General features: G+C 37.7%; 1 protein-coding gene and 2 pseudogenes across 4 annotated transcripts; 1 reads left to right on the top strand and 2 right to left on the bottom strand.

Moving 5' to 3' along the window:
* Window positions 1-16,451: 16,451 nt before the first annotated feature.
* On the bottom strand, window positions 16,452-110,723 carry C6 (complement C6). 4 transcript variants are annotated; one of them, XM_041749525.1, is made up of 19 exons: window positions 110,709-110,723; window positions 82,136-82,178; window positions 76,813-76,975; window positions 75,167-75,323; window positions 73,144-73,288; window positions 68,726-68,873; window positions 63,199-63,337; window positions 57,209-57,409; window positions 52,130-52,370; window positions 46,732-46,854; window positions 38,468-38,634; window positions 36,838-37,063; window positions 35,792-35,963; window positions 35,380-35,491; window positions 31,874-32,006; window positions 30,744-30,932; window positions 24,747-24,837; window positions 22,144-22,385; window positions 16,452-17,014 (listed from the first exon to the last, which is right to left on the bottom strand). In XM_041749525.1, the coding sequence occupies exons 1-19, from the start codon at window positions 110,709-110,711 to the stop codon at window positions 16,833-16,835; spliced, it is 2,877 nt and encodes a 958-aa protein (XP_041605459.1). In that variant the 5' UTR covers window positions 110,712-110,723; the 3' UTR covers window positions 16,452-16,832. The 4 variants fall into 4 exon arrangements, with proteins under 4 accessions (XP_041605459.1, XP_041605460.1, XP_041605462.1 ...); XM_041749526.1 differs by lacking the exon at window positions 110,709-110,723 and adding an exon at window positions 80,499-80,569 and having other exon boundaries at window positions 82,136-82,265; XM_041749528.1 differs by lacking the exons at window positions 82,136-82,178; window positions 110,709-110,723 and adding exons at window positions 80,499-80,569; window positions 81,681-81,812.
* LOC121486328 lies at window positions 97,947-99,468 on the bottom strand (annotated as a pseudogene).
* A 2,449-nt stretch (window positions 110,724-113,172) lies between the features above and the next one.
* LOC121486965 lies at window positions 113,173-119,890 on the top strand (annotated as a pseudogene).
* Window positions 119,891-121,896: the final 2,006 nt, after the last annotated feature.

A 121,896-nucleotide genomic window follows, 5' to 3' on the forward strand; every position in this document is an offset into this window, starting at 1 on the left:
TCCCCACCCCTCCATCAACCCTCAGTTTGTTCTCTATAGTTAATGGTCTCTTATTGTTTGCCTCCCTCTGTTTTTATCTTATTTTTCATTTTCCTTCCTCTATGTTCATCTGTTTTGTTTGTTTGTTGTTCTTAAATTCCACATATGAGTGAAATCATATGATATTTGTCTTTCTCTGACTTATTTCACTTAGCATAATACCCTCTAGTTCCATCCATGTCATTGTAAGGGGCAATATCTCACTTTTTGATGGCTGAGTAATATTCCATTGTGCATGTGTGTGTGTGTGTGTGTGTGTGTGTGTGTATACACACCACATCTTTTTTACCCATTCATCAGTCAATGGACATTTGGGCTCTTTCCATAATTTGGCTATTGTGGACATTGCTGCCATAAACATTGAGGTGCATGTGTCCCTTTGAATCAGTATTTTTTTTTATCGTTTGGATAGCTACTTAGTGGTGCAATTGCTGGGTCATAGGGTCATATTTTTAACTTTTTGAGGAACTTCCATACTGTTTTCCAGAGTCACTATACCAGTTTGCATTCCCATCAATAGTGTAAGATGGTTCCCCTTTTTCCCCTCTTGTGTGCTTTGAAATTTTTATTGTAAATTTCTCTTGTGTAGGATTTATGTGTATGGGTGCAGGCACTTGTATGTGTTTTCTTTCTCTTTTGCTATGCACATGTCTCTATGTTAGTATTTTACAGTTGGCTTTACCCAATATGCTGGAGTCCCCATTGTGGAACCAGACCACCTTATTTTCGTAATATGGATCTATTATGCTGGGAGAATATCAAAGATTTATTTTCTAAGCCAGTAGGTTGGCTTGACCCAAGCTTGGGATCTTAAATGTGGCTGCTCTCTATAGATAGGATAAGCTTTTTAAAAAAAGGCTTTGTTCATGGCAAGAAATCTCTGCTCATCTCTATTCATTTAGACCCTAGTTGTCTAAAATGTATGTGGCATTATTATTTCTAATCAGCCACCTAGAAATTGGTCTAGATGTTTTTTTTCTGGTTCCATCCTGAAGCTCAGTCAGCCTTTGGTCCTAACCCAAACTTAATTCTCTTTCTAGTTCATGAATATCTGGTCAAGACCATTTTAAGCACAAATATAACTTTAAAAATATATGCAAAGAATTTATCATTGTTATGCATTTATAATGAAGTTTTTTAAAAATGGGTAATCTTATTAATACTACTTTGATTAGAATGGAGCATTATTTTTATCAACGGTAGCTATAGTAACCATGGAAATGGGGGAATGATTACCATGTTGGCTCACATTAAGCTTGTCACCACCAAAAAACCTCAGATTTTTTCACATGGACCGTTGCAAAGTCAGTAATTGATTTTCTACACACATAAAAATACTTTTGATGTCCACTCATATATTTTTGTAAGCAGATGGAAGGAAACAGCCATATTCATGTAGTCTTGTTAAAGCTATTGTTTATAACAAAATAGGAGAAATAGATCAACCAAATTGTTCACTTTTATTAAGAGATGGGGAAGTAAATAAATTAAGTCACAACAGATGTCTTGAGAGCCCTAAATAAATAAATAAATAAATAAATAAATAAATAAATAAAATGTTATGAAAACCACAGATGCAAAAATGATAGCAAAAATTCTGAGATGTTAACTTGATAATGATTGTACTGTGGGTCCTATGCTTTCAAGATATTTCATTGTTATTTAATTATTTTGTTTTGTGGGTTACATAATGGATGGATTTTTATCCTTTCATTACATACATTTTCAAAAATTAAGCATATAAAAGACATCAGGCATTTTGTCAAAAGTATACTACACTCATACCCTGCCAAATTTGGTTCTATATTAATGCATTTATAAATTACAAAACTGGCAAGAAACATTTAAGCTGAATGGCTTCCCAGCTGAAACATAAACAAAATAAATATTTTCTTCAAGCATTAAGCAATTTCAGGAAACAGGTACAAATAGTTTTTTCTATACAATAATTTTTTCCCATTTTTGGTTTTTTGTCGAATACCCATATGTTCATACATCACTGGCAGCTTCTACTTTGTGATCATCTTTTTCTTCCTCTTTCTGTTGTACGTTCCTTAGGTGATGAGGTTGAGGGTTCTTGGAATGTATCTCAAGGGAACAATAAATGTATCAACCAAGGTAATCCAATTACTTTATTCGGATTTTAGTTGTAAGAGGTTGGATTAACCATAATTCCTGAGTCACAATACATTATCATCGTTGGTTTAGGCATGGCTTAGAGAAAAAGGTTTTTTCTAGAAAGAGTGTGAGGTGGAGGGAGAAACGGGAGGGTGAGGAGCTGAGGGAGAGGCAGAGAAAGAATCCTAAGTGAGCTCTGCGCCCTGCATGGTGCCCAAAAGGGGGCTTGACCTCACAATCCTAAGATTATGACTGGAGCTGAAATCAAGAGTAGAGAGCTCAACCAACTGAGCCACCCAGGCGCCCCACGCATGGCCTTCTTTTAGCCCCTTTTTTCTTGTTTATGGAATAAAATTTTGACTTCTATTTCGCATACAAATTTTTGCAATTAGAAACATGTTGCTATTTGCGCTAAGTGGCTGAATGATAGTAGAGTCCTTGAACAAGGCTTGCTTATCTTTTGCTTATGCTCAAAGGCAAAATAAGGTGTATTAAAGAACACAAATTCAACAGGTTTATTTAAAGATCGAATTGGCTTTATTCAAAGATTCATGGATTGGTTAGCACCAATCTGACAAATAAAAGGGTTGTACAAAATGGAAGGTCTCTACAGGCAGAGGGGTGCGGGACAAGGAAGCTGCTAGCAAAAGAAAAATGACTCTATTTCGGGCCTGTTGTTTCTTTTTAATGGGTGTTAGCAAACATATTTGCATCTAATTAGCAGGAGCTGGTACACTGCATATAAATATGTTCTAATTGGCAGGGGAGCGATTAAAAATGTTTTAAAAATCAATTCTGAATGCCTTTCGGGGTGATGAACCCTGCGGGTACATCAAAAGAGCCCTCCTTCCCATTCTCCGTGATCATAAAGCTTGGTCTCCACCCGTATTTCATTTCCTGGCTTTGATGGCATTTGTATTTGTTGCCCATATTTAAAGCCTCAAAATTAATACTTGACTACTTCTGAAAATTGGGCTCCTAAACACAAAATACATCTGTGTAATGTCTGTGTGGTGCAGGCAGACATAGTACTATTGACAAGAATTCCTAAAGGAAGTTCATTTAGCATGGTAGAGAGTACTGGAATGAGCATCAGGAGACTAGTCCTTGCTTTGCTACGAATGAGTTGGCGATCTCAGCAAAGCCTCTTAACTTCTGTGAGACTTCCCTTGACTCCCTAACCTATTTTACTATCATTCGACCCAATTTTGCTCAAGTCTGAACCTTTGGTGTCTTTCTCTGGTCAGTTACAAACTATCAGCAAGTCCAAATGATTCTACCTCCAGGTCCTAATGATTCTATCTTGAATCTAGCTACTTCTCTCTCTATTTTTCTACAACAATCCCAGTCCCTGCTTTGAGAGAGGAAGGGGCTGTGTACCTGAGGCCATTCACCTCTCCAATTGTAGCCCCAGCGTCTTGCACAACCCAGAGATCCCACTGGTTGCTCTGTCCCCCAGCAGTGACCCCCTGTCTGCATCTAGCTCTGACTCTTGGCTTCTCTGTAGCTGATGTTGGGACATCGGCATGTGCCCCCAGGGACGGAGGCAGGACCTCAGCTCACCTCTGTAAGATTTTCTTCTCTGAAATCCTCCTTTAGTCCTTGTGGCTTCTATAGCCCTTTTAGGCCTTGATATATGATATTTAAATGTGTTTCATTTTCCTTTGGTTTTCAGCAGCGTATTGGTCTCCAAACTGCTTGAAAGTAGAAGTCAAATGAACCTCATGTTTTGGAGAAGCTCCAGACTCTTTCTTACCTCACTTCCAGACTCTCACGTTACGTCTCTCCCCTGGGGGGTTCACACTGTCCACTACTTTCTCCCTAAGACTTCACATGTCCTCTGGCTTCTTACAGCTCTTCAGAGCTCATCATGGTCTGTAGTAACTTATTTATTAGTAATTAAAAATTTATTTTTTGTCCCTTTCATAATAATTTATGCTCCGTGAGAACCAGAATCATGTTTATCCCTAATAGTGCTTTTAGTAAGCTCTCAATTGAATGAATATATAAGTACCGAAATGAATTAGTGAATGAATAATTCAAAAAAGAAAATGAGGCTTTATTCTCTTAGGGAAATTACTTACTTACATAGTTTTTTTGTGTGTGTGTCCTTGTTGATGACTCCCAAATTTATACTAATCCAATATTTTCTTTATTTCTCCTATGCTTCTATTTTAAACAAATATTTTTTGATCACTTGCTGTGTAAATAACTCTGTGCCAGTTATTTTGAGGTATACTAAGAAGATTTTTTAACATAGCTCCCTTGCTCATGTATATTTGATCAATTTTAGTAGACAAAATTAGTAAAGCTTATAATATCCTTTAGACAAGATGTTCCAGCATATAGTAAATGCTTAGCAAATGCTAAATATATTATTATTACTTCTTTGCTGCTGTTGTTATTATTTAAACAAGTACCCCAGGTCAGGAATACTTAAAGTGCCTTCTCAGAACTGCTTTGGGCTGGTTTTCATGGAACAAGGAGCCTATGACAAAATGTGTATGAACTTTGTCACTAATTACACTGCTTTGTTTAGCCTATTTTTTTGTTGTTGTAGGAGGACTTTGTGGATGAAGGAAGCAATTTGTTGATTTGCACCCTGGTGCCAGTTCCTCATCTTCTTGGAAACCACAATAAGTAATTCACAGACAAACAGCGTGGCACTGTGTGAGGCGTTTTTGCTACAGGTGACCAGGGCACCATCTCTGGGATCTCAGGATCCACTGCCTACCCTTTCGCCTGGCACATCCTTCTCTCTTTCTCACCCTGGCCTGGCCTGTCACAGTACTCTCGTTTTCCTCTCCTTATTTTTCCTCCATTTCTCACTAAGAGCAGTAAACAGTCTGAAATAATGGGTAGGAATGAAACACTTCACTTACAAAAGCACAGTTCCTGAGCTCAAGGCTAAAGTGCAGTCAACCAACCTGGAGGACGTGGTCATGGTGTCTAAAGGAGCACACCTGCAGAAAAAGGTGCAGGTTGCCATGCAGTCTGATTGCACAGGCATGAACCTGGGAATGGTATGGAGGCAGTCAAGCCTGTAGAAGGAAAGCATAGGGCCTGGACTAGAGCCAGTATTCAAGGACCCAGGGCAGTATGATTCCTGATTATAGTTGTTTGCCTCAATTTAGATCTGAAACAGTTTTCTTTTTTTAAAAATATTTTATTTAAATTCAATTTGCCAACATATAGTATAACACTGAGTGTTTATCCCATCAAGTGCCCTCCTTAGTGCCTATCAACAAGTTACCCCATACCCCCACCCTCTGCCCCTTCAGCAACCTTGTGTTTGTTTCCCAGAATTAGGAGTCTCTCATGGTTTGTCTTCCCCTGTAATTTTTCCCCACTCAGTTTCCTTCTTTCCCTTATAGCCCCTTTCACTATTTCTTATACTCCACATATGAGTGAAATCATAGGATAATAGTGTTTTTCTGATTGAATTATCTCACTCAGCATAATACCCTCCAAGTACCATCCACACAAATGGTGGGTATTCATCCTTTCTAAAGGCTGAGTAATATTCCATTGTATATTAGACCACATCTTCTCTATCCATTCATCTTTCGATGGACACCGAGGATACTTCCACAGTTTGGCTATTATGGACATTTATCCTATAAACATTTGAGTGCAGGTGTCTCAGCTTTTCACTGCATCTGTATCTTTGGGGTAAACACCCAGTAGTGCTATTGCTGGGTTATTCTTGAGGAGCCTCCACAGAGTTTTCGAGAGTGGCTGTACCAGTTCACATTCCCACCAACAGGCAGGAGGGTTCCCCTTTCTCCACATCCTCTCCAACATTTGTTGTTTCCTGTCTTGTTCATTTTCACCATTCTCAGTGCTGTGAGGTGGTATCTCATTGTGGTTTTGATTTGTATTTCCCTGATAGCAAGTGATACGGAACATTTTCTCATGTGCTTGTTGGCCATGTGTATGTCTTCTTTGGAGAAATATCTGTTCGTATCTTCTGGCCATTTCATGACTGGATTGTTTGTTTCTTGGGTGTTGAGTTTGATAAATTCTTTATAGATCTTGGATACTAGCCTTTTATCTGATATGTCATTTGCAAATATCTTCTCCCATTCTGTAGGTTATCTTTTGGTTTTGTTGACTGTTTCCTTTGCTGTGCAGAAGCTTTTTATCTTGATTGAGTCCCAATAGTTCATTTTTGCTTTTGTTTCCCTGGCCTTCATAGATGTATCTTGCAAGAAGTTGCTGTGGCCAAGTTCAAAAAGGGTGTTGCCTGTGTTCTCTTCTAAGATTTTGATGGATTCTTGTCTCACATTTAGATCTTTTGACTGTTTTGAGTTTATCTTTGTGTATGGTATAAGAGGATGGTCCAGTTTCATTCTTCTGCATGTGGTTGTCCAATTTTCCCAACACCATTTATCGAAGAGACTGTCTTTTTTCCAGTGGATATTCTTTCCTGCTTTGTCGAATATTAGTTGACCATAGAGTTGAAGGTCTATTTCTGGATTCTCTATTCTGTTCCATTGACCTATGTGTCTGTTTTTGTGCCAGTACCAAGCTCTCTTGATGATCACAACTTTGTAATACAATTGAAGTCAGGCATTGTGATGCCTCCAGCTTTGGTTTTCTTTTTTCAACATTCCTTTGGCTATTTGGGGTCTTTTCTAGTTCCACACAAATCTTTTTTTTTTAAATTAATTAATTAATTTATTTATTTATTCATGAGAGACAGAGAGAGAAAGAGAGGCAGAGACACAGGCAGAAGGAGAAGTAGGCTCCATGCAGGGAGCCCAATGTGGGACTCAATCCTGGGTCACTAGGATCATGCCCTGGGCCGAAGGCAACACTAAACCTCTGAGCCACCGGGGCTGCCCATCCACACAATCTTAAGATTATTTGTTCCAACTCTCTGAAAAAATTCCATTGTACTTTGATAGGGATTGCGTTGAATGTGTAAATTGCTCTGGATAGTATAAACATTTTTCACAATATTTATTCTTCCAATCTATGAGTATGGAATGTTTTTCCATCTCTTTTCATCTTCCTCAATTTCTTTCATAAGTTGAAACATAAGTTCAAACATAAGTGTACTATTATCTAAGTTCCAGAGATTCTAGTTTAGTAGGTCTAGGTGGGACTTGGGAATTTATATTATTTATTTTATTAAGTTTTTAAAAGCTTGAGTATAGTTGACACACCAAGTTATATTAATTTCAGGTGTATACATAGTGATTTAACATCTTTATACATTATTCTGTGCTCAGCATAAGTGTACCAATGTCACCATACAACGTTATTACAATATCTAGGAATCAATATTTTAAAAAAGCTCTCCAAATGATTTTGATGATTCCCAGGTTTGAGAATCTCCTATTGTTTCAACAATGTCTCCACTATTTGAAGGAGGTGTCATTACTTTATTCCTATATGCTTCAGTGTGTATTTCCTGAGAACAGAGACATCCCTTCCCATAACTACTTTGGTTGTTTATTGCTGTATAACAAACCAGCCCTAACTTCATGGTGTAAAACAACCACCATTGTGTATTGCTCATGGCTTCTGTGGGTCAGGAATTTGGAGTGTGAACAGTAGAGATTGCTTGCCTCTGTTTCATGCTGTATGGAGCCTCAAGTGGGAAAATTCAACATTTTCATTCACATGTCTGGTTTAGGGGCTGGGATATCTCAAAATCTGGGCTAAGTTGTAACTATTGCCCAGGGTCCCTTTACGTGGACTCTTCATGTGCCATGGGTTTCCTCACAGGTATGGTGGCCTCAGTATCATCAGCTTCCATCATGGCAGGCCAGTGCACTAAGAGGGACTGTTTTTATGAGTAAAGTAAAAGCTTCAAGCTTTTTTTGGGAGGCTCAGGAGGCACATATAATGTCACTTTTGCTCTATTTCACTAGTGGAAGCAGTTCGGAACCTGCCAGAATTCAGAGGTATGAGTTAGGACTGACATCTCAATGGAAGAATGTCAAATAATATGCAGCCACCTTTATAATTACTACAACAACCTAGTTTAATTAGAAAATCAACAAATCTAGCATTGATTACATTTCAATCTTCTCTTGAGTTCTTGACTTAGTCTGGCCAGGTTTGACTTCTGTCTGCTTTTTACAAGGTGTATGAAATATGTCAAGTAACTCTGGTCTCTGATCCTTGATTTCCTCATCTCTAGATGAGGCCAGTAATACCTATGTCTCTTAGAGTTTCTGTGAGGACTAAATAAAAATAGTTATGTGATGAGTCTGGTGCCTACTAGTAGATGTCCCTAATAAGCTTTAGGTCTCCTTTTCGCCTCTGAGAATTAAATGTGACGTTGAGTGCTCAGTAGGTCTGTTACTTGGGAAGCTTTATTTTTTTTTTAATTAATTTTTATTGGTGTTCAATTTACCAACATACAGAAAAACACCCAGTGCTCATCCCGTCAAGTGTCCACCTCAGTGCCCATCACCCATTCCCCTCCAACACCCGCCCTCCTCCCCTTCCACCACCCCTAGTTCGTTTCCCCGAGTTAGGAGTCTTCATGTTCTGTCTCCCTTCCTGATATTTCCCAACATTTCTTTTCCCTTCCTTTATATTCCCTTTCACTATCTTGGGAAGCTTTAGAGGTGAATTTGGCTATCTAAGAAATAATGAGTAGATTCATCATGAACATAAATTCTTGCCTTACTAGATTTCATTTCTGAAGGTTCACCTTTCCTTTGTTAGATGCACAATAAGTATATTCAACCAAGAGAGGAAACTTTCCTTTAAAAAAAAATCATTTTAAAATAGAAACCTATTCTACCAATCTGTCAATATCATGAAAGTGCAAACCTCAAGAACATGATTCATTTCTAAATCAGGATACCTTTGGCTACAGGTAGCAGAAACCCCAACTCACAAAAACAGCTTAAACAATAAAGTAAATGTATTATTTTATAACACGAAGACCAGAAGCATAGAGACGCCCCTAGTTAGGTAATTCAGTGGCTCAATGATTTCATAAAGGGTCCACAATTGGTTCTATGTCTCTCCTGGAGCCTCTTCCATATATTGGCTTAGAACACGAATGAAAATCCACTCATGGTAGGAAGCTGGCTACAGTAGCTCCAAGCATCATATTCAGACATGACGACATTAAGAAGGGACCATTTCTTCCTGCAGAGATGACTTCCTGCAGAGTGAGTCATTCTTTCTATGAAACGCTGCAGAAGATGTTCCTCACCACTCATTCATCAGCTTTGCATCAACTGCATGTGTCTAAACCACACAGGAAAGGAGATAGAACCCCATTGGTGGACTTAAATAAAGTGTGGTATACTTTTTGGGTCTGGTGGTTAGGACTAGAACCAGCCTTTTCTGAAATACTGGTCATTGGCAGGGGGCTGAGTAGATTTTTGTAGAGAGAGGGACAATAAATAATACCTGTTGTTAGATTTTAAGTTATATCCAAGCATTGGAAATTGGAATGAAGGATCCTTTTTTTTTAAAATATCTGCATCATTAGTAAATGCCGGAGGTTATTTAGAATGAAGTTTTGATAAGCAATTGGTGGTGATAATAGTAATGATTTGGAAATCAAGAAATATGAAGCAGATTCAATTAACTTTGAACAGCTCTTTAATATAGTAAATGTTTCAAACAACTCATTAACATTTCTAAGATTCTAAAAAAGTCTCAAATATATTAAGGAGTTTCTTATAGGAGTGTTTACCATTTTTACATTTATATTCCCTTTCAGTATTAGCAGGTAAACTCTCTACGTAAGAATGGATTTTCTTTGTAACTTTTTCTTCTAATCAATTTCTCTACAAAATGATGGATGCAATTAAGAATGTATTTAGGAACTAAATATAATCACTTTCCTTTCTTAATTTTAGTTTGTTTCTGTATTTTTCCCCAAATATAATAGTACTAATAGGCTATGTTCAAAGCCATAGCAATTCCCATTTGCCTACCTATTCACTACAATTACCATAGCAATTCCTATTTACCTTCTATGGTGTATAGAAAACTGAGTGTTCTGGAATGCAATTTGGGGGGTGAAAGATATCAACTTCTAATGTCATCATGTCATCTGTTACAGTTAATATCAGACACATAGGCTAGGTAATGAGGTAACAAATACCTTTCACCCCCCCCCCCAATCTCAGATAAGTTTGTATTTTGCTCATGCCACATACCCGTAGAAGTTTGATGGAGTGAAGAAAACCCTGCTCATGTTAATGACTCAGGGATTCAGGCTAATGGAGCAGCCACCACTTCAAATGTGCCATAGGGAAAGGGAAGTTTTGGGGAGAATTCCAGCAATTACATGTTTTGTCCAGAAGCTGCATATGTACTTCTGGTCACATTTCATTGGTCAGAACCAATTACATGGCACCCCAATCCATGGGGGTCAGTATGATCCTACCAAGTTCCTGGGAGATGGAGAGCCAGCAACACTGGTGAGCAGTAATGTTGACAACTGCAAAGATATACCAATGAGTATCACTACCTTTCAACAGAAGGGGAGACATGCCCCAAACAACAATTCATTTTCCGTTATAAACAAAATGGAAATGCCTCAGTCAGGGTGGTATCTACATCCTGATATTATTACAAATACAGCTTCATGAAAGACAACAAATTCTGATCTTAGGCCCTTGAACTGTGATATGGCTTTACCCTCATGTTAAGGATTATGTTTTAGGTTTTCCAAATCTACTATGTCATGGCATACTGGGAGCGTGGATCAAGTGAGGAATCCTTGGAGTGTACTTCCAGCTACCCAGTCTAATTTCCTCCTCGCTTTCTACTCCTGGGTATTCTGTTCACGTTGCTTTGATATCATAGATTGTTAGGTTTTCAACTGCAAACACCGGGCCATCTCCATTTATTGGCATGAAGGGTGATTCATTCTAAAGAGAACTAAAGCCTTTATCGCAGATGTTGATTATCATAGTCATGCCTGCATGAACTCAGTGAACGAACAAGCAGCTATCATCAGCTTAGTCAGATATGGAGTCTGAATACTCCAGCTATTTCTCTTTTCTGAGCACTCTAAGGAGCTCTATGGCTCCTTAATAAATCAGCCTTCATGGCAACATGGGCAATAGAAAAAATGACTCTTGATAGGAAATAAAGGGTGAAGTCTAGCCATTCTTCTCCATTAGTGTTTAATGATCATCATCATCATAATATTCCCCATGTAGTTAAATACACATTTCATTCTAAACTCTTTAGTAGTTGTTTTGTGTGTGTGTGTGTGTGTGTGTGTGTAAACTCCAGTAAGTTGGCTGAAATTTGTCCCCATTTTGACATAAAGACACTGAATCTCAGAGGTTTGTCCAAATTCAAGTAGCTACTCAGTGTCTCCAACTGTTATCAGACTTTGAAAAGTTAAGTCTGACTTTATTTTATTAACTGTCCAGTTTTTCAATTCCCTAGAGATGTTATCTGTACCTGTAACTTTCTAGTACTAACTCATTGCTTTCTATTTTGTATAATACTGGTATAAAGTATACCTTCAAAATCTTCCCAGTCTACTGTAAGCACCTCCAAAATCTCTGCATGATTATTGACCTAACTCTTGAGACTTAGCAGGTACTCAGAAAATGCTTGTGAATGAACAAATGAATGCATGTGAGGCACACATATCTGGCTGAGAGCTAACACCTGCCTCTTGTAGAGAAGTCCAGACCCATGGGGCTGGCTTAAACTCCAAAGCCAATTTGCCACCAGTATGTCTATATAAACAGAATTACCTATCTTTTCACCTGAGTAGAAGAGAAAATTTTTAGAATGACTTTCATGCCCAATTATAAAAGAAAATGCATGCTAATTGTAGAAGATCTAGAAAATGAAAAATATAAATAAGAAAAATATAAATAAGATAAAAATAACTCCATATGAATGGATAAAGAAGATGTGGTCTATATATACAATGGAATATTACTCAGCCATTAGAAAGGATGGATACCTACCATTTGCTTCAACATGGATAGAACTGGAGGGTATTATGCTGAGTGAAGTAAGTCAATCAGAGAAGGACAATCATTATATGGTTTCACTTATATGGGGAATATAAGAAATAGTGAAAAGAATTATAGGGGAAAGGAGGGAAAATGAGTGGGAAAAATTAGAGAGGGTGACAAAACATGAGAGACTCCTAACTCTGGGAAATGAACAAGGGGTAGTGGAAGGGGACCAAACTAATACTCCTAGTGGGTGGGGGATGGGTGACTGGGTGATGGGCACTGAGGAAGGCACTTGACGGGATGAGCACTGGGTGCTATACTATATGTTGGCAAATCGAATTTCAGTAAAAAATATATATATAAAAAATAAACTAATGATTAACAAAATAAACTCCATATTCTAAAGGTTTGCTCTCCCAATCACTGTTTTAAAGACATTTTATGCACACACAATTTCTACAGCTGGAATAATATGTAGTATTATAACCTTGTTGTTTACTCTTTATCATGTCCTTTAAAATCTTTTTAAAAAGAAACTTGTCTTTGGTCTCATACTGTTCCATCATATGGAGGGGCCATAATTTATTATTAGACATTTTGGTGCTGTCATTTTTTGCTATTATAAATAATGTTGTTATGAACATCTTTCTATATAAATCTTTGTGAGCATGACCATCTGTCCATTGGAGTCCCTTGATTGGTGACACATACCTGTACTAACTGACATTTGACATGTGGAACTGAAGCTGTGCCGCTGTAACTTGTCAAGAAGACAAATAGGGTAACAGTGGCCTGTCTCACTTTTATAAAATGACATGGATACAACTATAATTTTGCAGGCCATTTGTGTGGTTAGAAGCTTGATGCCTCATTGATTCCATACACAATGTATTCCAAAAGAATGAAGGTGACTTTAGAGACAGCCAGCCATTTAGAGTCCAATTAATCAAACTTCAGGATATTTGGTGCCCAACACCAACCACAGACATCAGGATCCATCAGATTCTTGTTACTCTGAATGAGAATTTAGCAAGGGATGTGGGGATTAGGTCTGGCTTGTGGGTTCTCTTCTGAAAATAACAGGAGAGCTTGGTCTTTAAAACTAAGTAATGTTCGTGTGGAAGGCTTTTGTAAAAAAAAAAAAAAGAGAGAGAGAAAAGAATAAAATATTCTCAAATTTAGCAAACTTTACCAAAAACTGTCAAAAGAGGAACTCCTTAGTTAAGCTTGAGTGTCACCTTACCAGAGGACTGGAATTTTAAAATCACAGTCTTAGAATTCTGCTTCCAGGTCATCTGAGGCATATAGCATGTCAAATCATCAAGTTCTTTAAACTGGGATTTCATTAATTTTGTCAATTTCTGGCAGAATTGACAAAAATTAAAATCCATATATAAAAGTTCAGTTTCCAGTTACTAAGGCTACAAGCATGAATGCTTAGTATTCGTCTCCAATAGCCTAAGAGGATAAGCTTTTACCTTTGATCAGGAATTTATTTAATCTTCTAGGACAGTATTGGACATTCTAGGTCCAAATTCCAGGCAATTAATGTTTCAGTTTTGCTCTCTGCTGCATGATGACAATTTAATCTCTAGCTTTTAACACGTATTGTACTAAATTGCTATATTAATATTAATATCAGAATGTGAAAAATTCAACTGATAAATGGTATGCAAATATGCCTAATGCAAACTTCAGTGCACTCAAAAAATCCATTGCAACAAAGGTAACTAAGTGGTAAAAAGACCAACTAATTGTCATTAAAAGGCAAGATAGTTATAAGTAAAAGAGTGACATACTATAAAGCAAACATGACTGATTTTAATCAAGCCATATGAATATAATAGGTGGTATAAACCTTTGATTATATTATGGGGTATAAACAGGGAACATCCCCCCCGCCCTGCCCCACCCCAGTCACTGGGCTACCGGTTGAATTGTATCTGCAAAAAAAAATAATGTTGAAATCTGAACCTCTGGTAGCTGCTCATGTGACCATATTTAGAAATAGGGTCTTTGCAGATGTAATCCAATGAAGATGAGACCATTAGAGTGGGTCTAGTCCACATGATGGGTGTCCTCACAAGACAACGCAAATTTGGGTAGACAGGCACAGGAGGAAGACAGTGAAGATGGCCATGTCCCGATGGAGGCGGAGACTGGACTGATGCTCCTTCAAGCCAAGCAATGCTGAGGATTTCGAGCAAACATCCACAGCCAGAAGAGGAAGGGAAGAATTCTCTCCCATCCGTTTCCCAAGTAACGTGGCCCTACTGACACAGCAATTTCAGATTTCTGGCCTCTGGAACTGGGAGACAGTATATTTCTCTTGTTTTAAGTCACCCAGTTTGTGATGCTTTGTTACGGCAGCCCGAGCAAACTAATACTCCCAGCTTTCACTTTGCTCTGCCAAATTCCATTTTTCTTTTTCTCTTGTCTTAATTAAATCTGGGAAAGATCACATAGATTTCTGGTTTCTGTTTTTAAAAGTGAGTTCAGTTTAAGTTTCCAATCTCATATCCAATTTACGTCTCACCTTCCCTGCCTCCAGTCAGCCAAGTTCATGCATCAGAGGACTTTGGGTGGGGAAGGAAGGTGGGTTACTCTGGCACATTTCCAACCCCTCCTAAAGGTGATGGGGAGAGGCCTGTCTCAGTCTAGGACACCTGTGTCCTCTCCATTTGCTGGGGCTGGGTCTCGTGCTTGGAGCAAGGAAGTGGACTAGTATAAATAGCAAGGGTTGTTTGCTATAATGGTCAATGATGGGGTATCACCTTTGACCTGTTCTTTCTAAATCTGGTTTTGTGTTATTGGCACCCCTGTGTTTCCTTGGTTTGGTGTTTGGCTTTACTCCTACCCACTCAGGCCCCCAGAACTTTCTATGAGAGAGGCCACTGTGTATCCTTTTGGTGCTTTCCATAGAATCACATCCAAGATGCTGGATGGCCTCAGAGTGCCTGTCTTTCCTCTTCTCTCTCCTTCCTGAGGAGGCACGAGAACCACCAACATCCTCCACTCTCTCTGTCTTGGGACTCTGCTGGAAAATGAGTGGTACCCATGTTTTCCTAGTCATGCTCCCTCCCCTCTTCTCTGAAAATGGTGACGGCCACCCTTGTCAGAACTCTGCCTTCAGTACCCTCTAGGCAGGAAGTGGTCTCATGCTCAGGAAGGGAGAACCCCTCCACACCTGCCCTCATCAGGATCCATAGCTCCCAGAGATTCCTCCTGCAACCTATTCACAGGGGTCAGCTATAAGACTGCCAACCAGCAGGGGCAGTACCTATATCCTTGCTGCAGATGCCCCACACCCTACAAAAGATTCTTGAGAGGTTCCAATTGCCTGGCTTTGGTAGATACTTTCTTCAGCCTCCTCCTCACTCAGAGGAGGGAAAGGACTTAGCAGGGGTAGTAGGACTCTCTCTATGAACACTGTATTCACCTGGATGCAGATTTCCATGGCCTCCTTCCCACCTCTCCTGCCCCCCTCCCCTCTCCAGGAAAGGTATGGGGCAGGTGTGAGAGCTGGGGAGAGTGGCTCCAACTCAATCCAGAGGAAATGTTCTTGATTCAGTTGTTAGTGGCTTTCCGTAGAACATGGGAGTATTAAATGCCTCTTTGCCCTCATATTTGATTTACTAACTGATCTCAAAACCTTAGCCAGCCGATCTCCAAGCCTATTAGTGGAAGATTTACTTCCTCTAAAACTCAATGGGATTCCTACCTAGTAGAAGGTGGCCATATCTCTTCCTCCTCACTCTTTGTCTTGGGGGTGCTGAAGGCATGATGCTGACAAGGTGGCCTGCATCATTGTGAGACGTGGCAGGGGGTGGCATGACAGGAGAAGATGGTTACTGACTCCTGGGAAAAGAAAAGGTCCCACTCAATTGCCATTACACCAGGAAAATGTTTCTAGTCCGAGGTTTTTTTTTTTTTCCTTCCTCGAACTTGTCCTTTGATATTGCAAGATGTTTTAGATTTTGTTAACATGATGAATGAGATGGAAGGAGAGTGACATTTAATGTGTCGGGTCTAATGAGGGTGCTGCAAGTGGCTGTTCTTCATGGAGTATTTTCTGGCATAAGATGATAGGACTCAAAAAAAAAAAAAAAAAGATGATAGGACTCACCTTTCCTTGCATTATTTTCTCCATAGTAATTATCCTCATCAAACATGCTATATATTTTATATGCTTATTTTATTTTTTTATGCCTTCCTCCACATGAATGTGAGCTTCATGAAGGCAAAGGATTTTGCCTTTTATTCACTGCTAATTCCCACCATCTTAAACAGTACTTGGCACATTGTAGGCATTCAGAATCATCTATTGAATGAGTGCATGAAGGAAGGTTAGGTTTCAAGAATGTCTTTTACAAGTTGTTGTAGGTTTTTGTTTATTGATTAATTGAAGACAATTGTGGCTTTTGTTCTTAATTCTGTTTGTGGAATGCTTAATATTACAGGTTTCATAAGATCCTTAGAAGTCCCATCATTTTAGTGCAATGTGAACAGAAGAATTTACTGGATTTTTTAATTTTTAATTTACTGGATTGATGTGAAAGTTATCGTCTAGGTGTACAGTATAGAACATCATGGGCTGGAACTGGATAGGAAAGGCTGAGGCAGGGGAGGCAGGGTGAAAGTAACACAAAAGAATCTATGTCAATAACCTATGCGTGCACCAGTCTGCTGTTTGTAGCAGAGTCCCCTTTGGTAGGGATTATTTTTGAACAGTAAATCTGTTTATCAGTTATTGTTTTAGGCTGAACACCTTCCAGGATACAGTATATCCACTTTCCTGTTGGCACATCGTATAGCTCCTACTTCACAGATGTTCACTGTTTTCTCACTCATTGATGATCCCATTTTGACGCAGTAGAGTTGGCTTCCACCCTTGAAGCACTGGGGAGGCAACAGGCAGACACATTTGGAAACGGAGGCTGAAATGAGAGGGAGACAGTGTGACTCACCAATGTACTTTGGGGTTTGATTTTACCTAGTTTGTCCCCAAAGCAGCAGGCACTTTGGTGGCAATGAATTAGAAAGCTGGAACAAAGGCAATGACCCAAAAGACCCAACTGTGGTCGAATGGAGTGATCTGGATGGAAGAGACTAGAATGCACCAGTAAGCCAGTAAGATTCAGGAGTTGGGCTGTCCCTGACACCTCCTTCTCAATCAGTGCCCACATCTAATAGGTCAATACATCCCGTCAACCCATCTCCACAATGTCTTCAGTCTGTCCTTACTGTTATTTCTCATCGGCACCATCTGAGGTAACATTTAGTTATCTTCCATTGAGGTATATGATTCAAAATTCATATAAATCTTGCATTCATGAAATTTTAAAAAATGATCACTTGGGATAAACTTACCAAAGCCAAGAATATTAAATAAATTTTGAGTAAAGGGATAGAGGCTTATTTATATACATGCAGTTTTAATCAAAGGTCAAAAATCCTCTATAGTTTGACCTCAAAATCCCTTTGCAACATTGTCATTTCTGCTTTCTCCATTCCAGGTAGGGTAAGTCCCTCTCTGCTTCCCAAACAAGACCTCCACGGTGTTCTAGTTTTTGTCCTCTTGTCCATGCTATCCCCTTCTTCTGCTACACTGATGTGCTCTTTCCTACCTTCCCCTACATGTCCAGCTTCCACAAGTCTTACCTCCTCCAAAAAGTATTTCATAGCCACTTCCCCCCATACCAACTCAACTGTAACTAAAATTTTAACTAAACTTTAATAGTGTAAATTTGCTAGTATTATATCCGACATTTTTATACTTTCTTGTTAGTTAGCTTTTCATATACTTTTTTCCCCCCAAGTTCTAAGGGGTTTGTTTGAGAGTGCATTCATCTCTCTATCCCACTTAGCTCTTAAGGAGGTGCTCAATTAATTCTACTTCATCAACTGATTTCAATTCTGAATTTGGGGGTATAGGTATAAATATTCAAAAAGAAGTGTCTTGACTGATCTGGGATAATTCATGTTGCCAAAATATCTGAGTCAGACTGAGAATCAGTAATGCTGTCATTAAGAAGTAGCTTCTTGGGGATCTCTGGGTGGCTCAGTGGTTTAGCGCCTGCCTTTGGCCCAGGGCGGGATTCTGGAATCTGGGGATTGAGTCCCGTGTCAGGCTCCTGGCATGGAGCCTGCTTCTCTCTCTGCCTGTGTCTCTGCCTCTCTCTCTCTCTCTCTCTCTCTCTCTCTCTCTGTGTGTGTGTGTGTGTGTGTGTGTCTATCATGAATAAATAAATAAATAAATCTTTAAAAAAATAAAAAAATAAAAAAGAAGTAGCTTCTTTTAGGTGGATGGCAGTTCTTTCCCATGTGTCTCAACCAATGGGAGAAAATAGGGAAAGGAAGTAGGAGATACTCATAGGCATGTAGACTTCCTGTCTTTAGTAGAAAACATTTCACGGAAAAGCATGCATTCCCTTGTAAGCCCTGTTGATCAGCTAGAGAAGATTCTAGTTGTGGAAGGTCTTGCTCATTGTTGCCAACAATAGAGTTTGGTGAAGGATGGGAGACTGCTCTGTCTTTGCAGAGGATATCAGTTCCCCAAGCTTGTGGAAAGGCCATGGTCACCATTCTTTTAGGATGGTTATGGTTTAAATGCTCTTAGCAAGATTATTTTTAGACTACCAGCACCAAAAGACCCTTCCCAACACCTCTCACAATGTATCCTCAAGCACTCAATTTTCATGCTACCATCCTTATGAAACACTTCCAGGCCAGAAGATTTTTCTCTCTCTCATAGTTCTTATTACTTACTAGCTTGCATTAAAGTTATTCATGCAATTATCATGAAAAGTTACTCCTTCAGCTACTATGAACAATTTGAAGGTACAAAACTCCTTTATCTTCAGAGTCCTCATCAGACCTTGTGCTGTGACTTCCTCATCTTGGATACTAAGGGGATGTGTGCTAAGTGGATTTTCCCTTTCTATTAGTTGATGGAGGATATTTTTAAAATTTAGGCAAAACAGTCAATGTCCAAAAAAAAAAAAAATAAGGATAAAAATAGGCTCTTTAAGAAGCCATTTGTGTTCTAACTTTTGAAAAGTGAACTTTGTTATTTTGAAGTTTCCATTTTAAACTTTTTCTTATTTCATTTTAGACAGAGAAGGAAAAGAATAGCAAAATACACAATGTAATCAAGAACGCAGTTTAACCAAGGTGACCTTCAATTTAACTCAAAATTAATATCCCAACTTGCCATGAGTGGGTTGGGTACAAACTACATTTTTTAGCTTTCTCTTTCTTCATACAATGCTGTGATTTGTGCATTGACAGTGCTCTACAGTGCTACTGAACAGAATTCTCTGTGACATTGACTTTTGCTCACCAATTAGAGAAGACTGGCACAGGCAGACCATATCTTTAGGGGGAAAAAGGCTTTCAGTATTCTGATTGTGTGCAGAATCAAAGAATATTTTAAATGACTTAAATCTTATTACAAAATGTTCATGTATTAGTTTGACTACCCCAGGACATTCTGCTAACTTGAGCAATATTGGTTAAGTATTCAAACTTTTCAGTGTTCTTCTTTTAGACAAACCTAAACTCCTCAATACTGTGGGATTTAGATACATGCACAGCAAAGAGCTAATGGTAAAGACAGATTTTGATGAAATTGTAAGCTGGAAATTATTTTTTACTCAGACCTTAAAAGAATAATTTGTGGAAAGATAGCAAAAAAAAAATGCATTGCAATAGAGAGTTCCATGAAGATCTTTTCTCTATGACAAATATGGAAGGATCGCAGTTAACACAAACACATTCCCAAATACCTAATCTACCTATTGTAGTATGGACAGGGACCATTTTAATCTCTCTGTTTCCTTTATCTTCAGTGTGTACTTTTGACAGTAATTTTCCTACACTACAAATTTCAAAGAAAAAGTTTATATTTTTAATATGAATTGGTATCCCGTAATACTTTCGGCTCTTTTCTACCACAAATTATTATTTCTAAGAGACATGTCTGTTGGGTGATGGTGTTGATCCAGCAATGAAAAATGAATGGTAGTGTTTAGCTACAAGATGATTTGATACTGATCAAAATTGGGCAATGGATACATCAGGCCCTGGTCTGCTGTCTCTTTTGTGGAATTGCCTAGTTCAGATATGTCACAAAGTTCGGAAGCCTGAGTTGCCACCATCAGATGGCATATGGGCTATGCCACCTGTGTCTACCCTCTGTCATGAATTCAATCCTGCCACCTCCCAAGAGAGCTAGATCTTGATAATCAGCTGTAAGTGGATCAAGAAGGAAGTGGATTTGGGTAATAAGAGCTCTCCTCTTTTCCAGGACTGAATTAAGAGCCAAGGAGAAAAATAAGGATCTGTGTTTGTTTTTGCAAAAGTAAGGTGGTTCTAGCAAAAGTTAGATATAACAGCTCAACAAGTTTCCATTGCATATCTCATGTCTCAATCTAAGATAGTTTTTTAAAGATATGTCATAAGGAAAATCTAGCTTCCTATTTAAGTTCTGCTAAATCCTAATCTTCAGCCCATATTTATGTGTTATATAAAGCTTGGTTGAACTATTTCAGGGTCAAAATTCATCTTAGAGCAAATGCACTCACTGCTGTGAAGTTTCCTCTTCCAAGCAGTTCACAAACAAAATGCCAATAGCTAATTCATTTACCAAAAATAGAAATGTAATACCACTTCTTAAGTATCAAATTGACAGAGAAATAGAGAATTAATAACTCCAAGGTTTGGTGAAGGTATGGAAGGCAGTCTTAATTATACATTGTAGATAGGAATATAATATGGTAGAAACATTTCTGGAAAGAAAGTTGATACACAGTTCCAGCGAAGACTTTATATTTGAAAATAATATTTACCTAGAAATTTCATTTTCTAAGGTACATCCTAAGGAAATAATCTTAGATTAAAGATTTATCTGTGATAGATTTATCTATTATAGCACTGCTTATAATAGCAAAATATTGGGAAAAATCTAAACACTTAACAGAATATTGGTTAAATAAATTACAGAATGTCCATAAAGGCTTTGGCAGACATTGAAAATTACATAGCAGAAAAATATATAATGACATGAAAATAGTTTCATGATACATTAAGTGAAAAACAGCAATATATAAAAAAAGATGTAAAGGATGATACTTTTAAAAAACATTATAATATAATCAGGGCCACCCCTGAGATGTATAAGGCCCTGAGGAAGTATTGTTTTGTTTCTTTTTTTTTTTTTTATGAGATGCTTCTCTACATAATTACAGTCACTCTGAATTAGAGTGTCAATACCATACTAGCAGTCTAATCTCAAGCAATCTTGGCAAAGAATATCCTGCTAGATGGTGGCTCATCACGCTGCTTTCTGGGAATGAAAGTCTAGTTCTGAGTCATGGAGGAATCCACAGGCATGGGTCCCAGAGCTACTTGGAGTATTTGGTTGACCCTATGCATGGTGAGAGAGATGCAGTAGGTCAGAGAATGTTCCACAAAGGAGAAACAGTGCCTGAGCCCATGAGAAACCCTATCTAGGCTCAGAGTATCCTGCCTGATTAACACTGCCAGCTTTGGCTAGTCCCAGGTACTGCTAGAAGACTTAAAAATTGGAAGAAGACGCTTCTGGTAAATAGTATCCACGAGGAACTTAGTCTAGGCTCAGGGCACTCTAGCTATTTTGTCCTAGCCTGTCCCAAATGCCAGAGGAAAATTGAGACAATTTTGCTAAATGTCCTCCAAAGCTAGGGGTGGGGAATGGTGCCTAAAGCATGAAATTGGCACAGATGATTATCTACTGCTGTCTAAGGGGTAGTACTGATTATACATACATAGAATGATAATTAATAAGATTCACCCTTAAAAATGATGAAAGTAGTTATTTCTAATAGTGGGTGGGATATATTTTTTTATTTCTATTTAAATAACTTTATAAAAATTTTTTACAATGTAAAGGAATTATTTTTGATTAAGGAAAGGTTTTTTTTTTTGGTTGTTTTTTGAAAGAGTGTATAAGTGCAAATAAGTTGAACTAGCTGAGCTGAAGGTTATGTGTGAGCATTTCTAGTATGTGGTCACCACTGGAGCTTACCTGAACATTTTTCCCAGTCGTAGCAGGTGTCATAGCCACAAGGTTCTTTCTTTGTGCTATTGGATGAAAGTATTCTCCTTTCAAGACCCCATTCTAACTGTGGACCATCTTGACAGGAACCAATATGTAGAAAATGGAGTTGTTGATTATTTAAACACTTCTCAGCCAAAAACTTACAAGCTGACAAAGTAAAGTAATGGCTGGTGTCTGTATCAAACACACAGAGATCTTCCGAATAATGGCTGCCCAAGAGAGGAAAGCAAACATTTATATATAAAGACTAGAAAAAAGAGATGGCAGGTAGCCAATATAATATGTAAACTTACCACTCAGTTTTCTTCCCCTTAGTACCCAGTGCACCCAGCTTCTCTTCTTTCAGTTCCTCATATCATCTTGCATGCTCTGGGATTCATCTTACTAAAATTTCATCTTAATCTTGGTATTACTCCCAATTGTCTTCAAATCAAAGTCTGAATTCTTAAATTTTGGTAATCAAGATCTTCCACAATTTGGCTCCAATTAACTTTCCTTCCTAGAGTTATTTTCCTTTCTTTCCTAATTCATCACCCGACAATTGTATTGATCATTCGAAAATGATACAATTACTTCTCCTTTGTTAGCATCCCATGCCCTGTTCAACCAGTGTTGCATTGTCTTCTCTGCCTATGTGTGTTCAGTTCAATTCCTGGCTACATTTTGAAGCTAACCTTGATCAACCTAGCCCATAGAGTCTGGACCCCTCAACTCTGTAACACTCATTAATTGCAACACAAGAGTCTTATATCATTAGAGAGCTTTGCAAGTGTGTTTGTACTGTGATTGAGTGCATGAGCTTTTGTTATTCCCTGGGTAACTTTAATCTCCCTAAGTAGGTGGGTCTTTCTCCTAAGAGGTAACCAATGGCCATAGTCCTTTTGTTCCTTGATTACTCTAGATTTGAGTTTCTTCTTGGATGTCAGTTTTAGAGTTTACAATCAGGGTATCAATGTGTAAAATCATCTCTAGGAAGTAAAGGCCACTCTCTATGTGCAGAAAACATAAGCTGTGGGGCCAGTCATTCCTACAAACACCTTCAAAGCTGTGTGAAAGAGAACTGAGGACTAAAGAAAGAGGCTAGAGAGGTAGGGAAGAGCTGAAATGTAGAGAGTTCCAGAGGACAATCTGCATTCTCATGACTTGGTATCGCAAAGATAAAGACAGAAGTTTCTTCCACATTAAGTGGGCAATATGAATGTTGCATGTATTCCCCAGAAGGTCATCTGCTAGATGAGAAGATTCTAGCAGCAGGAAGCTACACGGTGGATCACTTCTGGTGAAGACTGAGGTGGGCAGAGAGGACCACATTTGCACTGAATTATGCCTGTGGAATTATACAGATAAAGACCCTAGAGTGTTCCTAAATAAATAAATAAATCCCTATAACTGTTTGTTTACCTTCAGCACAGAGGAACATGAGAGCGACTTAGAGTCAAAAGTGAAGGATAACAACTGGGCACAGTCTGTTGGCTTCCTATTTTGATGTTAAGTCTTTCTCCCCCTCAGTAATTTGACTCTAACTTTATTCATAGTGCCTATGCATCCAGCCAAAGAACTGCACTTCATAGCCTCTCTTGCAAGCACATGTGGCCATATGAATAAGCAACGGCTAATGAGATGGAAGTGAGTGATGGGTCTTCCAAGAATCCTCCTTAAAAAGAGAGAAAAATGTCCATTTTTTGGTCCTCTTGCTCCCTGCTCCTGCAGAGCAATCTCGGACCATGCAAGAACTTTAAGGATGGCAGAACAAGAGCAGGAATGAGCCTCAGTCCTATCTGCCATGAGAGAGGTGCTGTTCTAGCCCAGATTGCCTACCTCTGCATTCATTTTGTGAGATATAGAAATTAAATGTTACCTTCAGCAACACTGTTTTGAATTAAATTCAACTGAATATAGCCCTTAAATTAAGAAGCACCCTCGACTTTTCTCAATTTGTTCATGTAAAGAGAAGGCAGTTTGGGGTGTCTGTCTGGCTCAGTTAGAAGAGCATGTGACTCTTGATCTCGGGGCTGGGATTTCGAGACCATGTTGGATTTAAAGATTACTTAAAAAAAAAAAGGCAGTTATAATAACAACAAAGAAGAGATAGCCATCTAGTCATGGCAGTCACAAGAGGATGTATCATTCTTCTTCATTCTTTCTACCCCAACATGAAAAAATAAACTGACAAAGGGGTGTGTATATATATGTGAAGTCCATGCTTATACCACTGTCTCTATTCTAAGATTTTGGAGCCACAACCTTGTCCTGCATTTAGGGGGAAGAGGAAGGAAGGCTTTGAGATAATTGAATCTGAAACTAATTATGGACGGAAATAAGTCTTCACAAACAAAACTGAGTTTTGTAATAAACAAATGCCATGCAAACTTAGGGAATGGGGCTGAGAGATAATTAAGAAAGCTTGCTACTCAGTGGGGAAGAAATCAACACAGCACAGGGGGTATCAGTTATGTGAAAAATTAATATGTTCCATGTTTGTGCTTCAAGAAGCCCAGCTCCTCTATCAAGCTAGTTACACTAGAGTGGTTTTCCCATTTTCCAAATACAGTCCGTAGAGTATCTCTCACCTACAGTCTTCTTCTGGTGACATGCAAATGCATTCAGATCCCAACTGTTTTTGTCCTGGTTGACAATGGCCCTGTAATTTTGTCAAAACATCTGAAACAAAAGAAAAGGGGTAAAGAACAGTGCACAGCATGGATTCCAAGTGGTAAGTTTGGATTTAGGAGGAAAGGCAGTGGTGAAAAGTTCTCACTCAGCACCTGCAATTAGAGCACTCATTTTGCATTTTCCAAATATGTTGTCATGAAATATTCCATCTGAAAGGTCCTTTCTAGCTCTCATGAGCTGTCATTTTCCAACCTAAAATTGCTGTTTAGTTCAGAGAGCTGAAGAAAATGGAATTGCTGAAATTTCTATTCATTTGTTCTTCAAATATTTACTGGGCTACTAAGATACTCTCAGCACTGTGTTTGGTTCTGGAAATGGTGGGTTGAGTAAAATTTTACCCAGGTTCTATGCTCACAGAGCCTAGAGTTTTGTGAGGGCAGAGTGACATTAATCAAACACACAAATACAAATAGAATTGCTCATGTTATTTGTGTCATTAAAGAGAAAGCATATAATCAAGAAAATTGACGTCGCAAGGAAGGTTACGAATGGCAAAATGGCAAGAAGAAAGGGAAAGTGTTTACAGCAGAGGAAACATTAGGGTATGGAAGTTCTAAAGAGAGAAGCAAAATAAATAAATAAATAAATAAATAAATAAATAAATAAATAAATAAATAAATAAAATAGAGAGGCAGCATATGATTTTCCTTGAACTGCAAGAAGGCCTGAATGATTTAAGTACAGAAAAACAAGAGCATGAAACAAGATGAGGCCAGAGAGGTGAGTGGGTGTCAGGCTGTCTGGGGTCTTATGGGGCTTCTGAAATATTTTGCCTTTATTTTATAAACAATGAAAATTCTTTGGTGGGTCTTAAGCAGGGGGTCATATGACAAAATCAGGTCTGGATCCTGAAAAAGAAATTAATTCTGGTTGTTGTGTGGAGAATGGATTTGAAAAGGCATGGTGGCCAAGAAAGGTATGGGTAGACAATCAATGGGAGTTCTGGTGAAAGAGGATGGTAATTTGGAGCAAAATGTTGAGTTGGAAATGGAGAGAAGTAGATAAATCAGTGACATATTTAGTAGGTTAAATGGATCAAGCTGCATATTGTGGGTAAGTTATGAGAGCGGCAAAGTATGATTCTTAGGTTTCTGGTTTGCATTAGACAATAGACATTGGTGCCTTAACTGAAATAGAAAATATTGTAAGATGCTTAGTTTTAGGGAAGGGAGGGTAATGACTCAAGAGTTCTCTGAGTATGTTAAATTTGTGGTAACTGTAAGACAAACTAGATCAAAATAGATACATAAAAATGTGGCTATTTGGGTTTGAGCTCAGTGGAGAAGTCTGTGCTAATAATTTAAATTTGTTATAATTCTATGGAGAATCATTGAAGCCATGGGTTTGGGTGAGATTCTCCAGTAGGAAAATGTAGCATAAGGTGAGGAGACAGATATGAGCCTTGAGGAACTCCAACATTTAATGTCCAAGCACAGGCTGGAGGCTGCCAAAAACAGAGAGCAACAGCCAGAGAGGTAGAAGCTAAACAAGATGATATATATATCATATATATGATCATCATCATATATGATATATGATATATATGATATATATGATAGCTCCCAATATATATATAGTCCAATATATATATAGGCAGATGATGTTTTATAGTCCCCCTTGGTTTCAGGATGTACCAGGTATGCAGATGGGTCTGTGTGGCAGGGTATCAGTGCCCTACCCTCAGTTCTGCAATTCCCAGATTGCTAGAACTTTCTTGATCCTTCAGAATGGAACAATCCAGTGCCCAAAATGTTGGCATTTGAGAAGGTCACAGAACTTCTTTGGTTGGTGCCTCATGGCCTTTGTTTTGCAGAGGAAAGAGCTCAGGCTTAATGGAGTTAATACAACTGGGGTCAAATTTCTGGTTCTGTCTACTGCCAATACCTATGTGGTCAGTTTTAAACCTTTTTTCCCCAAAGTGAGTGTTGGAGTCAAGAATCAAATAAAATGACCATGGTCACTCTTAAAAAAAAAAAAGGCTCCCAATATATATATATATATATTGGGAACCATGGGAAGAACACGAAGAGGAAGGTCAACACTGTTGGATGTTGCTAAGAGGTCAAAGGAGATGAGGATCAAAATAATATCTATTATTTTAGAAGTATAGATGTCAGTGACAATGGTGAAAATGTTTCTTTTGGGGTCATGGTTGAATGTCAGATTTTCTTATAAGAATTGATGGAGAAATGCAACTCCTAAATGAAGCAATTTATCCCTGCATGATATTCTAGGTACTAGGATATTATGGTGGGGGGAAAAAAAAGATAAAAAGAATGAAAACAGCGGTGGTCCCTTTTTTGCATGAATGTAAAAGGACACTGTGAAAACAGACATTACTCAAATAATCATAGTAATGGGTTTATACATAAAGGCTGTGATAGGTATTTTGAAATAAGGGAACATGGCTCCAGAGACCAAATAACAAAACCCCAACTGAGAAATATAAGAAAAGATCCAGGAGGAAATGAGACTTGAGCCAAGAATAATGTGTATGTGAACAAGGGGGATTAAAGCAGAGGGAGTAACACTTGGGTGTATTATATGGAAGGGGAAGTCTTGGTTGTCTTGGTTTACATTAACATCCATCCAGAGGACCTCTGGGCTTGTTGAACTGGACTCGTAGCTGACTCCCTGAGCTCACTGTGTGAAACAAACTTTCCAGGACTGAATCTGACTAATCAGGCATCCACAGAACCACAGTGGCTTCCAGAAGCAAGTAATCATCAAAAGGTGACAGTAGGCAGCTATAGCTAGATATTTTGCCACATTAGATAGCAGAACAGGAGATGGAGCCCATGGTTGCTCCTGTTGGCCTACCAGACAGAAGGTTTGATGAGGGAAGAGGTTTATGTTAAAGGCAAAAATAAAGATTTGGTAGGTTTTAAGAATTGGTAGGTTTTCATAGCTGTGAATTTCATAGCATTTCCTATACTCCTACTCTGTCAGGAACCTCATTCCTTCTGGTGAAATCTGGCCCAGGACTTTCCTGGACATGGAGACCTACAGCTGCTGGGTAGGCCTCAGATGCTAAGCTTTTCCAGTGTCATGGGATTGTTTTCTTTGTTTTGCTGTAGAGCTATACCTCTTTGCCTTTTGTAACTAAATCCACACTTAGGTCAGGGAAGGACCCCGAGCTGTACATTGTTTCCAAAGAGAATCAATTCTCAAGCATTTGGCTGATGTGAAGTTGTCATTGATCACATCCGAGGAGTCTGCTCCCTCAGTGTGTCAGGTGGAAGTCAGAACCGGCTGTCAGCTGTCCACACTGCCTGGCAGTTTGTGAAGGACATGGAAATAACACCGTGATCTTTGGAGTGCTGTGGTCAAGGGGATCTTCTGGAAGTGTCAATTTCTCAGAGGAGGAAAAAGTAATAACGGAAACATATGTCATCTCATTTCCTCAGGAAGCCAAACCCTTTTTCACATTAAAAGAATTAGAAATCTTTTCCTAACCAAGGTTGGCCTAAAAGCCTCTTTGTCTCATAGCTCTCCACACATTGAGAGGAAAGAGTGTTCAGTTTTATTGATGATTTTCTCTCTCTTTCTGACTACCCTTATTGATCTTTTTGCCAGTGTTGTTGGAGAGAAAATATATGAGACAGGATGCTTAGTTACTTTACCTAGATATAGAACATTTCATTCTCTCTCGGAGTGGATTAAAATTTAAATTTCTTCTCCAAACACAGAGTCATGGGTCTGTGTGATGTGCCTCTCTGTGTGTGTGTGTGTGTGTGTGTGTGTGTGTGTGTGTGTGTGTGTACAAGTGCTGTTATTTGTATAGAGAAGATGCTACGTAAGATGCCCAGAGGCCATCTGAAGCCTGTGGTTCCCTCTGATATATATGATCAGGAGTCAGGTGAAATCAAGCCACAATATAAACTTGAATTTTCATGATATCTCTTTTTCAATAGCTTCAAGGTTATCTTAATAGGTTAACTTTTGCCCTTTTCTTCCCTCAGTTTGATAGCCTAGAAGAGGACAAAGAAGGCCAGATGGTAATGAGCTTGGGGAATGCTCAGTTCCTGTTGACCCAAACGCCTGACCCTGAGTTTAACTTAGTCTCTCTACACCTCCTGCTTTTGCATAAGCAAAATGCGCCTAATTATAGCTCATCTCAGATACATCTTCCAGTATTCTCTGAATAAAAATGAGACATGCTTTGAAAAAGCCCATGCTGAAAAAGTTGGACGATATGAATTAGTAGAAGCCCTTAATTAGTAGAAGCCCTTAAGTGTCTTCCAAGTAACTGACTTGCCAGACTACTTTCTCCAGCCCCTCTATGGCAGTTGCCTGATGTTGAACTTCCAGGTTTGTGGGTTCCTCTTTTAGAGTAGACAGGTAGACAGTAATGAGTAGGACAGGGATGGAGCAGAAAGGCACCTGTTAGGCATCAAAGAGGAGTAAGGGCACCTGAATCCTAGGCCAATAGCAAGCTGAGGCTATCTGGTATCCCCAGATGTCTTTTTCCCTCATTATAATATCATTCACATTGTTTGGAAAGCTCTTCATCCCTAAAATCACCATGACAGTTCTGATCAATCCAAATAAGAAAAGGAAAGGGGTGGTACCTGGTCCTGGAAAAAAGCAGGCTCCACCAGAAAGGTCCCACCTATCCCAGGGAACATTCCTCCCTTAATTACTCAAAATACAATAAAAGCTTGTAAATAGAAGCAATCCAGGACATTTGCTCACTGGAGTCTGTCCATTCTTCCTCTAAGAGTGTAATTTCGCTTTGATAAACTCTCCTGACCTGCTCATCTGCTCTGTCTGGCCTGTCCTTGAATTCTTGCAATGAGACCAAGAGACCAAGAAGAGACCAAGAGCCTTTTGCAATCTTTTTTGGCAACACACTCTCTCACAGCCTCATGCTTCTGTCCTGACCAGCTGAGCTACAGGTTTATTAGTGTTATTGGTCTCCCAATCTATATATGCCAGTTGTTACTGTAATTGTGTAAATTGATGAAATATAGCAAGTGATAAATAAAGGAGGGAAGGAGTTGTTTTTATAAAAAATTGAGAATTTTGAACAATTATAAGTGATTTGCAAAAATTTTGCATTAAGTAGGGATGAGAATACTGTAAAAGATTATGATTATATATATATATATATATATAAATTTAAAATATTCTCTAGTCAATTTGTTTCAAGGTGCATTTATGTTTTTACCTCTCTTCAAAATAATGGTTCCCAACTCTGCATGCATTCTGGTTAGCTAGCAGAGATTTTAAACAACACCAAATACCAGGCCCTCCCTAGCTCAATGACCTCAGAATTGGGGGAGGGGACCTAGGCAGAGGTGATTTTTTTAAAGAAGTACCCCACCCGGAGTAAAAAAAAAAAATTGTTTTAGGGGAACTGATATGGGATAATGTAGATGATGAATTATGTATTTGTTTTATTTGAGGAAGCAGTCTTGGGACTCAAATCAGAAGACCCTTTAGAAAATAAGAACTTGGTTTTATGTAGAAACTGGTTGAATAATTGTGCATTTCTATATTTGAAGTTAAAACAAAAATGCTTAGGTAATTAAAAAGTAGTATGCATTACCTTTTTATGGTTCTCCGCTTTACCCAAATTTTTAGTTTACCATTAATTCTCATTTTGTTAGATGGGAGAGCTTGTACTCCCTCAAAATATTGAAGCAGTATATTGGAAAAGAAAATAAACCTCACTCTCTAAAATTTGAAGATACCTACTTGACCAATAACTTCTTATTTGCTGCCTGACGTCATCATGACACAGGTTGAAATATAAAACCTAGTCCATATTGGAATCTTCTGCTTTTTCCTCCCAAAACATGCTCAAAAAATAGCACCACTGTGGATGCTATACCACCAATCCTGGAGGGGTACCATCTTAGCAGACCGCAGAATCCTGAGCTGCCACTCACCTTTTTCACAGGTGAGTGAGTTTGAAATGGGAGGTGTCCAGGAATCCTCACTGCATGTGTACCTTGATGGCCCAGCAACAACAAAGCCTTTGGGGCAGGTTAGCTCAATGGATTCTCCAATTCTATATAATCTCTGAAATGGTGAGATCGTCAGAACTTCCTGCACAACAGGCTTGAGGCATTGTGTCTCTGCAGGCAGAAAAACAGTTCATTCAGATTGACTTAGTGGAGCAGAATGCTTGATAAATATAAGCAGATTTTAGGCAACGCAAGAGGTGATTTTAAGGTGACTTACTGCATTGGTGCAGCTTTAATGCCATGTTTTTGATCAGAAAACTAGGGGTGGAGTGTGGGGTAGAGAATCCCAGGCTTCCCCTGAGAGACTCCTCCACTGAGGCACTCTCTTTAGTTCCATTATCTGAGGTTCTCTTGCTAGGGATGTGGCTCCAGAAACTTCCAACTTTCATTACATTATTGGGACTTTTTCCTTTCAAAAATATTTTTCCCCTCTTCTCCTTAGCATTTTTTTTTCCCCAAAGCAAGTCACCACAGTGTGGATGACTCAGAGGTAGATCTAATTGACACTGATCTCAACTCTGCTTCATGGGGCTCCCTATTAACTCTTTGGGGTGCCTACTTGAACCTTCTTGGAATCTTATTTTGACTTTACTGTAGCCTACAAATATAGGGAGCCTACAAATGTCTCCTCTCTTCCTCAGTAAAGGATGTGAATGTGCTACAAGGAGAAAACTGCATTTCACATAAAATCCCATTTCTGATACATAAAGAGTATAAGTATCATCTTCCTGGGACTCATCAATTTGCATTAATTTGCATATCAGGCAAGCAAAAGTCTTTTCCAATGTAGTTCTTGGACTTTCCAGATTTCTTTGTAAGCATATGCTTTATAGTCCTGCATCTATGAGGCTAATATACAGGGGCACCAGAACTGAAATAGGAAGACATTTTGAAATCAAATTTTACCAGATGAATCCTATTTTCTGCTTCACTAAATATTTTCACGAAAAAAATTGTATAATGTAGTGATCTAAAGGTATGATTTTGCTCTAGTTATATGGGGCACGTTCATTCTTTAGAGCAGTCATGCAAAAAGTCTGCCTTGATCTCACTTCTGCATTCCACATCTCCTCGCCTCCAGGTCCTGTCTGGTAAACATCTGAAGTACTGGTATCCAACAGTTTTGAATCCAGTAAAGCATAAAATTTCAACTTCTTCTCCAATTGAGTATAGCTTCTTTTCATTCTAGAATTAAAACAGAAGCCAACAAATTATTGATGCCATGAATGATATCTCTAAGCACCTCGGGGTAGTCCTGGAATCTCTCCATTCCTTCAGTCCTGTATCTTACTCAGTCACAGAGTCCTCTCAATTTCTACTTCTAAACATCTCTCAAAGTTCTTTCCTTTCCTTTGCCATCATCACTGCCTTTGTTCATGGCATTTATGCTCTCTTACGAGGACAACTTTCTAACCAGAAGTTCTTCTAATCTACCTTCCATATTGCTGCTCTAAATTGATTAGATTGATTGATCAATTGATTGATTTTGCTTAAGACTTCCTCCCCACTGGATAAAGCATGGCCTACTACTGCAAAAGTTAAAAACCTATATGCTTACCCTATAGTGGCCATAAAATAAATAAATAATATATTCTACATATGCAGAACATGCATGGATTTGCTGTGGTGGCTAATCGACCATAAATCATTTAGAAGTGTTACTCAAGGGATCCCTGGGTGGTGCAGTGGTTTAGTGCCTGCCTTGGCCCAGGGCGCGATCCTGGAGACCCAGGATCGAGTCCCACATCGGGCTCCCGGTGCATGGAGCCTGCTTCTCTCTCTGCCTATGTCTCTGCCTCTCTCTCTCACTGTGTGCCTATCATAAATAAATAAAAATTTAAAAAAAAAAGTGTTACTCAATTCTTGGTAACCCATTGGTCATTATATATTTTCCCAATTTTGTGTAATTAAAGTGCAACTACTGTCATGTGGGAGTTTACTAAAATCTTCAAGATAAATTGGGTTTCACACTTCTTAGTGTGGAGTATTAGTTTTAACCCATTTTACCATCCTTACCTCTCATCATTTGCTCCTGTAAAATCTACCTCTCACATAACAAAACCATCTACCATTCTTTGAACAAAATATTCTCACTCATGTCTCCATGTCTTTTTCTGGCTATTACCTCTATGCTCCATACCTTCCCTCTACCCTTCTCTCAGGACCTAACTCAAATAGAATTTCCTCTGTGAAAACCTTCTTCACTTTCCCAGCTTCATGAGATGCACCATTCTTTCCGCTCTGGTGGAAACTTGCACAAAGTCCCATTTTTCTAACGTGTACTAGATTGCAGTTCCATTCTTGACCCATGACTGACACATCTGCTACCAGATTTCCTCAGAAATCTTTACAAAGCCTTCATAACTCTGCTGATAGAATGCAAAACACCGTCCTTCTCAGGAGGGGCAGTAATATAACACTCTTTTTCCTTACTGAGCGGAAGAAATGCAAAGAATTGACTAGGAAGTTATACCCTGTGAACTGAAATTGTGTATTTTGAGGGAGGTGAAAAGAAAAAAAGCTTAATTGTCAACTTTTGTTATTATTTAGCCATACGATTCAGCTTGTCTCCTAGAAGACGATTAATTTCCTGAATACAAACAGATTATTCTGCGATTACTTATTATGGATGTGGCTTTGTTTCTAAGGGAAACAGACTAATGAATGAGTAGCATTAATGATTTGGATGATTTATTCAAAGGCTGCACATTTCTTCTTGCATTCTTCCCCAAACAAATTATGTTCTTAAGCTTCTGTTTCTATTAATTTTATGAAGCTGTAACCTGTAAGTGTATGTGGAAAACATCAAGCTTCCACCGACGCATCTACTAGACTGACTGGACAAGGAAACTTTACCTAAAGTCACTGTTCCTTGCCTCCAGGAGTAATAGGTAAATATTTTCCTGTACAATAACATGGTTGCTCTAGCCTAGAATGAGGCATTAGCTACCTCTGTTTGTCTCCCTATTAGTGGTATTTTGCTACTTAGAAATCCAGAAGATACTCATTAGGAAAAAAATCAAAATTGTATTACTTTTGAGTAAAACTACTGTCAGTAGAGATTAAGTTTTTAATAAAGAGCAAAATAGGACAAAAAGTAAATTTATTCATAGGACTGGAAACATATGATCTAATTATAAAGAGTCATTAGAATAATGAATCATTGTTTAAACCCTTTGTGTGCTTTTAAAATTAGAATGTTGATCATTTTAACAGTTTTTGTAAGCAGCTGGCAAAAAGAGGTTAAAAATTCTTTGGGTATCTGGATTTGACAAAATGTAATTTTGAGGATTATGTTCTAGGGCAGAGACTAGAACGTTTCCATGATAAAGGGCCTCCATGGTCTAGTGCAGGTTATACAGTGTTTGTGGCAACTATTCATCTCTGCCATTGTTGCTATCATAGATAATATGTAAATAAACGAGTGTGATTTTATTCCAATGAACCTTTGTTAAAAAAAAAAGAAGGAAAAGAAAAGAAAGGAAAACAGATGGCAGGCCAGATTTGGACTGTAAGCAGCATTTTGCTGATCCCTGTTCTAAAGGATTCATTCTCACAGTGTGGCTCTGAAACTAGCAGCATCAGTATTACCTATGAACTTGTTAGATATGGCAGTTTCCAGGCCCTGCCCAAGACCTGTTGAATGAGACCCAGCAAACTGTGTTTTAACAAGCCCTCTAGTGTGCTGTAGAGTTTGAGAATCTCTGTTCCAAAGACTAAGTGACATTACCTCCCTCCAAAATATTTCCTCCCTTTAAAATCTTTAGGCAGAAGACAAATGAACACAGAAGTTACATTAGCCTGGACTCTGCTCCATCGATATGTATTTGCTGGGACTGTAGAATTGAGGGTTATTGATCTTTGATTGTAAATATGATACAGTTAGAAAAAGATTAAAGGCTTCACTGAGTTTAAGAAAGGTAAAAAAAGAAAAGGTAAAAAAATTTTTTTAAAGGTTAAATTGATTAGGGAGCATGAGTTCTGTGATCACTTCTAAGTATTATACGTCTCTAATTTATACCTAAAGCCACAGACCTGACAAACATATTTAGTTATTTTAAATTATAGAAACATTGTGGCTCAATGAAAAAAGATAAAATTAAAAGTAATTAGAGCTGTATTGGCTACTTAAGAATTCTATAGGTTTCTAACCCAAGGTATTACAGACTCCACACCTCCTGTGACTAGGTTTCTCTCGGATTCGTTTGCTCAGACTCAGAAATAAACAGTCAGATCCTAGGTGCAGATTCTCACAAGTCATCCAAACCTATATTGTGGTCAAGTTCCACTTTCCATTCACATAAGTGGACCCTTAGCTTAGGAATTAGTAGTGCCAAGGAATGCAGGCAATCTGCTGCCTTTGGTCTAACAGCCAGACATCAAGATGTCTCCAGAGAATTCAAGACAGAGGAGTGGTAGAGTGTTTTTAAGTATTAATTTTTAAGTCAACAGAAGATGATTAAACTGGGAAAACAATAACCTTAATTAAAAGAAAATGCATACTTTTTAAGTTCTATCTTCTGGATTCCAAACTTGAAGTGAGGGTCAGGATGCTTACCCGGATAAATCCATTTTCTGGAGAAACTGGCCGAGGACACCCTGAATCAGATTCTATCTCAGGGAGGTCTATTTCTTTTACTTCTTCATCGTCACTGATACATGCTTGTCCACTAAAAGGGAAAAATAAAGAGGTGTATATATATATATATATATATATACACACACATACACACACACATATATATACACATATATATACATTTATAGACATACACACATACACACAATCTATTTACATGCATATGTGTATGCATATATATATATACATATAAAGAGGCAAAATATTCGAGAGCAATGAGTAGCACCAGATCCACCAATACCCCACTAACAAACTGTTAGAATAGGTAAAATTCTGATTATTTCTTTACTTAGCACTAAGAAAATAAATATTCCCCATCATCCATCCTTACTTGTTCTCCATGACTGAAAATGTGCAGTCTTCCTCTTGCCGCTTCTCCCCTTCACAGGGTTTCCCCCCTTGTTGGGGGGCAGGGTTGTTGCATTCTCGGGTTCTTGATCTCTTATAAGTAGCATCACACGTGCTCCAGGAAGACCAGCAGCTCCAGTTCCCATCCACTGCATCTGGAGCACAAGAAGCCCACCCACTCAATCCTGGTGCAGTTGAGAGAGCAGGGGTGTGAAGCCAGGCCAACTTGGTCTGGTCTCTTTGCTTTTTAGCTGGGTGATTCTTTGATGAATAGCACAGGATTATCGTGAGGATTAAAAGAAATTACCTTTGTAAAGGGCCTGACACCTTGCCTGATTTCCCTTTCCCATTCCCACAGCCTGAATAAAATGAATCATTTTTAACTATCAGCGGCATATCACACACATATGTATATGCATACATATATGTATAAATATGAATTTCTTCTGAATAGAGTATGTATCAATTTACTTTTTGAAAGGTAATAGAATTTATTCTTACCCCCATGACACATCCCTTTTTTAAGGAAGATTAGAGGTAGCCATAAACATTACTTAGTCCTGTAGGGAAACTTTGGTGGGGGCTTAATTTATCTCTGACTACAAAGCCTTTGTCATTCTACATTATACTACATATGAGGCTTATAACAACAGTATCATATATTTAATTTTATATTATGGCTCATTATTTTATTTATTTTATGTTACAGGCACTGTACCGCCTATCATATATACATATTTATGTATATATGTAAAATCTTCAGGTACATACTGGCATTGTCCCCGTTTTATGGACGAATGGGTTGAAGCATAGAGGGATTGGGTGACTTTCCCAAGGTTATTCAGCTGGTAGGTTACAGCTGAGCCTCACTCACACCAACGCTGTTTGACTTTAGGGTCTATTTGTTTACAGGTTTCTTTTCCTTGTGAGTTTGCATAAGATGGGTAATAAAAATGTTATTTTGTTTTACTCCACCAACCTTTTGGAGGGGAAAATGGGCCTCCCTTACAGGAAGTCACAGATACTCACTAGATTTATAATCCGGGGAGCGTCTCTCACAGTTGTCTCCGTAGGTGCCACTATGGCATACACACAGACACTCGGTCCCCGAGAGTGTGGGGCGGCCGTTATTAGGGCATGGAGCACACCGGCAAGGGTCAAACTTGGCTGCATACTCTCGAAAAGCCTTTCTGAGGTTGTTCCGTCTTGTCACCGCACAAGGGATGTTTCTCACCAAGTCTGTGATGGGAGCAAGCTAAGAGCAGATGGTAGAGAGATCTGGTCCACCACATCTCTTTGGCATATGTTGCCATCACTGCTCAATTCTCATGGACTGAGAGGAAAGGTCTGGAGAATCCCACACTTCAAAGGGACTGTTACACAAGATAACATGTCTACCTGTTGGACCAATGGAAAAAAAAAACCTTCTCCATGAGGGTAGGGGAGCTTCTTTTCTTTCCCTTCTGGAGTGAGTAGAGCAGCTACCTGCAGGATTAGCTGGCTTCTCTTGTCCCTAATGTAATGTCTCTAGAACTTATCTTCCCTGGAATTCTGCTAGGAGGGAAGCCTCATGGGAGGTGTTGCTTACTTGGACTTACATCACGTTATTCACTAAGCATCAAATGCAAGCCTTAACTCACTGAGAGAGGAGACTGGGAGCCGGGCGACTCCTGCATGCTCTGCCAAAACCTCATTACATTTGATTCAAGCAGAAAAATCCAGAGAGAGTGAAGAGAGGCTTTCTGTGTTCTTTTTTTCCCCCAGGGACAGGATTGGCTTTTGGTAGGACCAGATGAGAAAATATGGAGCAGGAGAAATGAACTTGCCCGTAGGATGAATGAGAAAATTATGGTAACAAATAATGGAGCTAACACAAAATCAGAGCTCATTTTATTAACATTTTAAAACCTCAAAGGAATGACTCTTTAGTGTAGTGTATGTGTCACAGGTGCCCAAATGGGCAGCCAGATTTCGTTTTCCCATCATAGCCTGTAGAGCTCAATGTATCTTCACGTTGCATGTAAATTATTCTGCTTTCATAATGATTGAACTCCTTTATTTAAATGAAATAAGCAGAGTAGCTTCTCTGAGGGCTTTAAAAATGTGCTTATGTTTTAGTCAAAACTAAATGGCATATGACTGATTTGCGGGCAAAGTATTCCACAAATAATAAAAATCACCTTTTTATGTAATCACAACAAATACAGGACAGGTAATTTTAATCAATGGTGATAGAAACAGAGGGCCAAATGGGACTAAGATTCCATTTATCCCACAGAACTATAAATGAAGATTTAGACATGTTCATCGAATAAAAAGTTGCAAGAAAAGTACACAAATCAGAATTATTGTATAGATGAGAAGCCAAAGAGCTCTACTTAAGGCAAGTTTTGAGCAGTTATATTCACTAAATTCCCCGTCCTGGTATTTTATGTATGCTAAGAATTCTGAATGCTGTACCAGAGAATGCTCATTTGAATAGCAAAAACAATCGATGTGTAATTTAACATTTTTAAAAAGGTACATTGTGCATGCACACTAAAGAAAGGCATTTCCTTTATCGTCTGCGGGGGAAAATGGAAAAAGGATTGCAGGTGCGCAATTTGGGCTGCTAGCGAACTACTTTAGCTCTCTTACCCATAATATTTTGGACTCTTACCTCAAAGTCAATCACAACGGGATTTTCCTTCACTGATTCTAACCACTCAGAAAATTCCTTCTCCGTCGGCACAGAGCTCCCTTTCTCCCACGCCAAGGCTGCGGCGTACTTACTTCTCCCGCCCTGAATCAGGGATATGGATTTCTCTGCTCCCTGCAAAAAGGAACCTGCAAGGTGTTTCAAGAAAATGACTCACTTAATTTGACTGCACATTCAAACTTTAAAGAAAAGCCTATTCACACAGGAAGAGAAGTAGATGGTAGTCATGTAGCTCATTAAATAAGCTAGTGGAAGGCGAGAGAGCGCTCCTCCTCATCCCTACAGGGAGTGTAATAATAGAAATGGTAGCAATGTTAGCAGTTGCCATTTATTAAGCAACTCGTATATGCCAGGCACTTTGCACTGATTGCTCTAAGTTATTCTCATGACAATCTTGAGAAGTAGGTATTATTATGAACATGGGCATTGAAGCTAGAGATAATGTAGCCTGGAGCACATGTGCAGTTACTGGGCAGGGTGGAGGGGAGGGGAAGAGGAGGAGACTGGGGCATAAGTACAGCTCAAGGCCGGGCTCCTCTGCTCCCTGCTCTTTAATGCCAAAGCTTCCGCTTTTGATGTGTATCAGTATATGTCTTGGGTGTTCCAAATAACAGGAACTACCAGGGGATTCTGTTATCCAATCAGTTGACTGCCAGGCTGGAGATTTCCAATTAGAGGAAAAAGTTGATAAAATGCTTTTAAGCTTAAAGACAGGTGCAAAAGCACAACTAACAAAAGAGAAAAGAAAAGTTAAATCTCACGTTAAGAGGTGGTATAGTGTGTCTTTAGAAGCAATGACATTTAATGTACACAGCTCAGATCTTTTCTTTTAAGATTTTATTTATTTATATGAGAGAGAGAGACAGTGCACATGAGAGAAATCGAGAGAGCACGAGCAGGGAGGAGGGGCAGAGGGAGAGGGAGAACAGACTCCTCACTGAGCAGGGAGCCCAGTGTAGGGCTCCATCCCAGGACCCTAAGATCATCACCTGAGCAATGGCAGATGCTTAGCTGACTGAGCCACCTAGGAGCCCTACAGCACAGATCTTTCACACAAATTTTCAAAAACAATTCCTATGAGCTAATGGTGTCTTTTTTTTTTTTTTAAAGATTTTTATTTATTAATTCATGAGAAACACAGAGAGGAGATAGAGGCAGAGACACAGGCAGAGGGAGAAACAGGCTCCACGCAGGGAGCCCAACATAGGACTCGATCCCGGGTCTCCAGGATCAGGCCCTGGGCTGAAGGCGGCGCTAAACTGCTGAGCCACCCGGGCTGCCTCTAATGGTGTCTTTAACTAATAAGGGCAGGAACTGAGTAATAGGAAATCATAGTGAGAAATAAAAGCAAATGAAGAGGAGTGTAGTGATATGGGTAAGGGTTAATGGCATTAATTTGGTGTCTATTCTGCAGTACCAGTAAGGATTAGCCATGCCTTCACTGTTTAGAAATTCTATAAAAAGAGAGTCTAGAATGATCAAAACAATGGGTGAAATACTCTCTCTGTGAAGAAAGTAGTATCCTTTCATAGTGAGGTTGCATAAGGGGTATAAGAAGAATATTTTAGAGGTTTTTTTATTTATTTTTCATATAAAAAAGGAGAGAAATTCGTATTTGCCAATATATTGTGTACCTATTGACAGTAGCTCTGACATGTTAGTTCACATTTGATCGATACCAGGTATTTCATGAATGGATTGACACTAGTAAGAGTCAAAAATGACAAGCATGGGATCCTGAAGGAGTGAGCATTACTGTTTACTACTCCATTAGCTAGTTTGAACAAAACTAACTCTTACAAGTGCACAAGTGGTTTAAAAAGATTTCAGGAAGAAATGCTTATTGAAGATGATACCAATAGTGCAAACACAAGCAAAACAACTAGTAGGAGGAAGAACAGATGTTTCTATTTCTTATACAAGTTTCTCATGAGCCACAATATGGGATTGACATCAAAGCTGCCCAAAACATATCACAAATTTCAAGGAGTTTTTATGAATATATTAATTTGTCATTATAATATGAGTAAGACAATAAAAATTCTATTTATTTCATATAGGCTATCTTTAAAATTTTTCTCTTTTCTACATTTGCATATATTTTGTGTGCATAATATGTTTTTAGAATACTCCATTTATAAAGTTTGTTAGTATTTTTTTAGTCAGTATATTAGGGATATATAGTAAAAAAAAATTTAATGATATTATTACAGATTTAAACAGTTTGGAGTGGGACGCCTGGGTGGCTCAGCAGTTGGGTGTCTGCCTTCGGCTCAGGGTATGGTCCTGGAATCCCGGGATCGAGTCCCACATCAGGCTCCCTGCATGGAGCTTGCCTCTCTCTCTGCCTATCTCTCCCTCTCTGTGTCTTTCATGAATAAATAAATAAAATTTTAAAAATAAATAAATAAAATAAAAAGTTTGGAGTTCATTTGATTAAATGAGTTCAGGATTAGAAATAGACAAATTATGTTTTTGTGTGTGCTTTACTCTTTTGAAAAACTTTATTGTTTCAAAAGTTTATTTAAATTCAATTAGCATATAATGTCTTACTGGTTTCAGAGGTAAAGGTCAGTGATTCATTATCTTATATAATCCCAGTCCTTATTACATCACATGCCCTCCTTAATGTTCATCACTTAGTTACTCTATCTGTTATCCCTCTCTTCTCCAGTGACTCTCAATTTTTTTCCTATGATTAAGGATTTCTTATGGCTTGTCTCCCTCTCTTTTGTCTCCCTCTCTCTTGTTTTATTTTTTCCTCTATTCTCCTATGATCCTCTATTTTGTTTTTTAATTCCATTTATGAGTGAAATCATACAATTGTCTTTCTCTGATTGACTTAGTTCACTTAGCATAACATCCTCAATGACATTCATCCACATTGTTGCAAATGGCATTTCATTGTTTTTTTGATGGCTGAGTAGTAGTCCATTGTATATGTGTACCACATCTTCTTTATCCACTCATCTGTCAATGGACATCTGGGCTCTTTCCATAGCTTGGCTATTGTGGATATTGCTGCTATATACCTTAACGGGCAGGTTCCCGTTTGGATCACTACATTTGCATCTCTGGGGTAAATACCCAGTAGTGCAATTGCTGGGTCATAGAGTAGCTCTATTTTCAACTGTTTGAGAACCTCCATACTGTTTTCCAGAGTGGCTGTACCAGTTTGTATTCCCACCAATGATGTAAGAGGGTTCCTCTTTCTCCCCATCCTTGCCAACATCTGTTGTTTCCTGATTTGTTATTTTTTAACCATTCTGACTGGTGTGAGGTGGTATCTCATTGTGGTTTTGATTTGTATTTCCTTGATGCCAAGTGACATTGAGCATTTTTTCATGTGCTGCCATTTGTATGTCTTCTTTGGAGACGTGTCTGTTCAATGTCTTCTGCCCATTTCTTGATTGGATTATTTATTCTTTGGGTGTTGAGTTTGATAAATTCTTCATAGATTTTGAATACTAGCCCTTTATCAGATGTGTCATTTGCAAATATCTTCTCCCATTCTGTGGGTTGCTTTTGGTTTTGTTGACTGTTTCCTGTGCAAAAGCTTTTTATCTTGATGAAGTCTCAATAGTTTATTTTTGCCTTTGTTTCCTTTGCCTTTGGAGGTGTGTCTAGCAAGAAGCTGCTGTGGCTGAAGTCACAGAGATTGCTGCCTGTGTTCTCCTCTAGGATTTTGATGGATTCCTGTCTCACATTTAGGTCTTTCTTCCATTTTTGAGTCTATTTTTGTTATGAGTGAGGAAATGGTCCAGTTTCATTCTTCTACATGTGGCTGTCCAATTTTCCCAACACCATTTGTTGAAGAGACAGTCTTTTTTACCATTGGATATTCTTTCCTGCTTTGTCAAAAATTAGTTGAGCATCCATTTCTGGGTTCTCTATTCTGTTCCATTGATCTATGTGTCTGTTTTTGTTCCAGTACTGTACTCCCTTGATGATTACAGCTTTGGAATAGAGTTTGAACTCTGGAATTGTGATGTCACCAGTTTTAGTTTTCTTTTTTCAACAATCCTTTGGCTATTCAGGGTCTTTTCTGGTTAAATATAAATTTTAGGATTATTTGTTCCAACTCTGTGAAATAAGTTGATGGTATTTTGATAGGGATTGCACTGAATGTATAGATTGCTCTAGGTAGCATAGACATTTTAGCAATATTTGTTCTTACGACCCATGATCATGGAATGTTTTTCCATTTATTTGTGTCTTCTTCAATTTCTTTCATGAGTGTTCTATAGTTTTCTAAGTACATACTTTTGCCTCTTTGGTTAGGTTTACTCTTAGGTATCTTATAGTTTTAGATGCAATTGTAAATGGGATTGACTCTTTAATTTCTTTCTGTCACATTGTAAGTGTATAGAAATGCAACTGATTTCTGTGCATTGATTTTATATCCTGCCAGTTTGCTGAATTCCTGCATGAGTTCTAGAAATTTGGATTTTTTGGGTTTTCCATATAGAGTATCATGTCTATACAAAGAGTGACAGTTTAACTTCTTCTTTGCCAATTCAGATGCCTTTTATTTATTTTTGTTCTTTTGTTGTCTGATTGCTGAGGCTAAGACTTCTAGTACTATTTTGAATAGCAGTGGTGATAGTGGACATCCTTGCTGTGTTCCTGATCCTAGGGGAAAAACTCTCAGTTTGAGAATGATATTACTGTGGGCTTTCATATATGGCTTTTATGATATCAACGTATGTTGCCTCTATCCCAACACTGTGAAGAGTTTTCATCAAGAAAGGATGCTGTGCTTTGTCAAATGCTTTTTCTGCATCTATTGAGAGGATTGTATGGTTCTTGTCCTTATTATAAATGTGGTGCATCACATTGATTGATTTGTGGATGTTGAACCACCCTTGCAGCCCAGGAATAAATCCCACTTGGTTGTGGTGACTAATCCTTTTAGTGTACTGTTAGATCCTATTGGCTAGTATTTTGGTGAGAATTTTGGCATCCATGTTCACCAGGGATATTGGTATGTAATTCTCCTTTTTTGGTGGGGTCTTTGTCTGGTTTTGGGATCAAGGTAATGCTGGCTTTATGGAATGAGTCTGGAAGTTTTCCTTCCATTTCTATTTTTTGAAACAACTTCAGTAGAATAGGTATTATTTCTTCTTTAAATGTTTGGTAGAATTGCCCTGGGAAGCCATCTAGCCCTGGACTCATCTGTTGGGAAGTTTTTGATGACTGCTTCAATTTCCTTGCTGGTTATGGGTCTGTTCAGATTTTTTATTTCTTCCTGTTTCAGTTTTGGTAGTTTATATGTCTCTAGAAATTGTGTGTTCGTGTGTGCTTTATTCTTAAATGTGGTTTGATTTTAGGTAAATTTTCATCATGATTAATAAACATTTATTGAGAATCTGCTATATGCCAGGTACTGAAGACTGAGAGAAATATAAAATATGCCTTTTGTATTAGACTCTCAATGAGGAGACAAAACAGGTATATAAATAATACTAGCAAAATTATAGAGCCATAAAAAAGGAAGGAAGAAAGATAAGAAGGGAAGGTAGAGAAGGGAAAGAAAGGTACACAAAAAGACCAAGAAAATAGTTTGGCTAAGTGGTACAGCAATTCGTGATTCCTGAGTTAGGGCAGGGGAAGAATTCTGCAATCTTAGGCACTTAGGGAAGGTGGCACTATGAAAAGACTTTGAGGCAGAGCTAAGTCATGGTGGGGGGCAATGCCCTCCCAGCATGGGCAAAGACCTGGAATGAGGGGCAGATGTGCCATGTTCTGGGGACAGTGCATATGGACATCTGCTTGAGTTGAAGTTGAAGGTGTAGGTAGGGGAAGAGCAAACAGCAAAACAGAGAGGATCTGGATGAGAAGCCAAAAAGATTGGACTCCATTCTGTAGGTTTAGAAATGACTACATCCCCTAGAAACATTTCATTTCTGTGTGGAGAGTTCACCCAGTTCAGGGGTATTAGCAATAGCAATGTGTCACTGGGTAACGATGAATAATTGAAAAACCAGTTTGGAGACCATTCTAACAGTCTCTGACTTTGCAGTGTCCTTATTTGACATTTTCTCATCTCTTTGATGGATGGATTTTATAATTAAGCAGTTTTTTTTCTTTTTCAGTAAGTACTCAAGAATGTATATTCACAGAATTCTCTCACATTTTGAGATGTCTTCCTGTTACCTTCATATAGGAAATTACTTTTCCCCCCCTCTCTCAGAAATTTGTGGTCATTATTATCCTATAGCATTGAATTTAGCTATGAAGAAGTCAGAGGCCAGATTTTGTTGTTTTTGTTGTTCTGTAGGAGATTTGTTCAGTCATTCAAGGTACCTGAAGAATTCATTTTTAAAATCTTTGTATTGGGCAGCCCAGGTGGCTCAGTGGTTTATTGCCGCCTTCAGCCTGGGATCAAGTCCCACATTGGGCTCCCTGTATGGAGCCTGCTTCTCCCTCTGCCTGTGTCTCTGCCTCTCTCTCTCTCTCTCTCTCTCTCTCCCTCTCTCTCTCTCTCTCTCTCTTGAACAAATAAATAAAATTAAAAAAAATCTTTGTATTTAGTAAATTAACTATGTTTTGTCTTGAAGTTGTATATTTGAACAGTATTTCTAATGCATGTAATCAAAACAAATTTCTTCCTTTATTTCAGCAGGGATGTATTCATACATAGCTGTATTTTGTTTTGTTTTTTTCTTAACAGTTTTCCTGTTTGAGTTCTTGGGATCTCTATTTCAGGAACACGAATTCTCACAGATTAAATTACATTTGTCATTCCATTTTCATTAGATTTTCCTTAGTAACTGTTAATACCCAAATTTTTCTCTGCATTTATTATGAATTACTTGAAGTCTGTCCTACATGTGATTAACTGTCTTGGTTTTATTTTCAGGCAATTGTATTTTGTTCTTGCAGTATCTAATTTATTTAGAACTATAATGGTGATATTTTTCAGTGTTCATTTCTCTTTGTAACTTAGCTTTGAAATCTACCTTTTCAATTAATTCTTATGATGTTTTTGTCTCTGGGCACTTGATTTATTGAATTCACATTCTTATTAAATTTATTTATTGTTTGAGAAACTGGTATAGAACCTATAACCATTCTTTGGTTTATATTACTAGGTTATTCATCTGTTATGCATGTTCACTTTTCCTTTTTCCTTTTTTTGCTATAACATGAATCCATAGTTGTCAAATAATTCTTCTTATTTTGCTTATGCTTAACATGGGCATATACATGTAGATGATCTGTATGCTCTGATATTCAAAATTATCTATTTATTATTATAGTAAATATTTTTGTTTATTCCTTGTCTGTCTCCCCAGGAGAATATGAGCTTCATATTTTAGGAGTTTCTGTGATTCTGCTTCCCTTCATTGTTAGCAGAATGAGTAGCAATCAGTAAGGCAGTCAGGGAACAAGAGAACATTACACAGAGGAAGGAGTTATTTATAATGGCAAGGCACGAGAGAGAGCATAACTTATTTAGGAGTCTCTAGTTTAGCTAAGCAGAGAGAGGGAAGGAGAGGTAGGAATTTTCTTTAAGGCCATGACATATTTAAGGCATGAGAATCGCACCATAAGGTTCGCCTTGGAAAAGTTTCCTGTCACAGAATATGTGTTGAATAGATTGGCAGAAGGCAATGGGAGAGGCAAGGGGACAGTTAGGAGGCTTCTGTGATAATCCAGGTTGGAAATAATGAACAGAGGGCATGCTCATAGAAATGAAGAGATGGGGGTCACTGGGAAAAATATCAAGGATGTAGAGTGATTACTTATTGGATGTGGAGGCTAGAGAGAGGGAGAAATTGAAGACAATACTGAGGTTTCTGGCATTGTTGCTGGAGCTTTTATATATCTCTCTTAGTCTCTTAGCAGTCTGTATTTTTAATGGCTGCTTATTCATATAGCTTGTAAGCTCCTTGATAGGCCTGCTCGACAACCAACTTTACATCACAATGCCTAATATTGAGTTCAGTCCATGGGAAGAATCAATAAATGTAAAACAACCAAGTATGAGATTACAAAAACCTTAGTTATTTCCCTTTTAAGTAGTGCTAATGATATTTTATTTTCACTCTCTCCTCCTCCTGCCCAACCCCCCCCCCCCCACCCGCCATCACCACACAAACGGCTGTGAGGTAGGTAAATGAAATAGAGGAAAGTTAAAAATAGCACAGTTAAGTATAATATGGTACTGAAATCACTGCAATCTCAGGACAGGGTACGTTGCTAAGAGAGAGTACTCTTACCTTCATATTTCTTGGACATCTTGTTAGTGGTACACTGGTGTTCCACTTCTTTTTCCGCAAAAAAAAGCACGCTTTTCATTGTTTCAGTTGAGACACAGTTTTGGATTTCTTTCTCTGTTAAACCTAGGAAGTGGGGTACAAATAAAACATCCTGAGAATGTACCACTGAGAATTGAGAGAAGAGGGGAGTGAGGATCTGAGCACTTGGGAGCTCCAGATACTCTATCAGCTCCATCTTCTCCATTTCCTGTATGCTGGGATGATTAATAGCTTTCACCTACAGATTCAGTCCCTTTCAGGCCCTGGGATGATCCTGAACAGAGGAAGAATTATGAATCCCTCCCTTCAACATTGGCCCTAAGAAGCAAATATAAGGGAGCTCATGTTGGCCTCTCCCCTGTTGCCTACACACAATGAGCCTCAAAGCCGCCTGTCCTAGTGGTCACGGCCACTGTATAACCTGCAGATCAAGAGGTGAACACATGTTGTCTGTGTACCCCTGTCATGCCTTCTTTCTGGGCCATAGCTGATATTGTGAGGCCTGAGTCTGAGTAAGGCTTCTCACTGAGTAGGTGGTGCTAGGTAGGGAGAGATGGGGGGGCTATGGGATCACACTCATGGAATTGCCCAAAATGTTGAGATGAAAGGAAACCAGAAATTAGAAGCACACTAGACAACCCTGCCCTAAGTGTGGGTGGGGAGGATATTTTTGTTTTTGTTTTTGTTTTCTTGACAGTTGCCTGTGACCAACAAAGAATCTCCAGACCCAAAAGGAAGCCATTAAAGATGTAATCACCAGTCCTTACTGGAACCAGGACATCACAAGAATGATAAGGCCACAGGCTCCCTGGTAAGTTCTATTTTTTTTTTTTTAATTTTTATTTTTCCTGGTAAGTTCTAAATAAAAGACTGTCAGTGGAGGCCCACACTGGCAACCCCACTGGGACCCCTCTCACTCCTGAGAGCTTTCTCTGTATCCTCACTTAATAAAACTCTATTGCTTTACTCACTCTCCTTCTCCCACGAGATTCATTCTTTGACTCTGTGAGGCAAGAGCCTAGCTCTCCCGCCTCAAGTCCACCTCATTTACTCCCGGTCATCACCTAAAAAGGAAATCTTGTTGGTCATCCCTCCTTCTCTGAACAGTCATTCTCATACTTGTCCCCCTGACTCAGCTGCTCATTCTACCTGTATCTCTCCAAAACTCTTTGTTTTCTCTCCAGAATTCTGACTTCCAGATCTATGAACTCTTCTCAGTGTCCTCATTGACTGTTGTCTTCCTTATCTTCAAACAAGCCTGTACTCCTTGTTTCTCCTGTTGTCTCCAAGGGAGGTGGACACTGCCTCACTCCCAGCCTTGGATAGCTGCGGTTGGTATCTTCCCAGCTTCCCAGCGCTGCCATTGGATGACTCTCTAGGTTTACAAGTCTTGTCAAAACCCTGATGCTTTAAGGCTCAGACCATTCAGTTCTAACATCTTTAGTCTTCATTGTTCTTGTCTTTTACCAAACTTCTAAGCATCATTTGTTAAAGAATTTGGCATTTGAGTCACTCTTTTCTACCACTATCCTTGCCTGTATTCTCAATGACTTCTAAATCGATGTGACATCAGGGATTAAGTGGGACACAGTGTAGGGAAACAGGTGTGGCTCTTTGTAGGCTGAGGTGGTGCTGCCCATCTGGGGTAATTTGAAAAGAATCAATGTTTCCTTTTTCCTAACAGTTTCCTAAGCCTCCTGACCTGCCACCTGAGATACCAAAGTTAGAATCCAGATTTGGGTTTGTTTTTAATGTAACTTATGTAAATTGAAGTATGTTTGACATAAGAGTTCTGGTTTTTTGATGTTTAGTTAAAGATGGCCTTGCAAAACACATGCACAGGAGAGAAAGAGTTGTTACTATCTGCTCCTAGGCACCTCAAAGCAAAGTAGTTAATCAAATACCGATATTTAGGGCCGTAGATTACAATCAGCAAAGGACTATTTTTAGAGCTTAAGGCACAGTTTGGGTGTGATGCTGAAACTGAATTCTAAACCCACAGATCACTGAGAAATGAGGCCAAGTAGAAGGGGCTGGGGTCTTCCTACTTCACAGTATTTTCAATAGTTTGACACATTTGAAGAGATGCATTATAAGTTGGCAGTGAAAAGTCTTATTTTGAAGTCCTTATGTTTACTATGTATCTTTAACACCCCCCCCCCAAAAAAAAAGGTCTAGTTTCTTTTTTGGTGAGGCTGAATAAATATGAGTCATTTTCTTCTGGTAATGTTGTTCTAATAAGTAGTTCGGTCAAATGCTTTGGTCATTTTAGGAATTTAATGCATCTATAGTGCATAGTTACCATCCTTTTTTAAATTTTCTCATTAGGTTTTTATTATTTATAAGTGAAAATTAAATTTTATGCATCCAATTCATTAACTATAACATAATTAATTGACTATCAACTTGGTTAATTTCATTTTCCAAGGGCTAACAGAGAATGTTTGAAGATTTGAACGATGAATCCCTTATAAGAATCATGGTGTCAGTCATGCAGTGATTAAAATATCAAGGCTTTATCAGTGATTTTCTGTATAAGCCTTTCTTCCCCTGCATGTCCTGTAGCTTGCTTCCTGACCTCTACCCAGTTGCTGAGTGATGCAACACTTGGCCTCTCAAACCTGCGTGTCCCTCTGATGTGCCACAGAGACAAGTATTTCAGAAATATCCTGAGCTACTCTGACTGGGCAAAGGTCAACAGTGTTAGTCAAAAATGTCATAGAGATAAATGATGGGGGCTATAATTGTTCTCTTCCAGTTCAGAGTAAGAAATGACTTCTCAACAAAAAGAGTTTAAAATTACTATCTTGCATATTATGATATCTTAATTGTTTAATGTTTTTACCATATTTCTGAAATTCTTTTCACCTAGCACACTGAAGCAATGTCAACTTCTATTCAAAGTTTTAAATTGACTATGGGACATGGAACAATAGAGGAATAAATGAAGGATGCAAATAAAAAGCAATTTAATTTTGTCTTCCTCTTCTTGGGGGAGAAAAGGTACCATGAAATATTCAGGTTATGTTTTTGAAGTTAATGACAAGGGATACAATTCTATTGAATAAAGCAAATAAAAACTAAGCCTATACTCTAGTTCCATACTGTGGCTAAACAAAGGGAGAAGAAATGGAAAAAGAGGAGGAGGTCTGAATATATATTCATCTAGAGAGCAGGCAAAAACAGGTAAGCATACCCAGCAGAGAATTCCATTTTATTGAAATATGTTTCTGTCTGGATGTGCTTCATCTTAACCATGATTAAAACTGTGCACAGTATTCTTATTGTGACTCAGATATAAATACATATATACTTATTGAATATAAGAATATGTATTACATATATTAAATATAGAAATATATTTAATTGAACATATATACACACATTATACAGTGTATATAAATGTTTTATATATATATTATGTGTGTATATGAAGATGTAAGTGTATATGGTCATATATTTCTAGTTTCCTATCATATCTCACATTCCCTTTCTTTCCCTTATTATATACATCTGTTTCTACCTCTATAGAGAAAGAGATGGAAGGTGAGAATGTTTTAGTAGGAAAGTATAGCTCATCACTTCATTTTGGTCATGGGTCTTCAACCATTAAAATGCTGGAAGGTTAATTAAAGATTCAAATAGTTCTTTAACTGACCTGATCTCTAAGCCTTTAGAGGCTTTGCTCTGAATGCATGATGAATATAGTTGATCAAGTGAGAAATTATTTTCTGGGCTACAGCAGTAAGTGACCAAAATAATTTCATCCTAGGGGTGAGACAAAGACCAATCAAGGGCCAGAAATTTCCCCCAACCATTTTTGCTCAGTATTAACGTGGCATTCTCATGGCAAGCAATATCAAATTCATCATACAAATAATGCTCCAGTGGAAAGGCTAACTGAAATGGAACATAAAAGTTGGGCAATATGGTAAGCCTACCACAGCATAAATCTTTTGGATTTCAGTAACTCTGTCAGATAAAAATATGGGGCGGGGGGGGCGGGCTCTTCCTGAGAGTCTTTCTTGAAGACGTTTATCCTGTCTTCGCCCTTAGGAAAGCAGATCATGAGAGGTATCTGGTTACTTAAAGTCTGGAATAACTCAGAGCAGCCACATTAACCATTAGTATTTGCCATCATGAGATGTAAGAACAGAGGGCCTGATACTCTGTTGACCCCAGGTTGTCTTGATATTGTCTTTTTAAACAAATACCTGATTTCTTTTTTTTAAAGATTTATTTATTTATATGATAGAGGAGAGAGAGAGAGAGAGAGAGAGAGAAAGTGGGGGGAGGGGCAGAAGGAGAGAGAGAGAATCCTGAAGCAGACCTCAGGCTGAGTGCAGAGCTGGTCGTGGGACACGATCCCAGGACCCTGAGATCATAACCTGAGCCAAAACCAAGAGTTGGCCACTCAATGGGCTGCACCACACAGGCACCCCCTGATTTCTTTTGTATAAAATTACAGGATAAAGAATTCTTATTTATCTGGGGCAATTGGTTAGTTAAGTTCTGGTTACCATACAGTTTCCTAACCATGACCTTAAGAGACATGTGATAGAATCATTACAAGGGCCCTGTGTCATTTCACAAAAGGAGTCTGAAAGCCAATTTATCCAAAGATGTTTAAGCTGTAATAATAACTAATATTGGCAATTTAAGTTAATAGTTAAGAAACCAAGATTTATTTATAAACCAAGGTTTATATTGTTATTTTACATGTAAGCAGAAAAAAATCCTTAATTATATCCCAAAATATAAAGTTGCAAACTTTCCTTGAAAAAGTGCTTCTCATCCGGTTTCAAGTTTTATCACCAGTTGGTGCATATCTAACCCACATTTAGTCCCTAGTCAAGTCCTTAACTGTTCTTTTATCTTATGCCCTTGGCTTTTACTTAAAAAATCATTAAAAGAAAAAGACAACTAGCAAATTTGTTATAATTATTGTTCTATAAAATGTATTATCTCCTATAAAATTGCTATAGGTAAATTATTTTTTAGAGTTTAGTTCCAGAACAAATTTCATTTGTCTTGAGATAGTAGCATGCATCTGTCTTTTGGGTTACCACTACTGTGTAGCTTATGATGTTTCTAGATGTCAGGAAATACAGAAACAAATCTAATGTCCAATCAAAGAGGTTAAGTATATTTACTTTTTCTTCTTTTTTGGTCCTAATTTTCTATTTTTGTTTACTTGAATATGTACCTTTTGGCTATTCTCCCTATCATTTTGGATATAAAGTGGAGTCTAAAAGTCAATAAAGAAGAATTAAAATGATAGAGTAAGAGAAAAATGAATTGCATGTAATCTAATCAGAAAAATGGGTTGGAGAGGAGGTAGTGGCTGCAGAAAACCTACCTGAGTTCCTGAGTTCCTCAGCACTATATTGGTAGAGGAGGTCATACACACCACCCAGGGAGCCAGAGGTGAAATAGTGAGTCCCAAAGTCATCGAATATCCGGCTATACAAAGCAAAGTTGTATTCTAGAGGCAGGTGGTTAAGTGCTTTCAAAAAGACGTCAGAAAGCTGCAGATCTTTAGTTTTCATTGTGAAGTTTAAAACTTCTATCACTTTATGGATCCTAGTAAAACTAGAATCCTAAATGGAGAGGAGAAAAGAGGAAAAAATAAAAAGAAAGAAAACAAGATAATTAGAGTAATGAAAGCTTGAAGTGTCAAGCATTTAAATGTCATCTATTTATCACTAGCTTCATCCCAACCATAGAACACTAACAACTTTAACTCTCTATGGCACGTGCTCACACACAAAATTAGAATTTTCATTTTATTTCCTCAAAGTCCTGAACAAATGAGATTATCTCAGTAATGTAAACTCTGTGGCTGAGGCATAGGTTTGGTAGACAGATCTACCAAAAACTAATCAATTATCAGAAAAGTAAATCTTTCACTCCTGATTGTCAATCATGGTTGTGTCCCTACTGAGTGTTTATTTAGAAATCCTTGCTAACAGGAAACCTTGGAAAAGGACTGCATAAAGTTTTAATTGGAGGTTTTGCAACTGAGATTCAAGTCACAGCTCTGTTCCTAACTAGGAAAAGGCGTTTACATTTCTGAGTCCCCAGGAGTCTGTGAAATGTGACCAGGTGCACAGATGAGTGCATTGGGTCACATACCACATCCCTTTCAACTCTAAAATGCTATGATTCAGAATTACTTAGGTTTAAAACTAAACAAAATTATTTATATTCTTTCTCCTCTAAGCATAAACAGAAATATTTGTTTGAGGGTTTTTTTTTTAATCGTTTCTTGTTATGTCTGGTTAATTTATGATTTGGTGGTTGGTATTGTATCCAAATCTTGTTCCATTACATTGTCCTTCTATATACTCACTGAGTTTTATGAGTATATCCATATATACTGTACTTTTAAAAAATTTTTATATACTTTACCTCTCAATTTTAGCAAACTGTAGTGTTTGAGTAATAGCAGAGAGAGAAGCATATTTTAGCAAAAGAAATTTATTGCAGCTATAAATTATTAAATAGGTATTTTCCTGTGTGCTATAATTATGGGATAAAATGGCTGCTAACACAAAAGAAAAGAAACAATCACAAGGATTGAAAAAGAGTCACCATTCACTCTCTTCCCTCTCTCTCCCCTACCCTTTTCCAACCCTGCCCTCTTCCTGCCTTTAACACATTTATCGCTCAGCTACCTCAGATGCTATGGACACAGGAATGCACAAGATAGACAAAGTTTATCCTTTTGAGGAGCTTACATTTTCAGTGTTCATTAATTCTTTTTCAAGTTTAATACTTGAATTTTGTCATAGAACCATGGCTTTGGAAGTTTGGGGGGACATTCTGTTTTTAGTAAGAAGCACACTCACTTCCAGAGTATCTGAAATGTCCGTGCAGACACGGGCATTGAAATGCATAGCCCAAAATTTCCAGGTTGCTCTACAAACTAAATTGTAAAAAATACAAGTGAAACTTTGTATTTATATTGTAAAAAATACAAGTGAAACTCAACTCAGCACAAGTACACACACTTACGAAGTACATGCACTCATGATGGGAAAATAAGACTAAAAAATGACATGGCAGTAGGTTATTAACCATGTATGATCTGTTTTTATATTCTGAGAAATCTTGCTTTATTTTCATCATCTTTTTGTGGGTTCAGCTTCAAAAAGTAATTCAGAAAAGCACTGAATCTTACTAAGACAACTAGTCTTTGAAACAGAATATTTGCACAACAAATGTTTAGTCAGATCTGAAAATTATGTAATAAATAAATAAAGCATTAAGCTCCACTGAAGGGCTTGGATTGATTTTCAAGTGTGTGGTGACTTGTTTTCATTATTTGAAGACTAAGAGAGGTTATAGTAGCATTTTCTACTTAACCTGAGATTCCTTATTTTTGTGGAGTCTAATCAAAGATGTTGGGTTGAACTCGATGAAGTTGACAATTTTGTAAGTAAAAAATGGTTGTATGTTAGCAGTTTCATAAGTTCCAACAGATAATATGAATAGCCTAAAATGTTTCCACTTTGGGGCAGACTATAGAGGATCAAATAACAACCGTTTATCCACAGATAAGGGTTTTACAAGTGTTCTCTAGCATGTCTGAAACATTTATAAACCAATTCTGTGAAGCAATCTTAATGTTGAGACTGATGTATATATCTATGTCCCTTTCAACATCTCCATTTCCCTGTTTATTATGAACTATATTTTAAAGCATATAGTTGTTTCCAATCCTGGATATGATATTAGAGTGAGCTTAAAAAAAAAAAGCCAGAATCACATGACCAATTCCAGATAATCTGAATCAGTAAGTTAAGAGAAGGGCCGTGGGATATATTTTTACTTCCTAGTAATTCTGATTCTAACTTGTTCTAAGCATGGGGGGATGGGCTAAATGGGTGATGGGCAATAAGGAGGGCATGTGTTGTGATGAGTACCAGGTATTACATGTCAGTGATGACTCATTATATTTTACTCTTGAAACCAATACTATACTAAATGTTAACTAACTTGAATTTAAATACAATCTTGGAAGGAAAAAAAAGAATATAATTGGTATTGCTCAACCATAAAAAAGGATGAAATCTTGCTATTTGCAATGATGTGGAATATGCTAGAAGAGTATAACTCTAAGTGAAGTAAGTCAGTCAGAGAAAGACAAATATCATATGATTTCATATGTGAAATTTAAGAAACAAGACAAATGAGCAAAGAGAAAAAGAGAGACAGATCAAAAACCAGACTCTTAATTATATAGAAAAAACTTATGGTTGAGTGGGGGCTGAGGGGGCATGAGTAAAATAGGTGATGGGAATTAAGGAGTACACTTATGATGAACACCAGGTGATGTATGGATTGTTGTATCACTATATTGTATACTTGAGACGAATATGACACTGTATGTTAACTAACTGGAATTAAAATAAAAACTTAAAGGAAAAAAGAATATAATTTGGTAAGTCTGAGGGACACTATGCTACCTATTCATGTGATAAAAAGAAAACTTGACTATGGTAGATAGCTGATAAATATTTCTTGAGTTAAAAATAAATATATGGACTAATTTACTCCCCTGTAAAATATTAAAAAGATCTACTCTGATTCCCTTAGAGTTCTTTTGAAGATAAATGAAATGCCTAGGAAAATTATAAAGTGCTATAAAATATCTTATTTATGTAAGCCTATGAATGGATGACTAAATTAAAATATGAAAGGCACTATGATAAGCGTAGGAGGAACCTTAAAATGGTGCCCTCCAGCTGCTGGTCCCCTTTGTTCCAGTGTTGGTAACTTTTTTCACCTCCCCCTTCAGGTTCCATGATTCAGGGCTCAGTCTTCCCATATATCTCTTTGGAAAAAACAAATAATATACAGTGGTGGTTGTAGTGAGGAACAGATACTATTTTAAAAGACATTTGTAAATGTCTGAAAATGTCTAATAGAAATCTATCTCCTAAATCATTTAAGAGTTGAAAAATACGTCCAGGAGTTTTAATAAACAAACAATAAAAGAAAAAGGAACAGAAGAAGAATGGTTGATGGATGAAGATGTATCTTTACATATTGAAGGAGTTTCACTGGTTCCTGGTAAGACTAATGGAAGAAATCTATTACTTAGATACAACCTAAATTCCAACAACAATAAAAATTATAAATTTCCAGATAGAGGAAGTAAAGGGGAAAGAAATCAGCTCTGCACGTGATTTTTCCTATGCAACAATGAAAAGTAGAAGATAGTGGAATAACATCCACAAACCATCAAGAACAGAAGACTATGGTCTAATATTCCTATATTTGGCCCAGATATTCCTTGATTGTTCAGGGGAAATGTATGCATTTTAGATATATAAAGATTTAGGGAGTAAATTTATAGACACACACACACACAATATATATAAAATATAACATAAAATACTGACTATGAACTTAGAACTTGTGTTATGTGAGGAATCCCCAAATAGAGAAGAATCAGAATAAAATAAAATTAACATATGCAATATAAAAATGAACACAAAAAAATCCCAAGGAATACCTTAGAACACAAAGGTTTTGAACTATCCAAACTGAGGTTTTGGAGGCCTGTAATGATAGTAGTGGTGGGGGAACAGAAAGCTAGATACATTCTCAAGGAGATAGTGGGGATGGGGTGTAGGGAACTTAAACATCTTTTGGGGGCTTATAGATATTACTTCATGTGATAAAAGGAAAACATAGGTTTAATTATGCACGTTAATTAAAGAAAGATAATCACAAGCAGAATTTAAAAGTTTAGTAGAACTTTGAAAATGACCAAAAGGACAGAAAGCAATAAACAGAAATGTGACAAAGACAGCAAATTAAAATAGGAAACAGCAACAAAGTAAAATGAGTAAGAAAAATTTGAAACGGAAGAAATATGATCAATTATTTCAGTATATTAAATCGAAGAGAGCAGGATTTCCTTAGCAAAGGCCTGTCAGATTATGTTAAAAAAGCAAAGTTCTGGGACACCTGGGTGGCTCCATGGTTTAGTGCCTGCCTTTGACCCAGGGCGTGATCCTGGAGTCCCTGATGGAGTTCCACATTGAGCTCCCCACATGGAGCCTACCACTCAATCTGTTTCTCTGCCTCTCTCTCTCTCTCTCTCTGTCTCTCATGAATAAATAAATAAAATCTTAAAAAAAAAAAAGCAAAGTTCTGTTACATGTGGTTTATAAAAAATACATCTGAAACATTAAATACAACTTTAGAGAGACCACAACCATAAATACAGCCAAATAGATGCATCATTATTTGTATTTACCTCTATAACTTTTGAAATCAGATATAACAAAGTAAATCTATTTAAATTTGCATTAGAAATCTTACTGGTTTGATGTAAAAAACTCTCCCCTTCTCATTACATGATTGCTGGAATTGGTGTTAATTTTTCAAAAAGAATAAAATGATTTGGAACCATTTTGATTACCTTTTTATGGGAGGCTTGAATGGCTTGTTTGAAGGCAGAGTTATGGGTGGTGCTTTGAGTTTTCTTTGAGGAATAAAAAATTGGTATATAAAGACTGCTCTGCTCTTCGCCCCCAAATAAACCTTGTTGATTTTCATTCTTTGTAAGAGAAATTAAGTCCTTGTAGAAATCTGTTTCCAAATCATCTTCTTTAGTTTGTACCTGGAGAAAAATCAGTATAAAATAAGACATAATTTAGGAAATATTAGAGCTACTTGTTAAGAACTAATGCAATGATCCTTCATTCCTTTATGCATTCAATAAATATTTGTTGAAGACCCATTTTGCTAGAAATAAAGGAAATGTTAGTCCCCTGCCCTCAGGGAGTTAATAGCTTAGTTAGGGAAATAAACAATCACAGACAATACAATGTGGGAAGTGCTGTGCTGCTAATGGGATTGACATTAATAACCATAAAACCCAGAGAGGCCACACCAGGTAAACCTTCACCAAGGAAACTACTAAACTGAGACTTAACAGGGTAATAAGCAACAAGGGCTACTTTTAGTCGGCTTGGGAATTTGATGCTCTTCGAAATCTAATCGAAGGTATCTTTCCCAAAACTGAGGCCTAGAAAAGGGAAGGACAAATTCTGTCCTTCCTCACTCTGGTTCCATTCCCACCCACTTAGCCTCCCCTAGATGTTGAGCATCAGCACGCTACTGGCTATGTCTGTGGGACAGAAGATAAAGAATCAATTGGCTTGGCCTGGTGGGTGGTTATCAGCCTTCACTGCCTAGGTCTGGAAAGTGGAGAAAAACACAGCCCGTGGGACTTGACTTGAACTAGGAGTGGAGCAGGAATTTTCTAAGTACAAGTTAAATTTCTATTATGCTTATGCTGGTAAAAAGAGACAATAGATGATTTAAAAAAAAAAAAAGAAGTTGCAAAGTAAATTGATTTAAGAGTACTTTATGTTGGAAGATGCTTGGGTTTGCAATGGAAAAATTTCTTGTTTTAAAATATTCAGTATTAAAATGCACTGTGAGGCAAACCACATGTCACAATCAAATAGCTTGTACAATTAGTGAAGAAAAGACAAAATAACCCAGCTGCAAGAGTCTTGCTCAACAGTAAGATGCAGTCAAAAGTTCAGTGCTTCTTTCAGATAATACAGTGCATGCTAGTTAGCATTTAAAGGGCCCCAAAATGAAGCTCATCAGTTAGCAATGAAGCAATACGATCCAATTGAAATATAGCTGCTGCCATTTCTTTACCATTTCTCTAAAAAGCTCAGACTATAAATATTTTGTTTTATGAATTAGCTTTTACACAAGAAAAGATGTGTCAGCTTAAAAGAAAAGATACTAGCTTGGTAGTTTTGGAATGTAGGTGAGATTTGGTGGGGTGAGGTCCAGAGCTTAAGAAAAAATTCTTTTTTTTTTTTCTAAGATTTTTATTTATTTATTCATGAGAGACATAGAGAGAGAGGCAGAGACACAGGCAGAGGGAGAAGCAGGCTCCATGCAGGGAACCCAACGTGGGACTCGATCCTGGATCTCCTGGATCTCCTGGATCTCCTAGATCTCCTGGATCTCCAGGATCCTGCCCCAGGCTGAAGGCAGTGCTAAACCGCTGAGCCACTGGGGCTGCCCTCAAGAAAGAATTCTTGAGACATCTTTGATGCAAAGTGGTGGATTTATTAAAGCACAGGGACAGGACCCTTGGGTAGGAAGAGCTGCTACCCCCGGGGTTATGAGGGGTGGCTGATTACATACTTGGGAAATGGGAGAAGATAAGGAAAAAGGAGGTTTCAAAAGCATTTTCATATGTTAAAGACTCAGTGGATACTGGAGGCCTTGCCACTGTCAAGTTAAGATTGTTTTTCCTTCTAGCAAGGCATTAACATTAAGACAGTTGGGAGCTATGTGGAGGAAGTACTTTCTGTCAGCTTCAAGTATCTGTCAATGGGCTGCAGGTTAGAAGGACATTTAATTTTATCTACATCTCCTTCTGGAAGCTACAGTTATTGATAAAAATGCTCTGTTTGTGGAAATCACTAAGACATCTGTAAACTGAGGGAGGCTCTTGTCTTGCAGAATTGTGGTCTCCTTAAGTTAACCATTTGTTTTTCCTTTCCTTAGCCTTAGGGCAGTGAGGAGTGCCTGAGGAATATCACACAGATCCCACCTGGGGGGAGTGTGGATTGTAGGGTGTCAGCTTGTGCTTTGTCCTCAGCCAGCCTTCTGCTCCCTCATCAGAAGGTATCCTGGGCAGAAGCTAAGAGAAAATCTGCCATGTAATTAAGTCGGTGGAAGAACAGGTTTATGGGGAGCAGGGATGAAAAATTAGACTGAACTGGGAAACTGGGGCCAGGGCTTTTGGGGGGCCCTGAGAAAGTATTTGGATTAATTTCTAAAGGAAGATTTTGCATATAGTAGATTCTTTAAAAATGTTAATTAATGAATGAAAACTTGGAAGTGTTACCATCACTTTTGTGTTTTGTAAAGATCACAGTAAAGTATAGTTAACTGAAGTGGAGGCAAGGAGAGCCGTTGCAAGAACTGTTGAAATGAGCCCAGTGAGACAGGCTGATGGCCAAGGCTAGGGGAGCTGTGGCTGGGTAGAGAGAAACTGGGGCATTTGCAAGATATTTAGGAGGAAAGTTCACAGAAGTCTTTGAGGGAGTAGATATTGGGGTGGAGCGGGGAGGCTGGAGAGATGATGGGAATCCTGTTCCATGAAAGGGAATATAGAATGACAAGGCAACTTTTGAAAGCATAGCTTTTCCCAGGAAGATGTTAACCAAACTGGGGGCGGGGGAGGGGGGTGTTAATCTTCATTTACATATATTACATACATTGCAGAGCCCATCCATCCTCACCATCTATAGATCCGGTGGGCTGATGACTTAGGATTCAATGTGCGTCAACACTTTTACTTTTGTGTTTGAAGAAAGGAGGTGGGTTTGCAGAAAGGAGCAGAGGAGAAGTAAGAGGAACTAGGGGAATGGAAAGGATGGGGTGGCACCTGGTTTCCTGTGCTGTGAGCCTTAGAGGTAGGACCTAAGTTTGTGAATTTCATATGGGATTTGGGGAATTTTTGAGGGATTGCAGAGATATGAAGGTTCTTAGGCTTTGGGGCGCAGTAAGAGGCCACGTCTAGGTAGGCCAATGCATTGCTAAGTATCAAAGTCTAGCAGTAACTGTATTCTGCAGTTTGCTGCTGACAGTAAATGCTTAGCACACAGCCAGTAGCAAAGCAGTGCCACCTAGAAAAAAAGTTGGAATATTCTTGAGTAAGTGGTACAACTCTGGGGCCTGGTGCAGGGATCATATGGTGACTGAGCTCAGCAGTTAGGGGCTGGGGGTCCCCTGGGAGCAGAATTCTTCCTATGGTCTTCTAATCTGACTTCCCATCCAATGCCTTCTCTTCCCTTCCTTTTAGGAGCCTCTCTCATCTTTGCATACCAGCCACCCCATTACTTCATTTATCTTAATGAACTCCAATACTATAAGAGAAAGGAAGTCAGATGCCTGCTGGATTTCTTCTCTGTTGTTTTCAGTAAAGCACAGCTTAGATTTGCACAGTTGCCTGCTCACAGCCTGAACAAAGTAATACAGAGATCAGTGAAAAATCAACCAAACTCTTGTGACCTTGGATCTGGTTATTGACCTTCTTCAGGAGTTGTCTGTTACCTAAAACTCAATGACATATAGTTAGAGGTCAACTCAGGTAGTTTCTTAAGGTTTGACAAATTTTAGATCTACATTGTTAATGACAGGACTCTCTTTTATTCTGAATGAGGATTTTTAGACTGTATTTCCTGATGTAACTAGCCATCCAGACTTGGGTTACCAAGTTATGTGAGTGGGTCCAGTGGTCTGCTGGTAAATGTTTAAAAACCAGTGCTCTGGGAGGGTGAAAACCTGTGATTTACTATAGCACTTGCCATTGGTTATAGTGCATATATTCCTACCATAGTTGATTCAGGCTACCTCTGTGGTACCTCTTAATTCAAACTTGGAAAGAGATGTATGGTAACAAATTATTATATACCATTTTCATAACACATATACAATAGATGTAAGTAACCTCAAGAGCTTAGATGGGAAAATGTAGCAAAATAATGAAGAGTTGATAAATTTAGATAATTATCACCTATCTTTTTAATATTTTAATTGTAAGGCTACATATTTAATATTTAGTAATGGCTATGTTTATAAACTAGCTTGCAAAGTTCCTAAAAATTCAGCAATTGGCTCTTGTAATCTGGAAGAGCTCGCTCTAGCACACCATTGGTGAACCTCACAGATGATACCTTTTAAATGACCGTTTATGAAAGGTACTCAAACCCGGCATGTATTGCATGGTTGTTAATATCTTTCTTGCTATTACTGTCAAGGTCTCATCTAGCTCAGGCAGCAGGGCAGTAGGAGCCAGGAGTTCTAATTCTGATGTGCCATTTACTTGTTGCATAACTCTGAGAAATTTGTCTAACTTGGATCTTCTACTGGTACAACAGATATAAACAATCTTCTATTTTTCTGGGAAGGATATTATGGGAATTGAGTAAAACAATACATGCAAAATACTTTCAAAACTCTAAGTATAAAATGTTTAGATAACAAATTTGCCCTCATTCTCATGAGCCTAATTTAACATGTGATTTGTAAAACTGCATGAAATAGATGCTTGCTGAGAATATAGGCAGTATTTGCAGGGGAAGATTACTGTATTTTAAAAGTAAGCATATGGATTGTTTAAGTGCTAGAAGACATCCTCCAACATAACAGTATTATATGTAAATGTTTGCATGTTAGCTCTGTCTCCAAAGGTTATTCAATAAATACATCTCAAGAATAATGCTATTATTGACAGAATTACTATCTTTTTGGAACAATGTCTCATCTGAGTTCCTATTTAGCATACCAGTGAGACCTTTTCCACCTTCCTTGGTAGTGGTGGACCCTCTGGGATTAGCATCTTCTGGATCTGTGGGGAGATGGTGGGCAGTTTCTTTACATGGTCAGAAGTCACTTGTTACCCTTGTCACTTCTATCTTCAGGCAGAGATCAGACTCCTCAAGGTCAGCCTCCCAGAAGGTGTTTGAATTAGGCAATTGGGCCCCAAAGGCATTCCCTATGTCCATGAATACATATTAAATGGCTTTAAATTGAGCTGATCAAATTAGAAAACTATATATATATATATATATATATATATATATATATATATATATATATAAGGTTTTCTAAAGGAAGGATTGAATGACATTTGTTGAATCCAGAGAGCAGTCTCAGAAATCACTGGACCCCCTGAAATTCACTCTAGCGTATCAAAATGATATGCATGGGTATTACCATTAAAATCTTGGCTTTCCTGTTTCTCTTATCATACTTTAAAAGAAATAGATTGTTTACTTTAGTTCAACAATTTTGGAGTACTTATCATGCATAAGGCGGTAGGCTAGTCTGGGAGTATTGCTCATTTCACTGAGGAAAACAAAGAGAAAACCAAATCAACTAATAAAATAGGAAGAAAGGTAAGAAGAACTACCCTGGTGACATTTAGCTTCATCTTGATTTTTTTAAGAAGCCAGGCACTCTTTTATGTCTAAGTATTGTGGTTCTCTGAGAGAATTAGCTATGGTAGGAGAAAATTTGGAATCAAGCAAACCATTTTGTGCGGGAGAAGGTACAGCTAAATGTTCACTGGAGAAAGCATGGACTCTGGAGTTTGGGAAACCAGAGCTTGAATATCTAATCCATGATTTACGAGCTGCTTGACTATGGACAAATTGGTTACATTAGTTTTTTCATCGATAAAAGTGATGATGACTACACTGACCTCACTGGGTTGTGGAAGGATCAAACACCAACCTATAATAGGTGATTTAAAATGTTCATTACCTTTATATTTTGTCATTTCATTCATCAATAACTTTTCATTGGAAATTTAGCTTATAATCACCGTCAGCATTGGAGTGCCTCCATGATAGGTTGTCATACCTCAAAGTTGACATTCTCCAAATTGGCTGGAACTCGGTATGGATTACTTGCTTTACTGCTTTTGACAGTTTTACATATTCCTCCAGTGAAAGAGTTATCAAGGACCTCTCCTCTGGGCTCTCCTGCTAGAAAATGAAACCTGCAAACAAAGTAATTTTCAAGAATTCAATAGTTGTACAGCAATCTTTAAAATTTACCATACTTTTATATGAAAGAAATTCCTTTCTTAGACATTTTTGACTCATGACAAATGACTTGAAAAAAAGCCCATTTTTTTCTAGTTTATGGTGAGGCAGCAGAAAGGGTTGGAAGCCAAAAACCTAGCCCTTCTGTTAGATTTCTCGTATTCCACTCACTTAATTGTTCTGGGCTTTTAACACAAAATAAAATTTAGGTTTATTTTTATTTCATGACTTACAAAACCAGTGCAAACTTTGGAAGCAGATTATAAGATAAATTATTACATAATTAATGCCATTCTGGGTTCACTTCCTTCAGTATGATACAGCAAAGGAATTCTTAGAGAGAGTTAACAATTAAATAGTAATAGCAGTATTTTAATAAAATTATAATAATACTATTTTTTATTAATAACTGTAGTAATATTTAAAATTTATTTAATAAATGCCTACATACTATTTACTTTATGTATTTTTATACATATATTTACTATATGTATATTTACACACATTACATACATTTTTATAATATGCATACATATTTGCTATTTGTAAATACATATACATATTTACTGTATGTGTATATATGAATATAGTAAATATATATATATTTATACATATACATTTATACATATACTTGTATCAAGCACTGTTTGATCTACACTTAATGTTGCTATTTAAAAAAAAATTTTTTTTTAGATTTTATTTATTTATTTGACAGAGGGAAAGAGAGCACAGCAGAGGGAAGTGCAGGCAGAGGGAGAGAGAGAGAAGCAGGCTCCCTACAGAGCAGGGAGCCAATGTGGGTCTCAATCCCAGAACCCCAGGATCATGACCTGAGCCAAAGGCAGATGCTTAAATGATTGAGCCACCCAGGCACCCCTAATGTTACTGTCATATTTATTTAATATTTATGATAACCATGTGATGTAGATATAGATACAAATATTTCACCAATTTTATAAATGAGGAAACTGAAGGACATAACCATAGCACAAGTCAAGTACGTAAGAAATTGTTTTATAGTAGATAAAAAACTTCTCCAAGATGCTCCAAAAGATTTCCAAATTCTTATAAATATTCTGTGAAAAAACCTTTGTAAAAAGCTTGATAATGCTGGCTTACATGTGATGAGATAATAAAAAATATATATAATTATCTGTGCCCCCAGCTTCTGGCACAGAGCCCCTAAAATCCTCGTAGCTTCCTATGCAGTAAGAGCACTAAGAACATCTTTTGTTTTAATATTTGGTCTTTGACCCCAGTTTTTGACACAGAGCTCCTAAATCCCTTGGAATTTCCTCGGTGATAGGAGTGTCTTGTGTTCTAATAAGGTGACTCTTGGTAGGCTCCTGGGTGGGGGCTGGTCACCAGAAAGACCAACCCCTGTTTAGAAGCTTGGAATATTCAGCCTTATTTCCAATCTCCAGAGAGGGGAGAGGGACTAGAAAGGGAGTCAATGATCAATCAGGCCTACATGATGGAGACTCCATAAAAATCTGACAACCGTGAGGTTCAGATTACTTCTGTTAAATACATGAAAGTACTGAGAGAATGGAGTGCCTGGGAGGTGGCGAGTCATGGAAGCTCTGTGCCCCTTCCCACACAGCTCACCTTACATATCTCTCCCAACTGGACATCTGTATTTTTTTTTAATATTGTTTTATAATAAACTGGTAAAGAGTGTTTTAAAAAAGAAACAACAAAAGGAGTCACTGGGGCTAAGCTTCATGTCAGCAAACCAAGCCTTAATGCCTAACCTAATTGCAGTTCTTAATCGCCTCTCCCAAGAATGTGAGCTTTAACCAGCAATGTCGAATACTTGGTCAGCACTAGTGAGCTAATCTGCCTGACTGACTCCTGCTTTCCCTCAAAGGAAGGTGACCTTGCCTGAAATAATCCACTCTTGGCAGAAACTTCCTTGCTCTGCTTCCTTCTGCCCATAAATGTTTTCCATTTTTGTAGAGCTCCTTGGAGCTCTTTTCTATCTGCTAGATGGAAGCCTGCCTGACGCGAATCATTAGAAAAAGCCAATTAGATCTTCACTTAGTTGAATTTTGTTTTTTAACAACCACTAAGTAAATTGTTTTACTGAGTTCTGTGAGCCATTCTAGCAAATTAATCAAAGAGGAAGGGGTCCTGAAAACCTCCTAGGTATCAGAGTCACAGGTGATCATTTGGGCTGGTGATTAGCATCTGAGGAGGCTGGGTTGTGGGACTGAGCCCTTCACCTGTGACATCTGACACTACTCTTAGGTACATGGTGTCAGAGTTGAATCAAACTATAGGACACCCAATTGGTGTCTCAGAGATTGACTTGGAAAACCCCCACACTTCTGGTCAGAGCATGGCGACAAGGGTGGTCGTGTGAGAGGAGAAGAGGTACAGAGCAGGAGAACTGGTAGTGAATTATACCTCAATAAAGCTGTTTTTAAAAAAGGTGTGATTCCTGTGGCTTTTGTAAAATGCATCTCATACTCCAATAGCTGCAAGCACAATTTGAGGTTTGTTCTCATCTGTATTTGAATTTGCATCAATGGGTATTTTGAGGGAGAAAGTATGAGGAGTTGGTCTGGGAAAAACTTTCCAAACTACTCATGGTAGCATGACAAACGCAGGTGTTTAAAGACTCATTCATTTTTGTTTTCGGAGTTGAAAGGGATCAATGAGATAAAAGAACTGTTGACCTTACACTGTTTTATACAATGTACTTATGAGTTTGTCACAAACAAGAAAGGGCTGGGGAAAAATGGCTCACGGGTATGAGGAATTTATGAAGGTAACAAAGAGCTAGAAGGTAGTTTTCTAGAGAAAGTTCTATTAGGATATGTCCAAGGAGTCTTTTAGGTGTTAAGTCAACTACATAGTGATTTTTAGCTTTATTCTTTCTCCTCCCTTCTGTGGTATTTAAGTTGACTAAATATTTTGCTCTTTCAAATATATTATATGGTCTTTCATATTTTAAGTTTTAAAGTGTTTTTTATCTAATTTGGCCTTATGTGTCATATTTTATACTTTCAAAATTTAATAACAAATTACACACATATATAAATCTACATGTGTGTGCCTGTATGTATGTGTGTGTGTATGCATTTGTACCTTGGTTGAACCTGAGAAAAAATGAATAGCATGCTATTATTGCCCAATTCTTGCTTTAGATTTAAGACTTGGTGACTGGTGCTGGCAATGTAGGAACGTTGGTATGTCTTGTTAAATTCTTTCTTGGAGAGATGCTACTTAAAAACAGGTACAGCTACCCAGGAGGCTACCTTTTTTGGGTAGAAATGTGCTAGAGAGGGGGCAGAGATTCTAAGGCCAAAAGATAAGAAAGAGATTCCAGTAAGCAGCTCTTAAAATTCTTGGTCCCTGGAGAGGCGAGGAGAGGACTGGCTGTCCCTGAGCCAGCAGGTTTTGCTCATTTCTGAGAAACCTTGGGATAACAGCTCTGGTTGGCAGAGGGCCACATGGTCCTTCTGCCAAAGTACACATAGCATGTGGTCCTCCCCATCTGTAACTCTAGAGCCTAGACCAACTGAGCAAGAGGTGTTTGTAATGTCACCCCTCATCAGTTGGAACATTAGGAAATGTGATTATCAGTAGGACTTTTGGGCTGAGGTTTTCTTCCAGGGAAAGGAAAAGAAGGAAACCATTTCTGTACGTTGGTAAGAAGATGTTGTTGAAACACTCTCACTGAAATCAACACTAATTAGGAATTCTTAGGACAGAATGTGAAACCAGTTTGTAGTCATCTGATGTATACATGAGGAAATTGCAGCCCAGAGATGTTCGATAACTTAGTTATGATGTAAGTGAGCTAATGCAGAATTAGTTCTAGGACCTGGCTCCCCCACTTCCAGACTCATAGTGGCTCCATTTTATTGCTATCAGAGTTTGGTTCAATAGCTTCTGGTTTTTGTTCTAATTAAGTGAGGTTGTATTTGTAACTGCTGCTGTTCGTCTTTGGTGCCTCAAGGTTTCATATTATGCAGGTCTGGCAGCATAAGTGAAGACTTAGAAAAAGAGCCCAATACAAAGCAGCAAAAACCGATAGCAAACTATTTGCTTTCTGGCCAAAAATTGATGGGAGAATTCTTTATCATGGGATCAAGAGAGTACAGGAGATTATCTTTACTGATTTTCTTATGCTTCCAACTAAGGCTTAGTTCTCTTTTCATTGACTTCTCTTATATTTCCTGAGATTTTCTAAGACATTGGCGCAGTCTAATGAATTTAGAATCCTTTGCCAAATCTCCAGTGTCCTCATGACCTAAAATAAGAATGTTAGAATTCCTGAGCACTATTTAAAGACTGGAAGGAGGTTTGCATGGTTTACTGATGTTTCTTCCAGTATGTTCTCATTCTTAAGGTGGATATTGTCCTAAATCAGAATGTAATGGTGGAAATCACCTGGGTTTTGAAATCTGGATTTGAATTCTGGTTTCACCACTTACTGGTTGGTAGGACAGGTTATTTAACCTTTCTGCATCTCAGTTTCCTAATCTATAAGCTGAGCAAGTAGACCAGATGGTAATGCATCTGGTCCTGAACTACACATGCACTGCATGGTCCATGTGAGAGAAGGTTTGGATACCTTAGCCAGGTTCAGCTGACCTCTTACCCTCTTACTTTTCTCACCATTATTATTATTTTTTTTATCACCTCCCTTTTTTTTTTTCATGTTTGCCTCATTCCTTTCCTGTCTTTATCTCCTATCATTGACTCTGAGTTTGCCTCTCGTGCTTGCAGACTGGTTTTCCTTCCTTAGTGTTTTGGGTTTCAATACAGTCACAAGCATACTTTCCTGATACCCTCTTCTCCTTATCAGTGGGAGTTTGGGGCTGAGGTTTTTTTCCAGGGAAAAGAAAAAAAAGAAACCATGTCTGTACATTGATAAGATGACATTAAAGCACTCTTACTGAAATAAACTCTAGGAATTCTTAGGACAGAACTTCAAAGCAGTTTGTAGTCATCCAACATACAGATGGGGAAAGTGTATTTCTAATTGGTTACTCACCCAATCAAGACCTAGCCCCAGGAATCCACCCTGATTCACTCCAGAACTGTCAGAAGGATAGATGAGAATGGAAACAAACCATGGTTAGGAACCATTGCCTGGTAGAGGCTAGGTGTGAAGATGCTAAATTCTTCTATACTGCAGCAGTGAGGATCATGGTCACATAATGCCAGAGCAGGGCCACCTCATGTGGGAGACAAGGCTGGTGGGAGTCATAAGAGGTTAATGAGGAAGGTGGACAATCATGTGTCTCATTGCTTCACTGCTACTTCCAGCTCATTCCTCCTGAGATTCCTTTACTCCTTCAAAGGGTGAAAAGACAATAATTACAAACCCAGCGCCCATCAGCTGTACGCTGGGGATGGGATTCCACTGCCGCTTCCCCGGGCACACTGCTTTTGTTCTCCCGCAGTTCCTTTCATCCGAATTGTCCCCACAGTCATTTTCTCCGTTGCATTCTAACTTGTTGGCAATGCAGCGGCCTGGTCAAGAAAAGCAAATGACGTTAACAACACGTGATTATTCAAGATGTTTATTGCTTTGAAACAAGTGAGTGCTTTAAATTTCAAGGGAGAGTTGTGAGGAAAACTTTCACTATTTTTGATACATATTTAGGAAATATGGAAATGGATGCCAAACTGATATTTTTTCCCCTTATTTTTGCAGGATTACAAGAGTACTGTAGAATTTAGTTACCATTGGGCTGATTGTCTTAATAAGAGAAGTAATTCTAGAATCCCAATCCCATGACAGTGAGCTTGCTGCAGAAACCATGTTCTGTAGGTTCAGGCTTTTGTTTTGATTCAGAACAACAAACTCAAGGTCACTATTCTTATTTTTTAGAAAACTCTATAGTTTAATATATATACACACACACAGATACACATGATAATATCACTATATCTCTAAAATTTTATGTTGAGTGAAAGAAGCCAGACATATAAGAGTCATGCTATGTGATTTTTTTCTTATGTTCAAGAACATAAAATTTATTATATCTAATTGTTTTTTGAACAACTTAAAAAAAGCAATTCTTTAAACCACTAGGTACTACAGGGTTAAGTAGCAGGTTAAGTGAGTGAATTTACAAAATAGTACAAACTCCATTTACTTAGATAATTCCCTTCCTTTTTAAATTCCCTGAATTTCATAAGGATCCTTAGAATCAGTGTATATTAATCTGTTACAGAAATTGAAATGGCTTATGTACAAGACAGCCCCTCTCCTGTCCCTCAGCTTCTTGTCTCTAATCAGGGATGTTGGCATCTGTACGATTATGTACAGGTCTCACTGACAATGAGATTGAATTAAATGTTTTACTCAAGATCATCTGATTAATTACTTTAAGTTGTAATCAGCATCTCACTGCAGCTATGCATAACTATTTTTTTTTAAGATTTTATTTATTTATTCATGAGAGACACACAGAGAGAGAGAGAGGCAGGGACACAGGCAGAGTAAGAAGCAGGCTTCATGCAGGGAGCCTGATGTGGGACTCGATCCTGGGACTCCAGGATCACACCCTGGGCCGAAGGCAAGCACTAAACTGCTGAGCCACCCAGGGATCCCCTATGCATAACTATTTTGACTAACTGAAATGCTTGGGGAAATTTGGTATTCTGTTGAATTAAATTTTTTTATTAATAGAAAGTTTTCCAGAAAACACTTAGTTTCAACTCTTTTGGTAAATAATCTTCAATAAGAAGGTAGAGAAAAATGGAAGTAATTAAGTCTCTTTCTCTGATTATTCAAAATTTTGTATTGTATCTGGACCATAATTATAAAGAATTATAGTTGTGAGCACCATAATCAAACAAGACTGAATATATTAAGGGAACTGGATGTCTGCGAGTCCCAAGATATTACCTGAAAGATGGTTTGTTTTTAAAATAGCACATCTCTAGTGTTTTGTTTGTTTGCTTTTTTCAGGGCAGAAAAGAGTATGTAATTTAGTTTGAAATAAGAGTTGCTTTATCCAAAGGAGAAAAAGAACTAATATTACATTTTTTAAAAGTTTTGAAACTCACCCTTTTAAATTTGAGCAAATCTAATTTCTGATATGGTCACACTAAAAAAAAAAAAAAAGGAAATCTCATTTTATCAGGCAGAGGTAGGGACATACGTGCAGGGTACCGTTCTCATTAGCCTAGCTTTGTGAGCAAGGAAACAGTTGTGTATGAATATAAGAAATTCTATTCATTTGGTACTTCTGGGGATATTGAAGAGGAGTGATTAGCAAGGGTAGGGATGAAATCCAGAGGACTTCTTTTGAGTGATGTTTAGGAATGGGTGGCAGGAGTGATAGAGGTCAGATAGGGCACAGCTGAGAATGGTTCCAGGCCACAGAAACTCAATAGAATAGGAAACACAAGGGGAGAGATATTGTAAGCCATAAATATATCCCATACCAAAGAAGGAATGGGAAAGGTGAAGGGCAGTTTGGATAGTGCAGGATTTGCAGAAGTCAGCATGCTTTAGTCAATGCACACACATATATATATATGGCTATATTATATATATATATATTTATATCTGGAGATATGTATCGCTTAGAAATTGTACATGTTTTTCCTATTTACTTGAACATTTGTGTTACTGCAATGGTATAGTATATGTATAACAAGATACAGCTTCTCTTGTCTTTATGCTTAAAATTAGGACTTTGAGAGAGGAATTGGTATAGTGTGAGTTGGGATTATTAGTCTTGTGGATAATTCTCACAGATCCACATGTGTGTTAAAATCATATATTTAGTCTTGAGGGACTTGAACAGCAATCATGAGGGAGGAAAGGGAAGAGAGAAACTCACTTTAGGATAAATAGTTCTTTGTTAATTGAGAGCCAGGCATCCTATTGAGTCCATACAAGCTTTTATTTCTTTTGAGAGGGGCATTAGTGGATGATTTTACACTTGGTCTTAGCCCAAAGGCTGAAAAGCAATAGTGGCTGATTTTAGAAAAGCAAAGTAGTATATAATCTTCAATGAAATATTTATCAATCCATAGGCCATGGCACTGATCAAAACGAATGCCAACCACATCTGTGGCAGGGATCATACACTTAATGGCTGGATCATGGGAAGATCTAAGGATTCCTGGTGAAGGGACCTGAACAGCAGAGCAGGGGTCACCAAGAATGCTCAGGGTAGCAGCTGCTTACCATACATTGCATACACATTTCAATAGTCAGGTTTTTTTTTTTTTTTAAATCACTTGCTGGATATATTAATGATGAACTAGAGATCACCTGTCCTTATACCACTAGCTTTCCTGAAATCACTTCTTATGAATGGGTGGGCCATAGATGTACCTAAAGGCTTTTCAAACTTGTGAATATTTTTGGCCTAAACAAAACAAACCTTCCGTAATAAATTTCATAGATTTAGCATCCATTATATAAAGGGGTTCTTTTTGGTAATTAGTTCCAAAGCTATCTTTCAAGCTTCAAATAGTTGTATCTCAGTTCTAAACCTTTATTTTAATATTCTGGATTTAATGCCTAAGTCTGTATTCCACTCAGCCATTGCCAGCAAGGTTGTTTTCATATTCCTTATTTTGTCAACTTGTGACCTGACCTTATGCATGTAGCCATGAAGTGTATCTTCCTACCCATGTGCCACCTTCATATCCCAGGTGTGGGGGGGTACAGTGGGAAAATTCCAACACCAGCATTCCTGTCCAGCTTTCAGAAAAGGTCAACAAAGCTAAAGGCAGGAAGCAAGGAGCAAGAGGAGAGAAACACTAGATCTAAGGTCTGGAGTCAATTTTTCTATGGAATTTGAAATCTGCTACTTAGTTATAAATACTGTACTTTTCATTGTATTCCAGAGTACACAAAAATGATATGGATCCCAATTTTAATGTCAAATTGATTATTTAGGTAAGAGGTTAGTGAACTCTGGTGGAAAGCAGGAAGCAGAGCCAAAACTCACCTGCTGCCCGACTTCGTAAGTAAAATTTGACTGGAACACAGCCATACCCATTTGTTTACATGCCGTCTATGGCAGCTCTGATGCTATAGTGCCAGAGTTGAGTAGTTGCAACAAAGAACATACGGCCAAAAAGCCTAAAATATTTACTCTCTGGACCTTTACTGAAAAAAGTTTGCAGAAATCAGATTTAGAGAGTTCAAAATGGTGGTGTTGAAGAGCTATTAATTAGCAAGAGAATACATAGGATTAAGCAGTCTATTCAAGTATATTGATTCGTAATCTAGTGAAACTTAAATATCTGAATGAATAATGGATGTGACTATTGCCATCGTTTAAATCATTTTCAATTTTCCCTTTGGAATTACCTTTGGAGCCATTCAATGGACCAAAAGAATGGACCACATTATCTCTAGTCACCTCTCTGACATAATATCTTAATATTCTTATCTTAATAAACTATATTGAAGATCTTTTAAATCTGTCACTCTTCTTCAGCTGCTTGTTCTCATCATAGATTTGTCCTCATTAATAGCTGATTTTTATGAGTATCTGCCTTCTCTTCAGCCTGCTTTATTACAGTTTAGGGACCTGGGCACCAGTACTTGGAGAGCAAATGGATCGGGTGCTGGTCAAGATAATTATAGCCTGAGAGCTATAATTTCATACATGAATGGCTTGGCAATTGGGACCATAACACTCCTGTCTCCATGCTTAAAACATGGTGGGACTTCTCTGTCATGGCTTTTACTGGTAGTCAACTGGAATAACTTTATTGTCAAGTCATTTTTGGTAGAGATTGAACATCTCCTGAAGTACATTACCACTGTCACAGCGGAACTTATTCTTGCAGTCAATCTCTTCAATTTTGCAGAGCTTAGATGGAATGCATGGTTGAAAGGTCACCAGGGGCTCAGTACATGGTTGTCCTCCAAACTGACTGGGGCGCAAGATGGATCTCACTTTAAACTGAAAGATAAGAAGAGAAAGGTGAGGGGACTTGGAGGCAGGGTCCAAGCCAAAAGTGTCTAAGAAAACTGGGCTTCTTCATCACAGCAGTGATTCCTCCTCCATTAATGTTTCCTAAATTAACTAATGAGTTTTCCAGTTCCATTATTGTGTGCCCTTAGGGAAATCATCGCCTCTCTGGGCCTCAGTTTTCCAAATCATGAAATGAGAAATCAGGACAAAAGATTTCTAAGACTTCTAACTCTGAAACCATATGAAAATAAATTAAATCAAATGCACAAATATTTATGGAGTATCTTGCATGCAGTAAATCTAGGCAGTAGCATTAGCACTTTTAAAGATTGATTTATTTATTTTAGAGAGAGACAGAGTACAAGCGTGAAGAAAAGAGGGAAAGTGAATTTCAAGCAGCCTCCATGAGTGTGGAGCCCAATGTGGGGCTCAATTCCATGACCCTGAGATCATGACCTGAGCTGAAACCAAGAGCCAGGGACTTAACTTACTGTACGACCCAGGTGCCCCATAGTAGCCCTTGTGTATCTCAAAGGTCCTATGAAGTAACCAATTTGAAAGGATTTGAGGGTTCCTCTGCATAAGGAAGTCAGCATGGAAACCCAGGTTGATGGGACCCCTGGGTGGCTCAGTGGTTGAGTGTCTGTCTTTGGCTCGTGTCGTGATCCTGGGGTTCCAGTATCAAATCCTGTGTTGGGTTCCCTGTGAGGAGCCTGCTTCTCCCTCTACCTGTGTCTCTGCCTCTCTCTCTCTCTCTGTCTCTCATGAATAAGCAAATAAAATCTTTTTTTTAAAAAAAAGGAAACCCAGGTTAACACATTCACATTTAAAGGATTTTATTTTTTTTTTAATTTTTTATTTATTTATGATAGTCACAGAGAGAGAGAGAGAGAGAGGCAGAGACACAGGCAGAGGGAGAAGCAGGCTCCATGCACCGGGAGCCTGATGTAGGATTCGATCCCGGGTCTCCAGGATCGCGCCCTGGGCCAAAGGCAGGCGCCAAACCGCTGCGCCACCCAGGGATCCCTCATTTAAAGGATTTTAAATGGTGAGTAGTAAAACAGGGAGTCAGGGAAGGATAAGAATAGGACAGGATAAAAAATTACTGACTTTCAAGTTAGAAAAATCCAAGTTCAAAATATAGCGCCTCTGTTCATCAGAGGTGTATTCTTGGGAAAGTTACTTCTCCCTAAATGAGCTATAGCTTCCTCATCTGTAAAGGGAGTAGGAAAACACACTCTGATGTGAAGTTTGAATAAGATGATATAAGTAAAAAGCCTAGAACAGTTTCCCTCAGAGAGTGAGTGCTCCACAAAGTTTCTTTTTCTTTCCTAATGTGAGAATGCTCAGCACCACTCTGACTGCGATTTATGTGGGCCAATGCCCTCATAGGAATGAGCTAAGATGGGTAAATACTACAGCTAGGAACAACAAACAAATCAAGGGACTTTCCTGCGGGGAGAGGGAAATTAGAGGCAGGGCCAGGAGTCAGCCTTTTGATTAATGTCTCTCATTTGTATCTGATTTTAAATCTTGGACCGAAACCCCCGTTTTCTAGCATCTGCTTTTACTTTCTGAGCTCTCAGAGGAAATAGGCAGTAGAATTCAGAGCTCAGTAAGTACTATACCAGCACTGGGGGGCAAAATTTCCTCTTGGTCCTCCTATGATAGTAAACCATGTAAATGAGTTCTGCTTCCCCCCCCGCCCCCCCCCAGAATAAAAGATTGCTAAATGGAATTTTCCATCAATGGAAGCTGAGATGGCTTATTTTTAGACATTGATGAACCTAACCTAACATTGATGTTAGGTTATCCAAGTCTTTTATCGTGATTCAGATCTCCTGAAGATATCCATGGGTCACCTACCTGTTTTTCAACACAAGGGTCACAGTCAGACCATGGTCCATAATCTCCCAGGAGGCAGTTGATGGGACAACGTTGCCAGTTACATTCTCTGGTCTCCGACTTAGTGCAAAGCTGGTCACAAAAGTTATCCAGATAATACTGATCAACTACTATTTTTCTGTAATAGTGAGGAGAAAGAGGTTTAGATTGAATATATTCACTGTCCTTCAAGCCCCATAAGAAAAATATCATTGAACATCAACCACTATTAATGAAGGTAAAAGTTTTCATGGAAAATCAGGCAGGTTGGCATCTGCGCAGTTCTTACCACTTAATGGAACTTAGGACTGGATTTTTAATTTGTGAGGCCCAGTGCAAAATGAAAGTGAGGGGCGTCTTATTAATAAATTATTAAGAATTTTAAGACAGTAATGGCAGAGCATTGAGCCAAGCATGGAACCCTTCTAAGTAGGGTCCTGTGTGACTGAATAGTTCACACATCTATGAAGCTGGCCTTCAAGGAATTCTTGGAAAGGACTGGATGGAAAAGAAAAGAAAGTTCCTGCAAATTCCTTAAAGTATGACAACACGGTTTGATAAGTATAAGGATTGAGACATAGTCAGAGTGCTGTGGGGCCAAAGATTCAAAGAGAAAGTAATAGAAGATATACACCTTGAAAAATTCACATGAGTCCCCCAGACATCAAAGAAAAGGGCATGTGGAAGGAAAGGCATATGCCAAGATTAGAGGTGGAGGAGCATGATGGGTCCCTGGTGGAGCTTGTGGGAGGGACCTGGGCAGTGCTGGCTGAGAGAATCCTGATATGTTGTTGTGCTTTATTTGGTAGGCAGTGGAGAGCTACAGAGGGACTCTTGAGTGAAGGAGTCTTAAAAGCTTTAACATACTTAGAGGATGGTTTATTGAGGAAGTCAGTTGATGATTTTAATGAAACTCACATTGCGCGTGTAAAAATAGTTTTCTAAAGTAGGTCTCTAAAAAGCTGTAATAATGAAAAAACATTAAATATATGCCTTTGTTCCCAAGTTATGTGAGCATCTCCATGGAACAGAGACATCTAACAGATTTAAAGAAACTGTGGGGGATAAGTACTCTGAATCGGTGAGAAGACTGAATTATTAAATGTTATCAAGTAAACAGTTTTCTTGCCATCTTGTATTTGCCAACAATCAAGCTAATAGCTAATAGCGCTGCTCAATTGAGGTCCTGTTAGACTCAGTTTAATGAGTAGAAAATTCTCTATAATTAACTCACTAACTGTAGGCAAGCAGTTATACACTGATTGAAAAAGGCTTGAGTAGTGATTCTTAGTAAGTTAAATAGTCAACAGAAAATATTGCACATATTCTTAACTAAATTTCTTTGAAGCCCTTTGATTTTATGGAGAGAACAAATGTAGACTTCAATTCAACCTTATGCAGAAAAGACCTCAAATTCTATCCAAATCAAATTCTATGATTTCTTACTTTGGGATTGCTTAGTGTGGGATTTTTGATATTTTTAAGTCTGTCTGTGAGGGGGCGGGGCAAGATGGTGGAGGAGTAGGGTACCCAAGCCACCTGTCCCCACCAACTTACCTTGATAACTTTCTAAATCTGTATGTGAGGTTTCCCATGGCACAAACACAATCTACACAGCTCACACTCACCTCTGTCTGCTCTGGGTTCCAAAATTGCAGGTTTTTGAGCAGCTGGACCACTGACTCCATGGGTAATGATCACAGAAACAGGATTGGCATTTGTCAATCAGAGCACTCAGGAGAATGAAATACAAGATGGAGTGTCCAGCCATGCCTTGAAAGCCTCTAAGCCCTGAAGAGGAATGATGTACATCAAATGCCTTTTGGAGGTAAAACTTACAAGTCATTCTCAGTTACAGACTCAGATGTTAGAAAACATTTGCATCTCCCTCCCTTCCTTAAGGCTAGTTAATACATATAAATTCACATACTTATGACTACAAATCCTGCTTTTAAATATTTTTAGAGTGGATATCCCAGAGTTACAACTCCCAGTTCTAGGAAGTTTCTCTGAACTGTCGGTAATAGCCTATAAGACAAGGTACTGTAGTATGCATTTGTAGCACATTTCATTCCAAAATGGAAATTCTTGGGCAGCCTGGGTGGCTCAGTGGTTTAGCACCACCTTCGGTCCAGAACGTGATCCTGGAATCCCAGTATCAAGTCCCACATCCGGCTTCCTGCATGGAGCCTGCTTTTCCCTCTGCCTTTGACTCTGCCTCTCTCTCTCTCTCTCTCTCTCTCTGTCTCTCATGAATAAATAAATAAAATCTAAAAAAAAATTCTTATATAATCTTATACTTTTAAAAAAAGATTTATTTATTTATTTGAGAGACAGAGAGTGAGCATGCAAGTGGGGGAGAAGCACAGAGGAGGGAGAGAGATAGAATCCATGCTGAGCACAGAGCCCATCGTTAGACTCCACATGGGGCTCTCATGGTCCAAGATCATGACTTGAACCAAAATCAAGAGTTGGATGCTCAACCAATTATCTCTACCTATGGAGTCATAGAAGTTAGAGCTGAAATGAATCTTTGACATCTCCGGGTTAAACCCCCTCATGGTATGGATGATGAAACTGGGGCTTCAGGAGGGGCAATAATCCTGAGACTACATAACAACTTAGATCCTGGAACTCCTCATTCTTGGATGAGGTGCATCCCTTCATTGAATTTCTGATCACACTAACGATGTGTTACTGGAGCATCTAGAATGCCTTGAACTCTACCACCTAGGTCACAAGAGCATTTATCCAGATGTAGCTGAATGATAGAGAAAACTTTGATCAGTGGCTCCCCTGTGTGCTGTGGAGCCTTGAGGATCTGCCAGCTATTGAAAGGAACTTGCAAAACCACCTCTTGCCCCCAGTGTTGCTATTTTGATCCTTATATCTTTAACAAAACATGCAACATTATTAAATACACAGAGAAAATGCTGTTGTATTTTATTAATATAGTAACTTTCATTTAAAGAGCTAAAATGCCATTCATATAATTTATTTTTTGTTTTTAAAGACTTATTTATTATTTTAGAGGGGGTTGGAGGAGCAGAGGGAGAGGGACAAGCAGACGTGGGGCTCGATCTCACAACCCAGAGATCACGACCTGAGCTGAAACCAAGAGTTGGATGCCTTACCAGCTGAGCCACCCAGGTGCCCAGCCATTCTTTTAATTTTTGTGTCTCAGTTTCATTATCTATAAAACCATCAATAACACTCTACCTTCTTTATAAGACTTTTTTGTTAGGCTTCAGTAAGAAAATTCATGTAAAGTGCTTAGAACAATCTTTGGCAAGGAATCATCACTCAATAAAAATTAGTTTTTCAAGTTAGTAATAACATTTAAGAGTGTTACAAATTTAATAGTAGCTGTTGCTCATGCATTTTTCAAAATTAGTGGCTACTTAAGTGAAGCAAGGATCATGTGAAAGCCAAAAATGTGTTTTGATATTAAATAAGGCTATTTGCATTCAAAACAACTTAGAAATATGGCTTTAGTTGCTTTTTATCTTACAAATAAAATCAGATCTCTGACCATTTTATTTGAAATTGTAATTTCCCACCAGTGTTTCCTATGCCCCTTCAAAGCTTTATTTTTCTTTGTTATACATCCCCTTTTGATATATAAATTATTACTTAAGTTTAAATAAATATCTCCTCTTCCCTCTCTCCTTCATCAGCATGTAAACACGCTGGTTCTTGGTCTCTTTTGTCTGTTGAATTCATTTCAGCATTTAGAAGAATGAGAGCAAGCACAGCATTTAATGAATAAATATTTTTGAATTGGGTCTTGGAAATAGTTTAGAAATGGGTTTTTATGAAATATGAATATCATAATTTGAGTCCATAATTACAGCCACTTTTGTAACACTATTCTCAAAGTTTCTGCCAAATTAAAGATATTTCATAGACCTCAGAAATGATCTTCTCTGTTCAATTGTCTTCCATTGTTTTAGCCAGACTGATACTTTGTAACATAACTGCTTTATCTCAGCTTTGTTGTAATAGTTGATTGAAATAAAAAAAAACTACAGCTTTTGAGATTCAGATTTCTTTTTAAAGCACCTGTAATTTATTTAGTCTACCTCTTATTTATTTGATAACATTTATTAAGTTCTAAACTATATCAAGATGTATGAAGAAGAAAATTAACATAGCTTATAATATAATCAACCAGAAAATTTCTGCTGACATTCAAAAAAAGTAAAAATAACACATGTCTATATTTGAAAATTTTGAACAGAACAGAAAGAAAAATATAAGCCAGAGTTCTCTTCTACCTGAAGCCATGACCTCTTCCCACACATAATCACTGTTTTCTTTTTTTTATTGGTATCCAACTGAGGGAAAATTCTTCCATATATTATCTTACACATATACATGTATGCATGTTCTTTAAATATATACACAAAAAGAGGACATATGATGTGCCCTACTCTGTAGTTTGCTGTTTTTACTGAGTAATATACTTTGAAAATCTTTCTATATTGATAGATGCATATCTACTGCATCTTTTTAGTGGCTGCATAGTTTTATACCATGTGGATGTATTACACTGGATTTAACTATTTCCTAATTTTAGACATTTAGTATATACACACACTGCAATAAACATCATTGCACTGTATACTTTCGTAGTAGATCCATGGGATCAGTGGGAGTGTTCCTAGCAGTTGATGGCTTAGTCAAATGATATGAAATTTAAAATATTAATAGATATTGCCAAATTGCCTACTGAAATATGCCTCCCTCAAATGTTTCAGAGGGTAAGTTTCTGATTATATTTTAATGTGGTCATTTTCTTTGTGTCGCAGTAAAAAAATTCTTTAGCAAAAAAAAAATGAGGATCATTTTATAAATCTTCATTCAAACCAAGAGTGTGAGATCATATATAAAAATTATTTCTCCAATATGCTCAGACTTGACAGCATTTCTTCTTAATAAATTAGTGAGATTTTTGCACTTCCCTACAAGCCCAGAGAAAAATGCTAGAATAAAAGCAACCAAAATCGTTGACATGTGACTGAATGTCCTTCAATTTAAAATGAAAATGACATACATTTGAGTATCCATTGTATACTGCTAGGCATTGAATGAAATACAAATAATAGAATCCATTATCACTGTCTGGGGAGGGTAGACAGAAACTGAGGATTCTTCCCATGCTTTTTATCCAAGCTTTTTTTTTTTTTTTTTTTAAATGCAACTCATAGGTAGGCTGCTACTTATCTAAAAGCTATTATTTCCCTATTCGAATCCAAAAATTAAAGATTGCTGCATTTGCTTACTGATTTTTGTTCACTGGTAAGTAACTCACCTTTCCTGGTTTTGCCAGGCAGCACAGAACTATAGGACATTGAGCGAAAGAGTGTCCAGACAAAATTTAGCCTGTGATCAGGAGAAAAGTGTGTCTTAAATAATCAGACCCAAACTCCAGATTGGGTGGTTTTTCACCACTTTCATTGGTGGTTTTTCACTGGGCCTTCATTGCTGAGACTCCTAACAATGTGAAATTTCCCCGTTAACCAACCACCTGACTAATCACCTTCCTACCCTCCAACCCTCAACTAGGGATCCTCTCATACAGGAACTGCTTCAACAAAGGAGCCTAACAGGAGAGGGTTTTGTTGTTTTTACTGTTGTTGTTGTTTATTTATTTTTCTTATTAGATTTTGAAGAGATTATTTTCTTCCAGAATAATTCCTTCAACTGTAGAGAAAGCAAATTCTTAAAGTATTTTGTTGAATCAGCATGTAGATGATTGAGAGAAGTTAAATTACCAGTTGTCAGTTCTCAGCAGATGATATCTGTTTCCACTTCCAAAAACTCGAAAAGCATTGATGGACTTTATTCCAACTAAGAGCAAAAACTTCAAGAACAGAACCCTTATAAAATTATTCCAACCTCTTCTCTGGCTATAACTCTTCTGAGGCGATTTGGAAAAATGCTATAAATTAAGATGATAGGGTCTAAGCTTCTTATTTGAGGAGCTGATAATAAAATAACTAATTGATATCTTCTCCTTTAATACCATTTGATTGTTATGAGGAAAAATTGTTTTATGTTAAAAGGATAATTTTCATTCCAATAAAGATAATTATTTCTCTAAATTTGTTATTACCATGGCCCAGCATAAAATATCAGATGTTTCCTTATTTATTAATTTTCAACATCTCTAGGCTTTTTGGAAATATCTACAATGACATATGGGCATTTTACCCATTACCATACAATTTTCATAGAAACATGGAACAAAATAATGTTCAGTTAGAAGAGAAGGCTGGAAAAATCTTCTGCTCTGGTGCCATGGTGGAAGAGCAGCAGCCATACATCTCTCTTGAACTCTAAAAATCAGTGATCCCACAGAACCATTGAAGATGGCTTTGTGAGCATTTGGAGAATTCTAGTGTAGAGTGAAGTCCATTTCATTCTGATCTGTCACCTTCTAATGTACTTGCCTCACATGAATGTGTCTATAAGGCAGTTTGGCATATCTTACCCGACAGGTTAGAGGATGCTCTAGTTTGCCCTCAGCTGCAGGTTCTTTCTTTCTGTCTTCTTGTGAATTTCTTGAATCTCTTTATTTAATGTTTTTCTTCTATGCATGCCCCAAAATCTCGAGAAATGATACTTACCATTGCTAGGGCAGGCTAGGGAGTCCAGGCACATGACTCATCTTTTGGTTAAAGGGTATGTTTGCTTTACTTTTTAACTCTAGTTTAACTCATAGAAAAAACTTGATCTCAACAAAGTTGTTCTCTGGAAGGATAGTTCTTTAAGAAACACGAACCTTTAGTTCTTATGATATTTAAGTTAAGTAGTTACTTCTTATTTTAAAAGAAAGGCAAATGATCTAAGGTATGTATTTTCGTTCATGAAAGGGTAAGTTTGTTGGAAACATGATCCATGATTTTGAAATAGTAAGATTATGAATGAAATCATTATATCACTCACCTTTAAACAGTCTTTGGTGTCCAGAGAGCTTATCCTCAGGTGGCTGAAAAAAATAGGTCGCAATGAAAATGGTTTACATGATAATCCAAACAAAACTTCTCCCTCCTATTGCTAGCTAACACAGGACCTATCCCACAGGTCTAACAATACCCAGGGTGTTGTCAAAATAAATACTCTGTGGAAACTCTGGACTTTGTAAACGATTACTTCAAATAGCAGTAACCCTGAAACTCTGGGATTCTGAATTTTCAGTGATTCTCCCATTCAAAGAATATTGTAATAGGTTTTGCTCTTGCAAAAAAAAAAAAAAAAGAAAGAAAGAAAGAAAAAGAAAAAGAAATCTCTGACTATTTTTAAAAACCACTTAGAATAAATTGCTTAAAATTGTCTTCCCCTTTAGGAATGTGTCCAGTTAATTAAAACATGTATTGATTTTTTTTTTATTGTAGAGTATTTGTTGAGGAAGATTTAGGAAATATGCAAAAGTGTGAAGGGAAGATTAAAATCATTTTTAATAACCAGACAAAAATTACTCCAATATTTGGAGTAAATACTCCCAGTCATATTATATGTGTGTGTGTGTGTGTCTCTATGTAAATATACACATGCACAGGAATATACATACATATATAATTTTGTAAGTGATATCACATATTTTTTAAAGATTGTTTTTTAAAAGATTTTATTTATTTATTCATGAGACACAGAGAGAGAGGTAGAGACATAGGCAGAAGGAGAAGCAAGCTCCCTGTGGGGAACCTAATGTGGAACTCCATCCCAGGACCCCGGGGTCATTACCAGAGCCAAAGGCAGATGCTCAACCACTGAGCCACCCAGGTGCCCCTATTTTTTAAAGATTTAAATACACAGAATAGATTACATTCCACAGCCTATAAAACCATATCATCATTGGTCTATGCAAGATCTTCTTTTATTTATTTCATGATTTCCCCCCATGATCTTGTTTCATTTCTTTCCCGAATTAGTTACATGTGTTAATGTATTTGAAGTTTGTCCTTATATGCTATTATCTAGATATATGTATACCCTTAAAAATATAGTCTCATTATCCATGTATATTTTTGTAATTTACAGAAATGGTACTTTGCTAAAAGTTTTATTTGATTTCTTACTTTTTTCATTTAGCATTATGCTTCTGAGCCTTATTCAAGGTAAGTCTATTGAAGCATAGACATTCATTGTATCAATCACATTTTACTTATTTACTCTCTCAGCGCAGACTTTTGTTGACTTTGACTCCCTGCAACTATAAACACAAGATATTTTTCACTGTGCATCTGTGAGAAAATTCCTAGAACCTCCCATGTTACTCTTCAGAAAAACTGTACACATTGACACTCTTAGCAGTAGCCCAAGAGAGCTTCTAACTAGCAAGTTCTCAACTTGCAAGTATTTGCTGTTGCCAACCTACTGACCTTACATCTGACATGTAATAGGATATCTCACGGTTGGTTAAGTGGGGTGTCTCTGGTCAATAGTGAGCTTCAGCATCCCTTTGTTCTCATTGGATATTCTGATTTCCTATCTGAAAATTGAAAATTAATATTCCCCCATTATTTTTCTATTGTGCTTCTTTGCTTTCATTGCCTGACTTTTAGATATGCTCCATACATTCTAGGTATCAATGATTTTAAGGATTTTTAAGGGTCTCTTCTTTCAATCTGTCACTTTGCTTTGGATAATTTTTCTTTTGCTTAGGAAATTACTTTGTTTAAGAAATCTGAAGTTACAGATACATTCCTAAATTTGCATCAGTTACTCTTAGAGTTTTATATTTTATAAGGAGTCTTAATCCTCTGTGGTCACACTGTATTTTTATAAATGGTGTGAGGTGGAATAGAGTAAGTAAAATAAAACCCAAGAAACTTATAATCATTTAATAAATGAATAAAAGCATTTATGAAAACTTAGTGATGGGGGATCCCTGGGTGGCTCAGCGGTTTGGCACCTGCCTTGGGCCCAGGGCACGATCCTGGAGTCCCAGGATCAAGTCCTGCATCGGGCTCCCAGCATGGAGCCTGCTTCTCCCTCTGCCTGTGTCTCTGCCTCTCTCTCTCTCTCTCTCTCTCTATGTGTGTGTCTATCATAAATCAATCAATCAATCAATCAATCAATCAATCAATCTTTAAAAAAAGAAGAAAAGAAAACTTAGTGACTTTGGTGACAGGCGGTAACTACACTTATTGTGGTGAGCATTTCATGTGTGTAATTATTGAATCCCTATGTTGCACACCTGAAATAATATATGTCAAGTATACTTCAATTCAAAAGTTAAAAAAACTCAACAATTATGCATGATTAAAACTTCCATCAGGGGCACCTGGGTGGCTCAGTTGGTTAGGCATCTGACTCTTGATTTTGGCTCAGGTCATGATCTCAGGGTCCTAGGATTGAGTCCTGCATCAAGTTCTGTGCTCAGCATGGAGTCAGCTTATCCCTCTCCCTCTGCATACCTCTTCCCATCAAATTAATTAATTAATTAATTAATATCTTAAAAAGCTTTCATCAAAATAGAAACAGAAGATAAATTCTCAATCTGACAAAAGATATCTACAAAAAACTTGTAGCTAACATTGTAGTGGAAAAATATTGAGCACTTTTTCCTAAGTTCAGAAAAGAGAAAAGGATGCCTACTATCACTACATTTATTCAATATTGTACTGGAGATCCTATGGTATTACTTATAGACAACACGATTATGTATATAGAAAATCCAAAAGAATCTAGAGACATATTGAAATTAATAAATGACTTTAATAAAATTGTTGCATACAGTTTATTATGTAAATGTTTATTGTAGAAAAAGATGTCTCTATAAACCAGCAAAAGCAAATATAAAATTTAATCTGTAAAGTTTTAAAATAGCATCTACAAGTGTACTCTTTACGTCTAATTATGATTATACTTCTGTGAGAGGTTCACAATAGTTTGAGACTGGCTAATATGTATATTATGCTAAGGTGAAGCAGAACAAAATGGTGCAATGAAAAAAGAAAACTATGGCAATGGAGAATGTGGAGACTTATATTTTCCTCTTGATTTTGTAATAACCAACTATATGATTTTCATCATCACTTCACTTCATTAAATTTTTTCCTCTTTTGGAAATAAGTATTTATCAAACACTTCTCAAAACAACAGAAGGCTTTAAAAAATATTAATTATCCCAAATATGGAAAACAGCTAAAACAAACATTCCTCAAACAACTTATATTTTCACCATGTGGTGGGAAATGATTATCTGAGCAAGTCTAAGGATTCTTTGAAGTACAGTGGGGGACCTCTGCTCCAAGGTAACATGCTTTAACATGCATGGTAGTAACTTACTCAAGACCAGAGTAAGTCAGAACCAGAATACAAGTACCTGGTTCACAGTCTGCTTTCTTTCTCCTATACTGTGCTGAGGCTTTAAAGAGTGAGATTTCAGGCTAAGAAGAAAAACAGAGTAGTGTGCCTTAGATCTCTGTTGAATACACACTGGGGCTGTGGTACAGGAGTTTCACCCTTCAGGATCTGAGAAAGTTAACAGGAGAAAAAGATACATATGGTGATGGGGCAAGAAAATAAGTATGTACACTTCTTTTTCTAGTTGGTTCTTTGAGGCCCTAAAATTAAATACATTTTTTCCTATGGTCATGGTATTTGGAGCAAAGGGCAAATTCTAGCAGTCATAACCTAGAGAGATAAAAGTCAGAAGCCAATAGGATGAGCCTAAGAAGTGTTGTTAAGTAACGTGGGCTATGAGGAGGACAGAGAAATGAGAAGATTGTGTTCCATGGCACCGGGGAAACATAGGTGGTGGGATTTAAATGTGGTATGGAGGAATTGTTGAGATGGAGTATCTTTTCAGTGATGTACGTGAGTTCTCCATCTTGAGTCTCTGTGGATGGTTAAATGACACATCCCACTCAAGGTCTTTTCTAGATCACTGATTGGCAAACTACAGCCAAGGAGGCAAATCTAGCTTGCTACCTGTTTTACAAATAGAGTTTTATTGAAATGAAGTCACACAATTAGTCATTGTCCACAGCTCCTTTTGTACTATAACAGTAGAGTTGAATAGTTGCAAAGGAGACTATATAGCCTGCAAAGCCCAGAGTATTTACTATATGACCCTTTATAGAAAAAGTTTTCTGAACCCTGAAACCCAGAGGGAGAGATTTCTGGTCTGATCAACACAAACACGATGTCCAATTGGCTTTGAGAAATAGGTGTAGAAATAGGTTGGTTTTGTTTGTTTGTTTGTTAATGATGAATGAGTGGTTGTTCCAGAGCTACAAATTGGATGTGTGCAATTATGCTCAGGTATGCATCTGTGCAAGAATATGACTGCTCTCTAAACAATATTTGGACACATGCTACCGAGAAACAAAGTATACTATGAAAATTGCCAGTTGAACTATTTCAGCTACTGCAGGTCTTCTAAAGTGTTGGCTGGTGACATGGAATACCTTTTTATGTATTTATTTTTTAATTTTGTAATAAACAATAAGGAGTTCAATTTGCCAGCATACAGCATAACACCCAGTGCTCATCCTGCCAAGTGCCCCCCTCAGTACCCATCACCCAGTCACCCCAACCCCCCACCCACCTCCCCTTCCACTACCCCTTGTTCAATTCCCAGGGTTAGGTGTCACTCATGTTTTGCCACCCTCACTGATATTTTCACTAATTTTCTCTCCTTTCCCTTTATTCCCTTTCACTAATTTTTATTGGATTACCCTTTTAAATAAAATGCTCTATATCTGTATAATGCAAAAAGTTGCTAGTGAGCTTAAATGTGTAGACTGACCAGCGGAAAAGGCCTTTCTTACAAAGGAACAGAAGGGTGTATAAGGAAATTAGAGCCAGGACATGGAAAGTTAAAATGGACCAATTATAATTTTTCCACACTAGAATATGTATTCTGTTAAAAATCTTCATTCCTCTCTTAATGATGATAGATTCACAGCCAAATGGTATTTTCTGCCAAGAAAATAACCCCAAACATAAGATAATGAACAGTGCAAGCTGCTATCTGAAGGCTTTTTCATACGCTAAGTATCCACATGCCAACTTATCATTATAGGAAAAATACTATAATTTCTCATTAGAACCAAGGCTAATGACCCCATCTATTTCCCTGGCCCTTTAGAGTGTACTTTGTCAGTCAATGTGTAAGTAGATAAAGTAAAATTACAAATTGAATTATTTCACTCAGAGAATTAGAGAACAAAACTCTCAAATGGAGGATATAGAGGTTTACTTCGGACCTCAGGCTACCATGCTCTTTCTGTCTTTTCTTTTACTACTAAAATTATTTCAGGGATAGTCTAAATTGACTATATTTGATTTCTTAACAGCTATTCTTCATTAACTTAATTCTTTGGTATCAGAGTTACAAACACAACAGCCTACATAACTATTCTCTCAATGACCACCAGGAACCTCCTGATTGCCAAACTGAAGGACCACCTTTCAATCTGCTTATTGGCTTCTGGGATATCTTACAATACATATTTTTCTCAGGAAACTCCTCTCTTTCTTCCTATTATTCTCTTCTTGCTCCTATCTGGAATTCTATCCTCAGGTCCTTCTTTCATCTACTTCCATGGTAGTAGTCTACTTTACCTTTCTGCCTATTGCTTCCTAGCCCACTTATTTCTGTACAGCCGACGCTTGACCAACATGGGAATTAGGAGTGTGGATCTCCCATGCGGTCAAAAATCCATGTATAATTTTTGAGTCCCTAGAAAGAACTACTAACAGCTTACTGTTGATTAGAAGCCTTACTGATAACACAGTCAATTAACACATATTTTGTATGTTATATGTATTGTATACTGTTTTCTTACAATAAAGTAAGCTAGAGAAAAAATATTATTAACAAAATCATAAGGAAGAGAAAATACATTTACAGTACTGTACTGTAAAAAATTCACATATAATGGACCCAAGAAGTTCAAACTCATGCTGTTCAAGGTCAACTATATTCAAATGTTCACTAATAGTATCCAAATAGAACACCACATCACAGCGACAGCATTCTTTCTTCCCCACTTTCTATAATCTACTAGCTGCTAAATCCTATAGCTGTACTCTCTGAAGTGTCTCTTGTCTATGCACTTTCATCTTTTCTACTTCTTCCGCATGTCTTTAGCTATAGCTCCACTTCCAGCCCCGACGAACTCACAACTAGAAGATTCCTTCAGTGGCTTAAGTGGTGCTATAATTCCTCCTAAACTACCCTTTCAGATTAGTCAGTCTACAGCTCACCTCTCAGTGGCACAGCTCTACTCAAAACATCAATGCTGCTCTTTTCTGAAGATCACCAAATTAGGGACAGAGTCCTAATGCCTAATATTTGAAACCCTGAACAATTTGATCCCATATTATCCCTTTAGACTTATTTTCTCTCCTTCTTTTTGCATACTTCATCATCCAACCAAATTGGACAATTTGCTCAAAATGGCCTCTCCTGACATTGTCCTTTCTTGAAACTTTTTCTTCCCCAATTTTGTATTCTGAAGTATTAGTGTATTATGTGTCTGTTCTTCAAGGTCCATTCCAAATGTATTTCCTTTCTAAACCTTTCTGTATTTCATAAACACTTTCACTCTTATGATCAGAAACTACATGATTCCTCTATCCTTTAAGCTTACATAACTTTTTAAATCTTTTGTATGGAAGGTATTATTGCAGGTATAGTGATTATTTGTTTGCTGTATTATCACCTACTCTCTCTTACTCTGTATGATATATTCAAATTTCCTTAGTAACAGGGCCTGGATAATATATTCATCTTATAATTGACTAAATAGAATTTAAACAAATGTTGATTGAATTGAGTTATCTACACACAATGAATTTGCAAGAAAATTGTTGATTTTTACATATGCTTTTACATATATGCCCTTAGCTAGAATTCTACTATGCAGGTTTTCATTGATTTGGTGTAAGAGGCAACAATCTTTCCTATAGCAGAGGGCTTCAAAAATTGTTTTTACTTGCATAGTTACTGACTCGTTGAGCAATTCATAATGATGATATTAAATTGAATAAACCCTTTGGCAATTCTTTGGAATGCAAAGAAAATCAACTATTTAGACTCTTAATCTAAAACTGTTTTGATATAGATAGGAATAGAAATAAAGTTTGAGATAAAACAAGTCAAACCTCTGCAAGTTTCTGTGCCTTTTGGGGTCATAGAAAAATCTGGATTAGGTTTTAATTCAGGGCTTTCTGGGAAAAGGCAAGCAAAAAGGTAACTGAGGTCAAAGGAGTCTTACTCAAACTCTTGAATCAGCTACTCCATGACCTACAGTTGTTCCATGCATCTTGAACCCTATTACCCAGTTTTCTATTGTAATCTGTTCTGGATGCCAAAATAAAAATGCCATGGACTGAGTAGTTTATCAACAACAGAGATTGTGTCTTCATAGTTCTGGAGGCTGGGAAGTCCAAATTCAGGATGCTGGCAGATGGACAGTCTGGTGAGGGCCACTCCTTGGTTCATAGATGGCTGTAGTCATGTTATAACTTCACATGGCAGAAGGGGCAAGAAAGCTCTCCAAGATCTCTTTTATCTTTTAAGACACTAATCCCACTCATCAGGCTCCACTCTTACAACCTAATCACCACCCAAATCCCCGCCTCCAAATACCATCACACTGGGATTAGGTTTCAATGTATGAATTTTGGGGGATGTAAACATTTAGTCTAAAGCTCCACTATGATGAAAGTAACAATTTAATATTTGGGTAACATTTTATGGCTTGCAAAGCACTTATCAAAGTGCCATAAAAGCAATAATATCTATTCACCCATTCTGATCAATACATAAATATTCACTGAGCACTTGTTACACACCAGACATTATGTTGAGACTTAAAGAGAAAAAGATGAATACATTTGGTTAATTTTTCAAGAACTTTAGTTAAAATATAATAATAGTTGGATGGGAAAAAATGAATATGAGAAGTACTGAAAATTATAAGAAATTTATCACAGAAATCATAACCTCTCTTGTGTATGCGGCCATTCAATCTCTTTTCTTTAGCTCACATTTATTATAGTTTCCACCATTATCATTACTTAAAGCCTTTTGTTCACTCATTCAGCAAAACTTTACTGTAAAGCACTGTTCGAAGCACTGGACAGTGAATGAGACAGGGAAAAAAATCCTGCCTTCATGGACTTTATAACTTATTGGGTAGAAGAGAGAGAAAACAAACTAAATGAGCAAATTTCTTTAGTATTTATTAAGATATTGTATCCTTCTAAAAACGCAGGTCATTCTCTCTGCCTCTTTTCTCCTGCCCCTCTGTTTTTTTAGAGGAAACCTACCCAGTCTTGTCTCAGAAAAGCTAATCCTCCGGGACCTGCTTCAAGTCTCATGATTCTGCCTCTTGAGCAAGGCTGGTAGGCCAGGATGGGGCATGAGTCAGTTCAACTTTATGTGCCCAGGTGAGGGGTGGGAACTCCAGTGAGACATAACATGAACCTTACTTCCACCAAATGCTAGGAGAAGCAGAGAACACCTCTTTGCAGAGGGGAAGAAGAAGAATGGAGTGGGGACTTGAAAAAAATGTGCCCAGGGAGTATAAATGTCCTTCGTGAGGCTCAGTTACACTTCCTTCCCTTGAATTCCACAAAATACACCTGTTCCCTTTCCTAGCACCTCGCAGTCATTTTTTTACCCTCTGCTTCTAAGAGTTTGCCTTTTTCTTTGTACTCCACATATAAGTGATAACATGCAGTATTTGTTTTTATCTGGCTTATTTCACTTAACATAATGCCATCAAGTTTCATCTACATTGTCACAAATGACAGGATTTCCTTCTTTCTCATCGCTGAATAATATTTCATCACACACACACACACACACACACACACACACACACACACCTTCTTTATTCAATTATCTGTTGGTGGACACAGGTTGTTTCCATATGTTCACTATTGTGAGTAATGCTGCAAAGAACATGGGTGTAGAAATACCTCTTCAAGATTCTGTTCTCGTTTCCTTTAGATTTATATAACCAACCAGTAGTGGAACTGCTGGATCATAGAGTAGTTCTATTTTTAATTTTTTGAGGACTATCCATACTGTTCTCCCCCGTGGCTGCACCAGTTTGCATTCCCACCAACAGTGCACAAGGTTCCCTTTTCCCACATCTTTGTCAACACTTATCATCTCTTGCTTTTTTGATAATCGCCATTCTGACAGGTGCGAGGTAATATCTTGTTGCGGTTTTGATTTGCATTTCCCTGATGCTGAGTGATGCTGAGCACCTTTTCGTGTGTCTGTTGATCGTTTGTACAGCCCTCGTTTTTATGCAGGTAAAGTATCATTAATAAAGGAGAATCTAAGTCTCTGGGTACATTAGCAATTAGACAAGTTAATTCAACAAACAAATGGTAAAGGGGAATTCGAGGTCTTCTGCTCTCTAGGGGAATTTATTTCACTTTGTTTTTTACTAGCTTTCAGTACTCCCATGGCCACCCAAAACCATTCTGTTATGCTTCTTTTGCTTCAATAGACTTACTAATGTTTTGAGTGTAATCAGAAAAAAAAGTCTTTCTATAACCCAGATCTAAAGAAAGAGCAAGAATGTAATAAGCATTCTTGGCAGTTTAAATTTAATATTTAGGTAAAGGATTCTCTTTATTTTATTAAGGTAATCTATTTATGTTGTTTAAAAAAACAGAACTCAAAGTTTTAAGGCAGCAAAACAATGCCACTACTTTACCCTTTCCTGCTTCCTCATCTTCCTCCAGGACCAGTCACTTTCAAATTAGAGCTGGTTTGTTTTTCTTTTCTTTTCTTCTCTTTTTTGTTTTTTATCTTTGTATTTCTTAGGATTTGTGCCCATACAACTCCATTTATCTTAATCCCATGTCTCTTTTTTTATAGCTTTCAAGTATACTCCTGAATACACTGTTAGAATTTTTGCTGTAAATTATGCATTCACAAGAGGGATAACATTGCCCTCAAGAGGATGAAAATTGATTGTTAGTGGGGGTGGTTAAAAATTCTTAGATACTACAATAGTCTGTGGTCCTGTGGAGCTTAATCCTACCCAATAGAACCTTATTCCTTAGAATGTAACTCCTCTTATTGGGTTTCTTGGGAATCACAGAAACAGCATTGATATGGAGTTTATGGAAGTTACCCAGAATGTATACAAGATTAGCACTAAAATCTACGGTGAGCAAGTGACTTCTTTTCTTTGATTATTTGCTCTTTCTGGAGGGAAATTGCAAGAGGAGGCATAATCATGAGATGTTGTTTATGTGTGATCCTCAGTGTTTTTATGTGTGACATAGGCTTTAGAATGAAATAAAAATAGTTTATACTTTTTATTCAATTCAATAAGTTATTCAGTCTATTATATCAAGTGCTGAAAAGAAAGAAATGTTGACAATATCCAAATGAACACCTAGCAGTTATTTAAAAGTTATTTTCTCATGTCAAGCAAAAAGTAAAAGTTGAGTTCACTAAAAATAGTTTTTAAGCAATTTAATTTTTAAATTACAGCTAACTCTTAAACAACATAGGTTTGAACTACATGAGTCTACTTACATGCAAATTTTTTTGATAAGTACAGTACAGAACTATAAATATATTTTCTCTTCCTTATGATTTTCTTAATAACATTTCTCTAGTTTACTTTATTGTAAGATTACAATATATAATATATATAACATACAAAATATCTGTTAATCAAATGTTTATATTATTGCTAAGGTTTCTGGTCAATGGTAGGCTCTTGTAGTTAATCTTACAGGAATCAAAAGCTATACGTGGATTTTTCACTGTGCAGGAGGCCAACACTCTTAACCCTTGCATTGTTCAACAGTCAATGTAAATTACTTTTAAAAAAATCTAATGGGTTCAAAACCTCTTATTGCTGTATATTATATATGTTGTTAATTTGCATACTAATTTCATACATTAAAATTTATAGAACTAAATAAGTTACATTAAAATTTACTGTGCAATAATCACACAATAATGAAGTTACATGACAATAACTTTTTAACATTTTAACTTTTAAAATTGTAGTCATTCTGAAGCCTGTGTTGAGCAAAAAGAATGAACTTTATGTTTTTTCTTTTTATGTGTAAAGCACAGATATGCATATTACATATAAGCAAGCATACAATATATCATCATGGGCATTAAAATTTATTGCAGAAGATGAGCGATTAGAAAAAAAGTCGGAAAGTTTCTTAGGGACTGATAATGAAAAAAAGGTTGTGAAACTGATTTAAATTATCATATGTGTTTCAGAGCAATTAAAAGGGAAAATAATGGCTTTTTAATGTATATCCACAATTTTTAAATTTTTTATTATTATTTATTTATTTATTTATTTATTTTTAAGATTTTATTTATTTATTCATGAGAGACACAGAGAGAGAGAGAGGCAGAGGGAGAAGCAGGCTCCATGCAGGGAGCCTGATGTGGGACTTGATCCTGGGTCTCCAGGATCACGCCCTGGGCTTGAAGGCAGGCACTAAGCTGCTGAGCCACCCAGGGATCCCATTACCCACAATTTTTTAAAAGATTTTATTTATCTAATTGAGAGAGAGAGAGATAATGAGTGGTGAGGAGGAGCAGAGAGAGAGAGAGAGAGAGAGAGAGAGAGAGAGAGAAGCAAAGCAGACTCCCCTTTGAGCAGGGAGCCAGATGGAGGTCTTGATCCCAGGACCACCTGAGCCACCCAGGTGCCCCTGTATATCCATAATTTTATCATTTTTCGATCTTCGATCTGTGTCTAAGAGTTGATTTTCCAGGCCTAGTGTCTCCTGCTGGAAAAGATGGGGAGGTGGTTGCCTGTCTTGAGCAAGTTAACCTGATGCCTCTAAGTCCTTTGCCTCCCAGGGGTTCTGCAGGTTAAAAAGTGACTCCTCTTTAGTTTTCACCTCATGTGCCTTTAAGCATATAGTTTGTTCCAAATCAGACACTATTCCTCCATCTGCTTTCTCTTTCCAAAAGTTATTGAAATATTATGTCTACTGAAGTCTCTGTTCTTGTCCTTTTGGATTTACATCTTATTTCCTTCCTCTTACAATAGGAGCTTGATGAAATAAGTTTATATGGCCAATTACTATGTTCAGTAGAAATTCATGTAGCCTCCTACATGGGAATAAATATAATCTTTTAACCATATTCATCTAACCAGATACCTTCCCCCATTTTCCGCCCCCATCTTAAAAAATTTTAACATGCATAAATCCTTTTGAATTTCTTCTATAAATTAAGCTTCCCAATCTCTTTGATACCAGCTATAAAGAATACAATTCATGAGACTGTGAGGGAAAGATTTGTATTCAGCTTGAAGCTGAACTTGCCTGGGGTACTATTATGATAAATGAATGCTTTGGTTTTATGGTTTCTCCTATAGCTGACATTTAGGGATTAGCAGATATTGTTACCTACTGGGCATTGGGGAGATATATGTCAAAAGAGGCAGGAAAACAAAGAGGGTAGCAGAGAATTAGTTACAAAACTATGATAATTTCATTATTCTGTGAGGACTAGATGGTTGAATGAAACTGTGCTTGAATAAAAAGTGCTTTTTCTGCTCTTCTTTCCAGTGATGCTGGAAGAAATCCCGGGGAGGCAACAACTAGAAAATAGTCTGGGTGGATGAGCAATCCCCAGTGCAGGATCACCAAACGGAACCTTCAAGATGGTATGCAGATAGCTCTACCCTTCAGGAAAATAGATCTCAAAATACCTTTTATTGACACCATGAAATATGCCTAATTGACCTTTTGAGTGACTGCATCGGCCCTATCTTTTCTTTTTTCTTTCTTTTTTTTAATATATTTTTTTAAATTTTATTTATTTTTCATGATAGTCACAGAGAGAGCGAGAGAGAGGCAGAGACACAGGCAGAGGGAGAAGCAGGCTCCATATAGGGAGCCTGACGTGGGATTCGATCCCAGGTCTCCAGGATCGCGCCCTGGGCCAAAGGCAGGCACTAAACCACTGCACCACCCAGGGATCCCCCTATCTTTTCTAATAGGAGAAGCGAAGCAGTCTATTTTGATAAAACCAGTGTCGTCTGAGGCTTAGAAGTGTGAAAGAGAACAAAGATAAGTCCCATTATATGAATTTCAGCTTATCCAGTCTACTTTTTTTAAAAAAACAATTCATTGAAGCATGATTTTTTTAAAGATTTTATTTATTTATTCATGACACACACACACACACACACACACACACACACACACACACACATAGAGGCAGAGACACAGGCAGAGGGAGAAGCAGGTTCCATGCAGGGAGCCTGACGTGGGACTCGATCCAGGGTCTCCAGGATCAGGCCCTGGGCTGAAGGCAGCGCTAAACCACTGAGCCACCCGGGCTGCCCTGAAGCATGATTAGCATACACAAAGTTGCATGTATTTAATGCTTACAACTTGACAAATTCAGAAGTAAGTATGCACCTGTGAAATTATCACCCCAATCTATGCCATAAACATACCCATCACCTCCAAAAGTTTCCTCCCAGACTCATTATTATTTTGTGCACCTGATAGTAACACTTAATAGAAGTTCTACCCTCTTAGCAAAATTTTAAGATAACACAGTATTGTTCACTAAGGCATTATGCTATAGAGTGGACTGCTAAGATTTATTCATCTTGTATAACTGAAACCTTGTACCCTTTGTCATCCACTATCCCTTTCCCTCAGTCCCTGGCAACTACCATTCTACTCTTCGCTTCTATGAGTTTCTATGGAGTCTACTGTTGATCCAATACAGTTACCAAATTTAGAAAAGTTAGTAATTGGTAGAGTGTTTTGATTTCATATACAGTTTATATTATTCACATTTCAATATTATTGTTCCAATATTATTTTTTATTGCTTTTTTTCCTCTCCAGTACTGAATCCAGCCCAGGATCACATGTTTCATTTAGTCATCACTGTCTCCCTTGATACAAGAACAGGTTTCTAAATTTTTGTTGTCATTAGTGGCATTGACAATTTTGAAGAATAAAGGGCAGCTACTTTTAGAATATTCATCACTTTGGGTTTGTCTGACAGTATCACATCTGGAGATAACAGTTGGTTTTTAAATCTCAAATCACCATGCATTTTCAGAATAAGTGCATTCTGGAAATACCTGCATTTGGTTTGCTGGTATGTATTTAGGATTTTTGTCTTTATGTTCGTGAGAAAGATTAGCTTGTAATTTTTCTTTCTTGAAATATATTTGTCAAATTTTAGTGCTAAGCTTCACTTGGCCATATTGAACAAGTGGTCTGCTCATTTTCTATATTGGGGAAGAGTTTGTTTAAGATTGATATTCTTTTTGGGGCATCTGGGTGGCCCAGTGAGTTAAGTGTCTGCCTTTGGCTTGGGTTGTGATCCCAGGGTTCTGGGATCCAGCAAGTCCAGCAATGGGTTTCCTGCTCAGCAGGGAGTCTGCTACTACCTCTCCTTCTTCCTCTGTCTCTCCCTCTGGCTTGTGCTCTCTCTTTCTCTCTCAAATAAATAAATAAAATCTTGTTTTAAAAAAAGGGTTGATGTTATTTTTAAATATTTATGAGTAAGTCCAATATAGATCTGAGTTTTTTGAGAAATAAATGTTTTAATAAAATATACAATCAATTTAATAGAAATAGGACTTTACAGGTTATCTGTTTTTTTAAATTGTGTCATTTTTGCTAAGTTTTTTTTTTTCCTAGGAATTTGTCTATTTCTTTTTTCTTCTTTTTTTGGCATAGTTGTTCAAAATATATTTGTATTTTTAGATTCTATAGCCTCTTTAGTGATGTCTTTTTAAATTATTCCTGATACTAAAATTTTTATTACTAATAATTATTCTGTGTCTTTAAGGTTTCTCAATTTTATTAGTTATTTCAAAACTCTAATTTTTGGCCTATTGATTTTTCTCGTTAGCATATTTATTTTCTGTTTTATTAATTTCTACTCTATCATTTTCTTTTCATTTAGTTTGGGTTTTATTTTAAAAAATATTTAATAAACATATCTTTTGCCTTCAGCCTTTCCCCCCTTAACACATGTATTTTAAGGTTTTTAAATTTCCCTTTTGGGACGCCTGGGTGGCTCAGTGGTTGAGCGTCTGCCTTTGGCTCAGTGCATGATCCTAGAGTCCTGGGATTGAGTACCGTGTCGGGCTCCCTGCATGGAGCCTGCTTCTCCTCTCTCTGCCTGTGTCTCTGCCTTTCTCTCTGTGTCTCTCTTGAATAAATAAATAAAATCTTTAAAAAAAATTTCCCTTTGAGCACTGATTTTGCTTTATTCTATAAGATTAATATGTTGCATTTCTTATTCAAACTAAAATATTTTCTGATTTCTATTTTTATTATGTCTTTGATCCATAATCTAGAAGTTTATTATTTCCAAATATTTTATTATTTTTTCCTATTAAAATTTATTTTCTTTTTATGCTCAGAAACAAAGAAATGGCCTCTGAGTCTCATGAAGGAAAAGGGAGGAAGAGTGTGTGTGTGGGGGGCTGTTGGCATGAGGTTTAATGTGGTAGTTCTTTCTCCTTACTTGCCCTACAGTCACTCCTCTTTTAAGCATCCCCCTCCAAAAGTTATAGACTTGAACACAGCTTGCCACCCACTGGGGGGTTAGGGAGGCACAGTTGGAGTCAAAAAAGCAATGCCTACATTCAAGAAGAGATGGATTCAGTGCATGTGTGGGAGTGCCTGGTGAGGGAAGGAGGTGGCTGAGGAAGCTGCTTAGAGGAGGGAGGGCAGAGAGGCTGGGATCCTTCTTCTCCCAGCATTGCCCACCCCTTTTTTGCAGCCCCCTTCTAGCAGAACTGATCCTTGTTGTCCTCATCCTTCATCCCCTACAGTGCCAGCTGGGCAAAGTCCTTAAACATGGTATCATCATCTGATATAGCTGGTGGTATAGCTGGTGTCCCCAGGGGCATCTGTTTCAGGAGTAGCAATCTGGGGCCCGAGGAAGGTGATGTGGTGGTGGGACTTGGGGTGCATAAGAACAAAAGGCAGCTCCATGGAGATATTCCTATCATGAGACACTGCCAATTTCACCTTGACCCTGTAGAACACCAGGATTCCCAGCACCTCCTTGCTGGCACCTTCCTTCACAATGGTGCTAGAAGCTAAGTTGGTGTCTTTGTGCTTGAGTGTCCCATCCAGGGCAAGACCATGCTTCTCCTGGTTGTCACTGAGCAGCAGAGTGATGATGTACACCTTCAGAATGTGGAATTGGGTGACACCTGGTCATTTTGTTTGATCTGAGCCACAGGCCAATTGTACTGGACGGTGCTTAGGAGGCAGATGTTGGCATACTATCTCACAGAGACTTTGATCTTCTTGACTGTTTTGGTGGAGATGTTGGTGACATGGACGTTGACACTGAGGGGCTCCCCATGGTAATATAGCTCCCTGCCCAGGGAAGTCTCAAGGTGCAGGACAGGTCACACATGAAGTGGTGGGTAGTTTCTGCTGGAGGCTGGGGCCCAGTTTCTCTGGGGCAAATTGTACCTTTCAGATCACCAGACACACAGAGCTCCTTTTGTGGTTTTTCTCTTCTAGTGATTTGGCAGAGAAGGGTCAAACCTCAAAGTCTGCTCCATAGGCCTTTCCTGGGTCTGCTGGGTCTGGCTGCAGTGTGACAGGCCAGGGCCAATTCTGAAGTATTATATCCAGGTCCTGCAGCCATAGCAGATGGTGCAGGTGAGGGTCACAAACACTTTGTGATCCTTTAAGTGGTCATGGTCCACAAGCACCACACCATCCACAGGGTTCACTTTGTCTAGATGGTCTACAAAGACCTGGTTGCCCAAGTACGCCTCAAGCTTGAAGTTAGAGTGCAACTTCTTGAAGACCCTGGTGTCTGGTTTCCCTCCATGGGTGTGCACACCCGATGCCCACTGGGTTGGTGGCTAGCTTGCAACCTCCCAGCCTGCTGCCAAGTCCCTTCTCCTCCCTATGCCACTGAGCATGTGCACCCTCCGCTTCCAGCTATTGTGGAATAATTATACATAGCTAAATTCCCCTGCTGCTTGGGATTATATTTATATATCTCCATGCCTCCAAACCACTGAGACTTGCATTATGGCTCAATATATGATCATTTACCAACATACGGCAAATGCTTTGCATACACTCAAAAAATGTGTCTGAAGTTTTTTAGTCTTTTATCTACTTTAATTAGGCCAAACGTATTAATAGTATCCCTCAAATCTTCTACACCTTTACTGATTTTTAGTTGCTTGTTTCTATCAGTTACAGTTAAGAAATGCATTAAAATCTTCCTGAACAGCATTACCCACCCATCCCTTGAGCTCTGGCTATCTTCAACATCCTCCTAGCCTTTGTCCCCCCACCCCCCCACCCCCCAGCACTGTGAAGTAGCAAAAAAGCTCTGATCTGCTGCTCTTTGTTAGGACTCTGGCCCATAGTGCTCATATATCAGCAAATTTTTAAAAGAAAAAGTGGCAGAGAATTTCTCTTACTATAGTGGATTTTCCTTTTCTCAGGCTCCTTTGTTGCTAAACTATTTCTTGCCTTTATTATTCTTTTTAATTTCAGCATTGAGAGTTGCCTTTCTAGGAAGTTTGGTTTGATAGAAAGTACTCTGCCAGAGAGAGAATCAAAGTCACACATGCACCGTTTCTGATTAGTAAAGTAACACTCATGTTTTATAGAAATTGGGAAAGTCAGAAAAGTAAAGAGAAAAATTAAAAACCTTCCAGCATCTTCACCTAGCTAATTCCTAGTCATCTTTCTGTTTTCTGCCTCAATTAACTTCTTCAGAGTCTAATCAACCTTTATTTATATTAAATTAGATGCTATTCAGAGCACCTTGGTTTTTTTCTTTACACTTTTTTCATGATGTGTTATTATAGATTTGTTTTTGTATTTATTTGATTAGCATTTGTCCCTTTCACTAGATTATTAGTTCTAGTGTGGCATGGACCATGTCTGCTTTTCTCTGTAAACATAGTATCTATTATTGCCTATTTGATATTTATCAAATGTACTTTTTGACCAGTATTTCTTTTTCACATGCATATATGTGTATATTTTCAATTAATATTCTATTATGCATATAATCTTTATATGTATTTTTCCATTTTATGTATTTTAAAAATTCATTTGACAATATATCATAACTATTTCTCCATATGAAGATTATAATAGCTCAGTCACCAATTATTTGACCTTGGGAATGTCAGTTAACATTTTTAGGGCTCAGTTTCCTCATCTGTAAAATAAAGAAATGATAATTGCTCTAACTACTCCTTCATAGAATTGTCAAAAGTAAATAACCCCACAGATCTGCAATGAAATTATGGCATAGAAGATATTAACATGAAATAGTTAAACAATGAGGGATTAAATTGTTGCTACCATTGTTGCTCGATCCATTGTCTACAAAAAGACCACTGGAACCATATGTGATATGACAGATCCATGTTCACCTCAGATCTCTAAGGAAGATGTAATGCTTTCTATTGACCACATAGATGGAGAAGCTCCTCACGTGTGGAATGTTTGCATCATGGCAGAGGGACGAGTGTCATAGAGCAATTAGGTAAGAAAACAACATAGAACTAAAACAAGATTCAGCTATTTCTATTACAGAAAAGTAGGCAATTAGCTTTTTGTAGAGCACTTTATAAGGAACCAAACATCTGTATGAATGTAATAAACACTCAGTTGCTTCTAAGTAAGTGCATGAGCAAAAAGAAATAATTGCAGTTATTAATAAGGGATGAGAAGGGGAAAGAAAAGCTCTCCTATCTTAGAAGATTTGAAAGAAAATCACTGTGAGGGACGTCTGGGTGGCTCAGCGGTTGGGCGTCTGCCTTCAGCCCGGGGCGTGATCGTGATTCCTGGGATCAAGTCCCACGTCAGGCTCCCTGCATGGAGCCTGCTTCTCCCTCTGCCTGTGTCCCTGCCTCTCTTTCTGTGTCTCTCATGAATAAATAAATAAAATCTTAAAATAAAAGAGAAAAGAAAAGAAAAGAAAAAAAGAAAAGAAAATCACTGTGAGACAAACCCAGAGAAGACCAGATCATTTTTTCTAGCTATGCTGGGTTATCAACAAGTGATGTGAGAACCTTATCAATGTGTTTTTCTTTTCTTTTTTTTTAATGTGCTTTTCCAGTTTAAGTCTTTCATTAAGTTTATTTCTTTTTCTTTTGGTTATCATACATATACGGCAGCATTATCGCTACTAAATATTACTTCAATCATTACCACAAATATTTCTGTTTTCTCAATAAATTGAGATTAAATTAAAACCTTCAAGAATTGCTACATGTGACATCTGGATGTGTAAGTTCTGCTTAACCATTAGAGTCAAGGTTTTCATAGAGTTTGCAAAACTAGGTGAAGAGTATCACCTATGTAATGCTCTATCTCAAGAATGACCCTTTCTGGGTAAATTTTACATTATTATTTTGAAGAATAAAGGTAAAAAACACTATACAATTGCAAGATATCAATATAGAAACACTCTAGAGTAACTAGATTCCTTGTCTCGATAATAGAAATTCCACTTTCCCTTAATGTTCCTGAGGAGTGGGTTGGGGGAGAGGGGGATTCTAGCATTTTCCCAGAGTGAAACTTTGTTATTCTAAGTTTCCTTTGTTTGGAAAATGTTGCAATACTCTGCAATTAGAATCATTTCATCAGAAAATGTGGCAATAAATATATTTCCCAAATGCTTGTTCTTTTAAATTCTATCTGGCAAAGTGGCCATTTAATCAACAGAGTGAGAAGATAGAGATTTAGTCTAGAGCTTAATTGGACTAGGACTGAGTGTAGAAGCGAGAAGAAGCTGAAAGATTCATTAGCTTATGGTTTCTCCAATTTTATAAATGATTATTAGTGACTAAGGAAGCAATCTTCTACATCCTCCATACCATTTGTGGAAAAAGAAGCACAGAAAATCCTCTGCTTTGACATTGCTGTGCTTAAGGTGTTTCCATTTGTTAAAGATGCCAACTGAATACAATTACTCTTGTTCATTAATTACTAGTTAAATCAGCTTTATTACCATGAGAAACCTGGAAAGTTATGAGAAATCAAGAATGCTAAGATAGTAAAATATGGAAGTACATTTGCAATCGTGAATTATTAGAACTCAAGATAGACAATTTATTACTACTTGTTGCTATAAGTCCTCACTAATGGAACTGTATTAATTTGGAATTTGGGATGATTTGAAGTCTTGGCTTAGATCTGTCCTTTTATTCATTACAAAGACGGGGTTTAGAAAGCAAGTTAGCAGTTAAGCAATAAGGATCATATATATATTTAAAATCCAGGCTCTCCACTGCCCTTCTTTATTAATAAATAATAAATACCATTAGTATATCTTTTGACCCAGTAAAAGAGGAAGATGCAAAATTAAGTCTTGTCACACATGAAGAAGTAATAATATAACCCTTAGACCACTGTAAAGAAGAGAAGAACAGATGAAAACTTTAAGGAAGTGATAGGCAAGAGACGCTCATCAGCAGTGTGCTGGTATATGTATAACAATTGTAGCATTTGTCAATTTCTGTTGTGTAAATACTTACATTATGGACAATTTCAAGCTGCCAATCTGATATTATTGAGTGCAGAGTTAGAAAGAGAGAATAGACATAATAACTTCAAGGGCATAGTTATTAGCGAAATCTTTTTTTAGTAAAATGTTAATAAAATTAGTAAAAATGTATTACAATTTAGGATGTAATGATTTGAAATATTTATTGCCTTTGTTTTTAATTAACTTAAATTAAAGTCCATATAATTTAATTTTAAATAAAGTCTATGTTTAACAGCTAGCTGGCAACAATTCTGAACTTTTATGAGCTGGTATAAATAAGCTGGCTCTAGGCCACCATTAAATTTTGGTACCACTCTCTCCCAGAGTTAAAACCTAGGTGATAGAAAAACATATCCAGATAAGTCATGGGGAACCCAAAAATATTAGGCCTTGAACTCTGATACAATGGACACAGACTGAAAAGATTACAAAGCTTGCAGAAAAGTCCTGGATTCAGAATGGTGTCACAAACAATGCGGCGGTTGAACAAGAAAGCAGCAATGGTGGCAGAAGTAAATGGACTGGGGATAATTTTACTAATTGTGGGAAGCCTATTTGTAGTATCCACAACTCTTATGTGCCTTGAGAGAGCAACAAGAAAATATTGAGAAAACTGATGAAACCAAAAATGTCTTGATTAGATACTATGACAAGGAACACACGTTTTATAGTGGGTGTCCACATAAGCCTTAAAAGGCTAAAGGAAAGACTAGATCAAAATTAATACCAGTGTTAGATGCTGAGCACATCAGTAGGACAAAGCCCTTCACAGTGGCAGCCAGCACAGTGTGACAGTCTGTGGATTAGAGGCCCTACTTCACCACCTTTTTGAATATTTGGATGAATCTTGAAACACGGAAGGTAGAATAGAAATCCTATGACAGAGTAAAAGACAATATTGATAGAGAACTTAAATTTTGAGCTAATTGAATGTTTTCCTTGATCAGTAATACTAATTTTCAAGTTTAAGATATTTTTCTTCAATCACTGAGTTAGGGGCAGAAAGGCAAGAAGAACTCACAGAAAACAATGTTACATTTTTGAGGTACATCTGAGTTCTAGTAGGTAAATATAAACTTACACTTGTAAGGAGAATGTTTCCTTAAGAAATAAAAAAAAATCTACAATCTTTTTATTTTTTTATGATCTGTTATTTAAAAGAATAATTTGTAAATTGTGTGTCATTCCCAAATACATTTCTAGCTAAGATTTTACATTTTCTTTCTCATGTTGCAAAAGCCTTCAGAAATCCCATGCTTATTCTTTCAGTCACCTCCAGAACTGTGTATCTAAATCTGAGCTTCTAGTTCTCCTGACTTCTAGCCTTGATGTCACCATTTATTTCTTCCTTTCTGCAGACCCATATGCCCTAGTCAGTCAACAGGCCCTTTCAATGCTGCCTTCATAGGCTTCCTTACATCTCTTTATTCCTTCTGTCTTATTTTTTCTTTAAAGATTTTATTTATTTATTTATTCATGAGAGACATAGGCAGAGGGAGAAGCAGGCCTCCCTGCAGGGAGCCCGATGTGGGCCTTGATCCTAGGACTCCAGGATCGTGACCTGAGCTGAAGGCAGATGCTCAATCACTGAGCCACTCAGGTGCCCTTGATTCCTCTTGTCTTAACTAGAATCCAGGCTCCTTTCACCTCATGTTTAAGTAACTGTGGTAGTCTCCTAGCTGATCTCCCTACTTTCAGCCTCTGTTCTTCCTTCATCCTTCTAAAAATAATGTTGGTTTTATTTCCTAGTAACCTTTGTTTAGTGTCCACACTCTGCTCTTAATCCACAGTGGCTCTCTATGTCGAGTCTAAATGCTCAGCTTGGCAGTCACACTCTTCCATCAGCCAGCTGGTTTCTAATAGAGCATTGTAATTCTTTCCTACTATAAACTGTTTTTACAGCAAGCAACTTGCTTGCTGTTCTACTCTCCAACTCCCCACTTGTCTGCTCACTTCTCTATCCTTTCCTGCCCTTGTCCTAAAATCCCTTCAACCCACTCATGAAAAGCCTGTATTCTCTCAGCCAAAGCCTATGTCCTCCCCTAAACTGTCTTGACCTCTCCGTCTCACAGGCACAAGTTCCAGCTCAGAATATCTGTAATTGTTACAATCTGTGTCATATAAGATATCATTGATTAGACATTTTCTTGGCCTGTTCATGATGTCTCACATATCAAACTAAAGCACTTAAAAACAAAGTTTAGATCTTCTCCTTTTATATTCTTGATAATATTTAGTGTAATCTTGGGTATAAATTTTAAAAATTATTGGAAAAGCTTTTATTTATTTATATCCATTAAGGAAATCTTATTGCCTTGGCTTATTGCAATATACATTTGGGGAATCAAATTTTATCCCTTTAAGGATACTTCAGTAATCGACAGTGGCCTTTTTCGATCCAATCTAAACTGAAATGTTTACATGCAAATGACAATTTTCAAAAATAGAATCTACATGCATGTGCTATGGATTAGTATGATTCTGTTTTAGTCAATATGCTCGATTTTATCATAGGAAAACAAAATGACTGACCCATCACCAACCTATCAATTATTCCTTCAGTTATTTTGCAATGTAGAATTGGGTATCAACTAGTTCATTCATTCATTTATTCAGCAAATGTAAATCAGACACCTGTTTTGTGTCAAAAATGAGTCCAGGACCTAGGTTTGTGGCAAAGTACATATGATCTCTTTTTTCAAAAGCTTAGAGACTTTCAAAAAGATGAACAATAATGAAAAACAAGTTAAAATACTATGGAGGAGTGAAGCAGTATGGGCAGAAGAGCAAGCTCTGGAGTTGGGCTACTTGAGTTGACACCGGGCTGGCTCCCAGCCTTCTACCTGCTGGATATTGGCAGTTTCTTAACTTTATCAGCCTCACTTTCGTCATTTGTAAACTTGGTATAAAATTAGTTATCATGAAGATCAAATTAAAAAAATTTAATGGAAATTGCTAGAATTCAGAGGGCCATCTAAAGTACTGACAGTAAATATATATAGATAAATTTAGAATTTTATTATAATCCCAATCATTCACAGTGTAATGAAGACGAGGTACAAGATGGAAGTGCAGGGGCAGAGAGTCTGGAATCAGGGAGGTTTTCCTTGGGAAGTGAGAAAAGAAACGGCCTAAAAGCTAATCCGTGGGATTAGAGGCTGAATTAATCCCCAGAGAAAAATAGAAGTTTAGAAGAAATACAAGAGTTATGATCTAGAAGAAGAAGATAGAGGGTCAAGGGTACAGGAGAGGAAGAACACTAACTTCTATTTCCTGACCTTCTGATAAGCTTGATAAGTAGCAGCTGCCACTGGGGAAGGTCAGGAGAGAGCCTGGTTTTATTAAGGACAGCAGACAAAGAAGTGTTAAGGCCTTAAGTGGGTTTGCTTAAAGTGGAGCATATTTTACCTACAACAAAAGAAGAATTAATCTTTGAGTACAATATGTCAAAGAGTGATGGAGCAGGAAGTTGCTCAAGCTTCTGGCAAACAACTAACTAGACTAAGCATCATTTAAAAAATAAGGAAGTTACCCCGTTAGTGCAGTAGGTAGCATGTTAGTCTCATAAACAAAAATAAATATATTGGATGGTTTTCATGTTGACACATCTTATGCTTTATGGGAGCATTGTTTTTTTCTTGGTTTGTGACATTACAGATATTACAAATAACTATTCACTTAAGTTAAAGGAATTTCTGTTCTTGGTCTTTTTAAGTTTGTAGAGGGTTTCATAATAATGCTTTAAGCTTTTAAAATAGAAGGTCTTGAATTGAGTTCATATATACATATTTTAGTTCTTCTTGATTTATAACTGGTTATTGAACTAGATATAACTGTTATTACTTAGTGTATCTCCTATCTAGAGTGTGGATGTGACAATAGCTACCAGTGGCCAGCCATATCCTCATAGCTCTCCTCTACACACTGAAGCCTCCTTAATGAAATTTCTGCTATTCCATACCTGAGGCCCTTTAATGACCCTGGGAAGAATCAACCCATGCAAGAGTCAAGCCAGAAATGCCTGAGAGTTAATGCTATTGATGTAGCCCTCAATCTTGGACAGTTGGGGGTTTGGTAAAAAAGATATACTTTCTCTCCCCTCAGTTGGAATAAGTCTGAGATATGCTCCACATTATCACCTAGAAGTCTGGAGTGGAATTAAGTGTATCAGATCATGTCTGCTCCTGTCTGAATCAGGAATATTCCCCTGACATATCTCCCTTCTTTTGGTGTATCACCAAAATCTCTTTCTCTATTGGATGGCTCCTATCAACTTATATGAGTGCTCCCATTTTTCCCATCTTAAAATCAAACCAGCAAAAGACAATTAACTCCCATTTCAACCTCTAGCTACCCTCCCATTTTTCTGCTTATGTTTTCAGCAAAACTCAAAAGGTCTCCTATTTGTATGCCAGTTTTTCTTTTTCATCAATCTTTCTTTTTCTGTGATCTTTTTTAAAAAAGAAACACGTATAAAAACCATCAGCCTAAAAACTTTTAAATCAGATTTAAGAGTTCATGTAGGGGGGATCCCTGGGTGGCTCAGCAGTTTGGTGTCTGCCTTTGGCTCAGGGCATGATCCTGGAGTCTCCCTGCATGGAGCCTGCTTCTCCCTCTGCCTGTGTCTCTGCCTCCCTCTCTGTGTCTCTCAAGAATAGATAAATGAAATCTTAAAAAAGAAAAGAGTTCACGTAGGAAAATATTTCACCATGTATGTTAATATCTTTTTCTATAAAGCACTGTGTTTCTACTAAACCATAAAATTCGATATGACTTTTAAAAAATGAAGAATAATACCAGGGATGGTTCTCACAGCAAAAAATTAAATTGCTTTAATTCTCCTGATCACTTTAGAACATATCTATAGTATCATCCAAATCTTGATTTAAAGTTTTTATTATTGTATTATGAAAAGAAATGATAGAAAGATGAAAAGAAAAATAAAACAAATTTGAAAATCATTATTTTTACCTTACCTTGCAGAGCCTAAAGTCCCAAAGGAGACCTGTAAAGTGAAATTTTATAAATTTCTTTAATCTACATGGGATGAAAAAGGATTCTGCCCAGACATTTATTCAAAAATTTTTTAGGTTCAAGTTAGAGCACTGTAGTAGTTTCAAGATTTTATTTAATGTTTTTATTAGCTAAAATACGAGGCAATCATTTAAATGAAAATAGGAAGAATATATACTGTTATAGGAAGAGCTTCAGACTGGAAGGCTCCTTTCCAGATGTTAGATCTTGGGACCCAGTTATGTCAGTGCTCTGCTGCTGTAGTTTGGGAATAATAGCACTGAACCTAGATGGTTGTTGTGAGGATTATTTTAGATAATGTCAAAGAGTTTTCTAACATAGAACTGTAGTACAACTAACTGTAATGTAATAGCTTAAACTTAGCCAAAAGTCAAATGCAGTTGACCCTTGAACAACATGTGTTTGAACTGCTTGGTCCACCTATATGTAGATTTTTTTTTCAATAAATATATATTTTTCTCTCATGATTTTCTTAATACCATTGTCTTTTCAGTAGTTTACTTTATTGCAAGAATATAGCATAAATACTTATACAAAATATGTGTTAATTGACTGCTCATATTATTGGCAAGGTTTCCAGTCAATGGTCAACTGTTAGTTGTTAAATTTGGGGGGAGTCAAAAGTTATACACAGATTTTCAACTATGCAGGATTTGGCACCCGTACCTCCATGTTGTATCAGGGGTTAACTGTAATTTTTTTGTTTTAAGATTTACTTCAGAGAGAAAAGGAAAGACAGAAAAAGAATGTGAGAAGGAGAAGAGAGAGGTGAAGAGGGAGAGAAGCAGACTCCTCGCTGCTCTACCAAGGGGGCTCTACCTCACAATCCTGAGTTCATGACTTCAATGGAAATTAAGAGGGGGATGCTTAATCTACTGAGCCACCCACACACCGCAAGGGTCAACTGTAAATAAAAACTATTATCTCTTTTGCTTTCCAGCAATAACTAAAAAAGTTGAGAACAGAGAAATACACAACTAAAATCCAGCCACACCACAGAAGATTAAAAAAAATTTTGAAGGCTCACAAGTATCTTTTTTATATTAAAAGGTTTTAAAGCTAGGGACTTGTTGAGTGAAAGTAACCACATCTACACATATACAATGAGATTAACCAAGATGTTCATGGGTTTTAGTTTAGTAAAAAAGAACTGGAGCCTGGGTCATTATCAAGCTGAGAAATCACATCTTACAAACTTAAAAAAAGAATGCAATAAAATGGTGTTACCTTTAGGGAATATTGCTCTAAGGGACTTGAAAACATTATTTATTCAACTTAAAAATTATTAAATTAAATTTTTGATGAAATTTTTAAGAAGAAATTAATACAACCATAGTTCTTCTTGATGGGGAAAACAAAGAATAAAAATATTTAGCTGGCCAGGATTGAACTGAATACATAGCTTATTTCATCCTGTTCTTTGGTATTTACATAGGTTTCTAGAATTTCTTATGTTTATCCCATCAACGATGTAGGCAATGATGTCTAGGCTCTTACCAGGTTCAACTTTAATTTTAAACCCTATTTTTCAGGTCCACGGTGATTAAATCTCCAGTTGTCTGAATTTTGAGCACTTGAAATTACAAGAAATCTTTTGTTTTCCTAGATAATAGCACTATTTTCCTACAATAAGATTTAAACCGTTTCCAGTACATTACTACATTACATAAAACCATCAAACCCCAAGGCACAAACATTAAGAATTTAAATGACCAATTGCTTATGGTGGGTGTTAACTATAATTTTAGAAAGAAGAAATTTATTTCCTAATTAGTTCATTTTACTGGCCTGAGTCTACACTGGAAAAAAAAAAAAAAAAAGAAAATTATCCAGTCTAGTTTCCTAATATTTCCCATATGTCATACCTATTAAGAATAGGGACACCATCAGTTCTCAACAGGGGTGCTGCTGGCATCATGATGCCAGAGTTCTTCATTAAGCCAGAATGTCTACTATGCATTGAAGATTATTTGGCATATTTGGCCTTCTACTCACTAAATGCCCCCGGGCTGTCCCCACTCATTTTGACAATCAAAAACCTCCTCCACACATTTCCAAATGTCCTCTAGGGAGCAAACCACCTCCAGCTGAAAACCTAAACCTCAGAGGAAGAACTAATTTTTTTTTAATGTGTCTGTTTATTATCCATTTTCAGATAATGATTTCTAGGTTATTCACAAGTTATAGCCAATGTTTTCTATAGTTTAATATCTTTTCAAAAGTATCAGGCTAATGCTTTCTTTTTATTCCACCACGAGCTTAATATAAGTTCTAAAACTCAAATATATTTTATTTTATTATAAAACCCAAATATATTTTAACTTCTCAGTCTGGGCAAATGAGGTGGTTACCAAGTGGTATTGGTGCACGTATACATACACACACACACACACACACACACACACACACACAAAACAACAGCTTTGTGACTTGGTTACATAATTTTCTGCAGGAAAAGGATACATAGCAAATTTTTGAGAAACGTCTTCACACATAATAACATCAAATTGCTTAATCAGTACTTTCAGACTTTCTCTTTCAGGAAATCCAGATTTGTTCACTAACACAAAACAAATCCTCCACAACTTCTCTAGTCTTTAATACCAGTCTTAAAGATGAACAATATTAATAAGTAGAAATAGAATGAACAAATAAAAATATTAATGTTAGATTTGACAACAAGATTGGACTTTAGTTAGTAATGACAAGCTACTAGGAGGAGTTTTGCCTTTCCAAGTGCATAAATAAAATCTCCACTCACCTCACATAGACCTTTTTGGTGTAGCCATCTCATATTACTATATGTTGATGTACTATAAAACAGTCTATAGCACCTGGTTACTGACTTGACTTAAATCTAGAAACCTTTTTTTCTTTTTTTTAACCAGACATTCCAAGAAATACAAAACTCACAGGCATGCCCACCAATACAGGAAAGAGAATAATAAAAAAGTGGAAAACTTACCATTTCCCTATGACTTGGAAATACTTCAGGAAAGACAGGACATCCTTCAGCTCCACAGCCAAGCCCCCCTTATGCGCTCCCATCGGGAATCTCAATACATCCTGAAATGTTTAGGTATGATGTACTTGTCCTCAAAAACATTCCAGTTTCTAAGACTCAGCTTCAAAATAAAATTTGATAAGGGGCCACTGGGTGGCTTAGTCAGTTCAGTTAAGCATCCAACTCTTGATTTCAGCTCTGGTCACAATCCCAAGGTCATGAGATGGAGCCCTGGGTACAAAGTCTGCTTAGGATTCTCTGTCTCCCTCTGCTTCTCCACCCTCCACCCTGCACCTCCCCCTTGCAAATGCTCTGTCTCTATAAATAAATAAATCTTAACAAATGTTAAATTGAAGATAAAACTAAGAGAGACTCAAACATATTTTAGCAAGAAATCTCTATAAGCCCTAAACCTGAGTAAAACATCTACATGTTTAAGTGACACGGGAAATAAAGGCAAAAGAAATGTAGCTTGAATTAAACTCTCCTTACAGCGTGCAGGTCACAGAGAGATCCCTGAAACACGCAGAGTGTTACCCTCTTCAAGGAATTCGTGGCTGCCCTAGTGCCTTCATGTTTAAAAGTAGCCTCATCTTGGCAGCAGCTGGCCCCTCAAGGTCCTGAAAGCATTGCTTCCAGATTCCTTGGAGACTTGCACTACCTCTCACCCCCACTGGTTAAAAGGTATACAATCTGTCACTCCTCACAGTCCCAGTATGACTCTCTGTCCACAGATCCTGTCCCACGAGTAGGGAAGGGGTTAAAGTGTAGGCAGGAGAGAGAGAGGAGGCCCCTGACTCCCCTGACAAGGCTCAGGCAGGAGGCTATATGACCAGGCTCATAAAAATCCCAGATATGGAACAATGCGGAGGCGGACAAAACCAGAGATAAGGGAACATAATGAGATGACTTCGTTATGTCTTAAATGTCAGAGATGAGATATCTCTATGACAGTTACAGCTGGACCACTAAATATCACCAAACTTCAAAGAAAAAGTAAACATGGTACTACCAGTGGTAGAGATGTCAAGAAGATTTAAGTTCCCTAGTCAGTTCTCAATAAAAGACTGCCACTGAAGCCCTCAGTGGCAACCCATTCCCGACCCCTCTCACTCTAGGAGGCTTTTTGCTCTCCTTTCTGTTCTCACCTTCACCTAATAATTTGCATTTCACTTCACCCTTTTGTGTCTGTGCGATCCATTCTTTGACTGTGTGAGACAAGATCCCTGCAATCCTGTAACAGAAGTTTCTTAAAACTTTTTTTTAATGTGATCAAGTTGTATTTATTTGAGAAGCAGAAACAGAACTAGGAAGGAGGGATGAGAACAAGCCAGGAGTCCCTCTTGACAGGCCAGACGGAGCCCAGGCTTTGTCTGTGTATGTGATCTGGGCCACCCAGCAGCCTCCACCAGCCTTTTCCTAGGAGGACAGGATGTGAGGAAAACCTGGGCAGAGATGAATGTTCCATGGGGGGAATCAATCAATGAATTGGCCCCGGGTCCCTCTGGACCAGATGAACAAGCCAGAGACCCCACAGCACTGTTGGCGATGTAGATGGAGGCACCACTCTGTTGTTCTGGATCTTCTTTCTACCATTTTTACTTCTGTTTTAAACAAATATAAATTAAACATGAAATAACTTTTTACTTCAATTTTTAACAATCATGAATTCAGGAAAAGGACATTGGAGTTGCATCTAAATTTTTACCATCTATCTTACAATTAACATTTTTCAAATGGTAAAAACAGTCGTTTAAGAACTGTTTGATGCTCAGGGTGCCTGGGTGGCTCAGTTGATAAAGGGTCCGACTCTTGTTCTCAGTTTAGGTCTTGAGTTCAAGCCCTTCCCAGCATGAAGTCTACTTAAAGAAAGGAAAAGAATTGTTTAATGATCACTTACCAGTCCAAAAATTATTAACATCTATTATTTCATTTTTTAATTAAAATTCTAACTTTAGGGACGCCTGGGTGGCTCAGTGGTTGAGCGTCTGCCTTTGGTTCAGGTGGTGATCCTGGGGTCCTGGGATCGAGTCCTGCATTGGTCTCCCCATAGGAAGCCTGCTTCTCCCTCTGCCTATGTCTCTGCCTCTCTCTGTGTCTCTTATGAATAAATAAATAAAATCTTTTAAAAAATAAAAAAATTTTAGCTTTAATTTCCAGTATAGTTAACATACAGTGTTATATTAGTTTCAGGATCTTTTATTTAATTTTTAATGAGATTTTAAAAAATAACAATATCACTGCAACACAAGGGGTGATTTTTCCTGCTTTCAAAAATACTTTTCAAATTCTGTTTTTGACTGTGAGAATACAGAAATTCAATTGAATAAAATATGCCAACTGCTGTAACAAGAAAGTCATATTCTTTGGGGGCAAGAAAACAACCGGGGCGGGTGGGGGGGGAGGGAAGTATTCTCAATATACGATGAGTAAGCAAATTCTGCTCTTTTCTTCCTTTTCTCCCTGCTTCCTTCCTTTTCTTTTTTCCTTTCTTTCTTCCTTTTTAAAAATTTCTTCTTTTGTCATTCCTTCCTTTCAGAGGCCCCTTTTCCTAAAGCGTATTTCACCAAACTGGAATGGAGGAACTAGGGTGGACAGGGAGGAGGAGGAAAATGAAGACAGAAAATAAAGAGGGCTAAGTTCACAGCAAACAGAGAATTTGCAGTCTATGGTCCCACTCCAAGGTGGGAAGCTGCTTGACATAAGTTAAAATGGAGCAAGAGCTCAGGTTTGTACTATGGGGTGAAAATCAGGAAGGACTTCACCAGCAGAAACCAATTTGCCTTCCCTTAGGAAGGGCCTCTGTCCTATTACTATTTCACTCTCCTGGAGGATTTCTGAGCACACAGAGCAAACAGGAAGTTTGAATTTCCTGGGATGATATAAAAGACCATTTTCAAGACTATGCATATTGGTGAATAGACCCCTATACCTCATTTGCCAATTTGGGGATGAAATTCAATCTTTCTTTATGTTTCATTCTTACTTATCACCAAAAAATTGGAAGACATTCTTTGATTTAGGACAATTGATACTATCAGAAATTGTACTTGTGTATTGTGCTCCATTTGGTCATGACTGAACCTTATATGTCCCTGCTGTTTGGAGTCACTCTGAAAACAGGAACTACAATATTGTGAAAAGACTTTAACTAGGTCATATGTTTGGACATCCAGTAGAAGGTTTAAACGTAAAATAAATTAGTCATGCCCACCGTCTGGAAAGCATTTATTCAAATGGAAGTACATTCCTCTTATGTCCTTGATTCTTTATTCATGGATCAGGAAGTAAAATAACAAGTTTTATCGTTCAAATCATCTTAGCTAAAGTGTTTTCATCTTGGCCGCAATCTGAGGAAGAAAGTTATTGCAATAAGAAATGTTGGAGTATATAAGTCAGTGTGGTTCTTATTTTTATAATTAGGATTGAATTGAAGCATAGAGTCATTAACGAGGGAGTAAAGTGACCTGGATGGAAAATTAGCAGTGGAGCAGAAGGCTATTTCATGGAGTTATTTCCCTCACATTGACCATAGAAGTACTGATCGTTCTTGCAGTGACCAATAGAACAAGTGACCATGTACTGGTTGGTAACTTATAGGCCAATAGTCCCACTGTTTCATTTAAGAAGGATGAATCAAAACTTTAAGTATGTTGACTACAAAACATTTGCTGTTTTAAGATGATCTGACTTTTTTTTACAAGTCTAAATACAAATTTTAGGTAACATATCTGAACAGTATTTACTCATTTTAAGGTCATACAAATTCCTGCAAGTTCACATTCAAATCAAAGGTAAGTTTCCCCCAAGGTTTACCTTTGGTGCTGTCTTGTCTTATTTCTCATCACTGTCATCCTCCCAATTCTACCTATGGCTCCCCTCCTCCTGGATCTCTTAGCTGTTTCTCTCTAAAAATTGTCTGGGGATCCAGATCTTGTGTGATAGTTCCTCAGTGTATAGTATCCTTATTTGTACAACCTACAAAGATCTGAACTTCTAATAAATCTTTCTTAATTTCCTCCTCTATCAAAATCTCGCCTCTCTTTATGTCTTTGGATTCAAGCTACCTAATCTTTTTTTTTTTTTTTCAAGCTACCTATCTTAATCAAAGCTGTTACAGTGCTCATTAGGGGTCTGTATGTCCCATTTCCAGGTTATATTCCTGTGTTTAGCAAAGGTCATCTGGAGCCATAACACATAAACTCAAATACTGATGGGATTGCCCTCCCTCAATATCATGGCACAAATGCGTGCCATTGCTCCCAACAAGGACGGAAAGAGGCAATATAGATGGTTCTGTTATTCATCCTCATCACTGGAAAACAGCATGAAATACCTGTGTTTTCTAATGTATGCTTCTGAGGTTATGGGGTAGGGGTTCAGCAAAAACATTCATAGTAATGACAGGCAGACTATTCATTTCCTTCTCATAACATAAACCAGAATCAAGTCATTGGAGGCCAATTTTGAATCTGAGGCAGATAATGTTTCCTGTATCCTGCTATTATTTTTCTCCCCAGCATGTGCTCAATGAAGATAAGTCCTGTGAATAATTATCTGACTGCAGAAAACCATTAGGCCAGGTTCCAATGAGGTACCACAGCTGTGCTAGGGACCAGATAACAGAGAACAGCACTCAGGGCTTTTTTCATGATGTATCTCCACCATGACTAGTACAGTGGAGAGAAGACAGGGCCCAGAGTGAGGTGGTCCCAAATTTTCAGGGAAGGTCATGAGAAACCAAGGGTATGGGAGCCAGTAAGTAAAGTCATCTAAGAAAGGAACCAAGAGAACTGTTCTAGGCTATGTATCTCCTAAAACCTGGAGATTGAGACGATTCTTTTAGTCTTTCCTCACGTGGAGGGAATGCAACCAAGATGTTACGGTTAACTTTAGCCTCTAAGCCAAAGTGCAAGAGAAGCTTGATGATTCCTAAACTTATAATCTGAAGTTCTTTTTTTCTGGAAGTGATTGCAGTAGGTTAAACAAAACCAACTCCTTAGAACATGAGTAATTCTCTCCTAGAAAGGGCTGGGAGTTGGCTGATGTGCTGCTACCTATATTGCTCCTCTGACCAAACTGCAATGTTTTGTTTATTTAATTAATGGCTTTCTTCTCATTAGGCTTGCTGCCACAACCAAATGGAAGTTTCTCAGCCTGCCAAAGGGATGAGTCTGGACTGTTTGCCTATGCCTTGAGGCTAGCTTTTTGCTTTCTCTCTAATTTTTTAAAAGCTGTCTTAAAGACAGACTTTAAGCTACATTAGAACCAGAGGAAAATATCAGCAAATCCCACTGAAAAGAAGAAGTGAATAGCCTCAGGGGTTTGTGTCCCAAAGGTCAGATTTAATCCAATGTCAGTTCTGTTTGGGAGTCAGAATATTTTTGAAAAGTCTAGGCGTTTTCTTCATAATTAGGTCAAAAGAGGTGAGCCTGTTCAGTGGGGGCCTATTTTTAAAATAAACTAAAGACTTCCTATTCAACTCAAAATATAGGTGGAGTCAAGGTATGTCTATATAATATCAATACAGAAAGAATAAAAATGAAAGATCCATTCTTTCCCTTAGATGATTTGCTTCTTTTCTTTCTTTCTTTCTCTTTCTTTCTTTCTTTCTTTCTTTCTTTCTTTCTTTCTTTCTTTCTTCCTTCCTTCTTTCTTTCTTTCTTTCTTTCTTTCTTTCTCTTTCTTTCTTTCTTTCTTTCTTTTTTAAAAAGATTTTATTTATTTATTTGACAGAGAGAAAGAAAACACAAGTAGGAGGAAGGGCAAGCAGAGGGAGAGGGAGAAGTAGGCTCCCTGCCAAGCAGTGAGCCCTATATGTGAGATTCAGTCCCAGGACCCTGGGATCATGACCTAAGCCCAAGGCAGGTGCTTAACTCGCTGAGCCACCCAGGTGCCCCAGATGATTTGCTTCTGTGACGTAAATGCTTGTGATACCTGAACATAGTTCTGTGTTCAAGTAGATTTGGACCAATACCCGCAAAAAAGGAAAACGCAAGAAATACCACAGTAAGATAAGAAGTAGATATTTAGAGGGAAGCATGAACAAAGATGAAGAAAACTTAGGAAGATTTGATGGTCTTTGGGGCTAAAGGAAGAGAAATAGCAGAAAGACGGACGCGCCACTACCAAGCACCAATGCACTCAGTGCCGCTGTGAGAGGTGGCTATCTCCTTCTCTCCTACTACTTTCTGTTCTAGTTTATAGTATATCTACACAAATCTTCCCTTAACTTGGAAAATTTTGAGGAAAACATCTGTGGGAAGAAAACATTGGCTCAAGGAATTTCCATAGCAAACCATTTTGATACCAACAAAAATCACTGGGGCAAATATGGAAGTCTCATCCCTTTTCTCTGACTTTCATTAAGACAAATTGATTGTTTACTGGTTATCCAGGGCATATCTATATAGAACAATCAAACTGCTTGAGGAGAAAATGTCTTTGTGAATGAGAAGGCAGGGGAGCTTTTGGAAGCTTTTCTCTGATGTATAGCAAATATCAGCACTTCTTTTTGGAGGAGAATAGGTTTAATTGCGTCCTTACATTCATCAAAAATGAAAATACAATTTTCTGAGAATATTTCAGCAAAGTTCTTTCATTTAGACATGGGCCCTGCCTGGGAATCAGAGAGCTGAACTCTGGTTTAGTTTGGGGAAGGCTGTCTGGGACCTTAGAAAAGGGTGCTGACCCTTTGGCTTCATCTTTTACATCTGTAAAATATGGAGATTCACATGGAAGTTTTTTTTTTTTACTTAAAAGTATTTTAAGATCCCTTCTAGTGCCAAAATTCTGGAAATCTATGCTTCTTCTGGACAACTCAGAGAGAGAAAACCATATCTTTAGTACATCTCTTGTTGATTATGAGTAATAAAAAATAGGATACTACATGGTTTGAGCAATGAAGAAATCTTTGTATTTGTAAACAGCTGCGTTATTTAAACTTACTCCAATTAAGAATTGTAGAGCAGGGGTTCCCTGGGTGGCTCAGCGGTTTGGCGCCTGCCTTTGGCCCAGGGCGTGATCCTGGAGACCTGGGATTGAGTCCCGTGTCGGGCTCCCTGCATGGAGCCTGCTTCTCCCTCTGCCTGTGTCTCTGCCTCTCTCTCTGTCTCTGTCTCTGTGTGTCTCTCATGAATGAATAAATAAAATCTTAAAAAAAAAAAAAAGAATTGTAGAGCAAATGGGAATTGAACTTGGAATAGTATATCTTAGTGTTTATATAGTTCAACTTCCTTCCATGGCCAAAGAAGTGTGTGTCAGCATACCACTATATAATTTCCAAAAGTTGTGAAATAGATTAAAGTTCTTTTTTATCAAAACAGCACAAGAGTTCTGGAGAAGATAAACAAAATGCAATAAATTTGACAGAGCTCTGGAATTTAGCATCTCAGTAGGGAGAGAGATGCTGGACTAAAATGTCTTTACAGGCAAGGAGGCATGTAAAATGTGGGACATGTTGGCCTGGCCTGCCTTTGCCAATAACAAGCTGTGTGATGGAAGACAAGTCCCTTAGCCTCTCTGTTTCCCAGATTCTTTGTAAAAGAGGGAATTGGAATGAATGCATTCCTGACCACTTTCAGTCTTAGAGTCTTATGATTCTGTAATAAGACATTAAAATGCAGTTAATTACAAATTAATAATGCAAATAAATTGCACAGATGCATATTTTAAGTCCTTAAGACAATAAACTCTCCCAAGATACTCATTTACATATAATTATTTGTAAGTTAATTAAAAACTCATAGGGTCACATGACTTTAGATAAGAAAGAGACCTTAGCAGTCAGTGCCAAGTGTTATAAAACTGCATCATAATTATTTGTGAATGCGTCCCTTTCTTTGCATTCTTTGAGGAAATAGTCTTGTGTTTCTTTGTATCATCAGTACTTAGATCAGTACAGAGAGAGTAGACACTAAGTAAAGATTAATTAATTTTTCAGGTAAAGAACCAGGAACCCTAAGAAGGCCAGCTAAGCTGCCTATACTCACACAGTTAGCTAGACTGAAGCTTCTGCCTCTGCTGAGACCCAATCCAGGGAGGGTTGGTTCTTTTTTTAAGGCCAAATTTAGATTTTTTTTCCCCCAAAAAAACTGTCATTAGCAATGGCATCTTTTCCATGAAAATGGGTCTTTTAAGGACTCTATAGAGGCCAAATAAAAATTAAATGGAAAATAAGGCACACAATAGATATTCAATAACTAGTCAGTGATCTATTTGAACTTGAATCAAATCACTCTATCTTCTTAAAAGTTGTAAAATTATCCTTTTGTGCCTACTGCAGCTTTGGCTTTTGACCCCAAAAAGCATGTGAAATGTGTAGCGGTTCCAAAGCATTGGATGCTGGATAACCTGACTGATGTGTTTGCCACTCATGCATCTACTCACGAGGTCCCCATAAGCTGAGAGAGTGTCTCCCTCTATCATTTTCATAAAGAACAAATTTAGGTATGCCCTAACAGGGGAAAAAGTAAAGAAGATCTGTATGCAGTATTTTTATGAAGAATGATGGCAAGATCGGAACTGATACAACCTACCCTGCTGGCTTTAAGGATGTGATCAAGCACTGACAATACTGGGGAGAATTTCCATTTGATCTATCACACCAAGGGTCACTTTACTCTTCGTTGGATTATACCTGAGGAGGCATAAGTTGTGCATAAGGAGGCATAAGGCATAAGGAGGTATAAGTTGTGCAAAGTGAGAAGGATCTTCGTGGGGACAAAAGGAATTCCTCATCTGGTGACCCATGATACTTGCACCATCTGCTATCCTGATCCCCTCATCAAGGTGAATGACACCATTCAGATTGATTTGGAGACTGGAAAGATTACTGGTTTCATCAAGTTTGATACTGGTACAGACACTCTCTATATGGTGACTGGAGATCCAAACCTGGGAAGAATTGGCATGACCATCGACAGAGCGAGACACTTTGGTTCTTTCGATGTAGTTCATGTGAAAGATGCCAACGGCAACAGTTTTGCCACCAGATCTCCAACATTTTTGTTATTGGCCAAGGCAACAAACCATGGATTTCTCTTCCCTGTGGAAAGAGTATCTGCCTCACTATTGCTGAAGAGAGAGACAAGAGCCAAACAAAGCAGTCAAACAAAGCAGTGGGTGAAATGGTCTCTAGATGACATGATTAGAAGTCTTTATACTTAATTAAAGATAATACAACACGATAAAAAAGTAATAAAGTTATATTTCTGTGGTAGCTGTCCCCAAGGTGACCACTTTTATTTCTTCTTTGCTTATATCACATTCTATCAAAGGATGAAGTCTATTTCTCCATGCCCTTGAATGTAGCCTAGCCTGTCACTGCTTTGAGCAATAGAGCACCATGAGAGTGATACTCCATCAGTTCTGGTCCTGATCTTTAGGATGATGGTGGCTTTTGTCTTTGTCTCTCGGAGCCTATAGCTGTCATACATAAAGTTCAGGTTCAGTGCTGAAGAGGTCCTGAGACTACATAGAGAGGAGAGGAGCCCTGCTGTCCCCGGGCTTCCAGAATACCTATCTGGTCACCAGGTATGCGAGAAAGTTGTCCTGAACTGTCCAGAACAACTCAGTTTCTAGCTAACTATCACAAAGTGACCACAGTGGATGACCTATGAAGCAGAAGAATCACACTGTTGAGCCCTACTTGAATTTGTGGTTAATAAAATATTGAGATAGGGGCAGCCCGGGTGACTCAGTGGTTTAGCGCCACCTTCGGCTCAGGGTGTGATCCTGGAGACCCGGGATCGAGTCCCACATGCAGTCCCATATGCAGTCCCAAATGTAGTCCCACATCGACATCAAGTCCCACATACTCCCTGCATGGAGTCTCTCTCTGTGTGTCTCTCATGAATAAATAAATAAAATCTTTTAAAAAAAATAAAATATTGAGATATATAAAAAACTTGTTTTAGGCCACTTAATTTTGGGGCCATTTATTTGCAGTGATAAGTAACAGAATTCTTTGTTTAAAAGTTGTATAATTCTACATTTTCTATAAATGAAACTCTTTTCTTATCTCCTACTCTGACCTCAGATTAACACAGCTTAGAAAGATTGAATAGTGTCAACCAATTTCAAGTTTTGCTATGGTAAGAATTTCCCTAAGGATGTCAACATTAAGAAAAGCTACAGTTTATTTTATAGCAAAGAGGTTCGTTTTAATGGGATCCATGGTGTATATAGCATCAATTTCTTTTCCCATAAATGTAGCCTTAATTTTTTAGAAAAATCAATTGAAACAACAAAAATTTACCTAACATAGAAGTATGAGTTTGACAAAAAAAGCATCTTGAGAGAATGACTGTCATTTGTAAAATGAGTAGTAGCATTCCTTTTCTTTCTTTTTTACTAATCCCTGATTTACTATCTCCACATTTGCTTCAAATACCTCATTCACTTATATATGGATTCTTTCACTTATGTATAGATTCTTTCAGAAAAATTTTACAGAGTCCCTACTGCATTCCTGACATGATCCTAAGCATTGGTGAAGAAACTATGATAACTAAGAGGTAGTCAAGGGGCAAGCATTCTATCAGGGAAGACAAGTGTGCTACTAAACAGGGCCCATGCTAAAATGGCAGTAAGCACCCAGGAGACTGGGAACTCAGAGATGAGCAGCAATGCCTAAAAAAGTCAGGTGAAAATTCCAGAGAAGGTGAAGTTGCATTTAAAAGACAAATTTTGCAGACAAAGAAAAAAATGTACAGATAAAGAAATTGTAAAGGATATTTCAGGCAGAGAAAATAACATTTGCAAAGGGAGGAAACAGTAAGGCAAAGATGACAAAACTTCTGCTGTGGATGTAGCAAAGGATTGATGGGGGAGAACAGGGGACTAACAAGAGATAAATAATGGACTACAGTAGAGATGGGTGGAGGGCACAGAGCGAAGAACTCTTATGCCAGAAACTCACAGTCAATGGCCTTTACTCAATGCTCTCTATGAGGCCCACCGGATGGAGAGCATGCCCACCACCATCACCATCCACAACTGATTAAACCAGAAGCATATACCCAGCCCAAAGTCAGTTCATCCTTTGGTTTGATTGTAAGCAAGCAGATTCGCTATCTCAGACTTTTGCCTCAAGGGATATGATTGGAGACTACTCTGATCATACGGTAGTGAATACTGGATCAAACAG

The sequence above is a fragment of the Vulpes lagopus genome, chromosome 3, assembly GCF_018345385.1.
Source record: "Vulpes lagopus strain Blue_001 chromosome 3, ASM1834538v1, whole genome shotgun sequence".
Classification (NCBI taxonomy): domain Eukaryota; kingdom Metazoa; phylum Chordata; class Mammalia; order Carnivora; family Canidae; genus Vulpes; species Vulpes lagopus.

Excerpts from the sequence above, each read along its gene's own strand:
- C6 (XM_041749525.1), bottom strand. Across the intron at positions 46,855-52,129 it reads TGAGGAACTCAGGAACTCAG|GTTTAACAGAGAAAGAAATC; the intron begins GTAGGTTTTCTG and ends CCCACTTCCTAG. Across the intron at positions 32,007-35,379 it reads CAGAAAATGGATTTATCCGG|AATGAAAAGAAGCTATACTC; the intron begins GTAAGCATCCTG and ends TTTTAATTCTAG.